A 144,179-nucleotide genomic window follows, 5' to 3' on the forward strand; every position below is an offset into this window, starting at 1 on the left:
ATTATTTATTAGATTATTATGTTATTGTAAAGGTTTGTCTGTATGGAAATTAAACGTTCAAGACCCGGGCAATCCATGGCGTGCATTAAATTTTCATAAAGACCTTTAAAATCAATGATAGCATCTATATTAAATGGTCGGCAATATTTTTTTAATACTTACAAGACGTGTGGAAGTCTTGTTGATTTTCCGTCGCAATATTTTTCTTTGCTATGGCCAGTTTCAGTAAAGATCGCAGTTGATTTTAGGACAAAACTGAAATTATCTAAGTGTCGTAATTTCATTATTTTGCTAATTGAGTGAATTCATGTGTTACTCTCGAAAAACATCAACGCGCAACAAACGGCAAACGTCACTGTACTAACGATTCAGTGTAAATATAACCTTTTTTTACCTAGATATTAATCTTTATTTTTTTATTCAACGTAATGTGCTCGTCAGAAATCTACCGGAGGAATAATTCTTGAAACGTAAATGTCAGTTTTAAAATAAGATTTTGGAGTAATTCTGAACATTTTGGTAAGTTAAATAATTTCAAGATTTTCGTAGTTTTGGGTGATAAACATATGAACAATTAATTACAGAAAACAATACTTAGACATAAAAGTCATGCAAGGACATGCTTGGAAGGGAAGTTTTCACATATGGTACTTATATTTCGATGTCAAAAATCTGATCATTCTAACATAAAAAATAACTCAAAAATTCTGTATCTCACCATTTTGATAATTAAATGAAAGGAATTATAATTAACCTAAATATAAATATAGTTCGAATATGAATTGTTTGGAATGAATTTTGGACGAATGGCGTAGTAATACTTTCAAAGTATCCGTTGATCTATTTCAATAATTATTGTTCAGGAATATTTTGTAATATATCAACACACTATCTAAAAATGCATTTTGTTTAACATACCGTTTTACAAATTGCGAATAACCAAACAAAATTTACATTTATATATCTTACATAATCATATTTTTTGGACGGCAATAACAAAAACTCGGTCCGTTGTCCACCATACATTACAGTTTAAGAAAGCCTTTAGGTCTGATTATACTGCATTAAAATGTAGATTTTCGTTCCAAAAATATATGATTAGGCGTATTTATTCCTTCCGACTCTACTCATTTTGCGATTTGATCGGTTTGTGGATTGTTCAGTAATTTCTTAAGTAAACAAATTCGTTTGAGTGAAATGTTAAAATTTGACAATTTGATATTTACAACATTCTAAAATAATGATATACAGTACCCTGATATAGGTCGGTTTGGTACGGAATCCCGGTTCTCAAAAAATGTTACGCCTTCCTACCTACCCCATTAAGTGGGAGATGTAAGCGGAAACAAAGAACATTTTCTTTTGCATTATGTACATTCATTCATAAATACCTAAAAAAATTACCATTTCAGAGCATTATTTGGAAGTTAAATGCGTTTAACACATTTATTACGTACGGCAGATGTGCGGCGGACATATATTTATAACGAAAAGAGTTTTTAAAACTGTATGTAAATACGTTACACTTTTCAAACTATTACTTAAAACAGTTAAAATCGTCAAATGACCAGGAGCCAATTATTCATAATGAGTGTCAGTAAACAGAGCCGAGAGCGTGGCATCATTTATGGGAATATATAATTCATACTACTTACCAGGTGAAAATATAGCCCAAAACACGGAGATTTCTACATTTTTGTCGCCATCTTTCAAGTAAGACAATAAAATCTCACTTAACAAGCCGTATACTCATTTTTCATGTATCTTTTTTTTTAAATAAGGTGGTTTATAGCACCGAATAAAACTCGTTTCGTTCACATTCCGTACTTACGGAAATAGCCGAAATATGGCGAACGGGATAAAAAGATCGGTAACATGCTTGTGTTCTCAGTAGCATCTAAATGTCGCCACATGAACATTAGTGGTTAAAATTGCTGCATATGTTTTGAAAAAAAATCGTTTTAAATTAATTGCAAACCGTTATCAAACACAATGGTATACGACGTGTGTATTGCATTTACAAATTCACATTTTTAGTGTGAATATCTAACAAATACCCAAGACGTTAGTCGATATAAACCTTGGTCCCAATATCACATGAATACTTCTATTATAAATAAATAAATTATCGAATTCAACTTATTTTACCACAAAAGAGCAGGATACGATTTAAATAGTGTTAGTTGTAACTAGTGATATTCCGATGATCGATTATAATCGAAAATCGATTGGTTGGGACTGAAATCGGCGACAATCGATAGTATTAAGTTATAATCGATTATCGAAATAAAAAAAATAAAAAAAATAGTAAGTGTTCAGATGTTATCTTTAACAATATGGCTGATGAAAGCCACAATGAGTAAGAAAATGAACTATTTTTTATACAACAACACTTAATAACTTCAATCATAGACATAAGGTATATGCATTTAATGATTAAGAGTTTAATACTGTACATGAATAAAACTACAACTCAGGTACTATCTAGTATTTTAAAACCGATAGTACTATCGATAATCGGTTACTTGAGTGGAACCGATCATCAGTAGTAAAATTGCAACCGATTCCCAACACTAGTTTTAACTCATTTTTAATATCGTTGTGTTCTCGTGGAATGTGATTAATTTGACAGTTAATCAAAGAGAGAACACTTTAGATTAAAAAATAATCGAGTTATTCAACTAAAGTAAGAATCGAAAATGAACACAAAGTTAAGGAAATAAAAATAATCGACGCATTGTCGATTATGGCGTTCATACAATTTGAAGATAATTAAAGTTACGACTAAAATCCTTTATTGAAATGCTTCGTAAGTACAGACAGCGTGTGTACATACCACGTGATAAATTACGTCATTATGCTACGTCAGAAGGCAACATTTCGCATAAAATAAAGACATAAATCAAAGAAAAACTTTTATTTTACTACACCATTTTAAATGAAACAAAAGGCAGTCTATATCGCTTAAAGAGCCACGTCCTCGTTTAATTACATGAGTTTGATAAGGTGATTAGTTTCATCAAACACTTCGACAAACCTGTTTCCAAAATAATATTTTGACAGTGCTCCGTCAAACGGCCGTATTGTGAAAAGTTTTGTTGAAGTTTTTTTAAGAAAATAAACTATCAATCAAACTCTGGTAAAAGACCAAATGCGAGGTCCGTAAGCGGTGTAGACTGCGCTATGTTTCATTTAAAATGGTGAAAAAATAGGAAAGTTATTTTTGTTTAAAGTCATCATTCGAAATTAATTGTTGCCTTCCGACGTAGCATTTATGACGCAATTGATCACGTGGTATACACACACTGATAGATTTCTTTAAAGATTTTTTACTACTAAATTTTCTAATATACCGTAAAGGAAACGACTATAAATACAAACAATTCTTCAGCACAATTTTTAATCTGATTTCCACAGTGAAATTATTGTTAAGATATATTGATCTTTACAAGAGATTTGCAAATTTCAATATGTCTTGATAGGGGACGGCCATTTATTATCATCCTCGGCACCCAGTGTATTATAACCTATATTATATAGGTTATAATACACTGGGTGCCGAGGATGGTTTATTATATGCTTTCAAGTATTTGGTTAGGAGTGATTCATTTATTTAATGATATAATTAAAAAAATACGAACTACTTCAACTGATGTACCGGCATACACCCGAGGTTGTTTTCGATAAAATTGGCAGAGGAGTTCCGAATGGCACTGACATACTCGTGTATAATCTTAATAACTCCGGCTGTGGGTGCAACATCCTACATATATATATATATATATTTTCTTTTTAGCCCACTTAGAAGACCGTCGGTCGTGCTACCTAATTTAAAAGCTACTGACAAACATCTGCATGTGTTACCCTGTTTCATTGCGTTTAATAGCATCGCTTTGCTAAATAGTTGCACAAAGTAGAATTTAATGAAATTAATTACACATAAACTGCTATTTAATTCTCATTAGTGTTTTATCTTAATGCAAAAGCGTAGTTTATTTCGTTTCCCAGTTTAATGCATATGTTTTTATTGTATAAAAGTCAAAGTTTACTCCGGATTGTCACATGAGTGCAAACATCAGCAAGGTACTTCCGAATCGTGGCTTTATATCTAAGTCATATACAAACAAGAGATATACACAGACTTTTCAAACTGGTTGTATCTCTAAAGACAGCACTTAATCCCGCGCTAATCTTTCATTAATAAGGTTGTCAGTTCATTCCGTCTCTGGGGGTTGATACTGATTTGCGGCTTTTACTTTCTTGATGTTGTCCATCAAAGAGTCTTAAATCATGGTCGGCGTGGGAATTTCTGTTATTTTATAATCTGTCTATTTGTTTGTTGGCATTTCATACTGTACTCTAAATCAAATATCTAATATGATATTTACGTAAATACGGAATTTTGAAAAACACAGATACTGACATTCAGATATGAGTGTGCTTTGCTCTGTAACATTTTATTTCAATCATTTCGTACTTTATTCTAAAGTAAAACCAAGGTTTTGGTGATATATTTTTTATTCCATTTAATTGTTACCATAATTAAATACTAAAAGCTTTTACACGAAGTTCCATTTTAATAGGGAATACATAATTTATGTAAATCTAGCCTATTACTTGGTACATACATACTGGTTAGGGACCGCTTTTAGACTACAAATGGAGGTTTTTCTTGAATAACTTTATATTTTCATATTTAAGTTCATAGAGAGAAGTTTTAGCCCCTGATCAGGATATAAGAATGATCAGGGGTGGTATTCAATATGCAACTTAAGTTAATCTTAGGGTCATACATAATCCGATTAGGTACATCGTTCTTAGATCCAATTCAGACCAATATTGAATAACGAATTAACGTTTCAAACATACTCAGTTAAATCTACTTAAATAAAAGTGTACTGTACCAATTATTCGCACACTTCAAATTGTAATAACCTAAAACCAGAACAAATAACATTGAATTACATCAAATATGTAATTTATTTCTATTTTCTATTTTCTTTAGTATTTTAGGAAGGAGTATTTTCCATTTCGTTGAATAAATAAAACTCGATATAAAAGAGGAATCATTCTGCATTTAATAAATGTCGCGCCCTCTTTTTGAGGTATTGACATTTATATTAAAGAAAAACAATAAATTCCAACCAGGGTATAGGATTAAAACTATTAATAAAATGTGTAATGCAATTAATATAAATTACCTTTTCGGAAACACCTAAAAATAGCTATGATTGCCTGCTGACGAGGCACGAATCCTACCAAAAACAAAAACGTCACTATAACCTACACAGGAGTCATTTTCTCTGATTATGTCACACATGTGAAGACAAACTTGGGGTTAACGTAGAAAACCCGATTTAACCCCCATTTAAATCCCCCGTTTTCACCGACAGTTCCAAGGCAGTACCCAAACACGATTCTACTTATATAAGGGGTATATAAAATTATAAAATCTTTATGTAAATCGTGTTTGTTTTCCATCGTGCATCTTGTGGACATTCTGTCTGGCGTTGGATTTGACTATTTTGCCATAAAACAAGTCCATATAGTCAATTAAAGTCCCTGTATTCTCTTTTCGTTGTCTGTTGACAACAAGGTGTTGCCTTGTTAGTTAATGACATGTTTATTCACTTTCTCTATGCAAAGATGAATATAATCTTAGCGAGTGTAATGTCCAGTCAACCCCGACACATAGACTTTCGAAAACAGACCGTACACAATTATATAAGTTCCTATTTTCTGTTATTTGTGTTAAGACGAATGTCACCAGTTACATCACTCAATTAGACACGACTTCAATATAGGGCAACTTACACCATGAACGTCCATGTTAAAATTTCCAGCTTTTTTCTGTTTCAGGTTTCACCTGTTACAAATGCTCGTACGCGAGCGAGACAGGAAGTGGACAGAGGGGCTGCATCGAGAACCCGGACACATTGGGCATGGGCGCCCGTCTTGAGTGTAACGCAACAAGCTTTTGTGTCCTGCAGGAACAATATGACATACGTGAGTGGTGTTCTTGTGATTATTCCTATTAAAGGTGGAATAGCACACTTTCAATGCTTGCACCATGTTTAAGAATGTTTTCTTTATTCTCTTCTACACATTAAAGGTACTCGCCCATGTTACTCTAAAATGCACTTTTCTTTTGTATGACGAAAAAAGGTGTGGCAAATCATTTGAGGTGTTAACACTTATACGATACCAAAAGCTGGAGCCCTTCAGCAAATGTTGATATTTGCTCAAATATCGTCTTTGAAAACCACAATTCACTGCTTTGTTCTTGCGTGATTGGTTGATTGACATTATCACGTGATGTTATCAATGTATTGTTAAGAGGTCAAAATATCCACCACTTTTGTTATGGTCCTGGTGGTCTTGTGGTTTAGACGTCGGTTATCTTGTTTTGTCTTGACTCATCTATAACTATATTTTCCTGCAATTTCGATATTATTGAGTTAAATAATGATGCTATGAGTGTTATAAGATGCATTACCGGGAAAAATGATTTTTGGTCCAAAAACATTAGCAAGTACCTTTAACTCTAGTTTCGGAACGGTAACGGGTAGGCGGAGCTTAGCAGTTCGATTACTACTGTGCGGATAAATTACAACACTATTCACAGTGATAAACATTGTCACTGGCACCATAGAACACAACATTTACGACATCCGCTACCCTTTTGATTGAAATTAAACACTCGCGTTAAAGCGTTCTTGAATAATTCCAAAAATCCCGGTTGTGGGTGCTGTTACTATTCCTTTTATGTTAACAAAACATAAGTAACATGAGATTCGTTAATTTTGGCAACAAATGCAATAATACACACAATCACATGTTCCGTGTGCATAGCATGCAAAGAATACCGAAACAATCAAATGTTCACCCTTTTTGACAAGTCGATCGTATTTAAACATTTCCTGTCAGAAATAAATTAATACTATACAGAAAATAATTAATACGATCTCTGTTTTGTAATCAGTATACTCAGAGTGTGTATACCACGTGATACATTACGTCATAATTATATGCTACATCGGAAGGCAACAGTTTGTTTAAAATGAAGACTTAAAACAAAGATAACTTTTACCACACCATTTAAGACGAAACAAAGAGCAGTCTTTGCCGCTTAAAGAACCCCGCCTTCGTTTTATTACCAGAGTTTGATAAGGTGATTAGTTTCATCAAACACTTCGACAAACCTGTTTGAAAAATAATGTTTTGACAGTGCTCCGTCAGACCGCCGTTTTTCTGAAAAGGTTTGTCGAAGTGTTTAAAGAAACTAGACTCTCAATCAAACTCTGGTAAAAGACCGAAAGCGGGGCTCCGTAAGCGCTGTAGACTGCGCTATGTTTAATTTAAAATGGTGAAGAAAAAGTGAAGTTATCTTTGTTTAACGTCTTCAAAAGCAAAATGTTGCCCTCCGACGTAGCATTTTGACGCAATTTATCACGTAATATACACACACTAATACTGGCCACCCTGGATGCGATAGGAAACCTGTTTTGAAATGATCGATTAGGGACAAAGGTTCTCCACTAAACGGTTTACCGTGGACAGCCAAAATATACAAGCCACAAGCCAACAAGATGGAGACTCGAGTCTCGGTATTCACGATGGTGCTCTCAATTTCGGGGAAAATAATAAGTTCATCCATGTTTGTTTCTTCGCAAAAACATAAACCTTTCAAACAGTCCTTTTTTGTTTCTGTCAGAGAATGACGTCGTTGTTTTCGATGGAAAATGGCCGAGGTGTTCCGATTGTTTTACTTTTAACAGAGCAATATGACTCACATTTCATCTTAAGTTGAATTGTTTTAGATAGGGATACGGTGACCTCGTACTTCCGGTCATGCTCGGGAACCACGTGGGGGAACGAATGTCACAAGGACTGGAGTCACGTGACCTGTAGGGCATCCTGCCAGGGCAATTACTGCAACCACCGGGACAACGGGGAGCGATACAAGGAGTATTTGGCCAGTTACAAGGATGATGGCCCTAATAATAATGGAAACCAAATCACAGGATGGTTGACTATTTTCGTCTGTTTTGCCCGAATCGTGTATATGACTTTGTCTGAGATTGGTTAAGACAATGCAGTTTTGGTACTTTGAGGGCATTTATTGAAGACCTGTTTAAGTTTTCAAAACATTTTGACTTGTACAGAAAGTCTTGAAAGTGAGGAAAGGATGGTGTTTATGTTGTCATGTTTTGGGCAGGACAAGCATTGCTTTAAATAGTGTCACAACTTTATTAAAAACAAACTTAAGCTATCTATGTTCTGTGATTTAAATATGCACTTTTACTCCCAAATAAGATTTACCACAATTAATAATATTGTTTTAATATTCCAAAATGGATGAATAAATGTCGAAAACAATGGTTCTCATGACGGATACCGAGTTTAATTTGAAAGAAATGAGCATAAAACACGGTATTTCTACCTTATGAGACTATAGTAGACCACTGTAAATCATTTAGCATTCACCAATCATTTAATATTGTTGCGCTTCCTGCTATCAAAAACACGGTTACCATCTTGTTATCAGTCAATTAATATGTTCCATAAATGCATTATTTAGTACAAAGTAGTTTAAGCTTTATCAGTCAAAATTGATTTTCGGTTTACAAGTGTATATATTGATTTTGAATAAGAGTGTCACTTTAAAGCTGCACTCTCACAGATTTACCATTTTTACAACTTTTATTATTTTTTGTCTCGGAAAGAGCAAGTTGTTGCGTAAATATCTGCAAACCAATGATAAAAGATTGCTGACAAAAAATCAGGTCGTGGATTTTTATATATCCGTTCGAACATAATGTTTTATTGCTTAAACCGTTACGGTTTTAAGAAAAATGCATAAAACATCAAGTTTTGGACTTTAATGTAAATATCTGCGATCTATGTCTTTGTCAGCAGTCTTATATAACTGGTTTCCATGGATTTTCGCAAAAAATTGGCAAAACGTTCATTCTGTGAGAGTGCAGCTTTAAGGAACCGCGTATTATACTGCATATAAACTTAAAAAATATTCTGTAATATGCATGTACATGTCCTTGTTCTTTGATAGTTTTGTTAAGTTGTTGCCAAATGATTTTCCTTCCATTTGATCCAATAAACTACTTGAACGATATTTTTTACCATAATGTCATTTCAGCAATTTATTTTCGTCATGATATTCCTTCGCGTATGTTACTAATGACAACCCATGGCGAAAATGCAGTGTCACTTCCCGGCCTCGCTAACTACCTCCTTTTGGAGAATTTAAAGTCTTTATTATATTGGCTTTCATGGAGATTCGCTCGTGGCTAGTTTCGGACATATTCAGACAAAATATCATCTAGATCATTATAACAAGTACCAATCGGTAGAAGGAACCTTGATTGCCCAGTTAATAGAATCTGAAAACACATTTCTAGAAGAGCCGAGGCGGAAATTCACTCATTTATCGGAAATAACAGCATCTTTAAGAATTGTCTAGGCGCAGTTTCATATTTGGTAAATATCACCCGGATCGACAGCAATATCCCTCTCTATGATCTCCGAGGACTAGGGCAACTCACATGTTCGCGGAAGTATGGATATGAATTTCTAGGAACAATTTGCAAAGGACCGTAGCTAATACGTAATATAAAGGATAACTGAAGCGTGAAATTTGACTTCATCTTAAAAAATAAGACGTACATTAGGTTTTTGATTAGGGATTTTCAACATTCATTTGGAATAAAGAGAGATTTTCTGATATTTATTATAAATATATTTGTTTTGATAATACAAGCGGGAACTATGCATTCGTATTTAAGTGTCCTGTTCTTTCTTGGATCAGTCGGATGTGGATTGGCGTGGTACAATCGCTATGACAATGCCGTATATGGCGGGGGATGGTCGCCTGATAGGCGCAGCCTAAAATCATCGGTGAGTAAAAGAGTTGTGCTGGGTTTCAATGGATGTTACTTGTAATACGTATAAGTACTATAAGATTTAACAATGTTTTTAATAAAAAATATATCATTGTACATACTCGAACAATAAGGCGACAGTAGATCTTACTTTTATAAAAGGTGAATATTTCAACTGGGTTCACGTGAAGGCAGGGATTAATGAATTAATTAGAAATGATGAAAAGGTCATAGCCAAGTAATATTTTAACAATAGCGACATCAACAACAGCAACAACAACACTAATAATACTAATACTAATACTAATACTAATACTAATACTAATACTAATAATAATAAAATATGATAATAATAATTGTAATAATTGTAAATAAAACTAATAATAATTAAAACAACAGTTTTCATCATCACCATCATCATCATCATCATCATCATCACCATCATCATCATCATCATCATCATCATCATCATCATCATCAAATGGCTATAAATATGAAATCTCCCGTTCATATCATGTATTCAGTTGCCTTATATGTAAAGATAAATTCAACACTTATTTATTTTCACATGAATATATGCTGAAAGTTAAACACAATTTTCCCTTTTTGCGATTATCACCCTTAAAAATCAATCTAGCATTTTTTAGCAATCGAAAAATATATTCTGTAAAGAGATTCTGTTTCATGAACATCAAAGTTTCAACAACTTAAGAATAAATCTTAATAACTTATTACCATGTAAAGTAAATTGTGTTCACTGCCTCACCATATGGGCTTTTTCTAAAATCCACAGAGCCGTAAACCGTACCGTACGTTTTTCAAAAGTCTTTGGACATTATTTAACTGCATAAAACTGTATGTTTTCATTAAAACGTATACCTATATTGATTCATACATATATTTCATTGAACACACCCTTTTTCAGTAAGGAATATGTACCGCAGGCAAAATCAGTATAAAGCACTTTTTAAAGCTTTAGTTATGGTTTATTGTAAAGAAATGCAAACATCTAACACGAAAACTTCCAAACAGATAAACTACAGCAACCAAACATTCTTTAAAACAGTAAGTAACAAAAGTGGGTCCCCCCATTAAATTGTCCAAGTTTACTTTTATTTCAAAATAGGAGAAAAAGTATAACGAACGCCCAAAATGCAAAGAACGCCCAAAATGCACCAGTTACCTGCCAACACTTTAAATCAAATAAAGTTCGGTTCTGAGAGAGGGGCACACGTCGAAAGCTTACGCCCCTAAGTAACGCCCCCTCTAACGTCAACGCCTGGATCCGCCCCTGGGTAACGTTAACTGAACACAACGGTACGTTGTACGACTGTCCGCGTTTTAGAATTAGCTATCATATCTTTTAAATGAAATGTTTTCTCTTTCTTATTTTTTGGTGATGCGCATATTGTAAAATGGCCACATGTGAAAATAAACTCTCGAGATACGCATACATGTCTTTTACAATCTCATACTTCATTCACTTCCCCAGCGTCTGTGGATAGTTTACATACAGTTCAAACTGTCTGCAAGACCTCGTCTGAGTTTAATAAGTAATACAATAATGCTAAAAATCCTTTTTTATCAAAGCTATCATTTTTATACTTCAAAAGTCCACGAACTTTACCAACACGGCTCGTTTTTATTTATCAGAACACTACTTCATCATCATTAACATCATCATCATCATCATCATCATCATCATCATCATCATCCTCATCATCATCATCATCATCATCATCATCATCATTATCATTATTATTACTATTATTATTATTATTATTATTATTATTATTATTATTATTATTATTATTATTATTCAAAGTACGGTTTTTGCTAAAGCGATGACTCTTATCATTAATCATAAAACCGAGATACACTAACTGTTATGCTACGTTCAATTTCTATATAATGTTTGCTTTTATGACCGTAAACAATTATAGGCTAGACTAATGTAATTGTGTTCAGCGCTAGCTTCTATCCCTGAGGAGCTGTTTCAATCATTGTTCACTGTTATGATATTCAAGATTGCTTAAATATTCTCCCAAAGAATAAAATGATATTTGCACAAATCATTTTTTGACAGTTCATCTAAACAATTGTTTTCTGTTTTTAGATAAAAATGATAGTTGTCATGTCATTACACATCGTATATGTTCGCTATTGCGCGCAATATTCCAGATATTACATTTTTTTTCAGCAGTATAAACAAATATATCAAAATAGAGCCATTTGTCGATTTGAATGTACTATTATATTCCAAGCTTAACTACCTGGGTAGGCTTAGTGACAAGAAGGGCTTGACCCATGGACCTTATTCATAAAGCTTTTTAGCGAACATTTTCTACTCTGTAATTTTAAGTACCCTCAATTTTCATCAAATTCATTTATATGCATTTATTATTTGATTTTTTTTTAATGTTTTTTTCTCTCTCATATTTTTTGTTGAAACATCGTAAGTTTTCTTTAAAATTCCAATTCGAAAAAATACACATTATTTTCTTTATGTTGAAATTCTTCACAAGATGCTTTATGAATAGGGCTTCATATGACAACAAATATACACAAGTGTAACTACATGATGCTTAAAGCTGCACTCTCACAGATTGAACGTTTTGACAACATTTTGATTTCTTTTTGTCTTGGAACGAGACATTTTTTTCGAAAGTCCATGGAAACCAGTTATATAAGACTGCTGACAAAAAAAAGATCGCAGAATTGTATATTTAAGTTCAAAAATTGATGTTTTATGCATTTTTTTAGACCGTTAGTAACGGTTTAAGCTATAAAATATTATGTTTCGAACGGAAATATGAAAATCTGCGATCTTATCTTTTGTCAGCAATCTTTTATCATTTGTTTGCAGATATTAACGCAAAAAATTGCTCTTTCCAAGACAAAAAATAAAAAAGTTATAAAAATGGTATATCTTTGGGAGTGCAGCTTTAAGAGCAAGTACGACTGGACCATACGAAAATGGTATATATGACAGTAATATCTCTACATCAAATGAGCCATGATAAGCAAAAAAGTCAATAAGTAAATATGACGTAAAATATGAACATATGACGTCAAATATTAGAAATATATCCAGTTAAAACAGTTATAGGCCCGTTTTACCTTTCCATAAATGAATCCTCACCTAAACATAAATTTATAAATCACAATAATAATAATGATCGAAGCGTCCCATTTTCTTTGAACTGAGCTCAAATGGCAATTAGCCATAAACAATACGCAGGAAAATTGGCAACCTCCTATGACATAACGTCAACTAAACTGAGCTGGACCGCCCAGACATTCCTAAAACTAGGGCTTTAACAACTAAGCAACGCAGTACACACACTGTGGTTGCAAATTTGATCATTTAAATTATTGAAATATTGAACATTGGAAGCTTAGCGATCGACATCGATGCAGTTGGTAATGATGGCATAGTGAAGTTGCATGACAGTTTTCTTGTCATAGTCTGTTAAAGCATACGAAAACAGCGGCGCACCGATAACAACTTCCTAAAGTTGCCTTGTGAAAGTATGTTAAAGCATACGAAAACAGCGGCGCACCGATAACAACTTCCTAAAGTTGCCTTGTGAAAGTATGTTAAAACATACGAAAACAGCGGCGCACCGATAACAACTTCCTAAAGTTGTCTTGTGAAAGTATGTTAAAACATACGAAAATGGCGCACCGATAACAACTTCCTAAAGTTGTCTTGTGAAAGTATGTTAAAACATATGAAAACAGCAGCGTATCGATAAAAACTTCCGAAATGTTTTGTTACATATCAAATAAACAAACGGATTAATAACACTGTTTAAATATGGCATTCTAAGTGCAAGTTGCTGATACACATTTAGTTCTAGTTCATGGCCAACTTTGTACTTTAAGTCTTTACCCTTAACTATTATGTAGGGAACAAAACACAAAACGTAGACCATTGATAACGTAAACATCATTAACGTTATTCTGACCTCCTTCTTCCGCAACTTCAATTTCTTACGTCTCAGTTTTCGTATTCGTTGTCTTAACGGGAGGGAACTGTCTGCAGAGTGGTTTCTTTTGTTATAATCAATGCCTACGCCTGTAGACAATTCAGGCTCAGAAAGGTCATCATCGTCGTTAGTTGAGTATGTCTCTGATGTTTCATTTAAATCCTTTCTTTCTTCTGGGGGTGGCGACTTGACTATCCTTTCATGCACTGGCCGGGAATGTGCATTTTCAGGAGGATCCATTTCATTTGGAGTTTTTCTTACTTTTAGAGTATGCTGGTCGGTTCTCATTCCAGGCAATGGCCACGTACTTGCGTTTTCTCCAAGATTCGTTTCAAATGCGCTTGTGTTATTCGCATTCCTTCGAAATGAAAAGTATTTCATACTCTGTGATAAACGTTTTCTGAATAATTTTTTCACAACAAGACTATAACATATAACGATGGACAACAGAACCGAAAGGATTAGGATGTACTCGGCGCTGTTAAAAAGTTTCACTACTAAGACGAGTCCAGATTTAGTCCGTAATTGGCAAAACGTCCCTTCGAAGGACAAGCCATCAATTGTTACTTGTACAATATCTGTGTCATATGTAATCATCTTCCTAGACCCTAAACAAGCGAAAAACAAGATAATCGTGCTTGTTGAGTACTTTATTAACTTGACTGAGGTCTGTCTTCGTAAAGGTTTACATATTTTTCTGTAGCGATCTACTGCTATCGAAAGAATCGTAAAAGCAGATGAACCAACCATCCAGACACCTAAAGAGTGTGCTACCTTACACAACAAGTGATGTTTGTACGTAATGTTCATTACCATCTCATACACATTATGTGTGTTCACAAGACACACTAATGTATCCTGGATTGACATAATTTCAATCAGCAGGACTGTAGAAGTCTGCTTGGTCTTTGTCCGATAAAACACAAACACAGCAATGTTGCCAATAATGCCGAGGAGTTCACAGAGGCACAGGATAATAATGGCTGGAAAAAGATGGTGTAATATTCGCCGTTGCCCATCTTCCACACTGTAAACTGTGTTGTTCAACATACCGCTGTCTGAAAATAATTTAGGGTAGACACTTAAATGCCATATGTTTTTCTCAATGTAAGTTTAAAGATGCACTATTACTCCCAAATAAGATTTACCACAATTAATACATTTGTTTAAATATACCAGTATGGATGAATGCATGTCGAAAACAATGCTTCTTTGAAGGATTCTGAGTTAAATTTGAAAGAAATGTGAAGAAAACACGGTATTTCTACCTTATGAGACTAAAGTAGACCACTGTAATTGTTTTAGCATTCATTCACCAATCATTTAATATTTTTGGGTGGTCAGCTATTAAATACACTGTTACAATCCTGTGATCAGTAATTAGCATTTGCTATAAATGCATTATTTAATTTGTCGTTTAAGATTTGTCACTCAAAATTTATTTTTGTTATATATGTGTATGTGTTGATTTTGAATAAGAGTGTCACTTTAAATACATCAAACATATTTGAATTGCAACAATGTTATTTTTAATCTGTAAACAGATTGCACTGTATTATTTAATTCTCATTTACATACCATTGTTTTGTGCCAGCATCGCGTTTGCCATAATGAATCCTGATTATGTGTTGATAATAAAAACATGCGCTTGGTTGAACATTTTTATTGATTTACCATAAATGCGAAAATGTTCAAGTTGCATTGACGGGGATGTACTTGTTTTTTTAAACAGTGTTCTAAATGTTCTAAATACAAAATACGACTTAATTTCAGATACCATTCATAGAAATGCCATTTGTGCAGAACAATATGCCACGAGTGAAAAAAAGCACATTGTTTTATAAGAAAAAACAACATTTCATGATATCAGCTGAGCCATTGAACATGAGGAGACATTTTGTTCCGGCATGTATTGTTGCCTGCAGTCAACAGGAATTTTAATTCATCTGTGGGTGATATTGAACTATTAAAGAGACAAAACACGTTTAACTAGAACTGCCGTCTACTTTATAAGCGGTTTTGACAAGTTATGTATACATTTGTAATGTTTGTTTCAGCTCGATTTACAGAATGCCGAAAGCTAATATGATTCGCTCTCACCTCAGTTTCCTGGTAGAAACCAGTACTGGTGTTGTTTCAGATAGGCAATGACAAAGTACCCTTATGGGGAGTGAACCCATAACTACTATCAGCATATTCCCTTTAAAATATACTTACCAAAAGTGCACAGATTTTATGGGGAAATGACAAAAATCCGAATACGACAGCACCAGCATTTTATTAAGTTATTCAATAGAATATTTATGTTGTATTCCTTGGCAATTTGTTTCGTAAATAAATTTTCAAAATCTCGCCCTACGAGCAGTTAGTTTAATTTTCTCTCATGTTAATTTCCAATAATAGAATCCGGTTAAAATCGGGTAAACACAAACTTCTTTGTGTGTTTCTTGTAGACCAACGTGGACTGGAACACCCCAAGGGTGGACTGATCGACGAACAGTTTTGGTAGATGGCTCTTAAGTAAGAAAATTGAACTGTTTCTTTCCTTGTCATTGCACCTGGATGATCTGGGTTATTGATGGAGGAATGAGGGGTTAAGTTCTTTTCTGAGCGTATCGAGCAGAGTTGTTCTATCATTATTATGCCGTCCTTGCAGCTATAAGAGCTTATGAATGGTATTGTTGTATTTTTGTCAATATTCTTAGCTAGGTCTGTTAAAGTTATTTTTAGCCGGGTATAACAACCTCTTTAACGGACACAGGGTAGGTTATTAGACAGTTATAAGCTGCGAAAGTGGACATACTGTTGCTGTAGATGATGGGTTAAAGTACTTTGTACGTTACATGTCAAAGAGACGGGTCTTGACCTTAATGGTGATTGTCAAAAACTGGTGATACCAGTCGAGAGTTGGATTAACCAGTCAGTCCTGGTGCTAGTTCAGTTACTGACATCTTCAACAGTTGTGCGGGAATTTTATTCCAACAGCTGAGTACGGCTTGAAGTTTAAATACGTTTATAGCGCTGTTAAATGGTATAGGCTGGATTGTCGGTGGACAATTTGATGTCGGATTGGTTTATTTTCAACGTCTTCTTGAATAAATACAAATGTTGGTTTAATATGTTTCTCTTTTGTTTATTGTCAAAGTATGTAATATCATCTTTAACCAGATGCTAGTTAAGATGGCTGATTGTGATAACTAGATCGCTTTAAAAAACAAAATATCATTTTAGAAGTTGTATTTTTTGCCTTAAACAGAATGACTCTAAAAGGGACATTACTTTTGAAATATAGCATGTCTGGCATCGAGATACGAGTGTTTTGAGTTTGGGTTTGTTTGAGAATATTCCTGGAAGCATTGCAACCGAAGGGGAGTCTTTTAATTTTGGACCATCGATGCGCACACATATTCTAATAAAATACGCATACACATTTAATAGACAACGTTTTTTTGCAGCCGTTTATTTTATATAGTACCATACACCAAACAACCAATCGTGTTACAGATCTATAATAGAGATACTCACTTCATAATAACCCTTACATATACAACAAGTATACTATATTGTTTCGTGACATATGCAAACAAATATGAGTGGCAATCAAATGTTATTCGTGGCATATTCATTTAATTAAAGGAAACAAATGCATATCTAAAACAACGACTCTGAAAATTCTAAAATACTTTGCCGATGCAATGGGGTGCGTTGACATTCTTGCACTTCATAATCATTGTCAATGACCGCACCCAACCAGCAGTCTGTTATTTCCATTTTCCGGACTTGTTCCAGCATCTATCTAGTTGTACCACATTAAGACCATGTGGTCACAAGAAAGTACAAACACAAACAAAGCGTACGCTAGGCCAATGTTCACTAAGGTCTTGAGTCCAAGTTTAGATTTAGGCTCAGAATAACAAATTCCCTGAATACCGTTCTATAACCTCCTGTAGATTTTTTTTTATTTTTTAAAATTTTCGAATTCTCAGTGAAGCACTTGGGAAACTGATTTACACATACAGCATGAACTAGCAACATGAGCAAAGTGTGTCTCGGTAACAACATGCCTGACAAAAATGTAGCTTACAGACGTGGTCGACTGGCCGAGGAAAAAATGAGATAAAAACCTCCATCTGGGGAAAAACTCAGAAACCTCTGCCTGTTTGTCATCCAGAGTTACAGGATATGTCACGTACCACTCAATGTTGGGCCTCATCACCCATAAGCTCTTTAACAAAGATGTATGGAACATTTATTATTTTATGATTCATGTATACGTACTTTAGCAAGTTATACAAATGTATATTACATGGTTCTGTTCTTGGAAGACAAATGAAAACAAATTGATCATTCATATGATGAAATTGCATAGTAACAATAAACATTTGTAATTAACATTTTCTTGTAACATTTAACAATCAATTGAGTCGATGTGAACGGATCGGTTCCCAAAAGTTGAATGCCTTTACATTCATATATGTACGAATCACGCGTGCTTATAAATCGCCACGTGGTGGTTATTTCATTATAAACAAGGGAAATACATTGCTTTCTAATTCGTTTTACTCAAACGTAGGAAATTATTTTTTTACAAAGTAATCAAATTTTGCCAGATTAAGGTTTATTTATTTATTCAAAACGGTTATAAAGAAAATAATATTAACTTATGCAAAGCCACTATTGTAGCAGAATGCTGCGCGAGAGTTACTTGAGTATTAGTATCAAAATCCGAATCAAGGCGTTAGTTAGTGGGCAGTCATATTCATGCTAATTAACAAACGTTAAACATTATATATTTACAAATATTAAACAGACACTTAAAATCAAATTTAAACAATATTACACATACTATTATTCAACTGATCGATGCAAACTTGAATTGAAAAGAACAGGATGTAAACAACACTTCAAGTGTCAAGGTTGTATAAATATGTAGATCAATATCTTATTTAATTGTAGTTTAAACGGACATTATCTATCGCTACGCACCAAACGCTGTTAATGCAGCATATACAATAAACATATATAATGTACAAAAGTCAATGCAAGTTGTGTATCTAAAAAATAACGAAAAAACATTAAATTATCCCCATTTGAAACTGCGTAAATTTTTAAATCAGCACATTAAGTAATAATCAGTGATCTGTATTGAACAAGAGAAACTATGTATAATATTATCACCATTTGTCCGTGGATGTATTTATATTAAATCTACCGCATATGAGTAATTGATGAACGAATTGTTATCATTTCAAAACAAAACAAATTAATAGTACTTAATCAGACCTAATGAACAATACGTTTTAAAAATGCATCGCAACACGTCGGAGCTTTGAGATACAAAATCCTATTGGAGTCCAGACGAACGCTCTGAATTCCCTGTTAAACAACAAATATATGAATGGATTGAATACACTATTCATATAAGGCAATCGCAAAGCGATCTGTTTCAGAGGATCAAGCTCAAATTCTTCACCAGTTTTAAGAACGATTCTCGCAACAATACGAATGGCAAAGTATGGCAAGAAGCAAAGAATGAACACGATTGAAACCGTCAGCATCATGAACGTCAGGCGTAGCTCCCTAGAACTTATTCCCGATGTTTTCTTTGGCCTTCGTTTTGAATACCTTTTGCTTCTCTTTTTTGGCTTTGTCTGTTGCTGTCCCGTTTCATCTTCTGTTTCAACGGTTTCTGACATTGAAAATGGTTCTTTTGTGTCTGCAATACCAATCTTTAAAGTGTTCTTGTCCAAGTTTCCCTCTAAATGAGCTGCCTCAGCGATTCCATGAGTGGCTGATGATTTAAGGTTGATGTTGACTTTCCTGCCAACAGATTCAAAATCTGTTTCGCGAGTGTTAGTATCCGTGCAGCTAACATCTGTTGAGTAATCATCAGTCTCAGCTAAATTCTGTAATCGCGGCACTTGGGGTGTCTTTCCAGCATTTGCCGTACCGTCTACCTTTTGCTTTGCATCGAGTTGTTCATTTTGTTTGCGCTTCTTTCGTAGCTTGACAACCCGAATAGCGATCAGAGAGTAACACGTGATGATAGTTATCCACACCATTATGACAATTACAAGATCCACCGAGTTGAAAATTGAGCTGACCTTTTTGTATTGCGGAAGGTCACTGGCTGTACAATAAGTTCCATGGAAGACTTCTCCAGATTCTGACTTTAATTCTACTCGATTAGTATCGAAGGTAAACAGGTTTCGAATTCCAAGACAAAAGAAAAAGATCAGGGTTCCAATAATTGCATATTTTACAATCTTTTGCGTCAGCTGTGTTTTGAACGGAAGGCATATTTTTCTGTGTCTATCGATTGCAATTAACATGAGGGAGAAAACGGAGGAACCAACACAGCCTATCCCGACAGCGTGCACCATTTTGCATATAACTCTTTGATCGTTGGTAACGTTCACGGCCATTTCAACAATGTTTGGTATTATCAAAATACACACACAAGTATCCATCACCGCTAAAAACGATATAAGTGATACCGTCGAATTCCTCTTACATTTTCTGGTATAGAAAATGATGGCGACAACATTTCCAGCGACACCAAATGTTCCGAGTACGGCCATAATACATATGACAGGCAAGAATCGCTCCCAAATTTCCAATCTATACAGTTCCAATTCTGCAGTAGAGTTAATGTGATACTCCATTTTTTTTTTTGTCCCCAACACTAAGACTCAGTTTTTGATCTGAATCGAAAAATATTCTAAAGAAGACAAACTTCTACTTTTCAAAATGAATACGTAATTCATTTTCTGGGCATGTTTCGTTTTAGGTAATATAGATTTAAAATAAATCCGATTCCTGAACCTGAACAAACAGTCAAATTGTTAAATTAGAACTACTGTTAATATTGTCGCACTTTTTATTAGCGCACATTGCTAGTGAATTGTCTCCTATAGATCACCACCACAAGATTATATACTCAAAATAATGCACAGTTAATAAAATATCTTCTAGTTGATTAAAGGAAAAACTTTTATTTTCGAGTTCAAACTAACGGTACCTAATTAAAGGAGGACTTCTAGAGTCTCTTAAACTAAGTGACGACACAAATTAAGTACCGCGATTTATATTGATTTGTAAACATTTAAAGGATGTACGCAATCAACAAATGATTAAATTAAAGTTAAACATTATCTTCCGTTTTTGTTTTGACTGGCTGGTATGTTTTGTAAAGTGTATTTCAGGGGCGAAATCATAAATTCACGTTAGAGGGGGCGCAACTTAGAGCCTGTGCTCCCTCCAATGATAAACTGGAAATAAAGGTCAAAGTGATATGTTGCTTTAGGACCGCCACCCAAAAAATGTTAAAATATCAGCTAACTTTAGTCCATCTAACTGGTTTTATTCACATATTTTTGTTTCTAACATGTTAAAATGATGAGTTCACATGGATAATATTTTTTTATATATTTTGGGATGATTGTGTGTGTGTGTGGGGGGGGGGGGAGGTAGTATGCAGTATTCAAATATGAGGTGTATCTATCCCACAAGGATGTGTGAAAGGTAACAGGGGAAATCGCCATATGTATTTAAATATACATTTAAATATCACATGCACGTATAATAGTTTGATAGCTGTGCATCGAGCTTGGCGTGAAACGTAATATATTTATGTAGCTTATCATTGTCATTTTGTTTCAAAACGTTGTGTTAAAGTTGTTTGATGAAGGCAACAATGAAGTTTAACGGAATAAAGGTGCATGGAGGTTGCCTTTTATATGACACCATTTTACCAATGATACAATTGAAACTACATGGCCGATACAGATTTGTAACTAGGATCTTAATATATGGTTTTGATCTTCATGTCTTAAATATCGTTTTCAAGCAGTTCAATAGTTTATATATATATATAAATGGCACACTTACCTAAACCAACATTAGCAGTACCAACTTCAATTTCGTTCCTCACTGGTCGCACCAGTTTGATTGTTGATATGAAGATAAATTTTATCTTAAGCAATATGCTCTGAAAAAAAATGAAAGGCTCTTATCCTTTGCATTTAATCAAAGTCATAGTCAAAGTTTAGGCTAGTGGGCAGTTTCCATAGTATTTAGTATTATTTTGTCTATTAGACTGAACAGGGTGAATTCATTCATAGTCGACCTTTATACAGTTGTTTGATCGTCTTCTTAGAACAGGAAATTCTAGGAATAGGAAAGTCAATACTTTCGGTAATAGATTGTCACATGCTAAGTGGCCATTCAAAAGACACCACGGCTCACGTTTGTTTCATGTCCTAAGGACCTTCATTTCCTGTCCATTACTCTTTAACATCCACTTCAGTCATAAGATCTTTTATGAGCAAAGTATGCATTGTTTAAGTAATGTTTTTTTTGTAATTCATTAAGTTTATTCTAAGTTTTAAGTGTTCATAACAATCACGATTCAGGAAATATACAAGTATATACAAACATCTTATTTGTACAGATTTTTCAAGGGAAATAGTTGAGGAAACTACCCATCTAGAGATACTGAAGTAATTGTGTTGTAAAACACTAAGGTTTTTCTGTCCTTATTTGTTTTCCTAAGATGCTTTAAGTACTCTTGAATTGATCTACGGAAACCTCTTGAACCAAAACATTGTACATGCATTTGTTATTCCATATTTCTTTGAATAAGAATAGTTTAAGGACGTACATAAGTGATATATATTATCTAATAGTTCATCATATTTTCGCATGGCTTGGTACTTGATAAAAGCTGTTTTTGAAAATGAGATTGACTGTGGTAGTTCGAGAGTGAACCTTGGTTGTATATCTTGTTGTCTTCAAGACAATTTCAATTAACGTTCTTTTTCTAAAGTTAAAAATAAAACAAAACAAAAACACATTTGAAATAAACCTTGGTTTTCAATGCCATTTTGAATGCCATAATGTAGAGTTTGATCCTCATCCCTTGATATGAGTCACGGCAGTGATTACTCTGCAACGACAGGAAGTAACCGCTGCGTGTAGTATGGGCTCGTCTCGGTACTTTTTGTGGTAATATCACCAAGTCATAAAAGTCAAATTAATTATATATTTAATACGACTTAATACTCCTTCATTAAAGTTATTCATGGAAAAAGAATATTTAAAAGGTGAATAGAGACGATGTTTACTTGTTAATTTTAAGAAACCAATAAAGCACTTGTGGAGAGACAATACTCCAACTGCCGTAAACACTCCAACTGTCCTTATATGTGTTATTACAATTCGCGAACAACATCCTATTTCAGGCCAAACCCGTTTATACGTATGTTGTTCGAATTTTGGCTGAATAGAAACCAAAATAGAAAAATGATTTTTCCATTACATATTCATTTTATATAACTGTTTCAGTCTTTCGTGATTTGTAAGAGACTTTTTGTGGTGAAAAGGAGCGTTCGATAAAAAATAAACACATATTTTCAGCACGTTTTGAAAACACTATGTGCAAGAAACACCAGTTTAGAGTGGCCGAAACGGAACATAATAATTGACAAGTGTTTATCGGGAGCCAATCAATAACATCATCTGAAGTAAGCAGCAAGTGTTTGGGCCAGTCTTTTTCAAAACAATCATTTTTTGAAAACATATGTTTATAAGATTATACTACAGGGATAAAAAGAACAAGTAACAGTGATTACCATGATATGTAATTATGTATTATAATTGAAAGGTTTATCTTTACTGTATTCAATTAGCAAAAATATAACTAACTCTTGACCAGAGCTTAAGTTGGACTGAAATAGGTGTACGAAAGGATGCACACTTAATGCAATATATTGGCTGACATAAGAATTTATTTCAGCTCTTGGCATTTTTCACTATCACAATTATATGTATCTAAAATGTTCATAAACACATTAGAAACGCGCCAGCCTTTAAGGAACAAAGGTAAAGATTCCCTTACTAAGAGAAAGTGTCCTCGAATGTTCAAAAAAAAGAAAAGAAAACCTTTATAATAACCAAACAGTATTTAGTTATGTTGTTTATTTCCCTATTTTGGCAGGATTGTGTATGTCTTTTGCGTTTTATCTTTATTAAGGATTGTTGGGATAAGAGTGAGGTTTGTGCACATAAACTGGTTTAAACTCCCAGTAAATTTGCATATTACTGACCGTTCCAAGACGGTACCTAACAATTCTTGATAAACATACCAATTATTTATATATATATAGTATTTATGCACTGTGCTGTTTGTAGAGTTTTGTGCTGTTCTATGTCTCTTGTTTGTGATTTTGTGTTCTATGTATTTGGCGTTTGCCCATTGCCACTAAACTGGGTTTATGTTTAAACTCTTTTATACTGAGCATGTTTCTGTAGCTATTTGCATAAATATTTATTTAAATCATATCCCGCATCTCTATAAATGTTGTACTAAACGGTTGCAATGAACTGTCCATTTTCCTAGAATCAACTACAATAGACCAGCTAAAGTAAAATGTACATTACAATGCTTAAAGTGACACTCTTATTCAAAATCAATACATTCACATAAATTGTGACTGATAAATCTTTAACTACTTCCTAAATAATGCAGTAATGGAAAATAATAGTTACTGATAACAAGTTTGGAACCGGGTATTTAAAAGCTGTAAACGCAAAAAATATTAAACGATTGGTAGTGCTAAACTATTTACTGCGATCTACTATCGTCACATAAGATAGAAATACAGTGTTTTCTGCATCTTTCTTTGAAATTAAGCTCGGTATCCCTCATAAAAACATTGTTTCCGACATTTATTAACACATTTTGGTATATTGAAACAATTATAATAATTGTTGTAAACTTATTTGGGAGTAAGAATGCATTTTTAAGCAACAAAAACTTTAGGGAAAACCAACATGACTACAAATTAACAAAGATCCTGTTCTAAGTAACAACGATCAAGACCAAACAAGAGACAAAGTTTTACAAGACAACAACCATTACACAATTATCAACATATATTTGCCACTTGCTGCTGCAAATAAGTTATACAAGACCTTCAGTGCTACAACAATCGAAAAAATAGGTAAAAGCCCACGAGCCTACACATTTACAAAGATCATGTTCAAATAAACAAAGTTTAAGGCACAACAACCAATACACAACTATCAACGAACATTTGCAATTTGTTGCTGCCAATACATTATACAAGACCTTCGGTGCGCTACAACAATTGAAACTTTAGGAAAAGAACCCTAAAGCTTACATATTTACAATGATCCTGTTCGAAATATTAACGACCAGGACCAATCAAACACTACACAAGAGACACAGTTGTACAAAACAAAACAACAATATACAAGTATCAGCGTAATGCCATTGATAATATTGTGGTTTCCACCCAAGCACAGACAGCCAACCTAACACTTTCCCAAATTTTCCGGAAAAGTGTTAAAATAAGACATATTATAATGAAAAGCTGGTAGGAGCGATTTACTATTTTATCATCGAGAAAAGAAGTAACAGTGCTTACACTTTTCAGCGTCTTAAATTATAGACGTCGAATGGTTAATTTGCTTTCTTAACGTCACTGCATCGCAAACGGCCAATCTTGTCATGAGCACTGTTGCAAGGGTCTGTAATTAGACCTTGTCATCTGTCAAATAGACGCTTGAACGTGTCATGTTTTACAGTGATCAGAAATAAACTTTTCTTTTGTTTTGTAACAGGAATTGATCAGAAATTAACTTGTTGTCATTTTCAGTTTTTCTGTTGTTGATTTTAGAATGAAATAAAGAACCCTGCCCCATTCGACTCCTTTAAAATGTCAATTTGGAAGAAAATTTCGCATTAGGTTAAAAAAAATCACAAAGACTCTCGGAATTCATCATATTTTTCTTGAATTTCACAAATTACAAACACTTTGGGTAAATAGTTCTGTTTCAAATCAAATCGCTTAGTCTCTAGTGAAATAAAGTTGACATGCCTGTCTAGCAATGTGGGAATTTAAACTGCATTTTATGCTGATACGATTGTCAAATTCATTGAACTTTGGAGTTTTACTCTTGTTTTTTTCTCTCAGAAGAAATAAAAAAACCTGTATAAATAAATATTATATTTCAAGTTTGAATGGTTTAAAGAACCTAATGACAACAACACTGTAATGTAAACTATGTACATTGACGATCCGAATACCCAAACTGATACTTTAATCCTGTATTGGAACACATAACGCATCTTCTATCTTTTAAAACATGAATGGTGGCTTTGCTCAACAGAACAAACTAGTTTAAATTTCTAAATTGTTTTTAGTAACCATAAGAACATTTGTATATTTAGAGAATGATTTTACAATGATGTTACCTGCGAGTTCAGAGTATGTCGCACGGATTACATAAACAGGTAATAGAATTCAACATAAAGCATCATGTCTTTAATCTTTAACCACAGGCCGTGGTATTAAGTACATACAAATGCCAAAATGCTCTCCAAATGAACTACCAGTTTATAACCCCTGTCTCCGTTAACCCTAATAAATTGTTCTCAACTTCTCAACCTTGGTAATTATGGACCTTTAATGACGGCTCGTTAGAAATTCTAGGCTATATTTATAACGTAAGCTGGTAATTTAACCTAGGACAAACTCACATTGTAAAATTCGTAACGTTTTGAATATTATTGTGACTTCATCGTACAATTGTGTATGTTAGGGTGGCGATAGCGATGGCAACTGGACGATTGTCACCATCCTTGTCCATTTATATAATATCACAGTAGGTTTGAGCTATTTAGTTTCTGTCCGAATGTTTTAATACGCTGGTGTTCTGCTTGTCTTGTGTTTTTGGTGTTACCATAAGGCCAGAATTCAACGAACAATTTTAGATTAGATATTTCCGATGAATTATGATATCTATTGCAAAACCTATATCTGTATACTAGTATGTCAGTTAAAACAAGTGAATTTGATTTTGCAAATTTAATTCGTGAAACTCACGTAACATCAATTCAAACTCTATATCTTATATTTAGTTTTAGAACGCTTGTTGATGAGACACACCATTTTGTGCTGTAAAACAAGAAATTTCAGATTAATATGTTTCAAGGGAAATTCGTTGATTTTTTTCCCCAATATTTCAGAATATTTTGCAAACGTTGAATTGCAGACATAACATCCGATTAAATCAGATAGTGGCGTCCGGCTGAATAATTTTTTTTTTTATGATGTCATTTAATAAACAAATGGGTTTAGATACATTTTGATTTGAATAACGAATGGAAAAAATGTTCAACCCTAATAGCGGCTGACAATTGCAAGAGAAAACACAGAATGTATTATATTAACACATTGTGTAACGCACGGTCTTCTTAAGAGAGAAAACCAGCGTGTCAAAAATGATATAATGGAAATATAGAGCTAAAACCTACTCTAATATTATATAAGGAGACAAGGATGGTGATAATCGTCCAGTGCCCATCGCCATCGCCACCCTAACATACACACTTGTACAATGAAATCACAATGACATTGGATATTATATATTGGGACAAGGACGGTGAGAGCGGCTTAGTGGCCATCGTTATCCCCACCCTAACATACATACCTGTACTGTAATATTATAGAATGCCACAAGAATGGTGACAGTCTTCCAGTGGCCATCGCCACCCTAACATACACACGTGCACAATGAAATCACAATGACATTGGAAATTATATATTGGGACAAGGACGGTGAGAGCGGCTTAGTGGCCATCGTTATCCCCACCCTAACATACATACCTGTACTGTAATATAGAATGCCACAAGAATGGTGACAGTCTTCCAGTGGCCATCGCCATCGCCACCCTAACATACACACTTGTACAATGAAATCACAATGACATTTAAAACGTTACGAATTTTACAATATGAGTTATACGCTTGGTATAATCCATTTTGTTGTAGTTTAATCATCCAGCTAATTGCCCGCCCCTTGGACATTGTCTGATATAGCGTAGAATTGTTCTTTCCCAAGAATGCACAATTATGGAAATCTTCAGTATATTTCTCCGCATCACAAGCAGAATGATGAATCTTATAATTGAATCATAGGCGCATCGTGAACTAATGGAAGCGGTACCTGGTCGGGGTCAATGAAGGGTGAATTTGAAGCGGCACCTGGTCGGTGTCAATGAAGGGCAACTTAGAAGCGGTAACTGGTCGGTGTCACTGAAGGGCAACTTAGAATTGGTAACTGGTCGGTGTCAATGAAGGGCAACTTAGAAGCGGTACCTGGTAATGAATGGAAGACATTAAATCTTGTCTCGTTCTTACAAAATATCTAGTAAGTGCAACGTAACAAATTAAAGTCTCAGTCTAGTGAAGTATCTTATTAAGTATTTTATTCAGAGGAGGTTGAAGGCGATTTTAGGCTCTACCTGCGCCAATAGGCTGCGTTATTACTTGACACTACACAATTCCCAGGACATTTTAATGAGGTATTAAGAAGGCTATGGGGAATTTACCCTCATCAGTAAATGCGATATATAAAGATATTAATTTACACCCAGCAATAATTGCATGTTTAACAACGATGAGTGACATAACACATCCCAGAGAAGAGCAAAATGAATTGTCTCCCCGGTGAAATTGAGGCCGACCACTATCACTTTAATTCGGTTGCAATGAATCACACACAAGAAAAGCTCAGCGGCTCGACTTAGACTGTATTTTTTTCTGATTATTGTCCACTAGATTTTTTTTCATTAATGTTAGTTAAAATCTTACGTTATTAATTCATTTACGTTTGTCCAAGGTTGATTCTTCGGAGGTTTCTAGGGATTAGACTCTTAGGATTTTTCAATGACGGGTCAAAGTAACATAAATAAGGCCCCAATAAATGAAGCAACTATTTAAAGGGTTTTTAAATAATGTACTCGACTTAATATTGTCTGAAATATCTACGGACAGTTTTTTTTGAATAAACAAGAATTAAAATGCATAAATCGGATAGATATTTGTCCATTGACTGGAACAGTATTCACGGATCCGAAGAGAATTTAGTTGGAGTGTGTAGACGATTCCTGTCACATCAACCGTTTATTTGATGTGTATGCGAATATGCGGTGAAAAGGCAAAGCTCCCATAGCTGACAAAACAAATCATATGGAACAGTAATATACAAGGTTAACTGCTCCGAATGTAATTTAATCAATTTGATGTTCTAGACAATATAATAAACAATATCCAGTGGGAACACATTTTCTCAATAAAACAAACAACACACACAAAAAAAGATACTTAGTTATGATTGAGTTTGGACATTAGACACTGGCTATCAAGGGAAACACCAGCGGTCTTGAGGGAGCAAACGATGAAGATTATTATCAAGAACATTATTGTGTTCACTCAGGACTCGTCGTAAAAAGACTACAATATCAGTGATACTGCATAAATTATCTGTGTATTCATTGTTTTACGTACATGTTGATGTAAACAGCTTGGCTGCTGAGACACAAGTTCCTAGATCTGTCTCACATCAACGGCTGGGTGGTCAGGCCTTTAATGTTAACTCAACCTGATGCTTCTGTAGGGTTGTTTTACTTATGTAATAGTTAAATGACATGAATTAAAACCTTATTAATTAAGAATGGGCGGAGTGAGCCATCTAAATCATTTTAGAGTACTACCTCAGAAGGGTCCTTCCGCCAATTCTTAATCATTAAAATTTTAATTCATGTCATCTAACTATAACATAAATAAGAGACATACTGAACAAAAAGTATGAACTTTTTCCATATTCTCTGTTTTTTTTTTTAAATTAATCGTGTTTTACTTGAACATTTTAGCCAAAAAAAGCATCAAATACTGTGAATGTACGAGGGTCAGTTGTAAATTTCCCGGACTGTCAGTCTGAATCGTATTAAATCATAAACAAAATGTGACCTTCCCGTGTATACAGTTTAATACCTATATACGTTGTTGAGGTATCTAAATATATGTATATATTTTGGAGTTTTCCCCGCTCAATTCCACATTCAAGGTTACACCTCAACACCAGTCGTTTTATAACCTTTAGCATAATCATTACAAGATGTTCGCTTACAAAACAGACGCAATTAAAAACAGAAATATTTAAATATAATTCATAAATGTGCCGTAGTGTTGGACTTATAATCCATAAAGGAGAATTCTCGAATAACAGGATATCAGTGTTTATCTTTATAGCGCAGATATACAATAGAAATATCTGTCTAAGAGTACTGTCTTAAATTGTTTTCTACAGTTTCATTGTCTTTTAAAATAAAATGTAATGAACAGTATATGAAGATTGGAAAACATTCATAAAATCCTAAAACTCTTCTACCATATATAATGGTTTCCGTTTTTTGTTTTGTTTCTGGTTTGTTTAAAGTGGAAACCAAAGATTTGCATTTTGATAATTTAAACTATTATCGGCCAATTATTATTTATTTGTGAAGAAATGTAAAAGGAAGCATTGGACATAACTTTTATTTGTTTTTTATCATAAAGAAGCCATTAAAGCTATACAAATAGAAATCCGCAGCAAAAGTATTTTGTGTAATAATGCACATCTGTAACAGGATTTATTTCTGAAGACCACTCGAGCTGAATCTGATAACCTTATTTACACATCTAGTGTTAAATATTGTTGACAACTACAGTTGATATAAGTCCGATACGTATCGCCGAGTTTCTCCCAGAAGTGTAATATAATTCAGATATGTAATACGACTGTGTCCTTTTGGGAAATTATCTTCTGAAAAATAATATCAATCATCAATGCCCTTAAAAGAGATGAAACATGTGAAGTGATTAGCACTTAAACCAACTCTGACATTTGAAAGCATTAGTTATTGCCTTTAACAAGTGTAACAAGTACGACTGAATTTAGCTTTAACCTTTGAAAAATAGCTTCATGTCATGGGTAATAAAACAATCGAATGCATTTATATAATGCTATACTGTTCTATTTAATCATGCTTGAATAAGATACACTATCCATCCGTCATTAAACTAACAACTCAAACCGCTCTGTAATTAAGACTATGCTCTTTTATTCGTTTACGTAATTGTGTTATAAAACGTAGGATAATGACCTGTCAAACAAAAATCTGAAGAAAATAAAAAACATTAGAATTTTTTCCACAAAATTAATTTACAGAAATCCAGGTATTAAGGTCAATCAAGTGGCGGACTTAAGTTCTCGACAAAAATGACACAGAGACAGAGCTATGGTTGTTGAAAGGTGCACGAGTGAAACATTTACTACAAAATAGTCTAACCTTTTATTCTAGTTTTATTATATTGTATTTCATGTTTTTCATAAGAGGGAGGAAATCTGGTATCAATTGGTAACAGGCGTATGATTCGTGTGCTTATTCAAAGGATCCATATTATCTCATTGTGATGGTTCAAATGAATTTAATTCCGTCCACGAAAGTTACAATTTAAAGAGGATTGGTTGTGAACTTAGTCTACCATGGGGGACATAATCTGACAGTATTTCAGTTGGAGTTATGCGGTCAGGGAAATCTAAACATACCGCGGCGGTATTAACGGCACATATGCCTAAAACGGACAAAACAAAGCCCATTTGGCCGAACACTGAGGCAACATGCAATGTTCACTGAACCAGTTATAATTATATCAAAACGTTAAATAAATACAATAAATGAAATCGATGCTCTTAAATGAGGTATTAATACGTCTTCAGTACAAAAGCAAGGATACTTTCTCAGAAAGCATCACGCATAAATATATATGATGCCGTGTGGACCTTCGACCTTAGATATGAAGGGGTAAACAAATAAAATATCAACAGATGGAAGCGCAATCATGGCCGGTTGCTCATGTTTCCTTGTAGATAGGTTTGACATGTTATACCCTTAGTTAATAAATTATAAAACTAGTTTGGATTAAATGAACAATTGAGAAACTGGCCGTTAAGGTTCTATCTCTTTTATGTAGAACGTGATATTTTTTTACATTATATTTCCGTTTACGCCGGTGCTAGGATTCACAGATAATGTTGCACACAGTGAATTCCTATTTCTATTTGTATTGTGAAGGAACTAAAAAGTGTGAGCGTGGGAATGGTTATGAGTAATTAACCATGGCTGGGAGTGCATTTCTGTAGGAAACCGCACAGACCGGCTAATAAACAGATTAATTGGCAGATAAATTGCCCTAAAAATGTCATGAATTCCAGATATTCCACCCAGTTTGTCTTATTAGGCTTCCTTGTATTTCAAATAAGTATTCAATGGCCAAATGCATCTGGACCACCCTTCAATGCAGATTGCAGAATGACATACTGTGATATTGTTTACTAGCAAATATACCTGATAAAACAAAGAACAAAACACGCAATGTCATGATAACTCATATGTTTTCAATCTTTCAATATCAGCATCTACATGTATTACGTTAGAGAAAGTACTCAATCCTCACATTATTAAATAAAAACAATCATTATTGGAAGCAAATGCAAACAGCAGACACATTGTACAGTACATAAATAAGAAGAAGCAAATTTGCTAGTTCATTCATCACCCAATATCTAGTTACAATCTTAGCAACATGCCTCTCACAGACATCGTTGAGAACGATACAACAACTGTCACTGTAAAGAAAAGTAATTTCTGCCGCCTTAGGATAATATGTCCTTTTTATTGTATTGAAAAGTTTCAAATAAAACATACAAAGAAACCGTTCCAGACGAAGAAAAGACACACAAAAAACGTATTGGACATTAGCGACAGTTGTCTACAAAACAATGAAAACGCGTTTAGACAAACGCAAAACATACATTTAATTATAATAATAAACAAATAAAATGGGCGAATGTCCCTATACTATCAAGCACTAATTCACAAAATACATAAAACTGATTTCTAAATAATAATAATAATAATAAGTATCCGGCCGGAAAACCAATTGGTGGAATAATATGCTTAAAGATGTTAAAGATGCACTCTTACTTCCAAATAAGATGTACCACAATCATTACAATTGTTTTCATTTACAAAAAAGGATGAACAAATATCGAAAACAATGATTATTATGAAGGATACCGTGTTTAATTTGAAACAAAGGTACAGAAAACACGGTATTTCTTCATTATGAGACGATAGTTGACGATAGTTGATCACAATAAATCTTTATAGGACCCACCAGGGAACTAATATTTGTGAGTTTTCAGCTATTACGGTTACAATATTGTTATCAGTAATAAATGTTTTCCATTAAAATGCATTATTTAGTAGGTAGTTAAAAACATTATCTCTCACAATTCATCTGTGTTATACATGTGAATGTATTGATTTTAAACACGAGCGTCACTTTAATACAAAAGTCGGCTTAAGGGAAACAGCTAGGTCTGTCTGCAACATTATTGGATACAACATCATTTGAAGACACATTTTACAGTAGTTTTAAAGAAGAAAAAGCAAATTTAATAGTTCATTTATCAGCAATGTCTAGCAAAAACGCTTGCAATGGTCGGTAACAATTATTGGAGAGTCAAAAACATCAAATGTCACAAAAAACTGTTAGACATTGGCGATATTTGTCTGCAAGATAAAAAGGTTATCTTTTGTAGACGAAGTATTTGTGTGCGTGCTTTATTTCATTTTGTAAATGTGATATTTAGTAGTTCGATTCCTTTAAACATCTTGGATTATAAATTTAAATATGTTCCCATCATATAATTAATGACTAAACAATACATCTGAAAACAATTTAATGCTATAAAATTGAGAGAATGAGTAATGGAAACAAAACTAGCGTATATAAAGATTTCTTGAATCCAAAATATGTCCTCCTGCATTGTGCCTCTAATAGGATGTTCCTTAACTAGTTATCTACTGAGCTTGCCGCATTATTATTGTGTAACGGTGAAGTCAATCGACTAGATTGAATTGCAACAGCGTATATGATTTTTGTAACAGTTTAAAATAACATGTTACCACATACGTTATACTATTCTTTTCTATAAAGGCACAGTCATCACAAAGGATATTGCACAGAACACATATGTTCGAAAAAAAATATAAGAAAAGTGTCTCTAACATCACCTCTGTATCAAAATACATATTGCAATGCTCAGTGTGTTGTTTGTGAAGAATTGTGCTATTGTTCCATGTGTCTCAATTGTGATTGTTTGTTTTGTGTTATATGTCTGAGGCGTTGACACAGTGCCATTAAACGGGGTTTATGTTTAAATTTTCGACTTCTGTACTTGTTTCTGTAGTTTTTCATATAAATATCGACATAGATGGTCAGGAAGTAAATACATGAGCACAAAATGAAAAACAACGTTCCTCAGGACAGATCCCCCTCATAAATCACCCCTTCTTTCTGTCTGCAGCCGCCACTTAACAATGGTTCCATACATTTATGCAAGTCCTATTCATCATGCCATAGGAAAGAATAAAACTGAGTTATCATCTTGGAATAAAATACTTGATGTTGATACCACGGAGATGTTTCCTATCTCATATACCAAGAGAATAAAAACAAGGAGAAAACCAGTAGCCAAACACATAAAAAGACACTGTTTGAAGGGACAAGGTTAGGGCTGAAAATATACCAATATACCATACTAACTACACAGAGAGACCACACATCTATTTATAACAGATGGAACCCGACTTGGAACGGTCACAAAACAGGAGGCCACTGGGATTTTAAACCAGTTTCCGTGTTCCAAACCTCACACTTCCAAGTGGTGTAAGGCTACTGGCGTCTGCTCCGTTGCTTGAACTATTTGATAAGGATAGATGCCATCATTTCTGCTACTTTACTGTATAAAATGATATGGGAATGTCGGTTCATCTTGAACTAGTTCGCTCGCACCAGTCTATATGAGACACAATAGTCATTTATACATATCAAAACAGGCGAATTGCGTGCATTATAATACAACAATCTTAATGTTGCAGGTAAAATATCAACAAAGATACCAAAACTAATAAAAAGATAAAGCTAACGAAATAAAGGATAACTGATTGTTTTCTGGAAACATCACATTATATTACACTGCGTGAGCATCAAACACTATACTAGTATTTACTTGTTAGCGCGGTAAAATATTTTGCAATCTTACAACAAAAACATGTTTTCTGTATGTTACATGCCTAAATTGTATATAAAACGACAATATAACGTAGTAAAGCGGGAAAATGTGCATAATTGTATACGAACGTCACGTCATCTCGAAAATGACGTCGTTTAAATTGTGTCCCGCACGCGTTTGTTTTGGAAGTGAGAGTATTCTTAAATTTCAAAACAGTGAAACATAACAAACAGTGTTTTCCCTGTTTGAGTTAGTGTGGCACCTATTGTGAAATGCAATCTCACTTGGTTCCGATTGTTACCAAATGTGAGCAAAGAACATTTGTCTGCAGCTAAAAGAATCAAATATCTCTAATCCCATACAATGATCCGTAAGTCGTCAATAACACGTTAATTGTAGAATAACAAAGTTGCATGTCAAACAAACATCTCAAGAAAACCATAGCCATTTATTAGTGAATTCAATGACAGTTCTCGACTCAAATCACTAATATGTCGTGTGATTGCTTAAATTCATTAGGTAAAACAATATCACGAGAATGCAGGCTTAATTCGACTGCCGAGAAGACATACCATACTGTTCACTTGATTAACAAGGAATCAAAAGGTAGTTCATAGCTGAGGAAACAAATGGTATTTGATCGCAGTCCGAACCAATACGGGGCCGAATGTAGCTAAATTAAAACACATTCTGTAAGATATTTACACTTATTGATCTGGAGGTTCTCATGCGAGCCATTTATACTGTCTTCTTTGTTAACACAGAACACGGTAATAGTCGCATACAATAGGTATAATGAAGTTTGGACATTCGCTATTTGCTGTCGTGGAAAAATCAATTAAACCATGGAGTAATATTATAGAAAACAGAGGTACAGTATATAATTTGTCACAATAAACAAGTTGTAAACAGCGATCCGGTTTAAAAATGAAACTTGAAGTAAAACATTCGTGTTGCACTTTTAATTGTTCAATGTATCAATATAATTCCGAATGGTCTATATTATTACATTAACTATTAAGATGAACTTGTGAGAACTTTTGAAAAAGGATGTAAATTGTTTACTGGTTTAACTATTAACTGTGTGAGTCTGTTTGTCATTTGGCTCAGATCCTAATGTCACCAAACAAAAACCTTGTCGTTTCACGGCCACTACTGCTCCTGTCTATAAAAACTTCTCTATTCATCGTTATTGAACTAAACCTCATCTGGGAAAGCCAAATGAGTTTAAAAAGATGAATTGAGGCAAATAAGCCTGTTCCCTCATCGTCCTCAACCTTTACAATTCCCTCTTACAAATATATGAGGGATTAATACATCAAAATGTCACTGTGAAACAAAAAGAAGTATACACTGCGGCGGATTTCTGTTATTTCATGTTGGAAGGTTTGGGGGGCGAAAAAAGTATAATTATGTCATGCGAAAACACAACCAAGAAGCAGGCAATAACCCACAACTTGAAAAACGCAAAACTACATGGTTTTGTCTAGCATGTATTCGATTTTCAGTCTCGAAAACCCAACAACAAGAAAAAGCGGAATTTAGCAAATAAAATTTTGACAATGGAACTTTAAATACTTTAAAATGCTTGTCTTTAAGTTTCGCATCGTGCGCTTGAGGCAAGTTGGAACATGGGTCTCTATAAAATTTGATTTTAAAGAACTTATCTAAAGTAGCTCTATAATGCCTTCTACTTTAGACCATGCCTAGTGCTATGTGAATGGGAAATTAAACTTAGAATAACGAAGTGGCATGTCAAACAAACATCTCGAAATAATTAATACGTTTTATGGATTTTTCCGACAAGTTAATTCACAGAAACCCAGACATCATGATGATTCATCATGATTCAATTGGTGGCCCATTAAAAGAAAAATACTTTGTGTTCAAAAACGATGTGGGCATTCATGTCAAACTTCCTTTATTCAGAACGTTTGGCATAAATACAGCATGCAAATGACTCCATCATATACTGCTTCTTTAAAAAGCTTGTCTTTAAGTTTCTCTCCTTGCGCTTATGGCAGGTTGGAACATGGGCCTACGGAAAATGCTGTTTCGTTCGATTTCTTTTTTGATACTAGATAAGGTCAAAGAATTTATTCTAAAGTAGAAAATCTGAAATGTCGTCTACTTCAGACCATGCTCAATATTATGTGAATGGGAAATTAAACGTAGAATAACGAAGTGGTATGTCAAACAAACATCTGGAGATAATTAATACTCTTATTTGAATTTTCCGACAAGTTAATTCACAGAAACCCTAACATCTTGATGAATCAATTGGTGACCTATTAAAAGAAACACAGCTTTATGAAAAACAAATATCCTTGCATATGTATGTACTTATTATCTTAACTTATTATCAATTTAATACTTCAAAAACGTGCATTTAATGATACATTTCAATAATAACTATACTTTCTTTCAGGCTTTTCGATGAAATATTGGGTTTTATTAGTGAAATAACAAAAGTTAAAATATCAATTTTCACTTCAAAATATCGAGTGAAAATATCAACTTTCAGAACTACTTTTAAAATCCTTTGTAGTTACTTCCGCTTGATCAAACTAGAACACTTCAAACACTTCACTTTGAACTAGAAAAAGTTGGCAAATAAATGTTTAATATTTTATTAAATGTTTTATAAATCTAAATAAATATATATTTGGAAATTAACAACTTACCGGTTATCCCATTTTTCAAACGTTTTCTTGATCTTGAAGCTGAATGTTCGAACATTTGCTTTAATTATATACGCAGCTATGTACGCTGAGAAAACTATTAGGTTGTTTCCTGGTACAAAACAATACTTTAGTTAATGTTGTTGGTTTCACAATTATTGTTTTTCAGATAAAACAATTTCCGACCTTCCGATTATACCTACCATTCTTATGTTGAGAAATTCTTTTCCTTTTCAGGAAAGACTGAGAATTGTCAATACTTAAGAAATTAATGTTCCAAATGGTATTGTCAAAGATAATACACCTGATAGAAATACTCTTTACGTAGGTGTTAAAGACTTTGAGCGGAATTGTCAACAAAGATTTTTGAGTGGTACTTAGCGATGTTTATGATATAAGCACGGCATATTTCCGTGGTCAACATAAAATTTGCCAATTGCGTTTGCAAATAGCACAAGTAAGATTTTTAAAATATAATATGTGCCGATGGAATAAGTATTTGTATCAACTGCGCTTTTGGTAAAAGTTGGCAGACTATTTTTTCATCTGTATATCTATTTAGAAGCCAATACAATTGTAGCTTCACAAACTGAAAACTCCAGCTGAGACTACTTGTATTGAAAACAACAGAAAAACATGGAGTGACCACGATGCATGTTGATCAACACATTGCTGAGTGTGATGCCAGTTCCTATTTAAAAAAAAGATGCCCACCTAAATATTTGAGAGAGGAAACTGCATTAATCTTTGAGTAATATGTGTGAATGCCATAAACAGTATGACGACCATTCTCGAAACTCATTATTTTCGTTTCATTTACGTTTAGACGCCATCCCCATGAGTTACAATATTATTCGATATCGGCTAACATCGATGTAGAGTTTTAGGATCATTTGCAAAAACTTCCGCGTCATCAGCAAACAACTTATTGAAATTCCTTTATGTCATCGACTTCTAGAATACCATTTAGGATTCTATTGGTATTATCTAGTATGCCTTTAAGAATGAAGAGACGCAAAATGCTACTGGCCGGGTCTCCTTTTTTTACACCTTTGTTGGAATTAAATGGAGGAGACAAAGTAACTCTATATCTAATGTATGACTTAACAACAAAATACATAGCTTGCATGCTATTAAGAAATTGTGTGCTAACATTCGACAATAGTTTTCTCCACAATAAAACCCTATCAATCCGTACAAACATTATCTCCCAGTATAAAAATACTACGTATAAATTATTATTATTATTATTATTATCAAGAGTTTTTGTGATAAACGGGCTTAATACAAATATGCAGTCAGTAGTCGATTTATTGTTTTGTGAACTGAACTGGTTGTCACAAAATTTATTATGCTTATCCAACCTCTTTATTAGTCTGTTTACGAGTAAATTTGAGTATATTTTCACTAATACATTATTAAGTTCTTTGCCGCATAAGCCCCGCCTTCGAATATTGGAACAATGATACCATGACCCCAGGTCTCTGGAAAGACGCCATCGTTAAATAATTTGTTATAGAAATTTAGTGGAAAATGAGATATTATGTCCAAAGAACTTTTAAATATTTCTGCAGTAAGCATATCACTTCCAGGATATTTAAAAAAAATGTGCAAATACAGCGACTTTCAACTCAGATTCTGTAAACTCACCAACCAAGTCAACATAATAAATATCTGTATCTGTATGATTCGTCGTCTGGTTTGTATTAATGGTGAATTAATTAATTAATTACTGGTTTGATAGTGATTTCGGTGTCGGAGTATTTTAATAATCTAATACGATTGGTGATTTCCTTGTGATGTGAAAATTGATTGGAAAATGATCTGATATCGCATTAGGAATCAATGCTTGAACAAAATTAATACATGTAATATCAACATCAGATTGACTCAGTACTAAATAATCGACCACACTTGAACAATTTGTTTTACAAAAGTTAGTCGCCATCAGTATCGTTATAACATAATATTTACACAACATACTATTCATTGCAGAACAAGGCCTACTACCTTAAATGTAATCTACCATTGCTTAGAAGTAGGTATGTTGATTTACATAACTGTATAAGATGCTTACCATGAGTATCTAACACATGGTCCTTATTTACTCTAATATAAACATTTGATTGCAAAGCTTGGTCATTACCAAGAAATCTGTCTAAAACTATGTAATCCAAATCATCACAGGTTCGACTACTGAAGTCGCCGGTATAAAAAATTTACCTTCCATTTATTTTTTACAACTACTATTATTATTTTTATTTTTATTATTATAAATAAATATGATTATTATTAATCTTACATATCCACTTCTTGTATATTTTCAGTGTTTGGGTCCACAAGAAAGGTGTATGAAGTCATATCAATGTTGCTCCGATGAACGAGGCGTCCAGATGAAGTGTATGGTGAATGGCGATGTAGGGGCCGGCGAGTTTGGCTTCGGGCAGTGTACACCTAATAATCAGATGCTTGAAGCGATTCGCTATGCAAATGGGGGAAAATTCGGCTTTAAAAAAGACGGTGAAAATTTATTTGAATTTAATAATTAACATTTCTAAAAATATATATTTTTTTCCATTTGATAAACAATAATATTATAATGAAGGTAACCATAACTGTTTTAGTTTAAAACCAAAATGTTTCGATGGAACTTCATCCCACGCTAAGGAAATAACACAACATGTTAAATACACTTATCTAAAAGAGATGATATAATATACGAGTAATCGCATGATGTGACAAAAATGTTTAGTATTCTACACCAACATTCGATATATTAGGTTCTACCATGTATTGTTGTCATAAAGAATATATCAAGCTGTTTAAAAATAAATGTACAAGCACAGATATCACGAGGAGAATATTTTAAACCACATCAAGAATATTTGGCCATTTTACTATTCTGGGAGATCATCCTTATGAACAAAATGTAATGGAGGTATGAGTCTGGTTGTGGTTGTTCATTAACAGTTCTTTTTCAGTTCTTTCACAGCCAAATATGTGGTATTTTCCCCTACATATTCAAAACAAATCATTTTGATTGAATTCCAATCCGAACAACTTACGTTAAATCGTCTACCGGTACCGGGGGCCCTGAAAATAAACGGTACAAAAATGCTACATTCGATAGTCCTCTGATTTCTTCGTTGATGTCAACCAAATTACATATGGTTCCCGATTTGCATACATACACCCGGCTAATGTAATAGTATGTTGATTGTGAAAGGGAAACAATATGAACAACGAGGCACAATAGCAAGTATGATTATGAAATTATCAGAAGGATCAAAACTGATTGATACAATTTTTGCTGCATCAAGAACTTCAAGTAATGCAACTCATGGGCAGCCTCGGATGCCGATAGAGATGTTCAAATGTTTATTGCTGAAGTACCAAAATCTTGATTAACCATCCGTCATGTAATGTCCCTCGGCTCTGTCAGAACGAACTCCGTGTTCAGTGAGAAGGTGAAGGCTTGATCTGTGATATGTTTTGCAAAGTAAATGATATTCATCTATGACACATTAACAATTTCACTGTTACATTTTCAAAAACAGTAATAATAGTTATACCCGACAATATAAGCACACATATATTTTTTTAATATGTCTAGGATATTATCCCCAAAATTGGCAGAAAAGCCATCATTTATTGAAATGGCAAAACGCCTTATTAATCATTTGATATTTGGCTACCTCCCTTTGAAAATTTACATGATAACAAAATGAAAACATTTTTTTCGGATTTTAATATGAGTTAAACCCTTTAAGAAAAGATTACTCTTATAAAGACTGCTTTTAACAGAAATGAAACTCAACATTTTAGGTCATAATGTATTGGTTCAACACAATCCAAGTGTTTCGAAATTATTACTTTCTGAGTTTTCCGAATGCACGCTGTCGCTTTTTTGCAGACATTGTAATTACCACTCCTAGCATAAGCAACATCGGCGATTACACAAACTAAACATTACTTCGTCCACATAGGAGTCATTGATTTCCATTTGCTGGTCCGTATGCATCATTTCGTATGGTAAAGTGATTCTTGCAAACATAATACAATGCATGGGCTTAAGCGGGAGTTAGTGGACTTTGATAACTAACGGTTTGCACTTAATATTGCTGCAAATTAGGGTCCGATAAAATATTGTTTTCAATTGATAGTTTTGCAACTAGTATTTATGTTAACGAACAGTTTCCATGAAACCAATGCTATTGTTTTTATACGTTTAATGTAGTTTTGGTTTGCCTGGAGTCTCTGATCCTGAATGTTTGAATGAACATGGTGTACATCTTTTCCAGGTCAGTCTTGTGAGGACAGCTCCGAATGTTATGACCAGTGCTGCAGGATCATCAAGATGCATAGAATGGGTTATAAGAAGAAATGCGGAAAGTCTTACGGAGATGCATGTTTTCAACGAGTGTACCATCCTAATGACATTTTTGCATATGATGGCTACAATAAGGGCTACAATAAGAATTAGCCAATCTTTACAATTCATCCAAATAAAACAAAAAAACGTTTAGCATCATTTTAATATTCAATCAACTGTTAAACAGTCTTAACGTTTTTAGTTAAATAGATTCTAACAGTAGAATAATGTACAAACGGAATTCAACATATGCATCTATTAACTTATTTGTGAACGAGGCAGTTCACAGTTCATAACAGTGTTTGATCGACAAAGCATTCATCTAGGTTAGGATGACTGCGATATTTTCGTGACATATGATGAAATAAAACATTGGGAGTACTTTGTTTATTGTTTCGTGTATTTAACATACTTATTCGAATTACTTTCATACATATGTTTTATTTCTTATCTGTATAATTTTTGTATGGCTAAACATTCTTCTTGAAAACGAAACGATCTGAAATATTAATAATAGCTTAACATATCTTTCTGGTTGCTTTTAGATGGCGTAGTCAATCAAGACTTCAATAGAATGTATGGTAACCCCTGGTTACTAGTATCATTTCATTGCAAGGGGTGAATGTCTTTGATATAAGCAACTATGTTTATGTGATTCTCTTAAAGTGAAGTAAAGTTATATAATGTAGATGCACTGCAACCAGTGATGTTTCGTATGAATTTTCATTTACGCAGAACTTAATCGATTAATCTTCTCATATGTGAAGTATATCCGACTTCTAAATTAAAACACCTCGTTCTGCACCTTACATTGTGTGTAAACGTGTATGAGACATGTCTTGGGGGTGGGATTGGACTGTTTTCACACAGACTCCAACTTGTAAATATATATATGTAGACGTGGGGTACAGTACTTCGACCCGACACTTCTCAGGATTCGATATATTTATTTCTCAATGGTCGTATAGAAAAACCTATAAATATAATAACATTATGACAGAAACAATAAACATTTGTAAGACACAATACAAAACATACAAGATAAAAGCAAGTACCACGCCCTTCATGAAATTCAGTAAATACAATTAAGCAGGTTATCACTAATTACAGCTTTTCGGATTAAATACAAATAAATACTAATATGAATGTAATAAAGAAATACACTCACCAGACTGTGAAAGAGTACACTATAAAATATGAATATATAAACTATAAAGTTGTGTAACAATATAGAAATGACTTTGAAGGAGAAGCAGACCTCGCAGTCCGACTTTTAGAAAACAAGTCATAGCCAAAATGAAGGAAATTAGTAAGGGCGGTGAGCTAAAAATAGGAGAGCCAATGAAACTGTTAGTTAAATATAAATATACCCGTTTGACCAATTTCATACATAACCTCATACACTCATTTACATAAACATGAGAATCACATGTTACATATCAATATATATTTTATTTTTGTGTCACTAATTTGTGTTTGTAGGAAAGGTACGAGAGTATTCAAATGAATGTTTTCACTGTAGTTTTCTAACTGTTCTTTTGGGCCTTTTTGAACGAGTATGTGATACTATATCGTCAGATCAGTATAAATATGTTGTCTAGCGTCAATTTAATACCACACATCAAATTGGACGTTCTATTTACAAAGTTGAAATACACTATGTCACAAATAATCAGATCAGCAGGTTTTCCTATCACTACTGCAAGAGAACAGATTAGAAAGAGAACAGTTTCTACATTCTTTGCTATGAATATTAGGCTTCATTTATGTTTAAACTTTTTGCTACTGAGCTTGTTTCTGTAGCTTTTCGCATAAATATAAGCAACATTCTTGGCTAAGGCAGTGATTGTTATAATGAGCTTCGTGTCACAAGAACGTTATTTACGGACACAGGGCTGAAAATCAGACAGTTTTCTGCTTCGAGGTGGGACAAACTGTTGCTGTAGATGATGCGTTCAAGTACTGTGTATATTACAGGTCAAAATGGGCCTGTATCTTCATGGTCATCTTTCGTAGATTTTAGTGCGCCTTTAATGGTACCACATATTGATTGGATGGTACGTGTCCCACTTTATAGACGATGTGCTATACTTCAAACGCCTTCTTTGACAATACCGACGGGAACTGTTTAATTTCAATATTTATCCTTTTTGTTTGTTTACTGTCTGTGAGGTGGTAGGTTACCATAAAAACTGCGGTTAACGTCGTTTTTATATGTAACAGGTCAAATAGATGGGTCTAAAGCTTCATGGTGGTGTTCAAAAACTGTAGATATATTTTCTTTGTACCATTCGATGTTGGTTTAAACCGGTCTTGATGCCGGTTCAGTTTACCACATCATTTATAGTCATGCGGAGATTTAATCAGAGCCAATGGCTGAGTGCGGTTCGAGGTTTAAATACGTTATGTTTCCCTTTTGTTCATGTTTAATATGTAAGATCATCTTTAACCTGACGGTGCAAAAGATGGCTAATTTGTAAACTGGATCGCTTTAAAAAAAACTACACTTAATTAGTTATATTTTTTGTCTTAAACAAAACTAAAACGGGCACTACTTTCAAAAACAAGCTTGTCTGGCATCGAAGTACGAGCGTTTTTAGTTTAAAATCCTACAAATTAACAAAGATCATTGATCAAGACCAAACAAACACTTCACAAGAGACACAGTTGTACAAGACATCGAACATTTTACAACTATCAGTGTATCGCCATTTGTTACATTGTGGTTTCCACCCAAGCACAGACAGTCAACCTAACACTTGTCCAACATTTTAGGATAGGTGTTAAGATAAGACATATTATATTTGAATGCTTGTTAGATCGATGTTCTATTAATCATCAATGGCAGAAGTAAAAATATCGCCGGAGCACATCAACATCGGAGTGCTTAACACGTTTCAGTGCCTTAAATTATAGACGTCGAAGGGTTAATTTGCTTTCTTAACGTCACTTCACCACAAACGGGCAATCTAGTCACAAGAACTGTTACAAGGGTCTGTAATTAGACCTTGTCATCTGTCAAATATACATCGCTTGATCGTTTACGTTTTTGGCAGTGGTCAGAATATAAAATATACAACAAAATTGTAACAGGAATTGATCAGAAATTTACATGTTGTCATTTTCAGTTATTCTGTTGTTGATTTTAAAATGAAATAAAGAACCCTGCCACATTCGACTCCTTTAAAACGCCATTTTCGGAGAAAAATTGGCATTTTGTTTTAAAAAAATCACAAAGGATCTTAAAATACATCAGATATTTCTTGCATTACACAAATTACAAACAAATAGTTCTGTCTCAAATCAAATCGCTGAGTCTCAGGTGAAATAGAGAAGAGATTCATATTAAGCAATTGGGAAATTTAAACTGCATCATATGCTAGTATGATTGTCGAATTCATTGAACTTTTGAGTGTTACACTTGTTACTGTTTTGTCTCAGAAAAAATTAAAACCTTGTATAGAATAAATAGTATTTTTTAAGTTTGAATGTTTTAAAGAACGGTTTGAATGACAAGAACACTGTAGTGTAAACTACGTACATTGACAATCCGAATACCCAAACTGATACTTTTATCCAGTACAGGAGCACATAACGCATCTTGTATCTTATGAAGCTGCATTCCGACAAAATCATCATTTTGACAACTGTTTTTGTCTTTGAATCAGCCACTTTTTGCGTAAATGTCTGGAAACCAGTTATATAAGCCAAGTGATGAAAGATCAGATTTATCCTATTTTAGTTCAAAAATAGATGTTTTACGGCTAAAGCGTTACTAACGCTTAACGAAAAATGAACTTTTCTGCAGTTTTACCAAACATTTGAGATTTCTTTGTGTGAAGTATCTAATTTGACTAAATTGATGGCAATTATGCCCAAATCAGCCGATTCTGAGACAAATATTTTAAAAAGTGTCAAAACTGACAATCTGTGTGAGCGCAGCTTTAAAACATGTAAGCTGGATGTGCTCAACAGGACAAACTAGTTTGAATTTCTATAATATTTTTGTGTAACTGTAAGAACAATTGTATATAAAGATAATGTTTTTAAATGATGTTACCTTAAGTTCAGAGTATGTAGTATGGATTACATGCACAGGCCATAGATTTCAACATAAGCATCATGTCTATAAATTTTAATCCACCAACCGTGGTATTAAGTTCAAACGAAAGCCAAATTGCCCTCCAAGTGAACTACCAGTTTATACCTCCTGTCTCCTTTAACCGTAATAAATTGTTCTCAACTTCTCAACCTTGGTAATTATGGACCTTTAATGACGGCTCGTAAGAAATTTCCGGTTGTATTTATAACCTACGCTTGTAATTTCCAACGCGATTTCATTGTTCAAGTAAAGTGCGTATGTTAGGGTGGGGATAACGATGGCCACTAAACCGCTCTCACCGTCCTTGTCCAAATATATAATTTCAAATGTCATCGTGATTTCATTGCGCAAGTGTGTATGTTAGGGTGGCGATGGAGATGGCCACTGGGAGACTGTCACAATTCTTGTGCCATTCTATAATATTACAGTACAGGTGTGTATGTTAGGGTGGCGATGGCAATGGCCACTGGGAGACTGTCACCAATCTTGTGCCATTCTATAATATTATAGTACAATGGTGTATATTAGGGTGGCGATGGCGGTGGCCACTGAGAGACTGTCACCATTCTTGTGCCATTCTTTAATATTATAGTACAATGGTGTATGTTAGGGTGGCAATGAAGATATTTTATTCTCACCAACCATCCTTGTGCAACTATATAATATAATTGTAAGTTTTAGCGCTTTAGTTGCGATAACATCGTTTTGAATATGCTGGTTTTCTATCTCAAGAATATTGTGCTCGTCTTGTGTCTTTGATTTTTTTATAAGGCCAGAATGCCAGAACGTCACTTTTCGATAAGTTTTTGCGATGAGATATGTTAACTATTCCGAAACGAACATTTTATAAATTATAATCACTTAAGACAAAGTTTATTTTATTTTGCTTTTCTTATTGGTGAAACTCACGTTGTATCTATTCAAACTCTTGATCTTACATTTTATTTTAGAACGCTCGTTGAAAAGAAGAAAAGAAGAACCAAACTGTGTTGTTAAACAAGATGTCCTGCTGTTGCATTATTTAACATATTATTCCACTAGATTCAGATTAATATGTTTGAAGGGAAAGCCGTGGAATAGTTTTCCAATATCTCAGAATATTCTGCAAACGTTGACTTGCCGAAATAAAATACGATTAACCCAGAAAGTGAACGTTCGGCTGAATAATATTTTCATTTATTTGCCTTTATGATGTCATTAAATAAACAAGTTGTTTTAGATACGTTTTACTTCGAATAACGAATGGAAAAAAAATGTTCAACCCTAATAGCGGCTGGAAATAGCAAGGCAGGACACAGCATGTATTAACTTTACACATTGGGTAAAGCACGACCTTTTTAAGACAGAACACCAGCGTATTAAAAATGATGTAATGGACAATAACGAGCTTTAACCTAATATTTTATAATGTCACAAGGTTGGTGACAGTCGTACAGTGGCCATCGCCATAGCCACCCTAATATACACACTTGTACATTACAATCACAATGATATTCAAAACGTTACGAAATTTACAAGCAGAGTTTTTCGCTTGGTATACTAGTAATCCATTTTGTTGTAGTTAAGTCATCCAGCTAATTGCTCTATGGACATTGTCTGATATGGCGTAGGATTGTTCTTTCCCTAGAAAGCACATTTATGTAATTCTTCAACATATTTCCCCGTATCTCAAGCAGAATAATGAAGTTTATGATTGAGTCATTAGCAAATTGTAAGCTATTGAAAGGTCGAAGTCACTGTATGGCAACTAAGAAGCGGTACCTGGTCGGTATCAATGAAGGACAAATATGAAGCAGTACCTGGTCGGTGTCAATGTATGGCAACTAAGAAGCGGTACCTGGTCGGTGTCAATGAATGGCAACTCAGGAGCAGTACCTGGTCGTTGTCAATGTATGGCGATTTAGAAGTGATACCTGGTCGGTGTATTAAAGCTCAAAGATAAAGGTATGGGGGAAAGCAACGTTCCCCTTTCAGTGACCTACAGTCGAACACACTGAGTGTCTTCAAACGATATAAATTGTTCTCAACATCTAATCCACTGTAATGAGACGTTAATCTTGTCACGTTATTACAAAGTATGAAGTAAGTACAATCTAACAGATTAAGGTCTCAGTTTAGTAAAGTATATTACTAAGCATTTTATTCTAGGAGGGTATTAGCAAATTTAGGTATTAGCCAATAGTTGGCATTATGACTTGACCCTACACAATTCCCAGTGCAGTTTTATAAGGTATTAAGGAGGCTAATTTACCCTCACCAATAAATACCATATAAAGCTAGATATTAATTCATTCCCTTCAATAATTGCATGTTTAGCAACGATGGGTGACATACCGCATCCTTGAGAAGAGCAGGAAGAATTGTCTCCCCGGTAAAATTGTGGCCGACCATTACCTGCGCACAACTCTTTAAGTTGGTTGTTATGAATGACACAGGAAAGGCCTAGCCGTTCGACTTAGACTGTATTTCTTCCGATAATTGTCCACCAGATGTTTTTAATTATAAAGAACATAGAATGCATTGTTTTCATTTATGTTAGTTAACATCTTACTTTATCAAAACATTTACGTTTGTTCAAGCTTTAATTTTGGAAGTTTGAAGTGAATAAACTCATTGCATTTTTTTAATGACGGGTAAAAATATCATAAGTTACACACCAGTAAACGATACAACTATTTAAAGTGTATTCAAATAACGTTATCGACTTTATATTGTCTGGAATATCTCCAACAATTTTTGTCTAATAAACAGAAATAAAAATGCATACATCCCATAGATATATGTCCATTGGCAGTAGCAATATTCACGGATCGAATATAATTTAATCAAACTACATGATGTAGAATACAATGCTTGATAAGTCAGAAAATTATCTCCAGTTGAAACGGCTAAGAGAATTTATATGAAGGGTGTAGAAGATTCTTGTCACATCAACCGTTTATTTGATGTGTATGCGAATATGCGGTGAAAAGCCAAAGCTCCCATAGCTGACGAAACAAATCATGTTACAGTAATATACAAGGTTTACTGTTCCGAATGTAATTTAATCAATTTGATGTACTTGACAGTATAATGAACAATATCCAATTGGAACACATTTTCTTAACAAAATAACAACACAAATATTTACATAGTTATGATTGAGTTTGGACATTCGACACTGCATATAAAGGGAAACACCAGCGGTCTTGAGGGAGCAAACGATGAAGATTAGTTTCAATTATTAATTGGCTTGTGTTTACTAAGGACTGGTCGTAAAATATTTTGCAATGTCAGTGAGACTACATAAATTATCATTGTATTCATTTGTTTAACGGACATGTTGAGGTAAACAGCTTGACTGCCTAGACTGAAATTCCTAGAAATTCTGCCGTACATGAACGACTGAGTGGCCACGCCTTCAATGTTAACTCAACTTGATGCTGTTGAAGATAGTCCGACCGTTCCTGATGACAGTTATGTTATGTTAAAGTTCTTATCTGTGTCATAGTTAAATGCCATTAATTATAATCGTCATTACAAAGATTTGGCGAATGAGCGAATGATCCATCTAACTGACTAAGAGTAACAACTCATTATCCGTCACATTAATACGGGCTCTTTCGCTTCGGTCATTCTGTCGATTCTTAATCAATAACATTTTAATTCATGTCATCTATTTATTACATAAATTAGAGATATTGAACAAAAAGTACGAGTCCTCTCCATTTTCCCTGTTTTAAATGTAAACAAGTTATTGAGTTTTGCTTGAATATTAAAACCTTAAAAAGCATCGAATACTGTAAATGTATAAATCATGAACAAAATGCCACCTTACCATGTGTACAGTTTAATACCTGTAGACGTTGTTGAGGTATATATATCATTTTCGAACCACCTTCTCGGTCAATATCACTTTCAAGGTATACACCTCAATATCATACGTTGTATAACCTTTAGCATAATCATGATAAGATGTTCGCTTTCAAAACGGACGCAATTAAAAACAGAAACATTTAGATGTAATGGATAAATGTGCAGTAATGTTGGACTTATAATCCATAAGGGAGTGTTCTCGAATAACAAGATTCCAGTGTTTATCGTCATATCACAGATATACAATAGAAATATCTGTCTAAGAGTACTGTCTTAAAATAATTTTCTTCTTTAATAGTCTCATTGTCTTTCATAAAAAATGTAATTAATTGAAAAGGACTATTGAAAAACATTCATGGAAACGTTAAACTATTGTACCAAATACAATTGTTTCTGTTTTGTTTGTGTAACTGATTTGTTTGTCGTGGAAACCAAAGTTTTTGATAATTCAAACTATAATGGGCCGAATTAGTATTGATTTGTGGAGTAATGTAAAAGGAATCAGTTGACATATATTACGTTTGTTTTTATCATAAATAAGCCATTAAAGCCATACAACTAGAAATCCACAGCAAACTTGTTTTGTGTAATAATGCACATCTGTAACAGGATTTTTATTTAAGAAGACCACAAGAGCTGAATCTGATAACCTACTTTACACATCTAGTGTTAAAAATGGTTGACATCTACAGTTTTATATCATTCCGATACATACCACTGTCTCCCAGAAGTGTAATATTAATTCAGATATGTAACTCGAATGTTTCCTTTGGGAAATTATCATCTGAAATGTTTATATATCAATCATCAATGCCCTTAAAAGAGGTGAAACATTGTATGTATACTAATTAGCAGGTAAACCAAGTTTGATATTTGAAAGCTTTAGTCATTGCCTTTCGACAAGTGAAACTAGTACGGTTAAATTTAGCATTAACCTTCGAAAATTAATAACAACATATCATGGGTAATCAAACAATCGAATGTATTTATATTATGCTATGCTGTTCCTTTTAATCGTGGTTGAATACGATGCACATTCCATCCGTCTTTTAAGTAATAACTAATATCTCTCTTTAACTAAGACTATGCTCTGTTATTCGTTTACGTAAATGAAGTATTGAACGTAGGATAGAGACATGTCAAACAGACATCTGAAGAAAATAAAGACCATTTTTGACAGGCATTTCCCACTAATTAATTTACAGAAATTCAGAAATTAAGGTTAATCAAGTGACGGACTTAAGTCCTTGACAAAAATGAATTAAATTGAAAGTTTAAAATCATTTTGTCAAGGGAGGTAACTTCGGAATAATCGGCCACAGAGCAATGGTGGTTGAAAGGTGCACGAGTCACACACATTCTACTTTTACAAATTGTTTTAAGTAAAATTCTAGTTTTATTTTATTGTTTGTTTTTATTAAAGGGAGGATATCTGGAATGAAATGGTAACAGGCTAACAATTCGTCTCATAAAAACAATCCATATGATCTCATTGTGATGATTCAAGTTAATTTAATTCAATAAAATCATCATTCAAAGTAGATTGATTAAGTGAATTTAGTCTACCAAGGTGTACATACATCTGACAGTATTCAAGTTGGAGTTATGCAGGGAAATAATAACATGCTTTGGCAGTATTAACGTCACAGATACCATAAACGGACAAAACACAGCCCATTCGTGCGTACACTGAGGCAACATGCAAGATTCACAGAGCCAGTTGCAATTATATCAAAACGTTTAATATATATACAATAAATGATATCGAGGTTCTTAAATGAGGTATTCATGCATATTCAGTACAAAGGCAAGGACACTTTCTCAGAAAGCAACAAGCATAAATAAAAATGATGCCGAATGGACCTTTGGCCTGAGATATGAAGGGATAACCATATGACATATCAACAGACGAGGCGCAATTATGGCCGGTTACTTATTTTTACTTGTAGAAAGGTTTAACAAATGAACAATTGACAAAATGGGTGTTAAAAATTAATCTCGATTATGAAGAACGTGTTATTTTTTTATATTTTAAATCCGTTTACTCCGGTGCTAGGATTGATAGATAGTGTAACACACAGTAAATTCCTATTTCTATTTGTATTGTGAAGAAACTGTTTAAAAAGCGTGAGCGTGCGAATGGTAATGAGTAATTAACCATGGCTGGAAATGCATTTCTGTAGGAAACAGCACAGACCGGCCAATAAACAGGCTAAATGCCAGATATATCGCCCTAAAAATGTCATTTATTCAAGATTACACACCAACTTGTCATAAAAGGCTTCATTGCATTTCGTATTGTATTTCAAATTGGTATTCAATGCTAAAATGTTTTGAACCTTTTAATACAGATTACAGAAAGACTACTATGATATTGTTTAATAGCAAATATAACTGATAAAACAGAGTACAAAACACACATGCTTACTCAGATGTTTCCAATTTCAATCTTGAATATGTATTGCGTTAGAGAATGTACTCAATCCTCACATTATTCAATAAAACGAAATCATTATTGGATTCAAATGCAACCAGCAGACAAATTGTACAGTAGATAAATAAGAAGAAGCAAATTTGTTAGTTCATGCATCACCCAATGTCTAGTTACAATCTTTGCAACGGTCTCTCACAAACATCTTTGAGAATGATACAACAACTGTCACTGTAAAGAAAAAGTGAATTTTGCCGCCTTGGGGTTATATGTTATTTTTATTGTATGGGAAAGTCTTAAATTAAATATAAAAACAAACCGTTCCATACGGACGAAGCGAAGACACACAAAATCGTATTGGACATTGGCGACAGATGTCTACAAAACTATGAATACGGCATAAGACAAACGCAATAAATACAATGAATTATAATAATTATCAAATAAAATGGGCGAACGTCTCTAAACGATCAATCGTTCATGCAATGGTCTCTCACAAATACCGGAGAGTCCGAAACATAAAATGTCACAAAAAACATGTTGGACGTTATCGTCAGTTGTCTGCAAGATAAAAGGTTATCTTTTGTAAACGAAGTATTTGTGTTTGTTTTTATTTCATTTTGTAAATGTGGTATTGAATAGTTCGATTCCTTTAAACATATTAGATTGTAAATGTAACTATGTTCCCATCACATAATTAATCGCTAAACGATACACCTGAAAGCAATTTAATAGAATAAAACTGATAAATGTTCAGCAAGGTCGGGTTTTATTAAATGACACTAGACTACGGAGAAAGACTTGAAACATTTACCAACATTTATAGTTGTTTGAGATTTTAAAAGTGAAACATCAAACCTGATTCCTTTTGATATATTTATTGTGTCAGTTGCCCTGCTACAATTGATTGTTTTGAAATATCTATTTTTTTATTTGAAATATCAATTCAATTCCGAAGATTCATAAAATGAATAGAGAAAACGATTATAGCTTTGAGAAAAGTCATGCATGACAATTAATTTATGATGCGATATATATAGATTTCTTGAATTTAAAATGTGTCATCCTGCATTGAGCCTCTAGTAGGATTTTCCTTAACGAGTTATCTACTGAGCTTGCCGCATTATCATTGTGTAACGGTGCTAAGTCAATGGAATAGATTAAATTGCAACAGCGTAAATGACCTTTTGAAATAGTCTAAAATAACCTGTATACATATACGTTATACTCTTCTTTTCTATAAGGGCAAAGCCATCAAAAGGGTTATTGCACAGAACACATAATTATGTTCGAAATGAAAATACACTAAGTTTAGAATGAAAAGTGTCTCTTACATCCCCTCTGTATCAAAATACTTATTGGAATGCTCAGTGCGTTTTTGTGGAGTTTTGTGCTGTTGTTCAATGTGTCTAAATTATGATTGTTTGTTTTTGTGTTATATGTCTTCGGCGTTGACCCTGTGTCATTAAACGGGGTTTATATTTAAACATTTACTACTGTACTTGTTTCTATAGTTTTTCATATAAATATCAACATAGATAGTCAGGAAGTAAGTACATGAGCACAAAATGGGAAAATACGTTGCTCGGGACAGATCCCCTCATAAATCATTCCTTATTTCTTTCTGCAACCGCCACTTAACAATGGTTCCATACAATTATGCACGTCCAATACATCATGCCATAGGAACGAATAAAAATGGGATGTCATCTTGGGATAAAATACTAGATGTTGATAACATATCTCTAAAACAAAAGAATAAAACAACAAGGACAAACCCAGTAGCCAACCACATAACAAATATGCTATTTGAAAGGACAAGGTTAGGGTTAAACATATACCGAAACGACAGACAATCACTTACTAACAACACAGACAGACCACACATCTATTAATAACAGTTGGGAGCCCGACTTGAACGTTAACAAAATAATAGGTCACTAAAAATAATCAAATATCTCTTATCCCATACAATGATCCATAAGTCGTTAATAACACGTTAATTGTAGAATAACAATGTTGCATGTCAAACAAACATCTCAGGAAAATTAATGCCATTTCTATGTGAATTCAAAGACAAATAATCAATGTTCTTGACTCAAATCACTTCTATGTCATGTGATTGCTTAAATTCATTAGGCAAAATAATATAACGAGAATGCAGGCTTAATTCGACCGCCGAGAAGACATACCAAATTGTTCAACTGAATTAACTTAGGACCAAAGGGCTGAGTCTTTATAGCTGAGGAAACAAATGGTGTTTGATCGCTGACCAATACAGAGACGAAAGTAGCTGAATCAAAATACATTCTGAAAGATATATACATTAATCGATATCGAGGTTTTCATGTGAGCCATTTATACTGCCTCCATCGTAAACACAGAACATGGTAATAGACACATGCAATAGGTATAATGAAGTTTGGACATTCGATATTTGCTCTCGAGGTAAATGCAACATATCATCGAGGAATATTGTAAAACATGGTGATACAATATAGAATTTGTCACAACTATGAACTAAGTCATCACCAACGTGTTTCGTGAAAACTGAACGTCGCTTGTGCCAATTGAAGAAAAGGAAACGTGCAGTATTTCATTCCATAACATGTATAATCTAGGAAAAGGTTTACATGCTATGGTTTTAAGAAGGTTAATGACCAACTTATAATTGGTAAGAGTGAACTATTGAAGGAAATTGCCTAGACAGCCTAACAGTATTGATTTATGTCATATAGGTCGCCCTTGTACCATTTCATTGCTAAACTCAAATTGTCTCAGATAATTTTCCACTCGATTGTCTACATTTTACTCAGTTGAATACGAATTAATCATCGCTATTGATGATATATATGGCAGAAGCCACAAGACAAAACAAGACAGCAACGTCAGTTTTCCGTCAACATAATCATGCATTACATTTGTTGCATCAGCAATAACGAAGACAGCATATTGTCATGGGGAGGAGGTGGTTAGGGTGACTGCATTTCAAATAGTCGACCACATACCCATCTAGATATCTATCAAACAATACATTTATACATCTCCAAAAATAGCGGAACTATTTTTAACATGACATGCATAAAATATTTAAATCGTTTACAGAGAATAGTCAAAATACAGCGAGAGGTATCAGTAATCAGCGTCGTCAAACAATAGGTACTGGTTTGGACGGACCGTTCTACACAGCAGTCCGGTTAAAAAACTTAGCGTTGCACTTTTTATTGTTCAATGTATCGATATAATTCAGAATGTTCTATATTATTACATTAAATATTAAGATGAACTTGTGAGTATTTCTGAAAAAGATTGTAAATTGTATAGTGGTTTAATTATAACCTGTGTGAGTCTGTTTGTCATTTTGCTCCAGATCCTAATGTCAAAACCTAGTCGTTTCTCGGGCACTTCTGGCCCTGTCTATATATCTTGTCTATTACATCATAATTAAACTAAACTCAACTGGGGAAGCCGGATGAGTATAAAAAGATGATAAACAACCAATAAGCCAGTACCTTCATTGTCTTCAACCATTACAATGCCCTTTTAGAAATATCAGAGGGACTAATACATCAATTGTCACTGTGAAAACAAAATAAAGTACACACGACGGCGGATATTTGCAGTTTTTGGGTCGACAAAGGCGCAATCATGTCACGCGAAACCACAACAAAGAAGCAGGCAAGAACTTTTTTAAAATTATTTTACTGGAGGGAGAGGACCGCGTTATTTAATTAAACTGCATAAACAGTTGTACAAGCCCATTTACAAGAAAAGGATTTACTAGAACAAAACAAACATATTTTAGACAATATATTTTACAGATTGAAAACATCAGGTCTAGTTTTAGTTTTAAAACGTTCATGTCAAACTTCCGTAATAACAGCACGCAAATAGCTCCATCATATAGTGTTTTTCTTTTTAAATGTTGTCATTAAATTTCTCTCCGTGCGCTGGTGGCAGGTTGGATTATGTGTCTTTATAAAATGTTGTTCCTTTTCATTTCTTTTTAATACTAAATAAGGTCAAAGAACTTATGCTAAAGTAGAAAATCTCAAATGTCTTCTACTTCATACCATGCTCAGTGTTATGTGAATGGGAAATTAAGCGTAGGGTAACGAAGTGGCATGTCAAACAAACATCTCGAGATAATTAATACTCTTATTGTTTTTTGCGACAAATTAATTCACATAAACCTAGACATCACGATGAATCAAATGGTGACCTATTAAAAGAAAAACAGCTATATGAGAAACAAATACCCTTGCATATGTATTAACTTATTTAATTTAAGCAGTATTTCAGTACTTAATTAAAGTAACTCGTTTTTTTGACAGGAGATTAGAGCTAATATTGCAAAAACGTGCATTTAATGATGCATTTCATTAATAACTATACTATCATGTACGTATTTTACCCTAACATGTCACTATTCTATATGTACCACCCTTAATAAATGTCTGGAATGGTCATGTGCATGTGGAAGGCTGTATGTTATTGACAGTTATATGTTAACGATTAGCGTTCATGCATATTTTATAATTATTTCAGCCCATCATTCAAATTAACATCTCCCCCTCAACATGATCATTCTAATTATACCTTGATGATATGTATTGTGAAATCTTTACTATTTTAATGTATGTGTCAATAAAATAACTTGAATTTTAAAAAGACTCTGTTGTTTATGGATTTATAAATCAATGATGGGTCTTATTATGTGACACTTGTAACATTCTTCTTCTTTTTTTAATTATTTTATCATCTTAATTTATACGTTAGTGTTAATTCAATATTATTTACTACACTTGTCTGCATAAATATTGTATTTTATAATTTTCTTTAATCGATTTTTTTTAAACTAGTATACACAAAAATATACGCAATTTAATTATTTACGCAGCTATGTACGCTGAAAAAACTATCAGGTTGTTTCCTGGTTCAAAAACAATACTTTCGTTAATGTTGTTGTTTTCACAAATTATTGTTTTTCTGATATAACAATTTCCGACCTTTCGATTATACCTCCCATTCTTATGTTGAGAATTTCCTTTTAATAAAGACTGAGAAGTGTCAATACTTAAGAAATTAATGTTCCAAATGGTAGTGTAAAAGATAATCACACATAGCGTTTGCAAAAAGCACAAGTAAGATTTTTTAAATATAATATATGACGATGGAATAAGTATTTATAACAACTGCGCTTTTGGTGAAAGTTGGCGGACTATTTGTCATCTGTACATCTATTTAAAAGCCAATACAATGATAGCTTCACTTCCTGAAAAAGCCACTCTAGCTGAGACTACGTGTATCGCAAACAGCAGAAAATTGATGGAGTGAACACGATGCATGTTGATCAACACTTTGCTGAGTGTGATTCCAGTTCCTATTTTTGAAAAAGATGCACACCTAAATATTTGAAAGAGGAAACTGCATTAATCTTTTAATTATATATGTGAATGTCATATGAAGTATGACGACCATTCTCGACACTCACTATTTTCGTTTCATTTACGTTAAGACGCATCCCCATGAGTTACAATAATACTCGATATCGGCTAACATCGATGTAGAGTTTTAGGATCATTTGCAAAAACTTCCGCGTTATCAGCAAACAACAACAAGAATTATTTTATGTCATCGACTTCTAGAATACCATTTAGGTTTCTATTGATATGATCTAGTATGCCGTTTAGAATGAAAAGAAGCATTATGCTACTGGCCGGGTCCCCTTTTTTACACCTATATTTGAATTAATTGGAGGAGAAAAAATATCTCTATATCTAATGTATGACTTAACAACAAAATAGATAGCTTGCAGGCTTGTAAAAAATTTTGTGCTGACATTCGACAATAGTTATCTCTATAATAAAACCCTATCAATCCGTACAAACATTAATTCTCAGTCTAAAAATGCTACGTATAAATTATTATTATTTGCAAGAGTTTTTTGTGATTGACGCGTGTAAAACAAATACGCAGTCAAATGTTTTTTTTGGAAACCGAACTGGTTGTCGAAAAATATATTAAGCTTATCCGACCTCTTTATTAGTCTGTTTACGAGTATCTTTGAATATATTTTCGCTAATATATTATTGAGCGGGATTCCTCGAAAGTTCTTTGCCTCATAATCCCCGCCTTCGAATATTGGAACAATGACACCCAGACACCAGTTCTCTGGAAAGACACCATCGTTAAATAATTTGTTATAGAAAGATAGTGGAAAATGAGATTTTATGTCCAAATAAATATTAAATATTTCTGCAGTAAGCATATCACTTCCAGGATATTTAAAAAAAAATGTGCAAACACATCGACTTTCAACTCAGATTCTGTAAACTCAACAACCAAGTCAATATCATAAATATCTGTTTCTGTATGATTCGTTGTCTGGTTTGTATTAATGGTTAATTAATTAATTAATTAATGGTTTTATAGTGATCTCGGTGTCGGAGTTATTATTTTGTTCATCTAATACGATTGGTGATTTCCGTGTGATGTGAAAATTGATTGGAACATGATCTGATAGCGCATGAGGAATCAAAAATTGAACAAAATTAATACATGTAATATCCATATCAGATTGTCTCGGTACTAAATAATCGACCACACTTGAACCATTTGTTTTACAAAAGTAAGTCCGCCATCAGTATCGGTATAACATAATATTTACACAACATACTATTTATTGTAATACAAGGCATACTGCCTAAAATGTAATCTAACATTGGTTATAAGTAGGTATGTTGATTTACGAGTACATAACTGTATAAGACGCTTACCATGAGTATCCAACACATGGTCCTTATTTACTCTGGGTTTCATACAAACATTAGATTGCAAAGCTTGGTCATTGTCAAGAAATCTGTCTAAAACTATGTAATCCAAATCATAAGAGGTTCGACTACTGAAGTCGCCGGTATAAAAAATTTCCCTGCGATTTTTATTTTTTTTATTTTTTACATCTACTATTATTAATTTAATTTTTATTATTAAAAATAAATATGATAATTATTAATCTTACATATACCCGTGTTCTATATTTTCAGTGTTTGGGTCCTCAAGAAAGGTGTATGAAGTCATATCAATGTTGCTCCGATGAACGAGGCGTCCAGATGAAGTGAATTGTCCATGGCGGCGAGTTTGGCTTCGGGCAGTGTACACCTAATGATCAGATGCTTGAAGCGATCCGCTATGCAAATGGGGGAAAATTCGGCTACAAAAAAGACGGTGAATATTTAATTAAATTTAATAATTAACATTTCTAAAAAAAATCCATTTGATAAACAATAATATTATAACGTTCGTAACCATACTTGTTTCAGTTTAAAAACAAACATGTTTCGATGGTGTTTCAGCACATGCTAAGGAAATAACCCAACATGTTTACTACACTTATCTAAAAGAGATGATATAATATACGAGTAATCGCATGATGTGACAGAAATGTCAAGTATTGTACACCAACCTTCAATATATTAGGTTCTACCATTTATTGTTGTCATGAAAATATATCAAGCTATTTAAAAATACATGTACAAGCACAGTTTCCACGACGAGAATATTTATAACGACATCAAGAATATTTGGCCATATTGCTTTACAATTCTATGAGATCATCCTGATGAACAAAATGTAATGGAAGTATGCGTCTGGTTGTTGTTTTTTATTGACAGTTCTTTTTTTTGTATCTCTCAAAGCCAACTATGTGGTATTTTCCCCTACATATTCAAATCATTTAGAATGAATTCCAATCCGAACAACTTACGTTAAATCGTCTACCGGTACCGGGGACCCTGAAAATAAACGGTATAAAAATGATACATTCGATAGTCCTCTGATTTCTTCGTTGATGTCAACCAAATTAAATATGGTTCCCGATTCGCAAGTATGATTGTGAAATAATCAAAATGATCAAAACTGATTGATACAATGTTTGCTGTATCAAGAACTTCTAGTAATGCAACTCAGCCTCGGATGCCTATGGAGATGTTCAATTGTTTATTGCTGAACCACCAAAATCTTAATTAACCGTCCGTCAAGTAGTGTCCCTCGGCCTCTATCAGAACAAACTCCGTGTTCACTGAGAAGGATGAAGGCTTGATCTGTGATATTTTTGCAAAGTACATGATATTCATCTATGAAACATTACCAATTTCACCTTTACTGTTTCGAAAACATTTATACCTTACTATATATTTTTCAAATTTGTCTAAGATATTTTCCCCAAAACGGACTGAAAAGCCATCTTTGATAGAAATGGCAAAACTTAAGTTGAGGTTATTGGTTGATAGTCGTGTTTCCACGAGGCTGTAATCGCCTATTAGTCATTTGATATTTGGCAGGCTATACATTTGCTAACTTCCTTTAAAAACTTAAATGATAACACAATGAAAACAATTTTGCGGATTTTTATATGAGTTGAAATCTTGCACAAAAGAAGATTGAGATTAAGACTGTTTTTAACAGTTAATGAAACTCAATAATTTAGGTCATAGAGTATTGGTACAACACAATGAAATTGTTTCGAAAGTAATACTTTCGGATATTTTCGAATGCACGCTGTTGAGTTTCGCTTATTTGCAGACATTGTAATTACCACTCCTAGCATTAACAACATCGTCTATCACACAAACTTAACATTACTTCGTCCACGTAGGAGTCATTGATTTCTATTTGCTGGTCCGTATGCATCATTTCGTATGGTATAGTGATTCTTGCAAACATAATACAATGTATCGGCTAAAGCCTGTGTACGTGGACTTTGATAACTAACGGTGCTGCACTTAATATTGCTGCAAATTAGGATCCGACAATTTTTTTTTCAATTGATAGTTTTGCAACTAGTATTGATATCAACGAACAGTCTCCATGCAACCGAGGCTATTGTTTTCATACGTTTAATGTAGTTTTGGTTTGTCAAGAGTCTCTGATCCTGAATGTTTGAATGAACATGGTGTACATCTTTTCCAGGTCAGTCTTGTGAGGACAGCTCCGAATGTTATGACCAGTGCTGCAGGATCATCAAGATGCATAGAATGGGTTATAAGAAGAAATGCGGAAAGTCTTACGGAGATGCATGTTTTCAACGGGTGTACCATCCTCATGACATTTTTGCATATGATGGCTACAATAAGGGCTACAATAAGAATTAGCCAGTCTTTACAATACACCCTATTACAATATTTCAAAATGTTTAGCATCATTTTAATATTCAATCGACTGTTAAACAGTCTTAACGTTTTTAGTTAAAAAGGTTTTAACAGTAAAATAATGTTCAAACAGAATTCAACATATGCATATATTAACTATTTGTGAACAACGCAGTTACTGCGATATTTTCGTGACATATGATAAAATAAAACATTGGGAGTACTTTGTATATTGTTTCGTGTATATAACATACTTATTCGAATTTCTTTCGTACATATGTTTTTTTTCTTATCTGTATAATGTTTGTATGGGTAAACATTCTTCTTGAAAACAAAAAGATCTTAAATAAAAATAATAGCTTAACATATCTTTCTGGTTGCTTCTAGACGGCGTTGTCCATCAAGCATTTAAATAGAATATCTGGTAACCCCTGGTTACTAGTATCATGTCATTGCAAGGGTGAATGTCTTTTATATAAGCAAATATGTTTATGTGATTCTCTAAAAGTGAAGTAAAGTTATATAATGTAGATGCACTACAATCCAGTGATGTTTCGTATGGCGTTTCCTTTACGCAGAACTTAATCAATTATTATTATAATAAGTATAGCCGACTTACAGTTTAATACACCCCGTTCTGCACCTTACATTGTGTTTCAATGTGTATGAGATATGTTGATTAGCTCCCGATTGGTAAACATCGATGCAGACCATTTCCGGTTTGTAGACTGAGGAACTGTTTATAGATAAATATAAAGTTTTGTAAAAAACCTATCCTCGCCACATATTTTAACACAATGCTTACATATAAAGATCCCACGGTTAACTATTAATGGTGTTGTGATGTATGTGTTGTCTGTTGTTTCTGTTTTGTGACATAAGTGTGAGTGTGTGTGTGTCTTGTTTAGTGATTGTTATGCCTTAACTATGTACGACTTAATTCAGAGATTTGGCTACTGGGCTTGTCCCGGTATTTTCCATTGTCTCGTCTTTATTGTGCTAAAATGACACTGCAAAATGTTAATTGAATGTCTTAGATAATCACGGTTTGTTTTTTGTGTTAGCAACGTTTATTTACTTAGTATAATACAGTATATATTCTGTTGTCTGCTATGAAAGTTTGCTCTTGTTTTGGAACATTAAACAATCCTTTTCGATATAGTGACTACCTAGAAAGGCGAAGGCCTGTTATGATTAGATTGTATTCATTCAGTCAACATTAATGTGATTATGGCAATTAACAAGGATTGTTATCAGGCAGTGTCAATGTAGCAATTTCCGGGAAGAAACACTCCAGGATAACTTCTATAAAGTTCACCAAGTATTTGTCAAGCGCGCAAGTTAAAGTAGAACGGATAAGATCATACAATGATCTAAATTAATGACACAAATATCACAAGCATATAAATATATAAGCATATATATATAAATGTAACTGATGTCAGCTCTGTTCAAGGGTTTTCTTTTCTTGTTTTGAAAAGTGGTAATATAAAATACACGAAATCCATCACTAAAATGCTTATAATGCTAATCTACTCAGCTAATCTTGTATAGTTTTCACATTCGAATATGTATCTATCTCATTTAAATATGAACTAGCATCTAGATTGTAAGAAAACGAACCATTGTCTTGTTTAATGACATACACATCATAAACCCAAAAAGAAAAACGCGTTAAACAGCAAGAGGAAACAATCAGTACAATCAATATCTTCGTTTAGTATAATTATCTTTACCGTAAAATCATTTTGCGTTCGCAAGAAACATAACTTGTAGTCTTGATGATGGAATTTTACTGTTTTCACACAGACTTGTATTTATAAAATGTATTTTATTTTTGTGCTGCAAATTTTATCTCTGTTCAAACACTACTGACCCTCTCTGTAATTTATATTGCATCATAGTTCAACCAAACCTCATGTTGAAGACACATATGTATTATTAAGAAAAAACAACAAGCAAATTCTCGAGCTCGTTCGTTACTTTAAATATTCGTCTGCAACCTTCACAATGGTCCTTCGCAACTGCTGAAGATCACATTTCACTGTGAAGATAAATGAAGTATGTATGGCGGCTGATTTCTGCCATACTGCATAAGCGGGTTTTTGGTACAACAAAAGCGCAGTTCTGGCACAAAAATTGGACCAAGCATGTTGGAATGTTATTGAATGACGCAAGATTATCGGAGCAGGGTGGATAGCAATGTGTTCAGAGAAAAAGAAACCAGTCTTTATCATTATATTTAATATTGTTTTACAAGAAAAAAACACATCAGCCATACAGTTTTATCTTCTAATATGTCTGATTTGTGTTGCTGCAGCTGCCAATTGATCAACAACTGCAAGGAAATCGTTCCAAAAACTTTAAACTTTTAACAATGACATGCTTGAACACCTAAACTATATTATCACATATTGTGGTTTCTGTATTACGCTAATGGAACGTTTGCGTCTAGTTATGAATTAGTTCGGTTTTTCGGTTTTATACAACTATTTGTATTTTACTGATTAAGATTCAGAGATATTACAAATTTTAAATTTCAAATGTGTGAATAACTTTTAAAGGAATCCGTATTTACATAATTTGATTTCATTTTCTTTGCAAGTAAACCATTACAGTCACCAGAAGTATATTGCAAAGCACGAATGTGTGTAGGAATGGTACGAGAGGATTCAAATGAATGTTTTCACTGTAGTTTTTCTTTTCGGCCTTTTTGAACGAATGTGTGACAACATATTGTCAGACCAGTATAATTATGCTGTCTAACGTTAATTTAATATCACATATTAAATTGGACGTTCTATTTACAAAGTTGAATAACACTATGTCACAAATAATCAGTTCAACAGGTTAAACCTATCAATACTGCAATAGAAAAGATTAGAAAGAGAACACGTTTTGCTATGAATATTGATATGAAAAGCTACATAAACAAGCTCAATAGACAAACGTTTAAACATAAATGAAACCATTGAGTTTTAATTGCAAACTCATGCAAACTTGACCAATACAGTTATCTGACTAAATTGCACAATCTCACCTTCATAATTAAATACTATATATTAGGATATGAGTGTTATCAGGTTGCGACAAGAGCAAACATGTACCGTAATGTTACTGGTCATATGTTTGTGCTTTTCAGTCAGACTAATTGTCCAATTAGAACCCCGACATATTCGGCGAGAGATGAGCATCTGTAGTTTTTGGTCAATAGTTATTCAACGGTGGATATTCTTACATAACGAGTTCGCAACATACGCTTTTATGATATAGTAAAGGAACAACCAGCTCAATTGCCCCGTACGGTTCTCCTTATTAATTTCTCCTAATTTTCGTTTATCAAACTTAACTTAACAATACATCTATACAAAACTACACACATCCAGCAGATCAAATTCTAAAAAAAAGTAAAATTAGAATTTCGTTATAGGATATCAATCTTGTTTCACAACGCGGAAAGGGCTCATCTCTGTAATCTAAACTTAAATCTCAGTAGCAAACAATTTAAACATAAATATTTATGCAAAAAGCTACAGAAACAATCTCAGTAGCAAAAAGTTTAAACATAAACCCAGTTTAGTGGCACTGGGCAAACGCCAAAGACATAAAACACAAAATCACAAACAAGAAACATGGAAGAACAGCACAAAACTCCACAAACAGCACAGTGCATACATACTATATAATATAAAAAATAGGTATGTTTATCAAGAAGTTTCACATGTAAAATATATCATATTAAATATCCAGTAGAGTCCCAAGATGAGACATGAGGCTAACCCTGAAAAAGAAGGAAAATTTTAATGAACTTAATTGAAAGCGTTGATTGATTATATTGTAGTTATCCCACTTAATAGTGAATGGCTTATTTTGAACGTCTTCTTTGACAATACCGATGATAATGCTTTTTTTTACTTGTTGTTCGCTTTCAAAACATGTCTAGTAATCTGAACTAATATTTAAGTTGGCGAATTTGATAACAATTTTATTGATTTAAAATTTTGAGGTTAATATCGCTTATAAAAAATATAAGAACTTATAGTTTTAGACAATAAAAACCTAGAGTTAAATTGTATGACTCTTAAAGGGACAATACTTTCTAAAGCAAACATGTCTGTCATCGAGATGTAGGAGGGTTGAGTTTGAATTTGGTTTTACACTCACTGGGAGCATCGCAACCCAATGGGAGTCGATTTTACTTGGACCATCATTACGTTTGTACATTCTAAATAAACGCAGCTAGACTTGCAACAATTTATTTCTACATCTAAATATTAAACTATAAATCATACATTCAATAATGTTACAGATATATAATAGAGACACTCACTACATATTGATGACTAAATTCCAACTGGTATTGTTTCCTGTAATTTTTTTATACAAACAGTTGTTGTGAATTCTGATAATATTATTATGGAAGAACTATATCACAGACTCAGGACTTACATATAAAAAGTAAATACCGATGCTTTGGAATGAATTTATAACCATGTACTTTCGAAACCAATACTTTTCTGTTACTTTCATTCGCTGAATATGTTCCACCATCAAACCACTCATACGGCACCAGGACCATGTGCTCGCAAGAAAGTACAAACACAAAGAAGAGGTATACTTGACCGATAGAGTCTGAATTTAGTATCAACGTATTTTATTTGAAACGATTGTGAAGAGAGTTATATTAACCTATGCTGGCACAATGAATCAAGAGAGTGGTGTATTGCGTTGTGGGGGAAAACCGCAGTGCCCGAATAAAAACAGTTATTCGGCTTGGTAGCCACCATTAACATTACGTATTTACTGATATCAAACAGACACTTAAATTGAGAAACAGGACGTGAAAGGCACTTCAAGTCTCGGGATTATATATTAATGTAGACCAATATCAGTATTGCATTGTAAATTTATCGAACTTAAAAGTCTGCTACGCAGCTTATGTTGTTAATGTACTACATTAAATGAATACATACATATATACTATACGGAAGTAATTACAATTTTCATATTTAAACTTAGGACTGAACTACAAAGCAGTTCAAAACTCTCAACTGCTCAAACTCTCAAATATTAACAACTCATCACACTCATTCCTATCTTATTAGTATCATTAACTTATGTTTAAGTATGTATACTAATAAGATCAATGAATCAAAAAGTTTATTGTATTAATATTCTATCGACCACATCTCTTATACTTGTATTGCTAAACGGAATTGAACGTCGATGCATGAAAACGACATTTTAAAAATGCATCGTTACACGTCAACACTTTGAAATACAAATTCTTATAGGAGTCCAAACGAACTCCCTGAATTTCCTATTAAATAGCAAATATATGAATGGATTGAATGTACTGTTCAAATAAGGCAATTTTAAAGCGATCTGTTTCAGAGGATCAAGCTCAAATTCTACACCTGTATTAAGAACGATTCTCGCCACAATACGAACGGCAAAGTATGGCAAGAAGCAAAGAATGAACACGATTGAAACCGTCAGCATCATGAACGTCAGGCGTAGCTCCCGGGGACTTATTCCTGATGTTTTCTTTGGCGTTCGTTTTGAAATGCTTCTTTTCTTCGGTTGTGTCTGTTGTTGTCCCAGTTCATCCTCAGTTTCATCAGGTTCTGTCATCGCCAATGGTTCTTGTCTGACTTGAATACCAAGCTGTAATGTGCTTTTGTTCAAGTTTACCTCCAAATGAGCTGAATCAGCAATATCCTGAGTTGCTGATTTAAGACCGACGGTGTCTTTTATTCCAGAAGATTTAAAAACAGTATCTCGAGTGTTTATACAAGTGCAACTAGCATCTGTACAGTTACCCTCAAACTCGGCGACATTCTGCAGGACTTGGGATTGCTTGTCATTTAACATACCGTCTTTCTGTTGTTTTGCATTTAGATGTTCATTGCGTGTGCGCTTCTTTCGTAAACTGACAACGCGAATAATGATCAAAGAGTAACACGTGGTGATAGTTATCCACACCATTGTGACAATAAAAAAATGTACCGAGGTGAAAATTGAGCTAATCTTTTTGTATTTCGGATGGTCACTAGCTGTGCAATAGGTTCCAAGAACGATTTCCCCAGAGTCTGACTTCAAGTCAACTACACTGGTATCGACGGTAAAGAGAATTCGAATTCCAAGACCAAAGGAAAAGATCAGTGTTCCAATAATTGCATATTTTACAAAGTTTTGTGTGAGTTGTGTTTTGAATGAAAAACATATATTTCTGTGTCTGTCAATTGCAATTAACATGACGGCGAATGTGGATGAACCACCAAAGCTTACTCCGAAAGCGTGAACTATTTTGCAGACTACTCTTTGATCGTTGGTAACGTTCACGGCCATTTCCACAACAATCGGTATTATCAAAATGCAAAGGAAAGTGTCCATCACAGCCAGAAACGATATAAGTGTAGTGGTTGTATTTGTCTTGCATTTTCTGCTATAGAATATGACGGTGATAATATTTCCAGCAAGACCAAATATTCCGAGTATGGCCATGATACATATGACGGGTACGAATATCTCAAATATTTCCCGTCTGTATAGTTCCAGTCCAGAAGTAGAGTTAGTATGGTTTTTCATCATCGACACTAAATCTCAGCGTTTGACCTGAATCGAAAAACAAAACTGAAAATCTGCTTTATGACCAATTGAATATCACAAAACTGAATCAAAATGTCTGGTTATCCTTCGTTCTAGATGATATTTAGTTCAAACCGAAATTTCGATTTTCAATCTATCTAGTTCTAGAACAATCCGTCAAATTATTAAATAGCACATATGATATATACTGTACCGCTTTTTATTAGCCCATTGAATTAGCTTAAACCGCTTTTAAATTGTGTTCTTACCTGCCGTTCTGGAAGTATATCTTTTATGAAGATCAACTACAATCGAATTATTAATTCTCGAAATAGATACACACAAAAACGATTTTTTGTAGTAGATTCCACCATTTATATTTGGATTCGAACTAAACTTTCTGTAGACTACTTCATACTATGACAGTCTCATAAGCTTAACGATCACACAAACTAAATATCTCGATTTATATCAATTTGTAAACTGATTTGTATCTGACTGTGGTGCTTGAACGTTTGAACGTCATTGTCAATTGGGCCCTTACGTAGTATCACTAGACAGGGTTTCATATCCTATTTAAATATATCTTATTTAAGACCAAACCAATTTAGAGTTTTGTTTTACGAATTTTGGTTGAAAAATAAAAGTATGAATTTTCCATTACTCCATTTTATAGCTGTTTCAGTCTTTCGAGAGTTGTAAGAGACATGATAATGTTTATGCGATACACGATGCAAGCGTTCTTTTTTGGCATTTTTAGACATTTTTTGGTAAGAAATATGAGCGGTGGCCGAAACAAGTCGCTCTAGTTCGTATTCCCCATTGTAGTTAGTCTTGGTCGGTCCAGTTATTTGAGTATGACCTACTGTATTTCATACCCTTCAAACATTGAAAACACATTTGTGCCAATGACATTAAGACAACATGACAACAGACAGGATGAAACCATTTAACAAACAGCCCCAAACGGACATGCAGTAACCTGTCTGGATCACGGTTAATGGAAAACCGTTGTGATGTTCACATGTATTCCGTTTCATTCATTGTTTCAGAGTTTAAACTCAATAAAAGAATCCTGCCACAAGAAATTCCTTAGAAACGTCATATTCGGAGAAAAGTGTTCATAGCTTTAGAGTAAATCACTCTGCTACAGTTATTTTGTAATTACAAAGAATCTCGAAATATATAAGATTTGCTTGCATTATACAAATTTCAAAACATTTTGGGATAATAGTTCTGTCTGAAACAAAATGGATTAGTTCCTAGTGAAATTGAGTTGAGATGTATATTCAACAATGGGGCAAATTAAACGGAATTATATGCTGTTTCGATAAATAACACTCTGGAAACAACGTATATGCATTATCAAAATATCTAAACTCATCCTTTAATTCTGTATAGCGGCACATAGCGCAGCATGTAACTATTAAAACATATAACGACCACAATGTATAAAAAAATCGGGCGTAAGAAAATTGGAGATTGTGCCATTATACAATATAACCGAAGGTGTAAGCCCTATATTTTCCAGTACATTTTAATTTTAATAAATTAATAATTTGTCGTAATGAAGTTTGTGTTTTCTTGTGTCTTTGATGTTGCCATATAGCCAGTATGACAAGATCACTTTTCGATTCGATATTTCTGATGAGTTATGACATCTTTTTCGAAACTTAATGTTGCAATTTCGCTTTTGCAAATAAAACTTCTATTTGAATTCGCAAAAACCATGTAACGCTCAATCAAAATTCTTTATCTTACTTTATCGAACGCTCCTTGATAAAACGAACTCTTTTGTGTCATAAAACAAGAAATCCTTCTATTGCAGAATTTGAAAAGCCAATTCCATTTTGTTCAGATTAATATTTTTAAAGCTGCACTCTCACAGATATACCGTTTAAACAACTTTTTTTGTCTTGAAAAGAGCAAATGTTTGCTTAAATATCTGTAAACCAACGATAAAAGATTGCTGACAAAAGGTCAGAGCACAGATTTTCATATTTCCTTTCGAAAATTAATGTTTTATGGCTTAAACCGTTACTAACGGTTTAAGAAAAATGCATAAAATATCCATTTTTAACTTAAATATAAAAATCTGCGATGGAATTTTTGTCAGCAGTCTTATATAACTTGTTGCCATGCAATTTCGTAAAAATTGGCTCGTTCCAAGACAAAAAAAGAAAAAGTTGTCAAGGCGTTTTATCTGTGAGAGTGCAGCTTTAAGGAGAAACAGTGAACTAGTTTACCAATATTTCAGAATATTCTGCAAACGTTGACTTGCAGACATAAAATCCGAAGTTTAGTCAGATGTTTCACATTTGACTGAACAATACTTTCATTAATCGTCTTTTAGGAGTACATTTAAAAAAGTGGCGGTCACAAATACGCTTAGCTATGAAAAGGAAGCAGTACACAAAGTCTATCAACTTGACATAATTCGTCTTACCCTGTATATATCTTGCATAGACACAACATACAAACATATAAAAACAATATGGACAGAACAGTCTTTGTTTGATAAACACTGGTTAAGAACAGCAAAAGTATGTTGTTATGGTAATATAGCTACAAATGAGCATTGGAACATCAGTCTGACATGGTTTTTAGTAATGTTATGGGGTTATTGAAAATGGATATTTAGTTTAACATTATTCAAATTGACGTAAAAAATTATTATGGTGAGCATGAGTTAAATATTGTAATTAAACCAAATAGAGCGCAAAGAGTTGCTTCTTCGCTGGAAGTCACCCTGTAAGCACAATGTATTGTTTCTTCGAAACATATTACTGTTCGTGAGTTAGACAGACTTATAATTTAGAACGAGTGTTTTAGCTACGTCACTTATCCAGAATAGGAGCATTAAGGGGCTAAAATGTCAATCACCTGATTTTTTTAGTACAAAGTAAAAACAAACTTACAAAGTAATGTGACAGCCTAGTGAAGTATATTACTGAGCATTTTGTTTCGAGGAGGTGAAAGCGCTTAAGGCTCTAAAAGCGCCCATAGGCTGCATTTTAACTTGACTATAGAGTGGTCATCCCCGCTCAAACTAGTGCGAAACATGCTCTGTGCATGCCACCTTGATGTGGTTGCAATAAGGGGGGGGGGGCTCAGGGTTCGATTAAGGATGTAATTCAGTTAATCATTGCCCACCAGAACTGCTTTCTGTGTAAAGGATTTAGACGTCGTGCTTTTCATTAAGACTAGTTATTAAACTATTTTCCTTTCAGGGTTGAAACTGTAAAATAAGACGGGCATACTTTCATAGAATTGCTTAATGACGGGTCAAAATAACGAATACTTAACATACGTAAGACTCGAGGAAATAAAACAGTCAATTTAAGAGCTTTATCGAATAGAGATATCGACTTTATTGTTAGGAATATATAGCAAGGTTTGTTGCTGAATAATGAAGAGATGAAAATGCATAAAACCCATAGATATCCGTCCATTGAACGAATATTCTCAGAGCCGAATATGAATGAATCAATTAGCATTATGTATAAAAAGAAAATAATATCGAGGTTTCTATGCGAGCATTTATTCTTCAGTGGAAACGCCTGAGGGATTTTCTGAAGGGCGTTTAAAATTGTTCTTGTCACCCTTAACCGTTCATCTGGTACAAATGCAGATATGTTAAAGTATGTAGATGTATGCATGGACGAAATATGATTACATTCTACAATAGGATTCTTACGAATGGAAAAGTTTATTCCATTAAGCTTGATTTCGTTAAACCGTTATACATTGTTCTAACGCAATTTAACCGGACATTCGACATGTATAACGCACAAATGCTATCTCGATATGGGCTAGCTGTTATAGCGACATGGTAGAGTGGACGTCTGCAAATCTAGGGGATGTGGGTTCTATCCCCACCGTAGGTGTATACCAAAATGTATCACGTTGCATGACAAGCCACAAGGTCATGACGAATTGGCCTTAATCTTCCAAATAAATGCGAAAGGGGAAGTTTAATCGGGTATTCTATAAGATCGTTTCAAATAGGGACATTTTAGGCGTAGGATATACGGTTGAGGCTGGAATCATAAGTCGTATCTGAAAAAGGACATATTATCAACGGTTTTGAACCATGATGGCACAACAATCGATATCTTTAGGAAACAAGTAAATATGAATATTAATTATATATTTTTACTAACAGTCATCAGTTCATTGTCTGGGATATATGCCATACATATGAAGGCATAAAGTCCCAAAGCTGACAATATGCAGAAGCCATATAGAATGTATACCGATCCGAATTAATTAATATGATGTTTTTGAAAATACACTGAACTATACCTAGTGCGAACACTAGGCAAACATTTGCTGAAAGAAACGCACCGAACAATACATAGATATGATTGAGTTAGGAGATTGGACACTAGCTATCAAGGAAAACAACAGCGGTCCTGATAGAGTGTGTTGATTCTACCCTTGTTGTAAATCAAAAGTCTCAATCACACCGAGACTGCAAGTTTCATACTTTTGATGTGCTATCTAACTTTCTTGTTATTTCATTGCAATACGATAGACAATGTAAAACTATTGGATGACATTGTAGGTTTGTGTTATTCATATTCCATATAAATTGACCGCGTCTGGTGACTGTAACGCTATGTCAATTTAATCTCAAATATTACTGATGAGATTCACTGACCTCCAATCCGTGATCAATTCGCCGTAAGATCACGTTAACATAAACTCTATTTCCTAATTGCAATTCAAGTATAACATTCATAAGATATTCGCTTACAGAACAGATACATATTAAAACAGAAACATATAAATAGAAATTGATAAATGCTCAGTAATCATGAATATTTAATACATAACCCAGCTAAGTGAAGAGTATTTATTTCTAGTTTGCGTAAAGTGCAAGCCAAAATAATGAGGAAGCTGTCGACATAAATTACATTCGTTTGTATCAAAGATAAGCCATTTCAGCCATTAAAATTCAAATCCACAGCACAATTTTTTTTGTATAATAAAATACTTCCTACCTACATTTGTAACATACTTTCATTTTCGAAGACCATTCAAGCTAAATCTGATATTTATATAATTTGACAGCTACGATGAGCAATATAAACGTGAACCTTTTATATAATTATTTGCATTACAATACATTTTAATGGTATAAAATTGATAGATATTCAGCTATGTCGATCTTTTGTTAAATTGCTCTAGAATATGGATACAGATTTAGGTAATGTATTCAGAGAAAACAGTAACCAATATTTAACGCTGTTTTAAATATTAAAAGAGAACACTAAGCCGAATTCCTTTTGATAAAGTTCTTCTGTATGTTACCTTGTTACAAGGGCGAAATGACTTTTTCAATTGGAACATCTATCCAACCAATTTTGAAGACAGTAACAGAGTAAAGAAAGTAAATACAGATGTGAGAAAAGTCATTTCATGTATGGATACTTAAAATTACAGTGCGAAAAAAATAATATTTCTGGAATCTAAAATGAGTCCCCCTGCATAAGCCTTGTGCCTCTAAATAGGAGCCTTTCCCGTGTACTTTCTATATACTGTATACTTTCTGTCGCATAACTGATATAAATGTGTAACACTGTTACGTAAAACGAATATACCGAGGTTTCAGAATTTTCACAACGTATATGAGTTTTGAAATAGTTTAAAATAACCAACGTAAGTGTTATTTTTTTTCTATAGAAACAAACCCAAGAAAAGTGTTTTTGCACAAAGCAAATACGTTCGAAACAAGCATTCACGACGTTTAGAATGAAACGTTTCACGTAAATCCTCTCTGAAAGGTTTACAGGTTTCTGGGGCAACTAATGCATGACAAAATATCGTAAAAATTGAATTATGTTCAGAATCGTTTTGTCATTGTTATGACTCTAATGGGACATTTTCCTTGAAAATTAAATTACATTTGTCACGAATGAGCTTAATTAAAACGAATAGTATTACTACAATTGATAGCAAAAGATGTTCAATTGTAAATGCAATTCAGTTAATAAGAGTAAACATGCATACGAATTGTAATGTGACTGTGAATATAAAAGTAAAAAAAGTACATTCAAAACATAATTGGAGTACTATAATATCAAAATAGGTAGAAGACCTATTCATCATGAAGTGTACGAGTGTTTCACATTTTGATCATGATCTTGCCACTACTTCCTTCGATAGTTTTGATGCGCCCTGAAATACATTTTTGTGGCTCAATGGGAATTTGTGGAGCGTTTTCAATGTAAGCCTACACTATATATTTAAATAGTTATTTCCCCTGGGTTTATTTTTGACTTTATAGCTCAATGCGTCTCTTTATCGCTACCCCGAAATACTTTCGCATTCGGAGAAATATGATTTTGCAACTTGGCATACTTTACTGTTACCATAAAGTGAACTACTGTTGACGTCTTTATCGTAATGAATTCATCTTGAATTAGTGTAACTATTCACTACAGACAGACAGACAGACAGACAGACAGACAGACAGACAGACAGACAGACAGACATACAGACAGACACGCACGCACGCACGCATGCAGGCAGACAGGCAGGCAGACACGCAGTTTCTATCAGGTAGACATACAGACAGACAGACAGACAGACAGACAACAACATCTCATCCTTGTCAAGGTCGCTTGCGGAAATAGTCCACAATGCTCTAAAAAAAATATATTCGTAATGTATTGTGAAGCTATCATATAATATAATACTGTTACGAATCAGCTAATTTCCATAGTAATAAAATGTACTGTTTTCCATTTTGTGAGACAATGACATCCCATGACCTAGAAGTCGCGTTGCAAGCTCCTGTATCAGAAATTATATTGCCAATCTCGACATAGATGGTCATGAAGTCCGTACATTAGCACAACATTTCCTCCTACCCTTGCGCACGCTGACGTTTATATTGGAAGTGAGAAGGCAGGGGCGTACCTAGGCATACTCCAGTACGCCCAGGCGTACAAATGAATTAAGGTTCCAGCGAAATGGCCAGTAAAAAGTCCCACGTCAAGGGATATCGGCCCCGCTCCACCCCCATATATCATATTGGGACCAGAATATAGAAATACCTTTACTTTTTTCACAGCTCTCAAGTGTACGGGCGTACGTTTCAAAATGTTTCAGGTACGCCCCTGGAAGGTTCTAAAATTTCGAAACAGTGAAATATAACAAATTGTTTTTTTACTGTTTGAAACACTGTGGCACCTATGAAAAAACGCATTTTCACTTTTAACAAAAGTATTGAACACCTCTCCGCAGTAACAATAATCAAACATCTCTTACCCTATAACATGCACCGATAATTATCGTCGAATAACCAAGTGGCATGTCAAACAAATATCTCAAGAAAATTAAGGCCATTATTGTTAGAAGTGTTCCGCCAAATGAATTTACAGAAACCCACGCATTTATTGTAAATCAATGAGCAGTCTCGCTAAGGGAAAACAGAGTTATGCAACAAAAACTTGTTATAAATCCCTGACAAAAACAAATTCAAAAAAACCTTTGCGATTCTGATTTTACTTAACTTGTTTCATTAAAATCTCGTGTAATTGCTTAATTCATTACGTAAAACAATTTGACGAAAAGGTAGGCTTAATTCAACCGCCGAGAAGTTTTGAGATGTCATATAACAAAGCGCCATGACTGCCATATAGCGCTAATGGTTATTGCTAAAAAACACCCTAATATTTTTGTAAGTTATGCACGATGATAATCTCACTTTAGGCGGATATGGCTTAAAAACGTGCCGAACGAACGGCATAGCTTGTAACGGAACGATTCATGTCGTAAACTGGTTCGAACTAGACACGCAACTATACATTCACTATGTACGTGTCCTGTTAAAAATATATAAACTATGAACTTAAGTTTTTTCCAGGTGCCATTTCTTACTAAACGTGTTATCTAGTATGACTGCTTTAACAATTAAAGGTACTTCAACACAAAATCATTCTGCCCTAGTGTGAACATTATAAACAGAGGCACAGACAAAACTTCAGTTGTCCAAAATGAGTCTCGTACAACCATATAAATTAATATGCCATCTAATCTTCTGTAATCGACGGTTTCTGGAAGACATTAAATCTTGTCTCGTTAGTACTGTAAGACTGTTTGTACGATGTAAGGCTGTAATAAGGTAAGACGCGTTATTTTGTCTTTGTAAGTGATCAAGTCTTTGTTTAAATTTGTATAAGTTGCAAACTTACACTTGTGAATTTTTTGAAATAGGAATAACAAAAGGTGACTGACTACGTAAATGTGATCATAGTCTTTGATCAAAGATGGATAACACTAACGAACACAAGAAATTTGTACGTTATGAATAAATGTAAGTAAATGTAAGTAGTACATCTTTTCGTGATTTATTTTAAATAAAGCAAACATCCATTTATTGCATTGAATACATACCATACGGTTTCACTGAATTAACAAGTGACGAAAAGGCAGAGACTTCATGTTTGATCGCAGACCTAGCCTATAATCAATATCAGGTTTTCATCGGAGCCTTTTAAAATAATGTCTCCATTGTAAACACCAGAATTTGTTAATAGACGCATTTAATAGGTATAATGAAGTTTTGACTTCCGATATTTGCTCTTGAGAGAAATGCAATAATAAAACCGAGGAACATAGAATCTGTCGCAACTATGCACTAAGTCATCACCAACGTGTCTCGTGAAAATTTAATGTTGCTTGTTCTGATTGAACAAATGGAAACGCGCAGTATTTCATTTCATAACATGTGTGATCTAGGAAACCGCTTAAATGCTATGAGTTTGAGTAAGTTAATGGCCTGCTTACCTTTAATGTGAGCGAATTATTAAAATAAATCATGTGTTCATTCAATATCATCATCTATTACATATGTTGGGTCAGCAATTACGAAAACAGCACGTAGTCATGGGGAGGAGATGGTTAGGGTGACCGCATTTCGAAATGTCGACAACATATCCGTTTAAATATCTACTAAAATAATTTTATTAAAGCGGTGATGTGATCCGGAATAAGGTTTAACATTTATTAACACTTATCTGTTCGTGTTTACGAACTCACTTGATGTAAACTAAATCAAATTTAAAATGCAAAAAACAATTCGTAATGCACAAAGAGTATATCAACAAGTATAACAGAACTATTTTAACGAGTCATGCATAAAATATTTAATTGCGTTTACACAGAACAAAATACAGCGAGAGGTATTGGTAAAAAGCGTCGTCAAACGATAGGTACTGATTTGGTCGGACTGTTCTACACAAAAATGAAAATAAAAGTAAAACATTCGCTTTTGCATTTTTATTGTTCATTGTATCAATATAATTCCGAATTGTCTTCATCATTACAATATCTATTTAGATAAACTTGTGAATTCTTCGGAATACGATTGCAAATTGTATGGCGGTTTTCCTTTTAATTGTATGTCTTCGTTTGTCATTTGGTTCCTGATCCTATTGACACTAAACAAACACCTTGCGTTTTTTGGCCACGACTGGCCCTGTCTATAGAACTTCTGTATTACATCATAATTGAACTAAACCTCATCTGGGGAAGCCACATGAGTACACAAAGATGAAAAAGTAGCAAATAAGCCAGCTCTCTCGACGTCAACCTTTTCAATGCCCTCTTACAAATACCAGGAAGACTAATACATCAAATGTCATTGTGAAGCAAAATGAAGTGTGTACGGCGGTTGGTTTAGGCAAGTTCGTATGGGCAGTATTTGGGGCGACAAAGGCGCAATTATGTCATGCAAAAACACAACAAAGAAGCAAGAAATAACTCACAACGCGAAACACGCAAAACTGCGTCATGTTTTTGTTTAAAATGTATTCTGAGGTTTGCCTAAAAAAACCCGCCAACAAAAAATAGCGGAATTTCGCAAATCAAATTCTCCTAATGGAACTTCGGTATTACCAAAACGCTTAAAATGATCTATAATGATAAAACTGATGAAAATAACCGTATATGACATTAACGACAGTTGCTATACGATATGAATTTGTCTTTCGTTGACAATGTATCAATTTGTTTGTTTGTTTGCTAAATTATCGATTTGTTTGTTTATCAGAGTATTGTCTGCAAAAGAGAACTGAAATTCAATGTTCAACTTTGTTGGATTTTTGCCAAGGGTTAACAGAAATGTGAAAAAGGTCTTTATCGTTTTATAAAATCCATTGTTTTATGATGCCATATTGCAAAATTGCGAATCAAATACGGTGCAAACATACAGGAACTCGAAACTACTTTCCTTGACGCGATAAACTTCATAATAAATCATTTTAAATTATGATCAGGCCGTTGTTCATCATAGGCATTGAACGGTTCTCAAGGCTTTGTCTTCATAAACATTGTGGGCATTCATGTCAAACTTCCTAAAACCAGCTTACAAATGGCTCTATCATATAGTGCTTCTTTAAAAAGCTTGTCCTTAAGTTTCTCTCCGTACGCCTATGGCAGGTTGGAACATGGGCCTAAGGAAAATGTAGTTTCATTTGGTTTCTGTTTAATACTAAATAAGGTCCAAGAACATATTCTAACGTAAAAAACCCTCAAGTGTCTTCTACTTCAGTCCATGCTCAGTGTTATGTGAATGCAAAATTAAACGTAGAGTAACGACGTGGCATGTCAATCAAACATCTCGAGATAATTAATACTCTTAATACTGGATTTTTTCGACAAATGACCTTATGGTGAATCAATGGGTGACCTTTAAACAGAAAAAAATATATGAAAAAAAACTATTGCATATGTATTGACCTTTTAAATTTAAGCAGTATTTCAGTACTTAATTAAGATAACGTATCAGTAAAACATTGCGTCATTGTAATTCTGACGAAAAATGTTGTTACAAAATTGATGTTATTAAATTATGTTTAAACCTTTGGCTACTGAGCTTGTTTCTGTAGTTTTTCATATAAATATTAGAGTAAATGGACGTTTTTTGGCGTTCGAGAAGCGTTAAGAATAAACACTTTATTAGTCGTATGATTCGTTTAATATCTTTAATTACTGTTTTAACAATCAATACACTTCTTTGACAGGTGTCCATTCCTTATGCAATTTTGTTGTAACGTTTAATTAATTATCTTTTAACTAGGCAACGCTGGTGTGTCACACGTGTTTCACAAACACGCCTGTTACTATTTAATGTTGAAGAAAAAAAAGGTCGAGGTAAGATATGCTGAAGTAAGTACATTTCCCTACTCACTCAATGGTTTAACGGGTTTTAAAGACATACTCCTAAATTACACATTACTTAATTACATGTAGTTTAATACACACTTTTGGTTTATGGCCTAATCCAATAAGTTCATGAAAGCTGTGAATGCTAAGTTGTAAATGAAACGGATAACTGTTAGTTACATTCAGAACGCTTCAAATTATCGTTGCGGATATTATTTTTCCGGCGTTTGAACCTAAAGCTCGCCAAGGTGGAATAATTGTGACACAGGACTGAAATAATAGATTCTATGTCTGAAGAGGAAAATGTGGCAATTTCCTTTGTTTTTGAGTATTTTGCCTAATCGACAAACAATGGTAGCAATTTCGAAGTACACTTGAAATTTATCGCCGAATCGGATTATCACATTGTGATCATTTAGCCAATCGGATTACAATGATCAAATTCGTTTCCTTTGATAACGTGACACATCAACAGGACTCATGAAGCTCACATTGTCATATTTGAATACACGCGTTAATGCAGTTAGAACGAATGGTTGTCAAATAGGTGATAAAGATTTCGTTGAAAATATCTTGAGATTTTGTTTGTAATAATATTAAGCCATTTTTAATAACGAAACAGTTGAAGATGTTTCCTATATATGAAATCATCAATTGAAAATAAAATGAACCTACGTTTTCATAGTGTCAGTGGAATTTTGCCAAAACTCAAAAGCCGTTCTCGATAAGCATATGGCATTTACTTAGTACATATGTTGAAAAGGGCAAAGCGCCTATGTTTAGCAAGGCTCATTACTTAAGGTTTAATATTTGTTATGTTTGTTGTCTTTGTACTTTACCAAAGTTTGCCAAACAAGGCTTGTATTTTCATTTTTGACAATTGGGACTTATGTAGTTTACATTGTTTATTTACTTATTGGTCAGTTATCTTCAGATGTCCACATGGAGCAAGGCTCATAACTATGGTATATTTGTGGTGTTTTTGTCTCTCGTTCAGTGTCTTATAGACCGTTACCTTAAGCATTGTTTTCATTACATTTTTGCAATTGCTCAGTTATATTCGGAAGACCATGTGAAGAAAGTGCATTATTTTGGCTTCATCAGTTATATTCGGATTGACGTATGGACCATCCTTCATAAGAATTGGTTTATTAAGTTTTGATAGGGTATTTAAAAATTGGACTTTCCCTTGTTTTATTGCCAGCATTTTTCAAATGTCCACAAAGAGACAATGTAATCGTGTTTAGCGAATATGTTTTGGGGAATCTCTTTAAAAGTTGACTTGACAGATGTTTTGAGAGAGAATCTTTTTCTGAAAACGTATTTGTACTTTTAACTAATGTGTTTGGAAATGTCATCTGCAATTTGTAGCATTCAGTTAGTCAAAACATGAAGAATAGTAGTACGGAATTAGAATAGTATATAAGTTTATTGTAATAATATTTTCTTTTTTTACCAAGAGAAAGGTATTTGACTTTTAAAGACAATAGGTGTTCCATTTATTTTAAGGGCATGACGCATTTTCCATAGGGTTTCCACAAATTATGATGCAAATAGATATCGAGGGATCTTTTTTTACTGTTGTCATTTTTTTATGCATTTCTATTAGGATATGTCATTTTCATTTTTATTCAATCTTTTTTTTGAAACACCATTTTGCCTATGGATTCTCATATTCTTTTTTGTTCAAAATGCCGCGTCTTTGAGGTTTTGGTTTTTATTGTGTGTCCTTACTTTTATCTGACACACGTCAAATACATTCTTTAGTTAATGGGGAATAAACACGCAATTATACTATTTCATGATGAACTGGGAAACAAAATATTTGTCAGTTGTGAAATAAAAAGCTGGTAGATTATCAGTATTAAAATTCAAATTTGCATTAATTAGGACGGATAGAGCTTAAGAACTTCTTGTTTAAGATAAGGCAAATTTGTTCAGATGAATCTGATTCATAATGTGCTTTTTGTGTAGAAATATGGACTATTTCATACATTTCTTTATCAAACGGATCTTGCTAGTTAAACGTGCACGGCTAATGTACCTGTTAAACTAAATTATGTTTTTAGAGTTATTTCATACAACATCTTTCTCAAAATTTGTTAAAATTTTCGTATTAATCCCTGTCAAATATGAAATTGTTCATGATAAAGCAGCCGTACGGACCATAGTTTTTTGGAAAAATACGGCGACCAAAAAGGTACTGCTGCATTCCTGCTAGAGTCTTGGCGATATTTCCTTGCCATATGGAGCATCGATAGCTTTGAGCGCGGATATCAAAGTTTACAATATGTAGTAGAATTATGAGGTGCCGTACGCCCGTAGACACGTCGTAGACAGCATGGCCTTGACCCTGCAACATTAATAGTGTGTCATACGATAGAGGAACGACATTTTTGGCCCCTCAAATCGAATGATACGATGTCCATGATTACCTTTCGAGCCAAGAACGATGTATATAAATCCACAAAAAACACATAAAATCCGCAGTGGCTCCGTGCGTTGTCCGAAATATTATCCTGCAGTGCTATTGCGGCTTACACATTGGCGCCTCGAGATTGGAGTAATTTATTCAAGAGCACCGCACGGGTCCCGCCACATATTTGACTGAGCATACGGCACCCAGAGACCCTGAGATTAAACTTCTCGAGAGCGTAGAAAACCATCGAATGTGGAAAAAGTTGTACGAGAGCCCTATCGATATGTGTCAATAGCATTGATAACACAAACAATGCACATTCAATTGTAAAAATATAACGCAAATGTAATCTTATTATAGGGCGATATGCTGGTGTTAGTACTGAACAAGAAATTATTTTTACCGTTCGCAATCGTTACCATTAATATGGTTATGATGATATCCTCATCTAAATATAAATCAGGGCGTTTTATGATAATACGCATCATTTCCGGAAATATCATAATGTTGCTCGTCTGTCCATGCTAATTGACATTATAACGGTTTAAACCCACTATACATAAGGTGTATTTTAGCCTAAATGGGACATGCACTTCGATTGACTGCAATTCATACTCACATTCAAACTACCTTGAACTCAATTTAAAACTTTAACGTATAGTCCTACGTTAAACGGCGGTTTTTTAACTAAAAATGAAACAATTAAGAGAAGGCGCCATATGCAGCATCTCTGAATTGACAATTTAATTTTCACAAGCCAATAAGTGACTAGAATGTATTTCATAAGGGTCCCACTTACATGGCAATATTCTGATGAAGTTCAAATTCATAATGTACAGAAAATCATCCGTGCAACAAGCCTTTTCCGATTTTTCACATGGGCATATTAACCGGCAAAACAATGTTTTATTCCGTGGGAAGAAATTGACATTCATGGTTGAACATGATACTGAAAAAATCGCTTTTAATTTTGTAACAAAACTTTACATTACCTGCTTTAGACTAAGAAAAATATGTTATTGACCGATATGAGTATGCATAACCAAATGTGCCGTGATTTCTAGTGCGTTTCCGCTTAAAGAGTTGAATTGTTCTTCCAATCCAAATAATTGTACTCCTTCGTAGCTGTAATCACAGATTTCGTTAACTGATTTCTCTATGAAACCATAAAAATGCCAAAAGAGATTGATTATACAGCACTGATAATATCGCAAAATTACAGCCTTCCAAATTAACATAATGGCGTTTGCAGTTTACCAAAATATTTCAGCAAGCGGTGTTTCTTAATATTGGTTATTTTGCAATTACGACGGGTAGTGGTGTGGGTGTTCGATATTATTACATACTCATATTTATTTAAAGTTGCCCTGCAGGGTAAGGGTAAAGTCTGTATATTGCGAATAAAAATTATAAAGAAACAGAATCAAAAAGCATGGTTTAAAAATTGACACAATCGAACGCCAAAAAACACACAGTCGTATGCACAAAGTATTAAGTATAGAGCTTTATCTCAGAATATCTCCCCGGAAATCAGAAATAGGTCGTCGTTAAAGTATCAAAAGCGCAAACAACGTGGAAATATAAAATACATGGAAAATATTTTATAAAGACATTCTCCCCTATCGTTCTAACATTGATTATCCATAATGTCTGGACTTCTGTAAGCCAAATTGGCTGCGATTGACTCTCAATAACGGTCGTAATATTGCAAGAATATTTGTTTGACATGTCACCTCATTATTGTTCAACTAATTTGTCTTCCATGTAAACCACGCATGGTCTCAGCTCGAGTGGATTCCCAGTTTGCGAAGCTATCATGGTGATTGGATTTTAGATAGAACAAAACAGAACAGAACAGATTAGATTTCAGCATAAAAAACTCATCTTCATAACAAAACGTACAGAACAAAAACAACAAATGCTAAAATTTCAACATAACTTATATTAATAGAGTATCATTTCGTTCATTTCTTTCCTTATTATTTCATCAAAATTAAACATTATTATTAGTTTTACATATGCCCGTCATGTATATTTTTAGTATTTGGGTCCTCAAGAAAGGTGTACGAAGTCGATTTTGCTCCAATGAACGAGGCGTCCAGATGAAGTGTATGTTGCGTGGTGATGTAGGGGCCGGCGAGTTTGGCTTTGGGCAGTGTACACCTTATGATCAGATGCTCGAAGCGATCTGCTATGCAAATGGGGGCAAATTTGGCTTTGGGCGGTGTACACCTTTTGATCAGATGCTTGAAGCGATCTGCTATGCAAATGGGAGCAAATTTGGCTTTGGGCGGTTTACACCTTTTGATCAGATGCTTGAAGCGATCCGCTATGCAAATGGGGGCACACTTGGCTTTGGGCGGTTTACACCTTTTGATCAGATGCTTGAAGCGATCCGCTATGCAAATGGGGCAAATTTGGCTTTAAAAAGACGGTGAAATTTTAACATTATTTAATACATGACATTTCTAAAACGTGATTCGATTGATGAGTAACAATAACATAACGTTCGTATCCATAATTATTAAAGCTTAAAATCAAAACTGTTAAGATGGAGTTTCAACCCACACTAAGGAAATATCCCGACATGTTAAGTACACTTATTAATAAAAAAAATGTTATATTATACGAGTAATCGTATGATGCGACAGTATTGTCTAGTATTGTACACCAACATTCAATTTATCAAGTTCTATTTTGTTTGGTGTCATAACAAAATGATGTCAAGCTGTTAAAAAATACTGTTACCAGCACAGTTTTCGTGAGGAAAATATTTTAAGCGACATCAAGAATTTTTGGCCATATTGTTTTACCATTTTGGGAGATCATTCTACTGAACAAAATGCAATCAAAGTATGAGTCTGATTGAGACTAAATTTGACAGAGTTTTTTCTGTATCTCTAAAAGCCAAATATGTGGTATTTGCGTAAAATCGTCTACCAGTATACGGAGCCAAGAAAAGCAAATGTTACCAAAATGCTGCATTCGATATTCCTCTGATGTCTTCGTTGATTTAGACCAAATTACATATGGTTCCTGGGTCACATTTATACACCCGGATACGTAATGGTATGTAGATTTTGAGTGGGAATCACAATAGGATCAAAGAGGCACAAAATCAAGCATGATTGTGGAACAATCAGAAGGCCACAACTGATTGATTCAATGTTTGCTGCAGCAAGAACTTCAAGTAGAGCCACTCAGCCTCAGATAAATGTTCACGATGACAATAGGGATATTCAAATATTTATTGCTGGGGCGCCAACCTCTTGATTAACCATCCGTTTATTAGTGTCTCTTGGCCTTTGTCAAAACACACTCCGTGTTCAGTGAGAAGGGTTAAAGCAAGATCTGTGATGTTTTCATAAAATGCATGATAATCATCGATGATACATTACCAATTTTACCGTTACTGTTTCAAAAACAGTTATAACAGTTAAACCTTTTTGTACAAGCACAGTTATCAATTTTGTCTAGCATAGTTTACCCCAAAATGACAGAAATATTTGCATGGGGGTCTGGCCTTTAAAACATTATAACTCAATAGAAAGTTGAGACCTTTAAAAATATTGAGGTAAAATTGCTTTTAACAGTTTATGAAACTCAATATTTTAGAAAATAAAGCATTTGTTCAACTTTCCGATATTTTCGAATGTTCGCTGTTGAGTTTCGCTTCTTTGCAAACACTTTAATGAACAACGAATCATAGCATCATCGATCTATTTAACACACAAACAAGACATTACTTCGTCCACAAAGGAGCCATAAATTTCTATTTGCTGGTTCGTATGCATCAGATCGTATGATATAGTGATTCTTGCAATCATTATACAATGTATCTGATAAGCGGGTACCAGTGGGCATTGACAACTAACGGTGCTGCACTTTATATTACTGCAAATTAGGGACCAACACAAACATATTGTTTTCAAACGACAGTTTTGCAGTTAATATTTCTGTCAACAAACGGTCTCCATGCAACCGTGGCTGTTGTTTTCATACGTTTATTGTAATTTAGGTTTGCAAAGAGTCTTTCATCCTGAATGCTTTAATTGATATTGCGTAAATATTTTCCAGGCCAGCCTTGTGATGACAGCTCCGAATGTTATGACAAGTGCTGCAGATCATAAGGTGCATAGAATGGGTTATTAGAAGAAATGCGGAAAGTCCTACGGAGATGCCTGTTTTCAACGGATGGTCCACCCTTATGACATTTTTGTATATGATGTGATTATCTTAAAGTGAAGTAAAGTTATATAGTGTAGATCCACTGCAATCCGGTGTAGTTTCAGATGAATTTTCCTTTACGCAGAACTCAATCGATTATAAATCTAATATGTGAAGTTTAGCCGACAGTTTACTACACTTCGTCCTGCACCTAAGATTGTGTTACAAAGTGCTTGAGATATGTCGATTGGCTCCCTATTGGTGAACATTGATGCATATCATTACAGATTTGCTGGCACAGAGACTGTTTATTGATAACTAAAACTCTCATCAACGCCATGGATTTTCCTTACATTCAAAACAATGTTTAAATATAGAGAACCCACAGGTAATTATTTATGGTATTGTGATTTATATTTTGTCTGTTTGTTTCTGTTTTTTGACATTATGTCAGTCTCTCGTTTAGTGTTTGTTGTTGCTTGACTTTGTACGGCTTAATTAACAGATTTGGCTACTGGGCTTGTACCGGTATTGGCCATTGTCTTGTCTGTATTGTGCTAGAATGACAGTGCAAATACTTAAGTTGAATGTCTTAGATTATCACGTTTTATTTTTGCTTTTGCGTAGTTTATTTACTTTGTAAAATACAGTATATATTCTGTTGTTTGCTATGAAAATTTAAGATGCAAAATTGTGACAGTGTTTTCAAACAATCCTATTCGAGTGACCTTCTAGAAATTCACATACATGTTATGATAAGATTGTGCTCACTCAGTCAAACACTGACAATTCTGACGATCAACAAGTATTGTTTTTAGCCATTGTCCATGTAGCAATTTCCGGGAAGAAACAGTCAGGCATAACTTCTATAAAGATCACCAAGTATATGTCACGCACGAGACTAAAGTTAATAGGTCAAGTAAAACAGACACTATCTTACTATGATCTAAATTAATGGCACAAATATCACAAGCATTATAGTGTTATACATTGTTGTTTATTAAATAAAAACGAAATCAATGTATATCACTAAAATGCTCATAATGCTACTGCTACTCTACTCAGCTTATCTTGGCTAGTTTTCACATTCGATTATGTATCCATCTCAGTAAAATACAAACTGATATCTAAATTGTAAGAACACGAACCATTGCCTTGTTTCATGACATAAACATCAGAAACCAAAAAAGAACAAAAAAACGACAAGAGCAAACACTCATTACAATCAATATTTTCGTTGAATATAATTATCTTAACCATAACATATTTTACATTACCAAGAAACACAACTCTGCAACCTTCACAATGGTCCTTACTGGAGCTCACCTTTCAAGCTTAATGAAGTATGTATGGCGGCTGATTTCTGCAATGTTGTGTTAGCGGTTTATTGGAACAATAAAATTCTGGCAGAAAAAAACACACGACCAAGCATGTTTGAATGTTACAAAATTACCCAATATTAGTTACCTGCCCGGAAGTATAAGTATTATTATTATTATTATTATTATTATTATTATTATTATTATTATTATTATTAGTTTTCTTCTTCTTCTTCTTCTTCTTCTTCTTCTTCTTCTTATTATTATTATTATTATTATTATTATTATTATTATTATTATTATTATTATCACTAGTAGTAGTATTAGTAGTATTAGTAGTATTAGTATTAGTAGTATTAGTAGTAGTAGTAGTAGTAGTAGTAGTAGTAGTAGTAGTAGTAGTAGTAGTTGTAGTAGTTGTAGTAGTAGTAGTAGTAGTAGTAGTAGTAGTAGTAGTAGTAGTAGTAGTCGTAGTCGTAGTAGTCGTAGTAGTCGTAGTCGTAGTCGTATTCGTAGTAGTCGTAGTAGTAGTAGTCAGTTAAATTGTTTAAGAGCAAAATGAATTCATCATGGCGACGTAGTTTTATAAAATTATTTTATCTACTGTTGCGGTTGTTTAAGTTAAGCGAAAGAGCACGTATCCCACAAGGGACATAATATAATTCTGAGGCACAATTTACCAGTTATGTTGTAAATTTGAATGTTGATCATTGTTATCAGAGGGTTTAAATTTTATTCGGACAAATTAGCGCATTCAAAGACAAAGCTTATCACTTCTTAATATTTTATTGTAAGTTTTCATACACATCTCAGACTGACAGTTGTATTATTTTCCATCGACGTGAATGTCTTGCGGGAATTGGGCTTTTGGAAATTTTTTGGTATTATCACTCTTAAGCACCCATTGGTTCTTGCAGCCAATCAGCACAATTTCACACTCAGAATCATCCGGAACTGCGACCAGCAAACCCATACTGAAAAACACACGATTTAATTGAAAACCTTCGTCAATTATTAAAGCGTATGGCAGACAATCTCCGACAAGTGAACATGCACACGGAGGATCCCACTCGATTCACTGTAACAGATCTTCCAGAAATCATTGGGAGTATTTCTTATAGTCTGGACTATCACTACTACAATTTGTGTCAAGACTGATCCGGATTGTAATATGGAACGGAATAGAACATAATTTTTTTAGGAATGTACAATAAAAATGCTCAAAGCCAAAACGTATATAAATTCACTTTCAAAACGGCAGTATAACACAGTGTTGTAAAGAGAAGAACATAATTACAGAATAAATTCTATTTAATTGTATAGGATTTACAATTATCGTATACTTGATCAATAAGAATTTGAAGTCCTTCCACTGATTTAGTAAACAAAACAGTAACAGTAATATCAGCAAAGAAATTCTTTAAAATTTACAGAATCATCTCTTTGACTATTCAGTTGTGATTCCATACAAATGTTTCATAAATAGTATAAAAAACAAAACAAGGGAGACAATGATCTCTTGTTTTACTCGCATGTAACTTTAAAATGAATCAGTTAGATTTCCACTCTAACACAAATTTTAACAGATTCGTATATAGACTTAAGCAAATAAACAAATTAAGAACTTTTTGTTTAAATAATAAGTTTAAACCATATACAAACTATATACACCATATCAAAGCTTATTTATGTCAACAAATGTCACATTCTATCATCCTATTAATTATGCCTTGTAATACAATAATACAGTCTACAGTACTATGTTTATTCCGAAATCCAAATTGAAAATCGAACTGGAAACTAATACTATCAATTAATGACCTAGCTCCTCTGTCTAATAACAAAGACAATACTTTGGAAATATTCTCGTCATGACGATGCTTTAACAGTTATCGCTCAAATCTCCCTTTTTGAGCATTGGGATAATCATTCCTTTAGTGATGTGTTAAGTCCTCTTATAACATTTTTTATCAATCACAATAGCTGACAATAGTAGATCGTTGACACGTATATGTTTGACTTTGCGAGCATCGGGAAGAATTGGGACGCATCGTGCGTAGTCCTTATAGATACATGATTTTTTTTAAAAATGTTTTAATTGCTGACCAATTACGAAGCGCTACCATTTTTCAAACTAGCATTTTCGTTACTCAATATGGTATATTTGTGCATTGATCGTGTCTACAGCCGTTTTCTTCCATTTGATGCCAAGTTCAGTAATGAATGTTCTACGTTTTACTACGAATAATGCACGACAGCATACGAAGTTCTACAATTTCTTTACAGTTTGTGTGCAATTTTGCATTATAAAAGAGGTTAATTTCGAGCTGCGTGACTTTTTCAAACCACTTGAATAAATGTGAATTAATTTTACGACTGTTTTCGTACATTTCAAATGTTTTCAAACACATCTGTTTGAAATAAAATCTTGCTCTATTTTTTCTTACTGATTTTGTTATATGTTTGAAAGGATATATATTTTATCAAACATTTATTCGGGAAATATTTTAACATCATTGTTTATAAAAAATGCAATCCTTCATTTCGGCCTATAAGAACCCTTGGATCTTAGACTACGTTTTTCTAAAATAATTCAAATATGATCAACATTGAAATAATATGTAGTTTATATCATTAAAATTTGCTATATTTTTATTGTTCCGGATTTTCTTGCGCTACGTCACTAGCTGTACATACGTTGCTTGCTGCTACGATCATGTTCAATAGTTCACTTAAGTCAGTTAGCGTAGTGATTCGTAAGAAATCATGGCTTATCGAACGCTCCCAGCGAAACTTCTCCAATTTCCTTCCTACAATCTTCCTACGGATACCGAAAACTTGCCTTTGATCGGTAGAAAACAAACACAAGTTAAAACGATTATAAGAAGACCGTACTAGTCCAATATATCGCAACATGTTTATGTGTATCCGTGATGAATCTGCATTGCAGTCGGACCTTTTCAATGATTTTCATATCATCGCCGAACAATCATTGTATACAAACACGACCTCCCCAATCGACGCCATTAACATTTCCTAGATGTATGTGTTCTTTCATTTCATGGAAGAATATAAAGTCTACTCCTATTTACCGGGATTTTTCGTGAATGTGGGAGCCATCTTTGGTTGTACATCATCCTTGTTATTTGTATTCCTTTCGTGGGATAATCGCCACTATGCGTTTTCCCGGAGGAGTGTAAACATAGTGGCCATTTACCCTCGGAAAATCACAACTAATATCTCTTTTCCAATGTTTAATCGTGTTGACTCAGGACATTATCGCGGCAACCACGTATACATGCTTAGTTCTATTCGTACACAAGTCGCAGTAAACCGTGCATGCAGTGTCACCGACCTTCTAGACGTCGAACTTAAGTTATATAAGTAAATTATTTCGATTATCATTAGGACTCGTCTCACAAGATTCAAGTCTCGTAAACAGTAAATATATCGTAGAACATCATAACTTTGAAACAGTGCTGCGTTCAAAGCAAAACGAAAATCTTAGCCAATAGTAATACTAATACAAATTAAAAAGCGACATACAGACAACCAATATCTCTACAGATTATATATATGCGGTTGCTGAACAATTCGATTAACAATAACACCAGGATTCAACAACGGTTTATAAACGGAGGATAAATTGCAGCAGCGCCACGACAGGTTTAAAGAGATCATAACATCTGTGGCTCATCAAGTACAATTTTAAATGCCGTCTTGGATGCTGTGTTTCACAAAACTTTGTTAATCGTCTCAAATAACTCTCAAAAAAACACCAAATTACCTTTCTTGATTACAAAATCAAAACTATTTTTTACATGGGTGTACCGGAAAGAGTACATTTCCGTATATCCATAGTGTACAGGAATTGTTACTTTTCCGTACACTCATTGTGTACGGGAACTGATATATTTTCGTACATCCATAATATACGGGAATTGTACACGCCCGTATATTCATCGTGTACGGGAATGGTATAATCCCGTACACGATGAATATACGGGAGAACATGCTTTCCCGTATTTTCAATATGTACGGTTACCGTACATGCCCGTACTCTCATGATACACGGAGATGTACGGTGCCGTACATCCATCAAAATAGTTTAAGTACTAGTCGTTAATCAATCAACTCAGTATTGTCCAATTTATTTATTTGTTATCATTCAGACCCTTTTAACTTCATCGAAAGCTATCGAAACCCATTAAAGCATTCAATTTTCTACAAAGATGATTTTTACTGACACCATCCTGTTTTTCTACGTAACAGTGATTTTTTAAGTTAATGGTAAAAATGTCGTTCATATCATGTATACTATCAAATTAAACACCCAAAGACCTAAATTGATTACAGAATTCATTTTTTATTATAACACTGATGTACGGGTTAGTACACGCCCGTACATCGACTCCCGTATACTCAAGATATGCGAGTTTTATGAATATACGGGTCCGAACACACCCGTATATTCAACATCCCGTACACATACCGTACACGTTGGGTGTACGAGTTTCAGTATATTTCCGTATATTCAACCATTTTCCGCAGTGTTAAGCTCTATGTGTGAGTGATTATTACTCATTCTTGTAACCGGTCAAAGTAATCAGCCTTAATAGTGAGCCGACCATGTTTAAAAACATTTTGGATACCTTAAAATGAATTCGGTACGAGGTTAAAATGCTTTGCGATTGGATAATGCAAATAGTGTGCGCGTTTACTCTGGCCATTTTATGACCATAAGCAACATCAATGGCAGGAATGGCTCCAGGATTTGATGTAAGAACGAGCACATTCTAGAGGCATTACTTAGGGCACACACCCCAACTTCCCAATAAGCCAAAAGTGTCTATAAACGTTGTAAGGGATGTTTTGTTGTTTGGGCTAACTTTTATCTTTGTGCATTCTTGTCTACCATCATACTGACATGAAAAGTTCACTTATACAATATTAAGTCTTGTGCGTGGAAATGAAATTGTTTTGCACAAATCTGAAAATAAGAGCATGATATTTTCTAACATTTGTTTTAGGAAAGAAAACCTGCTTATATTGCAAACTAATGAAATTAATGGCTTTTTAGTTTTGATTTTTGGCCCAGGACCAATCCTAACTCTGCACCAATGGGATTGAGTTTAACGACCTTTTTCTTTCTTGTTTTGACATTTGTCTACTCTCGAAGCTGCAATGCTCGGATACTCCTTCGTTATTGAAAATTTGACCTTTATGTGCTTTCCACCAAATGGCACATTGTCTTAACCATGTGACCTGACTAAACTAAATATGAAAATGATATTACAAACATGATATTTTTTGGAAGAAAAAATGACACAGTTGGATATTTCTTGTCGATTTCTGCTGAAATAAAAAATAAAAATTGTAATAACTTGTTTTTGTTGTTGTTGTTTTTCTGTGAATAATATTTTTAATGTCCTCATCGCAAATCTTTGTTTGACCATTATATAATGAGGAAAAGGAATAGAGAACCGAATTATAACCTATGTTTTGATTCCATATATTAGCAGCTATGAATGACCGAGCAAACAATGACTTCCTTAGTTTCAAACGACTACCTTTAATGAGTAGCTATCTGCATTTAAACTTCCTCGGCAACCATGACTTATTTACCACCTACCTTCATTGATAGCAACACATGGAAGTATGTATATTTAGCTAAACGACAATTGAATTATTCATAATCGAAATAAATAACCAATTGTCAAAACCTTATTTCAATAAAGTTTGACTATAAACTTCCCTGTCAGTTTTAACTGGCTGGTTTCGTACCTTAAGACTATTTCAAGGGTGGGTCCATAATTTGACATATGAGTGTGCACAATTTGATGCCTGTTTCCTCCTCCATAATAAACCCAAAATATCGCCTAACGAGAAATGTTGTTTTTGGAACTCCCCAATGACACAATCGGCCAATTGCAGTCTATCATAATGGTGTTATTTTGCATGTCTGTTTCTATTTTACATAAATAAAAAAAACAATCTTTTTGTTCTTTCTTTCTTGGTTGCGGAAATGTTATGATGTATGGGGGCTTTTGGTGGGGATAAGGTTGAAGGGAGGCGTTGGCGAGGCCTTCTATGTGCATTATTCAAATACATCCTGGTCTTTATGTAGCTCTATACGTATTTGGAATCTGAAAAAAAAATATCAAAAGTTCAACTATATCATTTTTTTTTTTATAAAAATACAATAGTTACTTCAATGCCAAACCTACTAGCAACACGTGAATGTTAAACTGTCAGGGATGGTTTTGGTATTATTGTATAACATTTTGAACATAAATAGCATGCGAAATTGTCATTTGTTTTATCACCATTGGGTGTGTGCCATTGTATACAAGATATAATTATAATTGCCATGTATATGTCAGACCAATGGATAAACGCCAATGTAAACAAGTTACCATGGCAATGTAATGCTTATCTATCACCGCTTAATGTGTGATATTGTTAACAAGGCAGCTTTGGAAAGTGACATGTATATATTTATCCCACTGGATTTATGCAATTGTAATCAATGTAACATAGAATATTGCGATGTAAATGACTGGATTTGTGTCGTGATAAACAAGGTAACATGGGAAATTACCACGTTAAACTACCACAAGTGGATTTGTGTCACAGTAATCAAGGTATCATGGATACTGCCTTGTGTGTGTATATATATATATATATATATATATATATATATATATATATATATATATATATATATATATATATATATATATATATATATATATATATATATATCAACAGTGTATTTTTGTCATTGTAAACATAAGCATGGGGAAGTGTATAAATGCTCATTGATGTCATAATTTATCACCCCTTGATCGTTTTCGTATATATCCTGGTGCCGTGAAAAATCTTATTAGGATAGTAGATCACGTGATGTTTACTTACAGTCAGTTGGTCATGTGACCGCGAAAACGGACTTTTTCTTATTCTGAAATGTCAAACGAAAAGCACAATAATGTTTCAGTATCTTATTGATAGTTCACCACCAACCGACCTCAACACCCACTCGTCGGTAAAGTCCCATCACTCTGCACAATTATGACACTTGCAAAAATATCGACCAGAAAATCTACATGTGATGTGAAAATCTAACCCCAACCGCAAAAACTGGAAACTGGGCAGCATTAGTTAGTTCGATTTCTCTGGTGAATTACCAAATTTCACTTAGATCTACAACATAATTGAATAATCTCTTTGTCGGTGCAGTTCTGAACATTCAACACTATCGACATGAATTAAACAGATATAACATGTGGCGATTACTTGTAAACACTCGTGATCTTGAACCATGACCTGTGTACTGTACTCAGTGACTTGTGGAATATTTGTTATATCATAAGATTATTTTCGGTGACCGATCAGTGTTTATCCACATTTAAATGCGTTTTATGTTATGAATCGATATTGATGTATTAATATGCAATGACTTTGACTATAAGCGTATTCAAAAAAGTTGAACAGTTTTAGAACTATTTTCAGGGCAATTTAAACATGGAAACTGTGTGTCCTAACGTCAACAGGGAAAAAGCAGTTGTCCACCTTTTTTAAAGATACTTAATAATTTTAAAGGCCTTGTTTAAGGAAGGTTTGGCATGATAATCCCCTGCTGTGCATCTCCTGCTAATTGCACTGGTGTCACAGTAGAGGCCAATTTCCTGTGTATTCGTTACTTGGCTCAGGGCAATTTAGGGTCCATTTTCATAATGGAATCCCTGAAACTGCACAGCAGGATACTCAGATTTGAGATCTGATAAGACAATTAGGCAATAAGATTAAGATCAATTAACAGAGGTGTGTACAAAACACTTTCTTTTTTTGGGGGGGGGGGGCACTTATAGAAGGATTAAACTAGACCTATAAGGTTATTTATTGTGTTTTAATAAACAAAGTAACAGGATAAATAGAATACTAGGTTAGTGCCGTTGATGGAGAAAGTTTATCTTGCTCACCCTATAAATTCCTCCGCCTTGCCAAACTTCCTCCATCCACGGCACTAACCCAGTATTCTCAATATTCATGGTCACATGGAAACTTGCCATGTTTATCTTTCACCACTAGATTTGTGTCTTTGTAAACAGGGTAACATGAGGAATTACCATATATATAGTATAACATGCACTTGTAGTGTAGTGCCCGGTTTCCGAGCAAAGCACCGAGCTTTGCATGGAACGTACTCACTTTTCATTGGGCATTCAATGCAACGTTCTTAGATGTAGGAAACAATATTGCGGGTTTAACGGAAGGTTGCCTTTTATATGACGTCATTTTACAAATGATAAATATAATGTACAGTGCAGATACAAATCTGTACCAGGGACCTTCTTATATGATTTTGATCCTCTTGTCTTTGATATACAATACGGATGATATGAAGAAAAACTTCATCGTAAGGAATATGTCGTGACCCGCGATAGTCCTTGATCATTTTGCCTTTAAACTGGATCATGGATAAAGTAATTGCTGCTGTGCTTGCCCCGGCAGTTTCTGTTGTTTTATCCTTTTTTTCTGTCTATAATACTGAACATAGCAAATCCAAATACTTGACTTTTACATAATTGCTTGATCGTCTGTCGTTGCTAAGAATATTGAAAACAATAGTACAATTATGAAAGGCCATTGAAGCTTACTTTCGTTAATATATTGTCAGATGCTAAGTGGGCAAATAAATTACACCACGCCTTTAATTACGTTTGTATGATGTTTTAAGGACTCTCATTATCTGTCTATTGTTCTTAAAGATCCACTTCTATCATAAGTTGTAAGACTTTTACGACCAATGTATGCATAGTTATATTATTGGTTTTTTTTGCTGGTTCATTGAGCTCACTGTACTTTTTTTTTACCATACTTTTTTTTCGAAACTAAAAAATGTAATCTTAGTATTTTTAACAAACGAGATGCATTATTTGAAGATTATTCAGAGTGGTTGTTTAATTAACGTTTAATATCTGAGGTACTGCAGTTTTTGCGTTGTAAATACATAGTCACTTTACATAGTAACACATTTGTGCAGGGGTTCCATGATTATTTGCATGACTCGGTGATTATCAGTTTTGCGGCCCGGGCTAATTATCTATTTTCATTTGGCGGCCCGTAGAACGTTCGCACGTGAATTCAATTTTCGCCTTAAAATCAGATTTGGCGACTGTAAAATAATGTCTTAACGGAAAAATCAAAATCTCTTGATCTGCTCCAACAGATTTATTATGAAAATCGTTAAGGGACGTAAACGCGAACGCAGATTAGGAAAATATGCGAGTGTTTTATAAGCAGTGTGGACTGTGAGGGTGACGTTTTTTTATTCAGCGATTACATTAAAACAAACAAAGCAAAGCGGCAAAATAGAATTTACATGAAAACAATAACAATTGTTCATACATGTTGACATCAATACTCGTTTTTCTTGCCACGTGTTTATGTTTATTGAATTGAATTGTGATAATAACAGACATATGTGAAAAACTACAGAAACAAGCTCAGTAGCAAAAAGTTTTAACATAAATATTTGTGCGAAAAGCTAAATATAACAAAACCCGGTTAAATGGCACTGGGTAAACGCCAAAGACAACTCCACAAACAGCACAGTGCATACAAGCTACATATAAAAAACTAGGTATGTTTATCAAGGATTGTTAGGTACCGCCTTGGAACGGTCAGTAAAATGTAAATTTACTTGGGGGGGGGGGTTAAATCCAGTTTGTGTGCACAACCTCCCCCTTATCCCAACAATCCTGAATAAAGAAATACCGTAAATTGTTGAGCGTCAAATTTCCAGGTTTAACAATTACTTTCCGTCTTTTGACCAACATCTCGTTTAAATTTTTTATTCATATATAAAAAAAACATGTGTGTTTATCAAGGATTGCTAGGTACCGCCTTGGAACAAAAAAATATCGGATAGACGTGCTGTGGAATTTATAAGGTGATCAATTGAAATTGATGGGAACATGAAAATACAACAAAATGTTGTTTGCCTTTTTTGCTGACTCTCAAACACTAAATTTAATTTGAGAGTGAGTTTACTTATCGAAGTCAAGCCAGAAGGACATACGAATTAACAACTGGAATGCAGGTAAACTTAAAAAAGAAGGCTTTAAACTTACACAATAAGAAAAAACAAACATACATATTAAAGAGGTTAATACACGGCGTAGCCGGGTCGTTGTTTGACAATTATCACTCAACGGCCTGGCTACGCCATCTATTAACCTAATTAAACAATCGTATGAAGTTATTATCTGTTCTTACCAGTTTCCTTAGATGCTTCAAGTACTTATCCAATGATCTGATAAAACCACTTGATCCGAGATATTTATTTGCAATTCCAAGCCACTTGAAATAATAATTGTTCAAAGACATTCATAAGTGATCGTTTCATTATTTAATTGTTTATCATATCTTCCCACGGCTTGTTGGATTTCTCATTTCCTTGATAATAAACTTCTTGCAAATGTGATTTACTGAATATGTTCTAAAGTTGACCGCTTTCTTTGTTTTATACTTTGTTGTGTTCAAGATAGTTTCAATGAACGTTCTTTGTATAAAAACTATAAACATTTTAAGTGAAACTTATTTTCTCGAGATTTTGAATGTCATCATGTGATTTTTGTCCTCAACCCGTGATATGATAGACGGCAATGATTTCTATACATCAAAGGGAGGTTAACACTGCCTTTAGTTTTGGCTCGTCTCTGTAGGTTAAGTTGCACAAAGTCATAATTAGTCAGAAACGTTTGTTGTTTGTTAATTGTTGATAAATGCAAGTGCAATACCTTCATATGTAATTGTACTTTAAAGGATTCTCTTTAGTGTATACGAGTATAATTAGCAAGAATGAGCAAGAAAATAGTTTACGGTGTGACAGGCCTTTAGTTCGACATAACACCCAAACCGAAACATACTTCGAGATTCCCTCCTACTTAATCTCTTTAATACAAAAAAAAGTCAGAACCCACAAAAACCCACCACCAATACCTTAACCAAACAGTATTTAATTACATTTGATCTGTTTCTTTCTCCAATGTCGTTGCTTTGTTTTCTGATTTAGTATATCTTTATTTGTCTCATACAACTTTATAAATGCTGCAGTAAACGGATGCAATAATAAACAATATAGTCTTCCAGTAGCAAAAATATAGGTCCAGCTAAAGTGAACGACTATAATGTATATAGAAACGGAAACAAATTGTTAATTGGTAATTCAACTCGTATTGTAAATACCGAAGCGTAAAGATGTTTGAGATTTGTTGCAGCAAGAACGTTATACAAGACATACAGTGCTACAACAATGGGAACTACAGGGAAAAGTCTAGTAAGCTGAACAAAGATCCTCAAATCCTTTTTTTTTTAGTAATCTATGAAAAAAGTATGAAAGAACGCCAAAGCATATCCACAGTGAAGGTCTACACCTTTCAGCGTCTAAAATGTATAGAAATCAGCTAGTTTATTTGCGTTCTTTACGTAAATGCATCACAAAAGGGCAATCTAGACAAAATCAATGTCGTAATGTACTGTAATAAAGTCTTGTAATATGTCAATCTGGCGCCACTCACTTACGTCAGTGGTCAGCAATGATCAGAAATACATAATATTTTTCATTATTTATTAGGCGAATTGCTTATCTTGCAGAAGTGAGTGATTGGAAATATGAAACAAAATGTACTCGTATGGCAAGTCCTCACAAGATGCTGGTATTAAGAGGAGTGCGGCGGTCATTAGAAGTAATCCCATACGTTTCGGCAATGTAGCAATTTCCTGGTCGGTACAAGTTTTTGAGAATGATCGAGTTTATTTTGTAAATTTGAAAACAAGGGCGAAAAATACCGCTAATAGATATACTCATCAATTTTTGATAACACAATTGTAATAATGGCACAGACAATGTGTCATTTTACAAACAGCCGAAAACAGACATACAGTAAACTGCTTGGATCACGGTTGATGGACTTTTAAAGTTTTAAGTGGAGTTTAAAATAATTTCAAGAATCCTGCCACAAACAATATCTTTTGAGAACAAACTTCTTGCTTTAGAATAAATCACTCTCTGCTCCTGTGTACTTTTGTAATTACAAAGAATGTCCTTAGCGACATAAATCAGATTTTCTTGCATTACACAAATGTCAAACAATTTGGGATAATAGTTCTGTCCCAAAACAAATCGGTAAGTTACCAGTAAAATGGAATTGAGATGCATATCAAGTATTGGGGACCCCAACTGAATGATATGCTGATAGTCCTGAAAGGAAGCACATTACCTATCATGTATATTTTAAAACATGTAAAGTGACCAAAGACATGTATAACCAAAACGCTGGTAGTGCTCAGCAAAACAATATATCTCACACTTCTAGATTTAGATATCTAGTAAATTTGTGCAATCATAAGGTTATCTGTATACTTTGAGGATGTCTTTACAATGATGCTACCTGCTAGTTTGTAGCATGGTGTATGTTGTACAGAAACATGTAAGAGAGTCCAACAGAAACAATCATGTATCTGAACCTTTATCCGAAAGCCGTGGTATAAAATGCATACGTTAGCTAAATTGTTTTCCAAATGAACACCAAGTTTCTAACTCTTGTCTCGTTTAACCCTTATAAATTGTTCTCAACTTCTCAACCTTGGTAATTCTTGATCTTAAATATCGGCTTGCTGGTACTTCTAGGCTTTTTTAACGTAAGGTTGTAATTTAACCACGCTAAGAACCTACTTACATTGTAAATTTCGTAATGTATTAAAGGTCTTTGGCTATGTTCAACCAATTTTATTGTTCTTATAAGAAACATTCTTCCCATATATAATTTTTGGGGTATAATCAGTGTTATTTCGCATGCAAATTGGTCAATTTTACAACACACTAACATATATAATCTGGACAGAACAGTCATGACACTGTTAAATGCCAGCAATGGTAGGTTGCAATGGTAATATAGCTGCAAATGTGCTCAGTATTGCATTTTGAGGGGAGTTGAAAATGGATGTTTGGGGTGACACTAGTCAACTTGGCAAGTAAATTGAACAAGAGTGTTTATGGTGATCATGTGTTATATATTGCAACAGATAGAGCGTAAAGAGTAGCTTCCTCGTTGGAAGTCACGCTGAGAGTCACAATGTAAAGTTTCTTTGAAATATACTACTATTTCATTAATTGACAGTGTTTTAGCTACGATACGTATCTAAAATAGGAGCAGCAATGGGCATGTCAAACATCTTATGCTTTTTCGAGGAAAAATGTGTTTTGTATGCCTTATTATGCGCAAGACCGATCTATAAGTTAAATGACACGTGACCACGTTGAGGGAGTTGACTGAAGAGCTTTGTGTTTGTTAACCATTAGCATTGTGGCTGTGAACAGGATTTTGGATATATGTAGATTACTAGGCTGGCCCAGTTGTATCCATTAATTTATTAAATATGACGATAAAAGGTTCGACACGTTGGACAGAAGATCCTTCACATTACCTTATGCTTAAATGTTCGTAGTACTGCTTTGGAAAGTATTTGAAGTGACTTTAGGAATTCGTCGTACAAATAATTATTAAAATTATTTATTTATTAATATTATGGAACCAATAAATGCAATTTTGAAGTAATGGTCTTCTTCTATGGCTGCAAGAACTAGGTTATGTCATTTGGTCCGCAATGAATCAACTTGTCATATTTTCTAAACACTGAAAACTGAGACTAAATAATCCAGAACATATGAGACTAACAGTTTTAGCTAAATTGAGATTGTTTATTGGCATCGATGGTAAAATATAACTGTATTGCATTTCTGAATGTTAAAGTTTAAGCCATACCGAATTGAGTCTTATGTTTAGTGTCGACCCTTACGATAACCTTTCTAGCTATCCTGAAAAAATAAGCGAACCCACAAAAAAAACTATATACTAAATGAGTAACATCCTATAATTCCTCTTCCGGTAGACTAAATTAATAGCTAATTATTTATTTCCTGTCAAAAAAATATTTTTATCCGAGTAAGGTGAGACACAGTGTAGAAATGGATCTAAATAACAGTGAATCAGAAAAACCAAACATTTTGTTTTGTCGGTGATCACGGAATACATTGTTCAGAAGCAAATATGTTGCATTGTCTTTTAAAGTCAAGCTGATGTCACGGTTTCGTATAGAAGGAATAGTGCTCTCATAAATGTGACCTGTAATTTAGAAGAAGTATTTAAGCTACATTATGTATCTTTAGTTGTATTTGAATGATGCCAAAAAGTAAAATAACCAAGAAACCTCAAATCGAACTAAGATGACATTTAATGGCACAAGGATCAAAGTCAAACAATTGGAAAAAAAATAAATCAGGCTTCAAGACAACACACATCACATTAAAGGCCTAGTTTAAGGAATGTCTGGCATGATAATCCCCTGCTGTGCATCTCCTGGTGTCACAGTAGGGACCCATTTCCTGTGTATTCGTTTATTGGCTCAGGGCCATTTAGGGTCCATTTTTTGATAATAACACATCCAGAACTGCACAGCAGGATACTCAAATTGGAGATCTGATTAGACAATTATGCAATACGATTAAGATCAATTAAACGAGGTTTTGTACAAATACACGGGGTTTTGTTGTTGTTTGTGTGTGTGTGTGTGTGTGTTTTTTTTTTTTTTTTTTTTTTTTTTTTTTTGGGGGGGGGGGCACTTATAGAGGGTTTAAAACCATTAAAGCATTCAATTTTCTACAAAGATGATTTTTACTGACACCATCCTGTTTTTCTACGTAACTGTGATTTTTTAAGTCAATGGTATAAATGTCGTTCATATCATGTATGCTATCAAATTAAACACCCAAAGACCTAAATTGATTACAGAATTCATTTTTTATTATAACACTGATGTACGGGTTAGTACACGCCCGTACATCGACTCCCGTATACTCAAGATATGCGAGTTTTATGAATATACGGGTCCGAACACACCCGTATATTCAACATCCCGTACACATACCGTACACGTTGGGTGTACGAGTTTCAGTATATTTCCGTATATTCAACCATTTTCCGCAGTGTTAAGCTCTATGTGTGAGTGATTATTACTCATTCTTGTAACCGGTCAAAGTAATCAGCCTTAATAGTGAGCCGACCATGTTTAAAAACATTTTGGATACCTTAAAATGAATTCGGTACGAGGTTAAAATGCTTTGCGATTGGATAATGCAAATAGTGTGCGCGTTTACTCTGGCCATTTTATGACCATAAGCAACATCAATGGCAGGAATGGCTCCAGGATTTGATGTAAGAACGAGCACATTCTAGAGGCATTACTTAGGGCACACACCCCAACTTCCCAATAAGCCAAAAGTGTCTATAAACGTTGTAAGGGATGTTTTGTTGTTTGGGCTAACTTTTATCTTTGTGCATTCTTGTCTACCATCATACTGACATGAAAAGTTCACTTATACAATATTAAGTCTTGTGCGTGGAAATGAAATTGTTTTGCACAAATCTGAAAATAAGAGCATGATATTTTCTAACATTTGTTTTAGGAAAGAAAACCTGCTTATATTGCAAACTAATGAAATTAATGGCTTTTTAGTTTTGATTTTTGGCCCAGGACCAATCCTAACTCTGCACCAATGGGATTGAGTTTAACGACCTTTTTCTTTCTTGTTTTGACATTTGTCTACTCTCGAAGCTGCAATGCTCGGATACTCCTTCGTTATTGAAAATTTGACCTTTATGTGCTTTCCACCAAATGGCACATTGTCTTAACCATGTGACCTGACTAAACTAAATATGAAAATGATATTACAAACATGATATTTTTTGGAAGAAAAAATGACACAGTTGGATATTTCTTGTCGATTTCTGCTGAAATAAAAAATAAAAATTGTAATAACTTGTTTTTGTTGTTGTTGTTTTTCTGTGAATAATATTTTTAATGTCCTCATCGCAAATCTTTGTTTGACCATTATATAATGAGGAAAAGGAATAGAGAACCGAATTATAACCTATGTTTTGATTCCATATATTAGCAGCTATGAATGACCGAGCAAACAATGACTTCCTTAGTTTCAAACGACTACCTTTAATGAGTAGCTATCTGCATTTAAACTTCCTCGGCAACCATGACTTATTTACCACCTACCTTCATTGATAGCAACACATGGAAGTATGTATATTTAGCTAAACGACAATTGAATTATTCATAATCGAAATAAATAACCAATTGTCAAAACCTTATTTCAATAAAGTTTGACTATAAACTTCCCTGTCAGTTTTAACTGGCTGGTTTCGTACCTTAAGACTATTTCAAGGGTGGGTCCATAATTTGACATATGAGTGTGCACAATTTGATGCCTGTTTCCTCCTCCATAATAAACCCAAAATATCGCCTAACGAGAAATGTTGTTTTTGGAACTCCCCAATGACACAATCGGCCAATTGCAGTCTATCATAATGGTGTTATTTTGCATGTCTGTTTCTATTTTACATAAATAAAAAAAACAATCTTTTTGTTCTTTCTTTCTTGGTTGCGGAAATGTTATGATGTATGGGGGCTTTTGGTGGGGATAAGGTTGAAGGGAGGCGTTGGCGAGGCCTTCTATGTGCATTATTCAAATACATCCTGGTCTTTATGTAGCTCTATACGTATTTGGAATCTGAAAAAAAAATATCAAAAGTTCAACTATATCATTTTTTTTTTTATAAAAATACAATAGTTACTTCAATGCCAAACCTACTAGCAACACGTGAATGTTAAACTGTCAGGGATGGTTTTGGTATTATTGTATAACATTTTGAACATAAATAGCATGCGAAATTGTCATTTGTTTTATCACCATTGGGTGTGTGCCATTGTATACAAGATATAATTATAATTGCCATGTATATGTCAGACCAATGGATAAACGCCAATGTAAACAAGTTACCATGGCAATGTAATGCTTATCTATCACCGCTTAATGTGTGATATTGTTAACAAGGCAGCTTTGGAAAGTGACATGTATATATTTATCCCACTGGATTTATGCAATTGTAATCAATGTAACATAGAATATTGCGATGTAAATGACTGGATTTGTGTCGTGATAAACAAGGTAACATGGGAAATTACCACGTTAAACTACCACAAGTGGATTTGTGTCACAGTAATCAAGGTATCATGGATACTGCCTTGTGTGTGTATATATATATATATATATATATATATATATATATATATATATATATATATATATATATATATATATCAACAGTGTATTTTTGTCATTGTAAACATAAGCATGGGGAAGTGTATAAATGCTCATTGATGTCATAATTTATCACCCCTTGATCGTTTTCGTATATATCCTGGTGCCGTGAAAAATCTTATTAGGATAGTAGATCACGTGATGTTTACTTACAGTCAGTTGGTCATGTGACCGCGAAAACGGACTTTTTCTTATTCTGAAATGTCAAACGAAAAGCACAATAATGTTTCAGTATCTTATTGATAGTTCACCACCAACCGACCTCAACACCCACTCGTCGGTAAAGTCCCATCACTCTGCACAATTATGACACTTGCAAAAATATCGACCAGAAAATCTACATGTGATGTGAAAATCTAACCCCAACCGCAAAAACTGGAAACTGGGCAGCATTAGTTAGTTCGATTTCTCTGGTGAATTACCAAATTTCACTTAGATCTACAACATAATTGAATAATCTCTTTGTCGGTGCAGTTCTGAACATTCAACACTATCGACATGAATTAAACAGATATAACATGTGGCGATTACTTGTAAACACTCGTGATCTTGAACCATGACCTGTGTACTGTACTCAGTGACTTGTGGAATATTTGTTATATCATAAGATTATTTTCGGTGACCGATCAGTGTTTATCCACATTTAAATGCGTTTTATGTTATGAATCGATATTGATGTATTAATATGCAATGACTTTGACTATAAGCGTATTCAAAAAAGTTGAACAGTTTTAGAACTATTTTCAGGGCAATTTAAACATGGAAACTGTGTGTCCTAACGTCAACAGGGAAAAAGCAGTTGTCCACCTTTTTTAAAGATACTTAATAATTTTAAAGGCCTTGTTTAAGGAAGGTTTGGCATGATAATCCCCTGCTGTGCATCTCCTGCTAATTGCACTGGTGTCACAGTAGAGGCCAATTTCCTGTGTATTCGTTACTTGGCTCAGGGCAATTTAGGGTCCATTTTCATAATGGAATCCCTGAAACTGCACAGCAGGATACTCAGATTTGAGATCTGATAAGACAATTAGGCAATAAGATTAAGATCAATTAACAGAGGTGTGTACAAAACACTTTCTTTTTTTTTTTTGGGGGGGGGGGGCACTTATAGAAGGATTAAACTAGACCTATAAGGTTATTTATTGTGTTTTAATAAACAAAGTAACAGGATAAATAGAATACTAGGTTAGTGCCGTTGATGGAGAAAGTTTATCTTGCTCACCCTATAAATTCCTCCGCCTTGCCAAACTTCCTCCATCCACGGCACTAACCCAGTATTCTCAATATTCATGGTCACATGGAAACTTGCCATGTTTATCTTTCACCACTAGATTTGTGTCTTTGTAAACAGGGTAACATGAGGAATTACCATATATATAGTATAACATGCACTTGTAGTGTAGTGCCCGGTTTCCGAGCAAAGCACCGAGCTTTGCATGGAACGTACTCACTTTTCATTGGGCATTCAATGCAACGTTCTTAGATGTAGGAAACAATATTGCGGGTTAAACGGAAGGTTGCCTTTTATATGACGTCATTTTACAAATGATAAATATAATGTACAGTGCAGATACAAATCTGTACCAGGGACCTTCTTATATGATTTTGATCCTCTTGTCTTTGATATACAATACGGATGATATGAAGAAAAACTTCATCGTAAGGAATATGTCGTGACCCGCGATAGTCCTTGATCATTTTGCCTTTAAACTGGATCATGGATAAAGTAATTGCTGCTGTGCTTGCCCCGGCAGTTTCTGTTGTTTTATCCTTTTTTTCTGTCTATAATACTGAACATAGCAAATCCAAATACTTGACTTTTACATAATTGCTTGATCGTCTGTCGTTGCTAAGAATATTGAAAACAATAGTACAATTATGAAAGGCCATTGAAGCTTACTTTCGTTAATATATTGTCAGATGCTAAGTGGGCAAATAAATTACACCACGCCTTTAATTACGTTTGTATGATGTTTTAAGGACTCTCATTATCTGTCTATTGTTCTTAAAGATCCACTTCTATCATAAGTTGTAAGACTTTTACGACCAATGTATGCATAGTTATATTATTGGTTTTTTTTGCTGGTTCATTGAGCTCACTGTACTTTTTTTTTACCATACTTTTTTTTCGAAACTAAAAAATGTAATCTTAGTATTTTTAACAAACGAGATGCATTATTTGAAGATTATTCAGAGTGGTTGTTTAATTAACGTTTAATATCTGAGGTACTGCAGTTTTTGCGTTGTAAATACATAGTCACTTTACATAGTAACACATTTGTGCAGGGGTTCCATGATTATTTGCATGACTCGGTGATTATCAGTTTTGCGGCCCGGGCTAATTATCTATTTTCATTTGGCGGCCCGTAGAACGTTCGCACGTGAATTCAATTTTCGCCTTAAAATCAGATTTGGCGACTGTAAAATAATGTCTTAACGGAAAAATCAAAATCTCTTGATCTGCTCCAACAGATTTATTATGAAAATCGTTAAGGGACGTAAACGCGAACGCAGATTAGGAAAATATGCGAGTGTTTTATAAGCAGTGTGGACTGTGAGGGTGACGTTTTTTTATTCAGCGATTACATTAAAAAAAACAAAGCAAAGCGGCAAAATAGAATTTACATGAAAACAATAACAATTGTTCATACATGTTGACATCAATACTCGTTTTTCTTGCCACGTGTTTATGTTTATTGAATTGAATTGTGATAATAACAGACATATGTGAAAAACTACAGAAACAAGCTCAGTAGCAAAAAGTTTTGATATAAATATCTATGCGAAAAGCTAAATATAACAAAACCCGGTTAAATGGCACTGGGTAAACGCCAAAGACAACTCCACAAACAGCACAGTGCATACAAGCTACATATAAAAAACTAGGTATGTTTATCAAGGATTGTTAGGTACCGCCTTGGAACGGTCAGTAAAATGTAAATTTACTTGGGGGGGTTAAATCCAGTTTGTGTGCACAACCTCCCCCTTATCCCAACAATCCTGAATAAAGAAATACCGTAAATTGTTGAGCGTCAAATTTCCAGGTTTAACAATTACTTTCCGTCTTTTGACCAACATCTCGTTTAAATTTTTTATTCATATATAAAAAAAAACATGTGTGTTTATCAAGGATTGCTAGGTACCGCCTTGGAACAAAAAAATATCGGATAGACGTGCTGTGGAATTTATAAGGTGATCAATTGAAATTGATGGGAACATGAAAATACAACAAAATGTTGTTTGCCTTTTTTGCTGACTCTCAAACACTAAATTTAATTTGAGAGTGAGTTTACTTATCGAAGTCAAGCCAGAAGGACATACGAATTAACAACTGGAATGCAGGTAAACTTAAAAAAGAAGGCTTTAAACTTACACAATAAGAAAAAACAAACATACATATTAAAGAGGTTAATACACGGCGTAGCCGGGTCGTTGTTTGACAATTATCACTCAACGGCCTGGCTACGCCATCTATTAACCTAATTAAACAATCGTATGAAGTTATTATCTGTTCTTACCAGTTTCCTTAGATGCTTCAAGTACTTATCCAATGATCTGATAAAACCACTTGATCCGAGATATTTATTTGCAATTCCAAGCCACTTGAAATAATAATTGTTCAAAGACATTCATAAGTGATCGTTTCATTATTTAATTGTTTATCATATCTTCCCACGGCTTGTTGGATTTCTCATTTCCTTGATAATAAACTTCTTGCAAATGTGATTTACTGAATATGTTCTAAAGTTGACCGCTTTCTTTGTTTTATACTTTGTTGTGTTCAAGATAGTTTCAATGAACGTTCTTTGTATAAAAACTATAAACATTTTAAGTGAAACTTATTTTCTCGAGATTTTGAATGTCATCATGTGATTTTTGTCCTCAACCCGTGATATGATAGACGGCAATGATTTCTATACATCAAAGGGAGGTTAACACTGCCTTTAGTTTTGGCTCGTCTCTGTAGGTTAAGTTGCACAAAGTCATAATTAGTCAGAAACGTTTGTTGTTTGTTAATTGTTGATAAATGCAAGTGCAATACCTTCATATGTAATTGTACTTTAAAGGATTCTCTTTAGTGTATACGAGTATAATTAGCAAGAATGAGCAAGAAAATAGTTTACGGTGTGACAGGCCTTTAGTTCGACATAACACCCAAACCGAAACATACTTCGAGATTCCCTCCTACTTAATCTCTTTAATACAAAAAAAGTCAGAACCCACAAAAAACCACCACCAATACCTTAACCAAACAGTATTTAATTACATTTGATCTGTTTCTTTCTCCAATGTCGTTGCTTTGTTTTCTGATTTAGTATATCTTTATTTGTCTCATACAACTTTATAAATGCTGCAGTAAACGGATGCAATAATAAACAATATAGTCTTCCAGTAGCAAAAATATAGGTCCAGCTAAAGTGAACGACTATAATGTATATAGAAACGGAAACAAATTGTTAATTGGTAATTCAACTCGTATTGTAAATACCGAAGCGTAAAGATGTTTGAGATTTGTTGCAGCAAGAACGTTATACAAGACATACAGTGCTACAACAATGGGAACTACAGGGAAAAGTCTAGTAAGCTGAACAAAGATCCTCAAATCCTTTTTTTTTAGTAATCTATGAAAAAAGTATGAAAGAACGCCAAAGCATATCCACAGTGAAGGTCTACACCTTTCAGCGTCTAAAATGTATAGAAATCAGCTAGTTTATTTGCGTTCTTTACGTAAATGCATCACAAAAGGGCAATCTAGACAAAATCAATGTCGTAATGTACTGTAATAAAGTCTTGTAATATGTCAATCTGGCGCCACTCACTTACGTCAGTGGTCAGCAATGATCAGAAATACATCATATTTTTCATTATTTATTAGGCGAATTGCTTATCTTGCAGAAGTGAGTGATTGGAAATATGAAACAAAATGTACTCGTATGGCAAGTCCTCACAAGATGCTGGTATTAAGAGGAGTGCGGCGGTCGTTAGAAGTAATCCCATACGTTTCGGCAATGTAGCAATTTCCTGGTCGGTACAAGTTTTTGAGAATGATCGAGTTTATTTTGTAAATTTGAAAACAAGGGCGAAAAATACCGCTAATAGATATACTCATCAATTTTTGATAACACAATTGTAATAATGGCACAGACAATGTGTCATTTTACAAACAGCCGAAAACAGACATACAGTAAACTGCTTGGATCACGGTTGATGGACTTTTAAAGTTTTAAGTGGAGTTTAAAATAATTTCAAGAATCCTGCCACAAACAACATCTTTTGAGAACAAACTTCTTGCTTTAGAATAAATCACTCTCTGCTCCTGTGTACTTTTGTAATTACAAAGAATGTCCTTAGCGACATAAATCAGATTTTCTTGCATTACACAAATGTCAAACAATTTGGGATAATAGTTCTGTCCCAAAACAAATCGGTAAGTTACCAGTAAAATGGAATTGAGATGCATATCAAGTATTGGGGACCCCAACTGAATGATATGCTGATAGTCCTGAAAGGGAGCACATTACCTATCATGTATATTTTAAAACATGTAAAGTGACCAAAGACATGTATAACCAAAACGCTGGTAGTGCTCAGCAAAACAATATATCTCACACTTCTAGATTTAGATATCTAGTAAATTTGTGCAATCATAAGGTTATCTGTATACTTTGAGGATGTCTTTACAATGATGCTACCTGCTAGTTTGTAGCATGGTGTATGTTGTACAGAAACATGTAAGAGAGTCCAACAGAAACAATCATGTATCTGAACCTTTATCCGAAAGCCGTGGTATAAAATGCATACGTTAGCTAAATTGTTTTCCAAATGAACACCAAGTTTCTAACTCTTGTCTCGTTTAACCCTTATAAATTGTTCTCAACTTCTCAACCTTGGTAATTCTTGATCTTAAATATCGGCTTGCTGGTACTTCTAGGCTTTTTTAACGTAAGGTTGTAATTTAACCACGCTAAGAACCTACTTACATTGTAAATTTCGTAATGTATTAAAGGTCTTTGGCTATGTTCAACCAATTTTATTGTTCTTATAAGAAACATTCTTCCCATATATAATTTTTGGGGTATAATCAGTGTTATTTCGCATGCAAATTGGTCAATTTTACAACACACTAACATATATAATCTGGACAGAACAGTCATGACACTGTTAAATGCCAGCAATGGTAGGTTGCAATGGTAATATAGCTGCAAATGTGCTCAGTATTGCATTTTGAGGGGAGTTGAAAATGGATGTTTGGGGTGACACTAGTCAACTTGGCAAGTAAATTGAACAAGAGTGTTTATGGTGATCATGTGTTATATATTGCAACAGATAGAGCGTAAAGAGTAGCTTCCTCGTTGGAAGTCACGCTGAGAGTCACAATGTAAAGTTTCTTTGAAATATACTACTATTTCATTAATTGACAGTGTTTTAGCTACGATACGTATCTAAAATAGGAGCAGCAATGGGCATGTCAAACATCTTATGCTTTTTCGAGGAAAAATGTGTTTTGTATGCCTTATTATGCGCAAGACCGATCTATAAGTTAAATGACACGTGACCACGTTGAGGGAGTTGACTGAAGAGCTTTGTGTTTGTTAACCATTAGCATTGTGGCTGTGAACAGGATTTTGGATATATGTAGATTACTAGGCTGGCCCAGTTGTATCCATTAATTTATTAAATATGACGATAAAAGGTTCGACACGTTGGACAGAAGATCCTTCACATTACCTTATGCTTAAATGTTCGTAGTACTGCTTTGGAAAGTATTTGAAGTGACTTTAGGAATTCGTTGTACAAATAATTATTAAAATTATTTATTTATTAATATTATGGAACCAATAAATGCAATTTTGAAGTAATGGTCTTCTTCTATGGCTGCAAGAACTAGGTTATGTCATTTGGTCCGCAATGAATCAACTTGTCATATTTTCTAAACACTGAAAACTGAGACTAAATAATCCAGAACATATGAGACTAACAGTTTTAGCTAAATTGAGATTGTTTATTGGCATCGATGGTAAAATATAACTGTATTGCATTTCTGAATGTTAAAGTTTAAGCCATACCGAATTGAGTCTTATGTTTAGTGTCGACCCTTACGATAACCTTTCTAGCTATCCTGAAAAAATAAGCGAACCCACAAAAAAAACTATATACTAAATGAGTAACATCCTATAATTCCTCTTCCGGTAGACTAAATTAATAGCTAATTATTTATTTCCTGTCAAAAAAATATTTTTATCCGAGTAAGGTGAGACACAGTGTAGAAATGGATCTAAATAACAGTGAATCAGAAAAACCAAACATTTTGTTTTGTCGGTGATCACGGAATACATTGTTCAGAAGCAAATATGTTGCATTGTCTTTTAAAGTCAAGCTGATGTCACGGTTTCGTATAGAAGGAATAGTGCTCTCATAAATGTGACCTGTAATTTAGAAGAAGTATTTAAGCTACATTATGTATCTTTAGTTGTATTTGAATGATGCCAAAAAGTAAAATAACCAAGAAACCTCAAATCGAACTAAGATGACATTTAATGGCACAAGGATCAAAGTCAAACAATTGGAAAAAAAATAAATCAGGCTTCAAGACAACACACATCACATTAAAGGCCTAGTTTAAGGAATGTCTGGCATGATAATCCCCTGCTGTGCATCTCCTGGTGTCACAGTAGGGACCCATTTCCTGTGTATTCGTTTATTGGCTCAGGGCCATTTAGGGTCCATTTTTTGATAATAACACATCCAGAACTGCACAGCAGGATACTCAAATTGGAGATCTGATTAGACAATTATGCAATACGATTAAGATCAATTAAACGAGGTTTTGTACAAATACACGGGGTTTTGTTGTTGTTTGTGTGTGTGTGTGTGTGTTTTTTTTTTTTTTTTTTTTTTTTTTTGGGGGGGGGGGCACTTATAGAGGGTTTAAACTAGGCCATTCATATCAAATATCTTCTTTGGTCGATGTTGGAGTAACCGTCTTGACATGGACAGTGTAAACTCAGTAAAAATACTGTGGGAGTAAAACCAGTTTTGGGAACGCACAAACTCACACTCAAAATTGTTTACAATATTACATTCTTTTTAAATAATGGAGATACATTCATTGAGGGAAATCAGATCAATTATGATAATTAGTAAATATTTTGATAGAAATGTTGTGGTTTATTCTTGACCCTTCTCGATCTTATGGCAATGATCAAACTGCATTGTTGTATGAAATTGTGCCAATTTAAGAGAATCGAGATCAATTCTGTCTTAGAATGAACAATTGTAGATGAAAGCTACATTCGCCTTCAATATACCTAAAGTTGAACGAACCGAGTCTCATAAAACCCGATAAATTGTTCTCAACATCTACACCTCTATAATCAATTGAGACTTGACCCCACCCATTGTGAAATGAGATATTAAGAAGCCTTAGGGGGAATTTACCCTCACCATAGAATGAGGTACAAAGCCAAGCTGATACTTTAGCCACAACAATCAATTGTTGAGTAAAAACGATGAATGACATCTTAAACGTAATATTACCGAGTGAAAAGAAGAAAGGGTTGTCAGCCTCGGTTAAACGAAGGCCGACAAGGGTCTGATCACTTTATTTTGTTTCAATGAATAACCCCAAGGGAGAGCTTTATCACATAAAGAAATTGACATTTATATAATGTCTGGAATATATTCCATAGTTTGTTGTCGAATCAATATGAGAAGAGCGCTCATAAATCATATATATATTTATCCATTGAACGAAAAACTATTGACAAATCACAGAGCCAAATATGATTTAATCTAAGTATATTATGCTCAATACAATTATTGAATTATAGCGGTTTGTCCTTGCGAGCAATTTATCTCAGTGGAAACGCATGAGCGAATTTTGTTGCAGGGTGTTGAAAATTGTTCTTGTCGTCTTTAACCGTATTCTTGATGCCTATGCGGATATATTCTAGTAAGTAGACGTGTGCATGCTTCGTTATAAATTACGATTTATACACATTGAACTTTGTATTCGTTAAAACTTGGTTTCATATAACCGTTATATATTCTTCTAACACCATTGAACTGTGTAATCGACATGTATACGGCACTGATACTGTTTCGCTATAATGCTTTCGTTTAATGGCAACACGGTTGGGTGTAAATGGAAGGTCAAAATCAACACGAAACACAGTTGTTCAGGACCATCACGACAATGAGAGTTTCATACTTTTGATGTGCTTCCGAGATATGTCGCTTCCATGATCTAAAACCAATTGGACCAGGAATCACACTTCCTTCCTAGATTTTATGGCACTGCAAGAAGAACACGCTGTCAGTAAAAAGGAGCACTAGACGAATACTTTTTTCAAGAAAAGTCTGGTGTCACTTAGATCTGGTACTACAAAACACATTGACCTGGCACGTTCGCCGCAGGCGTTGCGGTTTGAAAACCAGTAGGGGCATTTTTCAAACGTCAACATGTCAGTGTAACTACATGAGATATGTTGTATTACTTATATGTTAAAGTAAATATCTTGGTTGCCGATTCTGAAAGTTCCACTGAAGGTTATCAACACTGTCATACATTAACGTCTGAATGACCACGCCTTTAACGTTTTCTGATATCGTAGGCTGTGTTATTTAGGCTGTTCCCCGAACGCTTCTCATGACAGTTTTAATATAAAAATAATTTGGTCGGCATTAATGCTCTTATAAATGTTTGATGACTATGTATCTGAACTCCAAATCGTTATCTCGTCGCCGTTAGGTCACTCATACATATCTTTTTCCCCTCATTATAATTCATGTTGATAATAAAATGAAAACTACAGAATCAATCCTAGTAGCCTCAAGTTACTAAAGCCGCGTTGAAATACTAAAGGCTACGGCCTGACAGACAATAAACTAGAGACATACTGATTCAATATTCTACATTTTCATATTATCCATTTTAAACTTAATCAAGTTTTGCTTCAATATTATTGTCGGGATAGGCATCCAAGTATTCACCTCAACATCATTCTTACATTTCATTTCATAACCATAAGGATAATCTTATAAACCAAAGATTTGCATTTTTGATAATTAATTAAAATAGGTAAAATTGTTCTTGATTTGTAAAGAAATGTAAAAGGACGGTGTCAACATAAATACGGTACATTTTTTACATAAGTAAGACATTAGAGCTATTAATGTAAACGTTCAAAGCTCAGTTATTTTTTTATATCAAAATACGTCGAAACCACAAACTGCAAAGTAACACAAGACCGGGATCGCCGTAACATAATGCACACGAAAGAGAGTTTTATATAATGCTGTAATAACTTGTTTCACGATCGTTAAAACCGAACTAATCTAGTTTGAGTATATATCTCACTGTTTGATTAAGTCTGCTAATAGAACCACCATGGCCACTTAATCATGACGTAACTTAACATTTTGTTTATGTTTAATTATTCAAATCCGGTTGTGAGGAAAACTTGATAAGAATTATACTTGAGTCTGTTTCTCAATTAAAACCATTACTGGTTTCGAATTTGATATACCAGATAACCTTGTTGGTGAGAGACAGAGATCTATATCACGTGACTAATTCTAACATAGTAAGCAGATTCGTGTTGTAACTAGTCAAGAGGTAATAGAACAAGACGGAAAACGTTGGTCGAAAATGGTTCCCCTCATAAATAATTTATTATATCTGTCTCTAAATCCTATGGTTCATTGTAACTTTACACAAATCCAATACTTCAAATTAAACATAACCGTTAAAATAAGATGTTGTCTCGTGAGAGAATGCTAAACAAAAAATGTTCATATTTCATATTCCATTAAAACAATGCATAACTGAAAGGACACTTTGACATTGTTTATATTTGCTATGATTTGATCTTGCTAAAACAAAAAAATAACCCCGAGAATGAATGCAACTTGACAAAAACTAGAACAAATCTGGTAAAAGCATCATTCAAAATATCTAGTGATATTTATAAACAATTAGCTCAGGAATAAAGCAAATCTAAACCCAGAATTATTATTTGTACATGCAAATTATGCAGAAGATACTACTACTTTCAAACTTAGTGTAATATCAAACTACATGACAACTTGTTAGAAGATCATACTACAGACACACTTGGTATGTGGTTTTGTTTTTGTTTGTGGAGTTTTGTGTTCTTGTTTCGTTTTTCTGGCTTGTAGTTGTTTGTGTTGCTGGTCTGTGCGTTTGCCTTATATTATTCAAGCCTTTGACAACTGTACCCTTGAATGTAGTGTTTCATATAGATATTGATAGAAGCTCATACCAAATATAAACTTGGTAGAAGACCATACTGCATACACCTTGGTAGAAGATCATACCACATATAAACTTGATAGAATAAGATACCATATACAACTTGGTCGAAGACACGATTCGAACAGACTAGCTAGTAAACAAACTTTAAAGAAGTTAATGTGAAAACAATTCTAATTTATTCAAGAAGGTAAGTTGTGATTTTAGGTACAGCTTGAACTATATGCAAACCGAAAACGACACGGACGAGACATTAAGGCTATGACAGTAGTGTTCTGAAGACAAGAGCCTACTCTTTATTGACACCTTCAATGTTTAATATTGTTGCCATTTACAGTTTGATATATTTCTGATAAATATCATTCAGTGTCTTCCGAAAGTCTAATTGTATTCCGAATGTAAGCCTTTGGGAAATTATTTTCCGGAATGTTTCTATCAATCATCAATGCCCTTCAAAGGGATGAAACAATACTCTGTAGTGATCAGCACTTTCGACTACGCAGACCGCTGTTAACATTGGATTTGACAAGGAAAAATATACGGCTAATTTTAGGATAAACCTTAATTTGGCCTGACTCGATTGGAAATATAAAATGCAGTTCCATTAAATTGTACTTGAATACGAAACACGTTCAAAGAGCAATCGTCTTTAAGTAAGAAAGTCTCAAATCTCGTCAATTTCAAATCAAAACTATGCTAGGACTTTTGTTTGTGTAAATGTCATATTAAACGTAGACTAATGAGCTGACATGTCCAATTTACGTCTGACGAAAATTAAGGACCTCATTGAGAGGGATTTCCAATCAAATTAATTTACAGAAATCCGGACATAAAGGTCAATCAAATATAGCCTAAGGGTCACGATACACGATACAATACGTTCAAGTAATGATGAGAAAGGATACATACGATATCAAACTATTTGAGAAGGATGGAATCTGGAAATAATGGGTCATAAGAGTGTTGTTCTTAAAACGTGTACGAGCTAAATATTTACTACCATTAAATACTACTAAATAAGTTTTCCAATACTTGTTTAGTCATGTTGTGTTTTAAAGAGGGGACGTTGCAGACTTTCAAAAAGTAGGAGTAAAAGTAGGAGGATATTTTTGAAAAAGTATGGTAAAGTATGGATATTAAGAGCAAAAAGTAGGGCCAGTAGGGATTTTTACTTACCTTTTTGAATTCAAATAAATGCCTTCTAAACTAACTTATCAATTGTGATGTACTTCTTGTTATCTTTGCTTAGAAACCAGTGCTTCAAGAGGGATTCAGCCCAGGATGAGCAGATGAACCTAAAATGGGTGTCTCTGACTTGTCAACAACACCACTTATTCTCATCATAAAACCCTCTTTCAGCACTGCAGACCTACTGCATCCAACTAATCCTACAAAAATACTAGAAATTGCTTCAAACAATGCATCAATGTGAAACATTTCTATTTTTTCTCGAACTAATTGTACAAAAAAGTAGGGATAGTAGTTTTTTTTCAAGAAAAGAAGGGAAAAGTAGGAGCCTTACAAAAAAGTAGGGAAACGTAGGAAAAGAAGGGCCAGCTTGAAAGCCTGCGTTTGGTATCAGTTATTCACAGGCCTTTAAGTTTTGTACACAATCCTCATTATCACATTTTGATGCTTCATTCAATTTCTTCCAAAAATTCTGATTAAAAGTAAATGCCTTTAATTAACTTGATTATGTTTACCAATGGCCTATATCTGACAATATGTAAAGTGGAGTTATGCGGTCAGGAAAACATTCATCATACCTCGGCTGTATTTACACTAGATGAAACTGAACTGATGCCTAAAATTGACAAAATAAACGTCGTCAATAGACTACGACAATTTGCAAGGTCCGCAGATCCAGTTATTATTAAATCAAGACATTCTGCAAATACAAAATATGATATCGAGGTTTTCAAATGAGCTATTTATACGCCTTTGGTGAAAAGGTCAGGACTCGTGCACGGTAATAAAAAAAGAATATATAGATAAAAAATATGATGAATTGCTAACATTTGACATTGGCTATCAAGGGATACACAAATGCAACACCAGCAGATCCTTGCTCGAGTTAATTGAAAAGGATAATATCCATTACAATTATATCGTTTTTTGATTTTAAGGATAAACCTAGATAAGAGACAACTGAACAACTGTTCATTTAGCTTCATCTTTTTCACGAATGATTTGAGATTGATTTTTGACAGTAGCATTCAATTACACCGTTGCTATAGTTAGTTGATAGAGTTAATATCTCTATTGTCTATCCTAAATATACCACTTTAGTAGTGTGAGTGTGAGGAGAGTAATGATGAACTAACAATGGCTTGGAAGCCATTTACGCATAGAACGGCAAAACCTGCCTTATGAATAGGTTAAATGGCCAATCACTTGCCCTGTACGATTCATGAGTACCAGCAATCTCACTCAGCTTGTCTTAACAGGCTTGCGTATAGCTTAAGTTGAGTTGGAACTGATATCCAAGTAGAAAACACAGTTTTAACCAACGTTGACTTTGAAGTTGAATCTAGCTTGTTGGATGACTTATTATGATCTTGTTTAATGGCACATATACTTGATCAAAAGAAATACAGACATAGTACAAACATAAACAAACAACAGTCTCAGACATGATAAGTTTCAATCTTTCAATTTTCCATCTATATGTGTTGCATAAGAGAACATACTCAAACGTGACCAGAACAACTTGGCCCCTCACTGATTTTTATTACATCATTATTGGATTCAACATTAACTTGAAGACAAATTATTTCATTTGAAGCCAAACTTGTTCATGCATGACTCAATGTCTACTGCAACATTTTCAATGGTCTCCCACAAATATCAGACACTCTGATGCATCAAATGTCAAAATAGAGAAAAAGTTCTCATGCCATTTTGGGATAAGATGTTCTGTTAATTACATTATAATTTTGTAAATTTACTTACCCGACAGCTGTTCCATGCTGATGCTAAAAGAACGCAAAAAGACCGTATTCTACATTGGCGACAATCGACTGCTAGATAAAAATGATGTATTTTGTAGACATTTTGTAATAATTTTGTTTGTTTTGATTTCATTCTGTTACTGAATTATTAAATAGTTTGATTCGTTTAAACATCTAGCATTATCAGTGTAAACGTTACTATATCATATTATTACATGCAAAACAATAAATGTGAAAATGAAAACATTATTAATGATATAAAATTGAAAATTCCTCAGCTATGTTGGAATTTAAGTAAAATGCTGTAGATTATGGAGAGAGACTTTCGTAATACTCTCAGTGAACACAGCTACCAACGTTCATTGTTATCTTACGTATTGCAAAAGAAACATCAAACCTAATTCTTTTTATAGTATTATGGTTTATGTGTCCTTGTTACAATTGCAAATCGATTTGTTTTACCCTGTGCCATTAAATGGAGTTTATGTTTAAACTTTTGGCTACTAAGCTTGTTTCTGTAGTTTTTCACATAAGTATACATTCAATTGTACACAAGCTTAACACATCAGATGTTACAGTAAAAGGAAAGTGAGCTGTCATGATGGGATATAATACTAGATGATTATAAACGGAGAATACTGCATTATTGGGTGGAATTATCAAACATTTTTTGTTATCATTTGCTAATGCGCGTTTTAGCATACAGTTTAGCCTATGTAAATTGAAGCCTATTGCTATTTCACCCTGGGAATCCTGGGACAAATGATATGTATTAATTAATCTGAATGTTGCGCCGGTCGTTTATATAAATGAAATGCTCATCGTAGAACAACAAAGTGGCATGTCAAACAACGTCTATAAAAATAAGACCTTTATCAGGAGGTATTGCCTACCAAACTAAATAACAGAAATCCAAACATTATTGGCAATCGATGAGCAACCTAGCCAAAAAAACAACGTTTTATCATATTTACACAAAGTATTGTTGCGAAATCACATACACGTATTGAAACAAGACACCAGTAATCCTTAAACAGCCATATGGAAAAAGTAACAAAGCGACATTTTTTTTTCGCTCACCATAGGCATATCTTTAGTTTTTAAGGCATGCACTGTGTAAATCAAACGTTCGATCGCTTGTCACGCAATATTACGTGCCGCAAGAACGACACAGCTAGTAACGTGACAATTCGTTAGAGGCGTATACATACATGTACATATACATAAAACTGTACATGCAGAAGTAGTGTGCGGTTCAAAAGAAAAGTATTATCTGTGACTTTGAGTTTTTCAGTAAGTGCTAATGATTACACATAGCATACACAATTTGTATCTAGTTTTTCTAGTAGGAGAACCATGGCAATTTAAGGTACTTTTACACAGAACCTATCTGCTCCAGTGGGAAAATGGTAAATAGTCGCACAAACAAAACTCTCCAGTTGTCCAAAATGAGTCGCGAACAACCATATAAATTAATTATCATCTTATCCCCTATAATCAGCAGTTTCTGTTCGACTTAAATCTTGTCTCGTTAGTATATTTAGACTGTATTAAAGAGCCAGATGCGTTTATTTGTCTTTGTAAGAGTTCAAGAGGTCATTGTTTTTGTTTTTACAAGTTGTTATCACAGTGTTTGGAAGTAGGAATCGATAAAGGAGATTTAATACGTAAATGTGATCATAGTATTTGCTCAAAGATGGAAAACACTAACGAACACATGCAGTATGTACGTTATGAACAATTTAAGCACGATATGTTTCGTGTTTTCAATGAAATCAAGCAAACATCCATTATTGTGTAGAATACATACCATACACTTTGGTTGAATTAACAAGAGACAAAAGGGCATACACTTCATAGCTGGGGAAATAAATGGTGTTTGATCACAGACAGAGCCGAATGTATCTGAATCAATATACATTCTGTAAGATGTATGATATACTACAAACGATATAGAGGTTTTTATGAGAACCATTTATACTGTCTCCACTGCAAACGTCAGTACAAGCCAATACACTCATATAATTGATATGATGAAGTTTGGATACTTGAATTTTGATTTCGAGAGAAACGCAATCATACCTTCAACGACCATTGTAGAGCAAATATATGTCACCATTATAAACTTAGTTATCACCTACGTGTTTCGTGAAAATTAAATGTCGCTTAAACAAAGGAAAACACACAGTATTTAATGTATTTACATTATTGTATAATCTAGGGAACAGTTTATATTCTATGAGTTTGGGTAGGTTAATGACCATCTTGGCATTGGTTGAATTCAATCATTTAAGGAAATTTCATAGACAGCCAAACAATTCGAAAACATGTAATACAGTTCACCCTTTACGGATCATTTGTACCATCTTATTTCCAACAATTAATTCCAACTAAGATTGTCTTAGATAGTTTTCACGTTCGATTGCTTATAATCTTCTCCGTTAAATACAAACCAAATTAATCAATGTTAGCGATATATAGATCAGAAGCCAAAAAACAAAGCAACAAGACCGGAATGTCATTCTTCATTTAACATCATTACATTTCATGAATGTTGCGTTAGTAATAAAAAGAACATTAACACGGGAAGGGCAATGACCGCTTTTCGAATAATCGACCTCACTTCAATTTAAAATTTTATTTTTTACAAAATATTAAGCGACAATATTATTCGGAATACAGTTAAACATTTATCGAAACACATATTTTAGTTTAAACTACTTGAACAATATAACTAAATACAACTTGGGTTGTATAAAACAATTCCGTATCTGCAAACAGCATACATATATAAATTAGAACTATTTCTAACGGGACATGCATTGAATATAATGGTTTAAAACGGACAGTCAAAATATAGCGGAAGGTACTTGGTAAACATAGTCGTCACAAGATAGATTCTGATTTGTATGCAGCGGTTAGGAAATATAAATCGGTTATAAACAGAAAATAAAACATTCACGTTGCATGTTTGTATTGTTCATGTGATCTGTATAATTCTGAATTGTCTGTACTAGTCCAATGTCAATTTGGATAAACCTGTTGAACAGAAGTGTATGAACCTATTTATTGTGACTGATAATTCGGTATATTATGCAGTGTATGCCTATAATTCGTTTACAAGTGTTATTTATCACTTGGCTCTTGATCCTAGTGTCACTTAACAAAGCCGTTTGTCGGCCACTACTGGTCCTGTCCTGTAATTTCTCAATTGCATCTTAGTAACTAAACCTTATCTGGAAGACATATAGGTATAAAAAAAGAAAGAAAAAAGAATCAAATATCTCAGCTCATTTATCACTTTAAATAACCGTCTCAACCTTTACGATGCCCCATTACAAATACCAGACGGTCTAATACATCAAACAGCACTGTGAAACAAAATGAAATATTTACGGCGGCTGATTTTTGCTATTTCATGTAGGCACTTTTTAGGGGGGATTAATAGGCAAGTAAGTCAGGCAATCACTTGCAACTCAAAACGCTACATTTTCTTTTGTTTGGTGGGTATTTACCTTTATGCCCCGATAACCCGATGACTTTAAAAGAATTCGTATCATCATGAGTTGTTTTCACATAACAGTCCCCTAAAATAAGTATTACACGGCACACACATGTTTATAGGAAAGTTTGTAAGAGTGCCCTTCGGAAATAAACAATTGTCCTTTCACATTACGTATTGCAGTAAGCTGCTCTCGCCTAAACCGCTCAAGTTAAGTTAATGCTAACAAATTCAAGCTCTACATTATAAGGCAAATATGGACAGATTTTAATCTTAGTCAGAGTTTGTGTTCAGTACAGATATCTATATTGTTGTCCAATAAAAACCATCGACCTCCTGGGCGAGAGGCGGGCATTTGTACTACTGGATTAACACAACTCCATACGTTTGTATTTTAATTTGCTCATCTTTATAAATATGTTGAAGATGTCCGCGACATTGATACTTAAGAAGCAAAAGTAATGTACATGCTAATTGTAACCACGCCCCTCTCAGGTCCGGGGTATAGAGGGGACTTTGACGTTCGGTCCAGCCAATCCCAGGCGAGATCCCCGCCCTGCGGTGACATCCTAGGTCCACTTCGGCGCGAAAATAAAACCACCGCACTTACTCGAACCACTGCGGGGCCCCCTGCAAGGTAAAACGCGGCCCTTTTCCTCAGCTATCCCGGTGTAACCCAGGACCTCGGATGGGAGCCGTGGTTACAAATAATCGGTATATAAGGATAATGGAACCACTCAATGCGTTGCTCGGTAAAATTCTCATTATTAATCATTTCTAATGTGATTCTTTAAGCTTCACAATGGTAGTATACAATTTTATACAATCCCAATTTATGAAATGTTACAGACAAGTTAAAATAGGATGCCATCTTTGGATATTATTTTAGATTTTTACTACACGGAATAAGTCCATATTTTATATTTAAAAATAAAAATGCATTATTGAGTTGACATTTGCTTTCTGTTAACATGTATTGTTAAAGAGGCAGGGAACCAAACAATGTATACAAATTATGTAATTATATTTTATTTTGCATATGAAATATATACTAAGAAATAAGTCCCAGGATGAGGTTAACCAAAATAAGATTATTTTTGTATTAACTTGGTAGAAGTTAACAAGCTGTTGAAACACACAAACTAATCAAGCTCCGTGCTTCTTGTTTCTGAAAAAGGTGTTTTCATATCAACGATTTAAAAAAGAAGCTGTCAATCCTGAACCAAGGATGTAAAAATGTAACTGATGAATCATACCGAAGAGTTAGAGTTAGCTGATTTGGACGGGAAGACTTGTAAATAAACCATTTGATTAGGCCTGATCGATATCAATGTAAGAACGTTTCAGGCCCAGATACGAAGAAATTAATCAAGCAGATGCAGGGAATTAAACGTTTACATATATTGTTCACGACGGATGACGGACAATATTCGGCCTCAATAGTTCATTATTTGAGGAAACTACGTAAATTATAAACACGTATATCGATAGTACAGGAATGAGCCAGGCAGGAAAAAGAATCAGCTCAACGTCCTAAACAAAAATATGTATTTGGAATAAAATGATTTACAAATTATACTGTAAAATCAAGCAGACATTTCGGCGTCTAACGAAGTGTTACTTATTTCAAAAATGTAATACAGTATGAAAATGTTGTAGTTTACTTCCGAAATGTATTGAACATTCAGCAAGGCCTTCCAAAGAACCGAACCATTAAACACGTGATAATGATCACTAGCGCTGAAAACAACGATTTCGGTACGGCCAAGATATCTGTTAAATCGTCTAAACCCTTGATAAACGAAAGCAATCGCTGGGGCTGTTCAAAGCAAAACAGTCATATTTTGATTTGCAGATAATGAATTTCTCAAATGGAATCAATTTAAGCAAAATCGTAGCATCCATGCCCAGGGAACAACAATGCAAACATATAGAACCCGGAAGGTATACACTGGGCACATTTGGGCATCGGTGACCGGTTTTAAACACTTTTTGCCGATTGCTACATGCCTAGCCGTGAAACATGTCTTAACAAATCATTGCTTAATGTTTTAGCGTTATCTTAGCGTCTTCAATCATACGGCACATTCGCATTGGAATTTGTTTTTCAGGTTTATTTCAATAGGTCACGAAGTGATTCGACGTAATGTATGGGCTAAGTAAATTCATTGTGCGGATAATTCCAATAAGGTTCTTTATTTACGCGGGAACCTTGCTTGGCATGCCAACTTGCTGTAATACTTTTAAATTGCCATTCACATAGTAGTTCAGCATAGTTTCAAGTAGAAGACATTTGAGAATATGCTCTTGGATTATAGTTGTAATAACATAGGAATCATATGAAACCGTTTCTCGAAGGACTCGGCAATACCTCCCAAAGGCTAATGGAAAGTGAATTGGAGACAAAGTGCCGTATGATAAAAACAATATGCCAATACATAATGCTTAATTAGAGAACGCGTGTGTGTCACACGTGTTTCTCATGGCTTCAACTGATGTTGAAGAAAACAGCGCAAAATTGATGTTGTTAACGTATGTTAAAGAAAGAACTATGCCGTTTTCACACAATTTGTAACGATTTTGAACGACATTTTCTTAAAATACGTGTTTCTCAATCACATATAGTTTAATACACGATCATTTTCTTGGCGAGTGTTAAGTAAATGGGCGTATTTTGGCGATCAAAAAGCGTACAAATGAGATTGCGTTTATGACATTTAGTTTCCTTTCATAACGTGGCACCTCAACAGAACTCATTTACGCTGACAGCGTCCTATATGTATATACGAATTAATTCTGTTGTTATGAATAATTACCACATAAATGAAAAAGCTTTCTTTGAAAACGTATTTTGAAACATTTTAAATGATAAAGTTATATCAAGCCATAACGAAGCACTTAAAACTATAAATTAATACACATTCAATCATACACTGCCCAAATAAAGATGTTTTCGATGTGGTCGGTGTGAAATACAGAAGCCATACCTAACAATGCCGTTTAAGGTTTCCATATGTAACAAAGTACATAATTGACAATGAGCAATGCGCACATGTTCCGCAATGTGACTAGGTAGAGATTCAATACTTGTTATACAGTTTTATTCGGATGGTCATAAGAAGCCTTCCCATAGCTATGGATTGTGTGGTGTGTTAGCGTATTTTGTACGTGTTTTTCTTCTCATTCAGTGTACAATATTCAGTTTTATGACGCGTATGTGATATTTTTAAGTTTGTGTCTTTTACTCAATGTCTTTTTTGCGTTTAATACTTTTTTCGACTAAACAAAGTTAACAAAATATGAATACTGGAGTTTTCCCTATTGTTTTTATTGTATTTATTATAAGTGTGCAGTTATATTTAGTAAGCTCCTGATTCAGGCTCTAATATTTGTTCAGTTATATTCGGAAGGCCATATAGAGAAAATCCATGATTCCGGCTTTAATCAGTTTGCAATTATATTATGATTTAAACGTATTTAATTGCCTTTTTTCATTCAACATGATCGGTATTTACAACAATGATATAGAGTATACAAAAAGCAAATTTGTTGGACACAGTTTCTTACAACATTAGTAACGTCTTCCCCATGAGCACAGAAACTTGATAAGTATTTGGCGATAAATATAAATATGAAAAAAAGGTAAGGAAATGGATAAGTGAAAGAAATGTTGGTGAAAGACAGGAAGTAAAAAGAAAAGAAGAAAATTTTTGACTCACTGCTACACAGGTGATATGTGGTAAACTGTTCAATAAAACAACCTGATTCAGTTATAATTAAAGAAGGGGCTAATCCGTAAACCGATTAGAGTGTTTTTTAAATAAGTGTACATAATGGAAAATACAGTAATTTCATCTTCGGAGAGTGAGGGCTTTACGAAAAATAACGACGTAATGCTAAGTGGGTGAAACGCACGTTTAACACGAAACATGGATATACGTTCCTGAGTATAAAGATAACACTTAAAGAAATAATGCTCTGCATCTTCAGCTGGGTAACCACACTGAAGTCTAGTGCTATTAACCAAATGGTTGTTATAGAGGTCAAAATTAAGTTACTACAATGGTTCCTTATACGAGCATGCATTACGGAGTATACACGTTCTCCTTTCTCATATATATATATATTTATAGTTATATTCTGATTGCCAGATGGAATAGTCGTTCAGTTACAGAGTGTCCACAGTTTATCTTTTTACAATTAGGATTGACTGTTGTCAAGTTTTTATACATTTATATTACGATGTGTTATTTTCATGTTATCCAAACTGGTGTATTGAAGTTCTTTTTTGCCGTGGGAGTTTTATATTATTTTAAGGTTCAAAAGGCTGTCGCTGAAATGTTTCAAGATGTGAGTTTGTGCGACAGCAGCGGGTGTTTACATTTATCTGACAAACATCAAGTACATTGTTTACATTACGGGAAATAAACACACAATTATACATTCATAATATAGATGATGGCATTGTATTTGTTACACAAAATCCGATCCTTTTTTAAATCATACATTTTAAAACATTTCATAATAACCGTTAAATCCCTGTCGTATCTCAAATGATATGTTTTAGGGCATCCGTACTGGCCATGTTTTCGGGGAATTTAGCATTTTTTACGGCGTGGCAAGAGTTCCGTGGCTATCCTACTGACGCCTTGTCGTTATTTCAAAGCCGTTTGGCACATCGATAGCTTCGAGCGCGGAGATAAATGTGTCCGCTATGCAGTTGACTTGTTAGTGGCCGTACGTTCGCCCGTCGACACGTCATCACACGAGCACGCACGGACCCCGTCATATTCATTACGAGGACGTACGATTTTGGAGCGACATTTCGGGACCCTCAATTCGTACGATATGATGTCCATGAATATCTTAAGAGCCGCATACGATGTGTACAAATCAGCAAAACGGCATTGATGCCGCAGGGACCGCGTGTGGTGTCTTGCAGCACCCATTCGACTCACATATGAAAACAATCGCGATTGCAGTCTAAACGACATGCACTGGCATCGCACGGGTCCCGCCATATATTTGACTGCTAAACACGAATACCGGAGACCCCTGCGATAACCCTGATTTCCCGAAATCATAGAAATGCGCCGTATGTTCAAAACCTCGTACAGGGTCATGTGGATATATGATTATAGCGTTTATTACACAATCCATGCATATTCCATTAAAGTAAATTAACGCTAAGCACAATCTTATTATAAAACTGTCTTTGTTTATCAACATGAACATGTTTATGACTCTTCGCAATTCCGAGAAACACAAACCATGTTGTTGGCCCATTGGCTGCATTATCATTTGAAACCACCGTGTATCCAATCCCGACATGTATTTGCATGTCAAAAGAATGCGAGATATGATTGTACGCAATTCCTAGTCACATTGAGACACATTTGTTTATCTTAATTTTGAAATTTAGGGTAAAATCCTACTGCAGTTAGTTTAACTAAAGAACCAAACCTAAAACAGATGTGACTGGATATATTATGCAGCCACAGCCCCTCTCAATTGACAAATTTTCCTTAAAGTGACACTCTTGTTCAAAATCAATACAAACACATTTATAACAAACATAAACTTTTAGTGATAAACCTACTACTTACTAAATAATGCATTTTTGGAAAATATTAATCACTGATAACAATATTATAACCGTGTATTTCATAGGTGAAAACGAAAAAATATTAAATGATTGGTGAGTGCTAAAAGTTTTGACTGCTATCTATTAACATCTTATAAGGTAGAAATACCGTGTTTTTTGCACATTTCTTTGAATTTAAACTCGGTATCCTTCATAAGAACCATTGTTTTCGACATTTTTTCATCCTTTTTGATATATAAAAATAATTGTATTAAATGTGTTAAATTATTTTTGGGAGTAATAGTGCATGTTTAACTAGTCATTAAGTGGACAGTCTGCTTAACTGAAGGGCTACATCTGTTGGGCAATACACTGATTGATAACATAGATTAAATTCATAATATACATATAAGCATCCGTGCATCAAGCCTTTTCCATATTTTACTTTCGTCTTATTTACCGGCAACTCATCAAACAATACCGTGGGAATAACAAATATTGCCATTTACGATTCAAGTTGTGATTGAAAAAGAAACCGCATTCAAATCCTTTTAAAATTCTTAAGCATTACCTTAATGAACTTGAAAAAGCTATATCATTGTCCGCTATGAGAATGCACCATCAAGGTTCCATGTTTTCTTGTGTCCTCTGAAAGTGATTTATTGTTCTTTCCTTCCAAATAATTATAATCTTTATTAGCTGTAGCCATAGATTTCATTAACGGATTTCTCTAAGAAACCATAAAACATCCCACAACAGATTGATTATACAGCACAGATAATTACCTAAAATTACAGCCCTCCAAATTCAGATAAGGGGGATTGCAGTTTTTCCAAAGTATTTAAGCAAGCGGTGTTTCTTGAAGTCCTTTTTTATTGAAGTTACTAAAGGTGGTTCTATGGACTTTCGATTTAAATTCAAAATTCAGAATTTTAAAATTATCTTGATGAAGAGATGGCAAAACAGAAAGTAAATATGATTTAACAATTTTGTAAAATTATAGTGCATGATATATATGAGAAATTGAAAGGCCCTCGTTTCAATAGTTGTGTTTCATAAATGGTCGTACGTTTACTCATCTTCGTTAAATCATATACTGCCCTAAATGAACCCATCTTCGTTAACTCACTATCTACCGTACGTGCACACATTTTCGTTTACTCATTATCTGCCTTAAATGAACCCATTTTCGTTTACTCACTATCTACCGTAAGTGGACCAGTCTTCGTTTACTCATTATCTGCCGTAAGTGGACCCATCTTCGTTAACTCATTATCCGCCGAAAGTGGACTCATCTTTTTTTAACTCATTATTTGCCGTAGGTGGACTCATCTTCTTTAACTCATTATCTGCCGAAAGTGGACCCATCTTTGTTAACTCATTATTTGCCGTAAGTGGACTCATCTTCTTTAACTCATTATCTGCCGTAAGTGGACCCATCTTTGTTAACTCATTATTTGCCGTAAGTGGACTCATCTTCTTTAACTCATTATTTGCCGTAAGTGGACCCATCTTTGTTAACTCATTATCCGCCGTAAGTGGACTCATCTTCTTTAACTCATAATTTGCCGTAAGTGGACCCATCTTTGTTTACTCATTATTTGCCGTAAGTGGACCCATCTTTGTTTACACATTATTTGCCGTAAGTGGACCCATCTTCTTTAACTCATTATCTGCCGTAAGTGGACCCATCTTTGTTTACACATTATTTGCCGTAAGTGGACCCATCTTCGTTAACTCATTATTTGCCGTAAGTGGACCCATCTTCGTTAACTCATTATCTGCCGTAAGTGGACCCATCTTTGTTAACTCATTATTTGCCGTAAGTGGACCCATCTTCGTTAACTCATTATCTGCCGTAAGTGGACCCATCTTTGTTTACACATTATTTGCCGTAAGTGGACCCATCTTCGTTAACTCATTATCTACCGGAAGTGGATCCATCTTCGTTTACTCATTATCTGTCGTTAGTGGACCTATCTTCGTTAACTCATTATCTGCCGTAAGTGGACCCATCTTCTTTAACTCATTATCTGCCGTAAGTGGACCCATCTTCGTTAAATTATTAGTCGCCTTACGTTTACCAACCTTCGATAGCTCATCACCTGCTTAACGTGCACCCATCTTGGTTATAACATTAGTCGCCTTACGTTTACCAACCTTCGTTAGCTCATCATCTTGGGCGAGAGACGGACATCAGTACTTCTGGATCAATAGATCTTCATGGTTGATATTTTAACATGTTAAACTCTTGTAAATTATTACGAAATCTCTACGTACGCTGTTAGATAGTTAAAATGCTAGAGTAAGTTTATAGAAACAACAAGGTCAATGCGTTGCCCGAGACGGTTCTCCTCATTAATTTTCCATAAATGTAATTAATTGACCTTTACAATATATCCATACAATTATACACAATTCTAATACATCAAATTCTACAAACGAGTAAAAATAGAGTGTAACTTTAGGGTATAACTCTGGATTTTATTACACGCACCATTACAGTAATGATTTACTGAGTTGACATAAGGACCTTTATGGTAAATTCAAAGTACCGTATGTAGAGAAAGATTATCCAAACTATTATACAACAAATTTAGTCATATTACGAACATATAGTAGTTCAAAAATAAAACAATAAATCACAGGATAGTGCATGTGACTAACCTAGACCGAAATGGATTGTTTGAAGAACCTTATTGAAGGCGTTGCCGTTGGTGTTGGCTTGGCAAACTTTGTGGCAAGATAAGGATAGTTATGAAACGGGTGTCACTCGAACGCCTATTACAGACATTGTGATAGTTATTAGACAGTTCTCAGCGTCGCAGTGAGACATACAGTGGCTGTAGATTATGTGTTTAAGTACTTTGCGCGTAAGAGGTCAAAGAGATTGGTCTGTACTTTTATGGTGTTGTTTCAAAACTGGTGAAACATTTGTTTTCTACATGTTGAAAGTTGGCTTAAACCGGGCTGTCCTGGTGCCGGTTCAGTTGATGACATCTTCATCGGTTTGTTTAAGACTGCCTTTGAGAGTTGCAATCGAAACGAGTTTAATAAACTTGGACAATCAATTCGTACACACATTAATATATAATACGCCTAAACATTCAGAACAGAAGAGAATACAGCTTCAGCATGAAAAGCATATCGATAAATAAATAAAAAGTTTTTCAAAGCATTACGTCAAGAAATGAACAACTCAATAGACATATTATCCTAACGTCAATGAAAATATTCAACCCAATTCATGATGGTTTACATACATATAGATAAGCTGAGAGCGATTTTTTTAAACAAAACATTTTTTGCGGTTCAAATATGCCATTTGCGTTATTTAGTTATACCTATTGTCAAATCAGGTCGTTTCATGGAACATTAATACAAGAGATTAGATAACATATTTAGAATTGACTAATTTTATGTTGACAGTAATTTGACGAATTTAAACATGATTGGTTTAATAATATATCTTGGAGGAATAACCCTTAGTCTGTAATCTTCACACTCAATAGAATGAGGAAACTCCATCTCGATGACACCTTTGTCATCCAGACCATTTAAAAATGTTAAAAGCTCTCTTCTCATTTTGAAAACAACCATCTTTGTTTCGCATCATTAACATGCAGTTTCGACCTGTCACAATACCATGATAAGGAGTTGATGTGGTCTTGGAGTTCTTCCGGTGTCCCACTTAACATACTCAGTCATCGGCGTACAATATTAGGAATTTTTTATTGCGTCAACTGATTATTCAGAGAACACGCTTTCTTGAATTGCGTGTTCATTAAAGTCATTAAGGAAAATGTTAAATTATGCAGGAAGTTGTTTTCCCTTGAAATAAGCTTATGTTATTTGCGAAGAGTTTCGGAGACATTTTCACAGTAATTCACACATAATTTAACTTCATTATACACATCCCGCAATATTGCAAACATCTTGTCGTAGACGCCATATTTTATCAACTTGTACCACATATATGTTCTAGAGACCGAGTCGTTTGCCTTCCGGAAGTTTACGAACGCAGCGCATAACGGTTTCATATCGGCAAGACACCTCTATACTAAGGCATGTAAAACAAAACAGTATCCGATGTGGCGTGCATTGGCTTGAGTCCCAACTGGGCCTCAGAAGGTTAATCATTAACATTGACTCATTTTGTGAAAACGCTAATTTATAACTGTGGTGAATAACTGTGTAATACAACTGGTTATAGTTCAGCAGATTGTTTCTTTGAATCCGTTTATTTCTTAGTATAATACCATGTAAACACGATTAAGGTAAATACAATCAAACAGATAATCATGATGAAAAGCTTTCTGTATAATAATGCTTAAATATAAAATTAGTATACTTATAAGTCTCGTGACATTTTCATACACATACGAGTGGTCAATTATTATATTAGTGGAAAATTTATAAAAGTAAATAAAAACACTTACAAGAAATCATATTCAATAATTTCAACTGACACTCTAATTCAAAATCAATACATACACATGTTTAACAAACATCGATTTTGACTGATAAACCTTTGTAACTAAATAATTCATTATGAAAAATATTAATAACTGAGGACAAGATTGTAACTGCGTATTTAATAACAGAAAGCGCATAAAATATTAAATGATTGGTGAATATTGTGGTCTACTTTAGTCTCATAAGGTAGAAATACCGTGTTTTATGCTTATTTTTTTATATTAAACTCGGTATCCTACATAAGCACCATTGTTTTCGACATTTCTTCATCCTTTTTGGAATATTATTAATTATGGTTAATCTTTTTTGGGAGAAAGAGAGCATCTTTAAGTTATTACCGATGCTTAAGGGTGTGTTTATATATATTCTTTTCAATCCAATTACAACAAGTGCTATTTTTACTCTCTGGATGTTTTGCAGCTTATATTTTGTTATATTGCACAGTCCATGTGGTCACAAGAAAGAAACGAACACAAACAAGAGGGATACTTGGCCAATATTCAATAACTTCTTGAGTCTGAGTTTAGATGTCACAAACTATTGCCGAGTTTGATTCTTGAATAATAGTATCAAACGCCGACTCAATGTGTTAAAATGAGCCAGAGGCGGTCATTTACATGCAAATTTGCTTACGTTAAACACAATTATAAACATATAAATATACATATGTATTGAGGAGACACTTTAAATTTGAATTTAGTTAAATTTGCACTACTACTATTCAACTACTTCAAATATACTTGAATTGAAACATGAACAGGACGTAAATAGCATTTCCACGATGTTAATAAATATAGATCAATATCATCCTGCTTGTAGTTTCTTCGAACATCTAGTCATTGCCAGTTTCGTATTTAAAATCGTAACCACACTATGACGGAGTTTAAAACACTCCCTTTTTTTACTGCGTAAATTTTAAAATCCGAACACCTAAATTGTAATAAAAGCAATATTTAAACAGTTTGTTAATAAATGGCTCTGTTTAACAATAAAAACAATGTGTAATATCATCACCGTTCATCAATTACTGTATTTATATTATACTGACCACATTTGAAATTTGCTAAACGGAACTGTTATCATTCAAAAAGAACCGAATCGTACTGATCGACTTTGACAGTCGACGCATGGAGAAAACGGTGTTAAAAATGCACGACGAAACTTAGATACTCTTAGTATATATATTTATATTGGAGCCCAAACGAACGCCCTGAATTCCCTGTTACACAACACAGATATGAATGGATTGAATGCACTGTTCAAATAAGGCAATCTTAAAGCAATCTGTTTCAGAGGTTCAAGCTCAAATTCTTTACCTGTTTTAAGAACAATTCTCGCTGTGCAATAAGTTCCATTGAACTTTACTCCAGATTCTGACTTAAATTCTACTCGATTAGTGTCGAAGGTAAACAAATTTCGAATTCCAAGACAAAAGAAAAAGGTCAAGGTTCCTGTAAGTGCATATTTGACCAACTTTTGCGTGAGTTGTGTTTTGAACGGAAGGCATATTTTTCGGTGTCTGTCAATTGCAATTAACATGAGGGAGAAGGCGGAGGAACCAACAAAGCCTATTCCGGCAGTGTGCACAATTTTGCATACTGTGATTTGATCGTTGATAACATTCCTGGCCATTTCAACAATGTTCGGTATTATCAAAATGCAAACAAATGTGTCCATCACCGCTAAAAACGATATAAAAGTAGTGGTTGTATTGCTCTTGTATTTTCTGGTATAGAATAAAATGGTGACGATATTTCCTGCGACACCAAATGTTCCGAGTATAGCCATTATACATATGACAGGAAAAAATCGCTCCCATATTTCTAATCTATAAAGTTCCAATTCTGAAGTAATGTTATTGTGATTTTCCATTTTGAATGCTTTGTCTTTAACACCAAATCTCAGTTTTAAATCTGAAACGAAAATTGAAACATCCAATTAAGATCAACTACTTTATGTCCAATTGGATGCCTGAAAACGTTGACTGAAATTGTATGGCCATGCTTTGTGTGAAGTGATATCACACTGAAACTAAAAGTATTGTAAACCCGATACCTGAACAAACCTGTCATTAAACACTATGAAGATTGAACAGTTTTTTATTAGCCCAACTGCTTTTGAATTGTCTCCTAACAATTTATCACCGACAAAAGGAGTAATAATAGAAAATAGTACACAATACATAAAATGTTTAATAGTTGATTAAAGTATAAACCTTCAAGTTCGAGGCCAAAATTAACATCCTACAAGTGCCTCGACAGTCACCAAAACTTAACAAAGTTATTGAATTAAGTCTCGTGATTTCTCTAAATCTGAAAACATGCTAAAACTTATTGCATCCAGCAACTGATTTAAATAAAGTTTATTAAATTCCGTATTAGTTTGAACTCGATGGTATGATTTGTAAACACTATTTCAAGGGTGTATCCAAAATTTGTCGTAAGAGGTTGCGCACCACGGGGCCCTTCCACATGAATCTGAAATGTTGGCAAATGTGGTATGTGGTTTTTGGACACTCCTAGACAATATCAGCTATTTATAGTCTATTATTAATAAACAAGAGGTGAGGGTTTTTGCAATATTCAAATACATCAAGCTTATGTTGTTGAGTTTTTGTTTCATACCTATTTGGGGTCTGAAAACGTTGAAACACAAACTTTATTATGATATTTAACATTGAAGTTTTTGTACAATGAAATGCTATTTATTTTAACTAAAAATAATAAATAGTAATTTATTTTCTAGACATTTTCTAGACAATGCACTCTTGAGTTTCTACACTGTCAAACTTATAAGTAAAACTTAAAAAAGCACTATTACTCCCAAATAAGATTTAACACATTTACATAAATTGTTTTAATATACCAAAAAGGATGAACAAATGTCGAAAACAATGATGCTTATGAAGGATACCGAATTTAATTGAAAAGAAACTAGGTATTGCTACCTTATGATACCATAGTAGATCGCAGTAAATCTTTTAGCATTCACCAATCATTTAATATTTTTGCGTTTTCATCTAATACATACACGGTTTTAATATTGTTAATAGTGATTAATATTTTCCATAAAATTAATGCATTATGTAGTAAATAGCTGATGGTGTATCACTCAAAAATGTATGTTTTACATGTGTATGTATTGATTTTGAATAAGAGGGTGACTTTAAAAGATGTACGGTCAGTGAGGCTTAGTTGTATAACGTCACGTGCATTATTTAACACTATATTAGAAGCTTAGTGAGGAGTTATACAATGCAGAGCAGCTAGGCTATGGTTATGAGAGAAAACAGGAATTGGCTGAGGAACCCATTTCTTTCACTGAGAAAAACATGTACATACATATATATAGCGGCACTGGGTGTTTACCTTTGTTAACTTGGTATCATGGTAACTCGCAACATAAACAATATATAGCACCTAGGTTTGAATGAAGCGTAATATACTAGTTTTATATATCCTATCATTGTGCATTAGTTTCCCACATTTTAACCTAATCTGATATTGGCAACGTGTTCTGAAGCTGCGAAATGTCTGGGTCCGTGTACCTTTAAACAAGACCAAGATAACATTCAAGGTTGCTATGCTTGTCCCTGCAGTGTACATTATTATTATTATTATTATTATTATTATTATTATTATTATTATTATTATTATTATTATTATTGTCTTTAATAGTAGACGGATCAAACTCAATTGTTGATGGTTTTCTCAGAAAAGTGATATCAGTAGTACAATGGGGAACTACATGCGAGCCTTCTGACGTTCTAAGGACTCTCATTGTCTGTATATTACTTTTAAACAACCACAACATCCATAAAGGTTACAACTCTTTCGACCAAATGATGCATGCTTTAAATGTTTTTGTTCTCATTTATCATATATAATCAATGAAAACTACGGGACAAGCCCTGTAGTCGAACATTTAAAAAATCAACCTGTTAAGAGGCATGATACAAGGAACAACAATGAACGAAGTAGAGTCACAAACATACAAACGCCACAAACAGAACACACACTCATCAAATAAGCTTTGCCGATAGATAATTGGATTACCGCTTTTCAAACACTTGAACCCGAGTTTACTGGCGGCTTAAACTAGTTTGTCTGTCCATAACCACAACTTGTAAAACTGTTTTAATATCGGAACTAACTGTCTGTGTTACAAACAAGATGCAGTAAATGTACGAGCACGTACAATCATTTTTTTTCTTAAAGGTTTCAAGGGCATGTAGTATAAGAACGTAATAATCGTGAGGTATTGCAGTCATTGTGTTGTAAAACACACATATAAGTTTATGATCTGTCCTTCAAGGTTTTCCTAAGATGATTTTAAGTACTCATAAATTGATCAACTGAAACCTCTTAAGCCGATACATTGTATTTGGTTACCCATATTTCTTAGAATATGAATAGATTAAGGACGTACACAAGTGATATATTTATTGTCTAAATATTCATCCCATTTTACCACGGCTTGGTGGATTTCTCATTTTCTTGATAAAATATTATTTAAAATGCAATTGGCTGATTAAGTTCTTGAGTGTACCCCATTTGTTTAATACCTTATATTTTTCAAGATAATTTAAATAAACATTCTCTTTATGAATACAATATTGAATGCGATCACGTGAATTTGATCATCATCACGTGATATGCTTGACGTGATATCAATACAGCAAAGGGAAGTAACCGCTGCGTGGAGTTTTGGCCCTTCCATGTAGTTTTGGTGCATTTTTACAATGTCATCATGGTTAAATTAATTATATATTGAATACGACTTGATACTCCTACATTTCGAATGTTATTTATTGCAAAGTTACAATGTCTGTCAATTACATTAAGAAAGTAAATAAACGATGATGTATCCTTGTCAATTTTACTCCATCAACTATGCACAATGGACTGTACACATTTCAACTGTCTTCAAATATGAAATTATGTTTCGACATTTACTAAAATACATTAGGCATAATATCACACTAACATAAGTTTTTGTTCAATTAATTTTGTCCGAAAAGTAATAAAAATAGAAATATGAATGTCTCTCTTCCCCATTTATTGTATTACTGTGTCACCTTTTCTACAGTTGTAAGAGACCTTTTTGGTGAAAAATAGAAGTAAACGCTAAAAGGAATAAAATCGTTTCAGCTTTTCCTGAATTAGATTAGGTGCAAGAAAAAAAATAATTAGGTTTAGCCTAAACGAATAAGTATTTTAAACAAATATTGTTTTATCATGAGAGTAAATAATGCCATTTCAAGAAAGTAACAAGTTTTTTGGCAAGTCAAACAAGAAATCGATCAGGTTTCAAAACACATTTTAACTTTTTTAACTCATTTCTGTATAATATTGGGGTTTCTTCAAGTGGCATAGTCAGAAAATACTACGTTAGAACTCACTTGGGGGTTAATCCAGTTTGTGAGTGCTCAAACTTACTCATCCAAATATGTATTACAGATGATGAGACATATGTTACTTGCTTGTAAGAGCAATCTACTACATCAACATGTCTCGCAGCTATGAGAAGTCGCTCCCGGACCACATATTTAATACGCTTAGAATTATACCCATCAAACATTTGTAACCCATTGTGACATCAAGACAAAATGGCCACAGACAACATGGTGTTATTTACAATAGCAGCCCCTATTACACTTGCATTAAACTGCCTGGATCAAGGCTGATGAAAATTACTGGCCGTTGACATGTATTCCTCTGCATACGTTTGTTGAGATTGAAATAAAATTGAAAAAACTGCCACAGACAACTCCTTTAGAACTTCTGAGAAAATTCTCCTTGCTTTAGAATCAATCACTGTGTTGTTGTGTACTTTTGTAAATTCAAAGAATAATCTTAGCGAAACAAACAGATGTTCTTGCATTACAGAGATTACAAACAATTTGGTTTAATAGTTCTGTCTCAAAACGAATCGTTTAGTTTCTACTAAAATAGGGTTGATATGCAGATTTAGCAATGAGAAACATTAAACTAATCGATATGTTAATTTGATTGTCAAATTACAAGAACACTGGAGTGTTCCTCTTGGGTTTTGTTTCAGAACAAATGTAAAGGGAAACACAGCGCAGCTTGTAACTGTTAAACAAATGAATAAACAAAGCCGCGTGCTGTCCTGACCAAAATAACGTTTCTTTCTAGATTTAGTGCTGTTCTTCCATGTTTCTTGTTTGTGATTTTATGTTTTAAGTCTTTGGCGTTTACCCAGTGCCATTAAACCGGGTTTATGTTTAAACTTTTTGCTATTGAGCTTGTTTCTGTAGCTTTAGGCATAATTGTTTAGACTTTTAGTAAATTTGTGTTAAAATAGGGACACTTACATGAAATATGCTTTTACAACGAGGTAACCTCTTCGTTTAGAGCATTTAGTATGTAGTTCTAACAATTGAATCCAACAAAAAACATTCTGTCCAAAGATAACACGAAGGCCACATTATTCTCCGAGCTAACTACCAGTGTATAACTCTGGTTTAAGTTAATCCTCATAAATTGTTCACCACATATAAACCTTGGTAATTCCGGGCATTAAATGTCGGCTATTTAGTATTTCAAGGCTGCATTTATAAAGTAAGGTTCAACACGCTAAATAAATATGCACATAATAAATTTCGTAAATGGTTTAATTCCATTATGATATCATTGGTACAAATAAACGGTACGTGTATCTTTTGCGCTTTTATCCAGAGCTTATGTGTATTGTTCATGATTTGAAATAACACAAAATTAATCAAATATATCTTCCTTTTTGGATGGTAAAACAATTTCAATCATTTTTGAACATGGTGCCCGGGTTCGATTCTCGGCCTGGGCACAGGTGAGTTTAGTTTGTGGTCACTTATCCTGACACGTTTGTTTCCCGCGTGTGTTTCCTGCGGGTACCGCGGTTATCCACTCAACACTTGGCCACACGCTCGCATTCCATTGTGCCAACGAGAATGAATAATAATGTTATAATAAAGTATGTCGATATTTTGTCGAAAGCTCGTAAAGACGATCCCGTTTGTGCTGTAAAACTAGAAATGTTGTTATTGCAGTAATCAACAAATAACTCTCATTCCTTTCAGATTAATATTTTCAAGGGGAAACAGTTGAATAATTTCCAATATATCAGAATGTTCGGCCAACGTTGACTTGCAGACTTAAAGTCTGATTGAGTCAAATGGTTTATGTCCGGCCGAACAATATTTTCATTTTTCTTCTGTCATGTGTTGATTAAAATTTTGGTTTTAATCCCTTTTTTTTGGAAAAAATGTTAAACTTTTAAAAGCGGCTGAAAAAGCAAAGCATCACACAATACACATGGGTGAACATGAACAGATCAATCCTTGGTTTAAACAATATTTATTTAAATGACAAAACTACATCAGTATATTACAAGTATACAGGTAAATGATAGAATAGATAGCTTAAAGCTAATATTAAAAATGATCTTCTTCGTTTGATACACAATGGGCCGATTGTCAGAACTTTGTCAAAGTTAACAACGTTGTTAACGGAATCGTTTTAACTTTAAAAGGTGAAATATTTTATGATGTGCTGATATTTATAAGTAAAGCACGCATAGCTGAATCAGTTATCTCAATATATTTTAATATTACAGCAGATTACATGTGTGTCCATGAAACTGTCTGAGTATTAAAGATTTGAAAGTTAACAATGATCAAGTTAACAACCTTGTTAACTTTTACAATGTTCTGAACAATTGGCCCACTGTTTCATGATTGTGATGATAATATAAATGCAAATGTGCCTTGGAACATAAGTTTGATCCACTAGATATGTAACATTGCATGTTATGGGGCAATGAAAAATGAATTTTTAGGTAAATAGAAATCAACTAAAAAATTGGCCTTTAATTTTTTATGGGATCATGTGTTACAAAATACAAATGAATATTTACGATGTATAGCTTCCTTTGTAACATACATCTATATTCATGACTTTGACAGACATTACGTTTCGAGTGAACTTTTTTAGTTACTTCACGTATCTAAAAATGGAGCAGCAAATTCAAACACCTTATACTTGTAGGAAGTTTAATGTCGTATTATGAGCGGAAGCGATCGACAGGTTGAATGACCCAAAAACAAAGATCATTTTGCACATCGTGGTCTTTAATGCCAGAATGTACCAAAGCAATTTTCTACCTAGTGAGGCTTGGTAGTACATGGTATTTCCAATTTTGTGCTGTAGTAAAGTCATCAAACTGATTGCCTTGCGGACATTGTCTGATATGTCGAAATATTGTTATTTCACCAGAATGCTCCATGCATCTCAAGCAGAACGTTGAACCTCATGATTAAGTCATAATATCATAGTGAAATATTGAAGCAGTGCGTGGTCGGTTTCAATGAAGAGCAATTCTGACAGGGGATGCAACGCAAATGTAATTATGCCCTTATCCTTGTCGCTGAAGACAGGATATACACGTATTTTTATTAATTGTGTACCTTTTTACCAATTGTATTAATAAATATGATTTACACAATAGACAAAATATTAAGCGGTACGGTTGCAATGAAAATCAATTCTAACATGGGAGGCAACGCATATGTAAATATGCCCTGATCCTTGTGGCTGAATACAGGATCTTGAATGCCTTATTTTTTTAATTGTGTCCTTGTTCTCCATTGTTTTATTAAAATGATTCACAGAATGGACAAAAATCTCTTTAGAGAAACTTATGCTGCAATGTTCCTGGAACTACTATTATTAATTAATGTTTTACATCTTCAAGTTTTTGTATTTGACACAGTAAAATCAGTTATCAAGTACAGTAAATCATATATATAAAATGACATTTTGTTTTGTCGTTAATCCTGAAATAAATTTCTCCGAAGCAAACAGGTTGTTTTGTCCAAATTTATGCTCATTGTACGGCTTCGTTTCGAAAAACTGGTGCTCTCATGGATGTAAACAATGTTATTTAGAAGCAGTAATCAATATCAAAGATCACTCCAATCATTGAGTTCTCTTATGATACCAAAAAAGTAAACTTGTCAAGCAGCCTAATATTTAATCAAACTGTATTTATGGCACAATTATGAAGGTCAAACAAATAGGAATATATAAATAAAGCCTTAAGACAACACACATCTTAAATCAAAATAATTCCATAGGTAGAAGTTGGGGTAGTACCTTGGCACGGTCAGTGATAACTCACTGTAAAATCTGACTTGAGTTTACACCAGTTTTGTGAACGATCAACCTCAAACTTAACAATATCGAAAATATTATAATATTTTCGTAGATCATAATTGAATAAAAAAAAACACGTCATATGACAGGAAACAGATACATATGCTGATTCGCAAATATATTGATATAAATGTTGTCGTTTATCCCTAACGCTTCTTGGTCACATTTATAGGAACACCGATATCAAATTACTCTTGAAAACGGGGAGGTGCTAACTGGTTGACCTATCTAGTGAACTGTTCAAGACAGTAAACCCTAATATTTATACATAAATACTAACATTATCTGTGTCTGTTTCCTTGTTTGTGTATCATTGATTGCCAAACATCTAATGCTTTCTTGTGCCAACTGTTTTAATGACGATATGTTATTTGTGTATTCTTTGTTGTCAGGTAGCCTTATTTGTCTCTTGTTTGGAATTCATTTGCCCTAGATCCTTGTTATTTTGAACAGGACGTTGCTTAACTTTTAGGCTACTGTCCTTGTAGTTTTATTGTTATTTTGTGTCACTAATTAAGATTATAGTTACTCGTTTTGTTGTATTTTATTCTCTGCAGTTTTCATTGTATTCATTGGTTCATTTTATGCACAAGTACCTGAATAGTATACACCGCAACGAAGATTGAAGGGTACTGTACGGTTGATTTGGTGTTTTACGGTCTATTGCCACATGGTCATGGAGAGAACTACTTCTACCTTTAAGACAAATTGTTCTGGAAATTTGTACACATACTCATCATGTAGTGTACGAGCGTTTAACATATGTTTCGTAATCAACGAGTAGGTCGCTTGTGATTTATTTGCATTTCAATGAACGTTTGTGACTTAATGGAAGTTTGAGGGGCTTGTGTATTTTTGTTAGTCACGACTAAATCTTTCAAGAGTTATTTACCTTTTACTTGTTCTTGACTAAATAGCTTAATGCCTCCACAGTCTGAGCCGTATTGCTTTGAGATTACGTAAACATTTTCATCATGAAATGAGTGATTGACGTTTTTACGTTATGTATTGGTCCTTTCATGTGATCATTAACTTTTCAAATTAAACTTTCTTTACGTTTGTGAAGCGATTTTCTCTCACTGCTTAGAAGAAAATAACACATTTTGTTAAACCATTTTTTGTTACATACCCTAACCACATTTTCTACCCTTCTGGCTATATGGAAATTTGTAGAGCGAAACACTTTCAAGATCGATTGCTCAGATACCCATTACACACTATTTGTATGAAGCATGACAGTTTCTCATTTAAATACCCTGGAATGAAAGTGAATTATATGTTTTGAGTTATATTTAAATACCTGACTTTATTCATAAATATCCTTCTTAGTCAAGGCGGCCTGCAAGGAAAGACTTTCATCACTGTTGTGGTAGCTCTAGATTGATTTTATTCGTAGTAATGTGAAGCTGATATAATACTGCCACGTGCCAGTCCGTTTCGTTGGTAGAAACAAGTACTAGTGTTCATTTTGAGATCATGGTTTCACATGACCTAATAGCTGCATTGATAGCAACTGGGTCAAACGACATAAACCAATTATCATTGGTTAAAAAGGAAAACTCTGTTGGTCCGAACAGATCTCCTCATAAATCATTCTTAATGACTGTCTGCAACCGCCGCTTAACAATGGTTCTATTCAATTTAACACAAGTTCAAATGCCCCAGTTTAGGGCAATTTTGATGTCATTTGGGGATACAATCTAAACGTTCATGACACGAAGAAAGATCATCTTTCATATTCAAAAAGAATTATGCATTACGGAGTTGACATATCCAGCATTGTAGTTATTTGATTTTCATACAGTAACAGAAACCTTGGGCCCATATAAGGAAGAAGCCTAGGTCCAATTCTATTGACCAAATCTGCCACAATGAAAATAACAGGGACAAACCCAATTCACAAAAAAACGTAACAGAGTCCCTGTTTAAAGGCACGATGGTACGGCAGAACAGGCACTGAACGAGTGACACACAACGTACTTAAACAAAGACAAACCACACATGACTAAAATTATCGTTATCAATATCGCCTTTGCAAGGTAATCGAAACAAGAGTTCACTTGCAGTTTAACCCGTTTTTGAGTGCTCAATCTTACACTTCATTTTCCAAGTGGTGTTAAGCTACTGGCATATTCTATGTTGCTTGAAATACTGTTTTATTTGATGAAATGGGGTTTTCATAATTGATTGTGTAATGAAAGGGAAATTATCCAAAGAAAGGTTTATCGGACAATGTTACTACCATTCTTTTTATGTTTAAGCTGGCATTGCCAATGCGCTTTCTGAATAAATGTCTCGAAACTTCTAAGTCCTTTATAACAGGATTAAAATAAGCTCAATATTTTTGTTTTTTAATATTTTGCGTAATATTTACATCTTCATGAGATTTTTATACTTTAGATAGCAATAACCTTTAATATGATGATCATAATAAACCATTTTTCATTAATCCATTTTAAGTATGTATTTGGGCTAATTGAAATAAGGTACTAAATCCTGTTAAGCTTAAGAAGTTTCGAGAATTTAGGGACAGGTTTTATCGAAAAACATTTAAACAATTTAAAATAAAATGTTCTTTTTCATAAAGGATTGTGCATTAGATATAACAAAAGTCATTTCTCAGTATTTCTAGATTATATTCTAATGTGGCATTGTGGGTTTACCGAGAAACATCTCGCTTTCACCCGTCTATATAAAACAACATGGTCATTGAGATATATGAAAACAGGCGAGATGCGTTACAGTTGGAGACAATCACATCAAACACATGAGCATGTTTGAAAGTGGT

At 34.0% G+C, this 144,179-nt stretch overlaps 2 protein-coding genes and 1 pseudogene across 2 annotated transcripts; 2 read left to right on the forward strand and 1 right to left on the reverse strand.

Annotated features, from left to right (window-relative positions):
- The first annotated feature begins 9,309 nt into the window (after positions 1-9,309).
- Positions 9,310-42,319, forward strand: LOC128236091 (uncharacterized). The gene is made up of 3 exons (XM_052950943.1): positions 9,310-9,915; positions 39,894-40,086; positions 41,868-42,319. The coding sequence occupies exons 1-3, from the start codon at positions 9,787-9,789 to the stop codon at positions 42,047-42,049; spliced, it is 504 nt and encodes a 167-aa protein (XP_052806903.1). The 5' UTR covers positions 9,310-9,786; the 3' UTR covers positions 42,050-42,319.
- Positions 42,320-55,974: 13,655 nt separating this feature from the next.
- On the forward strand, positions 55,975-61,478 carry LOC128235877 (uncharacterized; annotated as a pseudogene).
- Positions 61,479-65,715: 4,237 nt separating this feature from the next.
- On the reverse strand, positions 65,716-68,512 carry LOC128235088 (alpha-2C adrenergic receptor-like). Its single transcript, XM_052949812.1, has 2 exons — positions 68,336-68,512; positions 65,716-68,093 (listed from the first exon to the last, which is right to left on the reverse strand). The coding sequence occupies exon 2, from the start codon at positions 68,067-68,069 to the stop codon at positions 66,741-66,743; it is 1,329 nt and encodes a 442-aa protein (XP_052805772.1). The 5' UTR covers positions 68,070-68,093; positions 68,336-68,512; the 3' UTR covers positions 65,716-66,740.
- Between the last annotated feature and the right edge of the window lie 75,667 nt (positions 68,513-144,179).

This window comes from Mya arenaria, chromosome 5 (assembly GCF_026914265.1).
Source record: "Mya arenaria isolate MELC-2E11 chromosome 5, ASM2691426v1".
Lineage (NCBI taxonomy): Eukaryota > Metazoa > Mollusca > Bivalvia > Myida > Myidae > Mya > Mya arenaria.

What these genes read in the sequence shown, in the direction of transcription:
- LOC128236091 (XM_052950943.1), top strand. Translation starts at nt 9,787, where the DNA reads ATGCATTCGTATTTAAGTGTCCTGTTCTTTCTTGGATCAGTCGGATGT. An exon ending in GGCGCAGCCTAAAATCATCG is followed by an intron (nt 9,916 to 39,893) that starts GTGAGTAAAAGA and finishes GTATATTTTCAG; the next exon opens with TGTTTGGGTCCACAAGAAAG. An exon ending in ATTCGGCTTTAAAAAAGACG is followed by an intron (nt 40,087 to 41,867) that starts GTGAAAATTTAT and finishes CATCTTTTCCAG; the next exon opens with GTCAGTCTTGTGAGGACAGC.
- LOC128235088 (XM_052949812.1), bottom strand. Translation starts at nt 68,069, where the DNA reads ATGATGAAAAACCATACTAACTCTACTTCTGGACTGGAACTATACAGA.